Consider the following 121896-nt stretch of genomic DNA (forward strand, 5'->3'; position numbering starts at 1 on the left):
TATAATTGTTTTTTTAGATTTAGGATGTAATTGTTATTGTTAGATTTAGCCTGTGACTGTTAGATTTTTTAGTTTATAGTTATTTTCGTTAGATTTAGGATGTAATTGTTAGATTTCGATTATTTATAATTGTTAGATTTAGAATGTAATTGTTAGACTTTTAGATTGTTTATTATTGTTTTTCTTAAATTTAGGATCTTGTTCTTATTTTTAGAACTATTATGTAATAGTTAGACTTTTAGATTGTATATAATTGTTTTTTTAGATTTAGGATGTAATTATTATTGTTAGATTTAGAATGTAATTGTTAGACTTTTAGATTGTTTATAATTGTTTTTGTTAGATTTAGGATGTAATTGTTATTGTTAGATTTAACCTGTGACTGTAAGATTTTTTAGTTTATAGTTGTTTCCGTTAAATTTAGGATGTAATTGTTAGATTTTGATTATTTATAATTGTTAGATTTAGAATGTAATTGTTAGACTTTTAGATTGTTTATAATTGTTTTTGTTAGATTTAGGATGTAATTGTTAGATTTTTAGATTGTTTATAATTGTTTTTGTTAGATTTAGGATGTAATTGTTAGATTTTTAGATTGTTTATAATTGTTTTTGTTAGATTTAGGATGTAATTGTTATTGTTAGATTTAGCCTGTGACTGTTAGATTTTTTAGTTTATAGTTGTTTCCGTTAAATTTAGGATGTAATTGTTAGGTTTTGATTATTTATAATTGTTAGATTTAGAATGTAATTGTTAGACTTTTAGATTGTTTATTATTGTTTTTCTTAAATTTAGGATGTAATTGTTAGATTTTTAGATTGTTTATAATTGTTTTTGTTAGATCTAGGATGTAATTGTTATTGTTAGATTTAGCCTGTGACTGTTAGATTTTTTAGTTTATAGTTGCTTCCATTAAATTTAAGATGTAATTGTTAGATTTTGATTATTTATAATTGTTAGATTTTGATTATTTTAATTGTTAGATTTAGAATGTAATTGTTAGACTTTTAGATTGTTTATTATTGTTTTTCTTAAATTTAGGATGTAATTGTTAGATTTTTAGATTGTTTATAATTGTTTTTGTTAGATCTAGGATGTTATTGTTAGATTTAGCCTGTGACTGGTAGATTTTTTAGTTTATAGTTGTTTCCGTTAAATTTAGGATGTAATTGTTAGATTTTGATTATTTATAATTGTTAGATTTTGAATGTAATTGTTAGACTTTTAGATTGTTTATTATTGTGTTTCTTAAATTTAGGATGTAATTGTTAGATTTTTAGATTGTTTATAATTGTTAGATTTAGAATGTAATTGTTAGATTTTTATATTGTTTATAATTGTTTTTGTTAGATCTAGGATGTAATTGTTATTGTTAGATTTAGCCTGTGACTGTTAGATTTTTTTGTTTGTAGTTGTTTCCGTTAAATTTAGGATGTAATTGTTAGATTTTGATTATTTATAATTGTTAGATTTAGAATGTAATTGTTTGACTTTTAGATTGTTTATAATTGTTTTTGTTAGATTTAGGATGTAATTGTTATTGTTAGATTTAGGATGTAATTGTTGTTGTTAGATTTATAATGTAATTGTTAGATTTTTAGATTGTTCATAATTGTTAGATTGTTAGATTTAGGATGTAATTGTTAGATTTTTAGATTGTTTATAATTGTTTTTTTAGATTTAGGATGTAATTGTTATTGTTAGATTTAGCCTGTGACTGTTAAATTTTTTAGTTTATAGTTATTTTCGTTAGATTTAGGATGTAATTGTTAGATTTCGATTATTTATAATTGTTAGAATTAGAATGTAATTGTTAGACTTTTAGATTGTTTATTATTGTTTTTCTTAAATTTAGGATCTTGTTCTTATTTTTAGATTTATTATGTAATTGTTAGACTTTTAGATTGTTTATAATTGTTTTTTTAGATTTAGGATGTAATTGTTATTGTTAGATTTAGCCTGTGACTGTTAGATTTTTTAGTTTATAGTTATTTTCGTTAGATTTAGGATGTAATTGTTAGATTTCGATTATTTATAATTGTTAGATTTAGAATGTAATTGTTAGACTTTTAGATTGTTTATTATTGTTTTTCTTAAATTTAGGATCTTGTTCTTAATTTTAGAAGTATTATGTAATAGTTAGACTTTTAGATTGTATATAATTGTTTTTTTAGATTTAGGATGTAATTATTATTGTTAGATTTAGAATGTAATTGTTAGACTTTTAGATTGTTTATAATTGTTTTTGTTAGATTTAGGATGTAATTGTTATTGTTAGATTTAACCTGTGACTGTAAGATTTTTTAGTTTATAGTTGTTTCCGTTAAATTTAGGATGTAATTGTTAGATTTTGATTATTTATAATTGTTAGATTTAGAATGTAATTGTTAGACTTTTAGATTGTTTATAATTGTTTTTGTTAGATTTAGGATGTAATTGTTAGATTTTTAGATTGTTTATAATTGTTTTTGTTAGATTTAGGATGTAATTGTTATTGTTAGATTTAGCGTGTGACTGTTAGATTTTTTAGTTTATAGTTGTTTCCATTAAATTTAGGATGTAATTGTTAGGTTTTGATTATTTATAATTGTTAGATTTAGAATGTAATTGTTAGACTTTTAGATTGTTTATTATTGTTTTTCTTAAATTTAGGATGTAATTGTTAGATTTTTAGATTGTTTATAATTGTTTTTGTTAGATCTAGGATGTAATTGTTATTGTTAGATTTAGCCTGTGACTGTTAGATTTTTTAGTTTATAGTTGTTTCCGTTAAATTTAGGATGTAATTGTTAGATTTTGATTATTTATAATTGTTAGATTTAGAATGTAATTGTTAGACTTTTAGATTGTTTATAATTGTTTTTGTTAGATTTAGGATGTAATTGTTAGATTTTTAGATTGTTTATAATTGTTTTTGTTAGATCTAGGATGTAATTGTTATTGTTAGATTTAGCCTGTGACTGTTAGATTTTTTAGTTTATAGTTGCTTCCATTAAATTTAGGATGTAATTGTTAGATTTTGATTATTTATAATTGTTAGATTTTGATTATTTTAATTGTTAGATTTAGAATGTAATTGTTAGACTTTTAGATTGTTTATAATTGTTTTCGTTAGATTTAGGATGTAATTGTTAGATTTTTAGATTGTTTATAATTGTTTTTGTTAGATTTAGGATGTAATTGTTATTGTTAGATTTAGCCTGTGACTGTTAGATTTTTTAGTTTATAGTTGTTTCCGTTAAATTTAGGATGTAATTGTTAGATTTTGATTATTTATAATTGTTAGATTTTGAATGTAATTGTTAGACTTTTAGATTGTTTATTATTGTGTTTCTTAAATTTAGGATGTAATTGTTAGATTTTTAGATTGTTTATAATTGTTAGATTTAGAATGTAATTGTTAGATTTTTATATTGTTTATAATTGTTTTTGTTAGATCTAGGATGTAATTGTTATTGTTAGATTTAGCCTGTGACTGTTAGATTTTTTTGTTTGTAGTTGTTTCCGTTAAATTTAGGATGTAATTGTTAGATTTTGATTATTTATAATTGTTAGATTTAGAATGTAATTGTTTGACTTTTAGATTGTTTATAATTGTTTTTGTTAGATTTAGGATGTAATTGTTATTGTTAGATTTAGGATGTAATTGTTGTTGTTAGATTTATAATGTAATTGTTAGATTTTTAGATTGTTCATAATTGTTAGATTGTTAGATTTAGGATGTAATTGTTAGATTTTTAGATTGTTTATAATTGTTTTTTTAGATTTAGGATGTAATTGTTATTGTTATATTTAGCCTGTGACTGTTAGATTTTTTAGTTTATAGTTATTTTCGTTAGATTTAGGATGTAATTGTTAGATTTCGATTATTTATAATTGTTAGAATTAGAATGTAATTGTTAGACTTTTAGATTGTTTATTATTGTTTTTCTTAAATTTAGGATCTTGTTCTTATTTTTGAAGTATTATGTAATAGTTAGACTTTTAGATTATTTATAATTGTTTTTTTTAGATTTAGGATGTAATTGTTATTGTTAGATTTAGAATGTAATTGTTAGACTTTTAGATTGTTTATAATTGTTTTTGTTAGATTTAGGATGTAATTGTTATTGTTAGATTTAGCCTGTGACTGTTAGATTTTTTAGTTTATAGTTGTTTCCGTTTAATTTAGGATGTAATTGTTAGATTTTGATTATTTATAATTGTTAGATTTAGAATGTAATTGTTAGACTTTTAGATTGTTTATTATTGTTTTTCTTAGGATGTAATTGTTAGATTTTTAGATTGTTTATAATTGTTTTTGTTAGATCTAGGATGTAATTGTTATTGTTAGATTTAGCCTGTGACTGTTAGATTTTTTAGTTTATAGTTGTTTCCATTAAATTTAGGATGTAACTGTTAGATTTTGATTATTTATAATTGTTAGATTTAGAATGTAATTGTTAGACTTTTAGATTGTTTATAATTGTTTTTGTTAGATTTAGGATGTAATTGTTAGATTTTTAGATTGTTTATAATTGTTTTTGTTAGATCTAGGATGTAATTGTTATTGTTAGATTTAGCCTGTGACCGTTAGATTTTTTAGTTTGTAGTTGTTTCCGTTAAATTTAGGATGTAATTGTTAGATTTTGATTATTTATAATTGTTAGATTTAGAATGTAATTGTTTGACTTTTAGATTGTTTATAATTGTTTTTGTTAGATTTAGGATGTAATTGTTATTGTTAGATTTAGGATGTAATTGTTGTTGTTAGATTTATAATGTAATTGTTAGATTTTTAGATTGTTTATAATTGTTAGATTGGTAGATTTAGGATGTAATTGTTAGATTTTTAGATTGTTTATAATTGTTTTTGTTAGATTTTTAGATTGTTTATAATTGTTTTTGTGAGATTTTTAGATTGTTTATAATTGTTTTTGTTAGATTTATAATGTAATTGTTATTGTTAGATTTAACATGTAACTGTTAGATTTTTTAGTTTATAGTTGTTTTCGTTAGATTTAGGATGTAATTGTAAGATTTTTAGATTATTTATAATTGTTAGATTGTTAGATTTTGGATGTAATTGTTAGATTTGTTCCTCTTAATAATAACATTTTTATATTAAATTTAAATTTAAAATAGAACTAAAAATTATTTTCCCTTTTCATCAACTTAATAATTGATGGGATAGCAATATGACAAGGTGGTTTCCCATTGCGTTTGTTACCCAATAGTATTCTATGTGTAGAAAATACTGTGGGGAGGAATTACCTGTTATGGGGGATGAAATATCCTCCACCTCTGTATAAGACCAGCTAACTCACCTTCAATTGAAGAGGACCAGTAAAAATTCTTCTCGTCATAGACAGTATTCCAACCCAGGTTTTTCAAATTAAGGATTCCGTCGTAACCAAATAAGCTACGGAGACTGCAAACCTTATTAGCCAAATATTAAATATTAATTTTTACTAAATTATAATTTTAATAAATCAATATTTTAACTGTTTAATAATGTTAACATAGATTTGATTATATAGGGTACCAGAAATGTTTCACATTTAGGTTCCCAAAATATGCTCCACAACACAGAATTTTTGGCAGGCCCATCTCCATGAGAGAGAGAGAGAGAGAGAGACCGCAAAGATATCGCCGAACATCCCACTACAACTAATTCACATCTGGAGAAAGATTATTGACATTGTCTTAGAAATCGAATTATTCACGATCTCAAACCACTCAGCACAATTTATTAATGCAATTCCTCACTACCAACACCTCTTCCTCATCATTCTGAACACACCCAAACTCGCATCACTTTGCGCAATTTACTCCCATTAATCCCTTTAACCTTCGGCTCGCCAGCGGCCTTTTCGAATACCTTCCTTCCAGGAATAATTTATCGCTCAAGTCTGTAATGTCCAGCCTTTTAATTAATCGACCATAACCTACTAATTATCATAATATTTCTCTCGTATTCAGAATTTGGTTTAGTTATAATTAAACTGACGTAATGATCTGACTTCAGAAGTATGTAGTTTGAGGTATTTCTAACGTGAATATTTTTTTAGAACATAATAAAAGGTCGCCTTTAGTTCACATATACTGAACAGCACTCCATGTCATAAACAAACAAACAAAAAAATCATGTTAGATACCATTATTTTCTCCCTACTTGATTGTAATACTATATATAACTGTTAATTTAAAAAAAAGCATAACGCAAGCATGAAGAAAAAGCGACATCTAGCTGTGACTGAGCAATCATCTGTAATGACACTGCGTTTTATTTTCTTATATTAAATATTCTATTTGTTTCTTCTATTTTTGTTGAATGCAAGTGATTTAAATTCAAATGGCTTATATATCCTGTCTTTAATTTTATGGAGTAAGAGAATATTGACCTGTATTTATTCGCAAAAATTTCATATATTTGTTTTTCAGGAGAAAACTTTGAAAATACTTGGTAATGTGCAATTCAATTTTTGATAACTAAATTGCACATTAATTTTAATTAATTAATAATAAAATTAATTGAAAACCGCTAGACAAGATTTAAAAATACTTATACGGAGGTAGCATGGTCTTTTATCCCGCGAACAGGTAAATTGGCCTTCAGAACACACGCAATTTACGGACGGAAAATACTGTTGGTGATGGTGATGGGCGGTAGATGGCGTTGATGGTAGTTGTGTGTAGTAGGAGAATTAAATAGTAGGAGAGACGGTGTGTAGCGAAATGGATTAAAGTGCCCTCCCGTAATGAGTCCTTGGAAGTGTCACGTAATAATAATAATAATAATAATAATAATTACAGCTTCATATAACTAAATTAAAAATAAAAATCGGTACGTCGTGATCAAATGACTCAGAAACATTTTAGTGGCAAATAAGGATTTAATATGAAGAGACAAAAACGATGTTAATATATATAAATAACACCTAAGGAAATATTTTGAAGAAAAAACAAAGTTTTTAACTGAAATGACTCAAAAGAACATGTTTAACGGGCGTGCAATTAAAGAAAAAAATACTCCTCGGGCCTTCGGCTCTCGCGAGGTAACCTGACCATTTTTCATCAGAAAAAATATTTAGTTCTGTAAACTATCAAAAGTGGATTAAATATTTAGTTCCAGTAGAAGTGAAACAAAATATACTTCTGCTGCAATGGACGGTCCAGAATTGTAGTCACTGTAGTAGCTGATTAGTCGTTTAAGAGTATGATAAAGAAACTTTGGCGAGAACTAAAGACCGGAGGAGTGCCTTTAGTTCCAAAAAACTTTTCATCTACCCAGCTACTTACACGGGACAAATTCCAAATCTGTTCAGCCTAAAATCTCTAAAAATTCTTGGCAGTATTCAAAAGAAAGCATCTCGGTTGATGGTGGAGAAAATGTGCTGGTCCTCTTACAGACTTTCTCCAGCCATTCTCTGGAAGATGGTCAGTTACTGATTGTCTCTTCTACAAATATTTCCATGAGTGTTGTTCAACAGAACTAACACCAAACATACATTTGTGCCAAACTAATCACACAAGAAACAGTTGCCGAACATCCTTTAAAGGCTAACTCATTGAACTTGCTATTCTCCACAGGACAGCTACAGCTGCAAAGAAGGATGCCAACATATTACTTTGCTCTTGGTCCTTGTTCCACACACAGTATTTATTTGCTATGGATAATGCGGCCTCTCCTGTTTGTTGGAGTGAATATATAAAATGTTTCCCCACAATACAAGAGGATTCGCTTTCGTGTTAAAGTTGCACTTCCGCAAATTCTGTCGTTTGCCATTTCACACATTTCTAGTTAACAATATTCATAATTAAAAAAAAATTGTGTACACTAGGAAATGAAGATTTTATTCTTCAGTTTATCCTATTCTTCTTTCATACCAACAACTTTACTGATTGATTCTTTCCCTTTTTCTTCCGGGTACATTCTCTCTCTCTCTCTCTCTCTCTCTCTCTCTCTCTCTCTCTCTCTCTCTCTCTCTCTCTCTCTCTCTCTCTCTCTCTCTCTCTCTCTCTCTCTCTCCTGTGTTTGCGTTTCTTAGTCAGTGCGTTTTTATAATACAGATTTAATCTAACATGAGAATTCAATCTATATTAGAATCTAATATGGATTAGGTATACAACAAAACAAATCTCTTATCGAGTAATGACATTCATTTGTAAATTTGAGGTCAATTATAATTTAGCTTGCACTAGCAGCCCATGTATTCGAATAAATGAGAACGATATTTACGCGTCAAGAATAATGAAAGAGACACTAGAAGTTAAAGAAGTAGCTGTGGGATCAGCTAAACATCTCTGGTGGCATAAATGTCCATGCTACAGTTAAGCGGCGGAGAATAAATTCTCTTAATGAGACTCCAGGTAATGGTAGTAATTAGGGAGGGGAAAAAAAGCTCATCGACTTCTAGAACAAATGTTTGTATTGGATCTTCTTTCTCAGAATTTTGTGATGGGTTTGTTTAGCGAAGGAGATCGGTGTTACCAAGACTCATTATTACACCCAACAGACGTCTGCATCTGTTGCTAGAAATACATATTTTTGATGGATTTGGTGTTTCATAAAAATTTGTCTAATGCGACACGCCATTGACCGAACTCTTTTCTTTGTCATTAAAGATCGGATCGTCAAAGAACAAAGAATTTTTTTTTTTTGACAGACATCACTTTTCTTTTTGACCTAATGGCATAGTAATGTGGCTATAAAAAGCTCTTTTATTTATCCTTTAAAATACCACTCGATCCAAAAAGTATGGATCGAATTATCTCAGTGGTTTTTTGCATGAACTTTTTAACCATTAGTGTATATACCTAAAGTAAACAGCATGAACCTTTTAACCATTAGTGTATAAAATTAAAATTAAAATACTTAAAGCAAACAGCATGAACTCCAAGTTAGCAGACGCCTTCGATTGTAGCAGTGAAATTTATTATTGTTGTGGTTCTCGTTCCACTGCATTGTTTGCTATTGTTAAAAAAACGCGTGTTTTCCACTCTGTCATCACAAGTGAAATCGTTCGTTGATATTATGGTTGCCTTTTATTTTCTTCTTTAGAGTTTCGTATTTGGTAAACCTGTGAGAACACTATAACATTTCTTCCCTTTTAAAAGAGAAGTAACAAAACAAGATAATTGAGATTCGTTGGACCATAAAATAACCAATCTATTGTTCGCAATGTAATGGTCTGATTCTCCTGCTGTAATTCTCATTACAGATTTTCTTACCCGCTATGCACCACAACTAACGAAATAGAGAGCATACGTGTGTCGCCATCTATCGGAATGAATCCAAAATTGTTTTATTTTTTTCTTTACCGTCTATTAAGTCAAATGAAAATATTTGACATCAATTGTTCGTTATAGAAATGTTCACAAGTTGGCAAAAATACTTAGATACATTTAATAATATAACTTTAAGGAGATATTCCTCGAATTTTTTGCACAGATATAGTAAAGTACTCATATGGAGATTTACAAATCACAGTCAGGTGCTTTAGAATGATTGGAAGAACTATAAAGACTTTCAACAGAATTTTTGTCACCCGCATATCTTTAGATACCTTTCAGCATTCCACGGGGGCTCCGGTGTACAGGAACAGCGTCAGCGGTTGTAGACGAAGTCTAAAGAGAAACGGACAGGGGAGGAGAAACATGCGGTTCTGGAAATGCATATTAGCAGCACGTATTTCCTCGGCCATTAATTATTTTGCTTTTTTTATAGTGAATATAGGATAGTGAAAGAAAATCAACGTGGGAATTATTTTTCCTCGAGTGTGATGCGTTCGAAGTATGAACTGCAAGTTATTTGTAATAAAATTTATATCAATATACTGAAAAGGTCAAAACCACGTTTTTATATTAGCATAATAATGAAGTACATAACGCTTTGTAAAAAAAAAAAAAAAAAACACAAAACATAATTAGCATTTTGTGTTCTACCGTAAATTTTGATTAGGTGAATTTATTAGTGTATAACTTGACAAAGTTATCTCTTGAAAAGTGATATATAGATAATATATATAGATATAGATAAAGTGATATATAGAAACGTTAAAATTACTCTCAAAAAAAGAAAGATCAACCCTCAATTTACCATTTTATTTATTTAATTAACCTTTAAGTTCTTGTACACTATTTTTAAGAATGTATAAGTTTAATATATATTAGATTTCATCTGCTTTGAGGTAAATGATTGTCATCCATTACTTTGGAGGGTAATGGATGGCAATGCTGTACCAATGAAGTTTAACTGAGGTTCGGCTGTTGCTGTTGCCCCCTTGGGTGATGAGATTCGAGAGTTTTTGAGTTCGCTCTCTTAGGGTTTTTGCCTTAAGGGAGCAATTTGAGTCTCCGGGGAGAGTGTTCTCCGGCACGGCCCGCTGAGGGGCTTTGTCGGTGAATTATTTTCCTCGGAATTTGAGCGGTTCGGCTCGGTGGTGGCGTGTGGGTGGAAGGCCATCACTGAGTGGAGCCAACGCTGAGATGGACGGTCTTTCGCCCACGATTGAGTGGCCTAGGGATCGTCCGAATTTTTAGAGACGGCTTTACCTTTAAATATGGCAATGCTGTACCTATGAAGTTTAACTGAGGTTCGGCTGTTGCTGTTACCCCGTAGGATGCAGAGATTCGAGAGTTTTGAGTTCGCTCTCTTAAGGTTTTTGCCTTAAGGGAGCAATTTGAGTCTCCGGGAAAGTGTTCTCCGGCACGGCCCGCTGAGGGGCTTTGTCGGTGAATGGTTTTCTTCGGAATTTGAGCGGTTCTGCTCGGTGGTGGCGTGTGGGTGGAAGGCCATCACTGAGTGGAGCCACCGCTGAGATGGACGGTCTTTCGCCCACGATTGAGTGGCCTAGGGATCGTCCGAATTTTTAGAGACGGCTTTACCTTTAAATTTAAATATGGCAATGCTGTACCTATGAAGTTTAACTGAGGTTCGGCTGTTGCTGTTACCCCCTTGGGCGATGAGATTCGAGAGTTTTTGAGTTCGCTCTCTTAAGGTTTTTGCCCTAAGGGAGCAATTTGAGTCTCCGGCACGGCCCGCTGAGGGGCTTTGTCGGTGAATGGTTTTCTTCGGAATTTGAGCGGTTCTGCTCGGTGGTGGCGTGTGGGTGGAAGGCCATCACTGAATGGAACCAACGCTGAGATGGACGGTCTTTCGCCCACGATTGAGTGGCCTAGGGATCGTCCGAATTTTTAGAGTTGGCTTTACTTACACATCGCTAATGAAGTTCTAACTGAGGCTCGCTATGGCTGTTACCCTCCTGCCATGATCAGAACTTGAATAGCTCAATGAGGACTATTCTAAGGTCTGCTGATCGTGTTATAATATTAAATTTAAAATAATTGAGTCTCAGATATATCGTTATCTGGGACATAGATCCAGTAAAGTGCTCATAAATCATAAATTTGATCTTTTTGTCCACCATGTAAATAGTTTGTCGCTGTCTGTAACAGCAACCAGCTTGAAAACACTCAACGATAAATCAATACTGTAAAAAATATAGCAAACCGAGAATGATATAATACAATATTTAAATTATAGATTCAGTGCACAAACAGAAGTTGATTACATCATCTTCAAAATTCCAGAATCCCTAAACGTCTCCGATTCTGTAACATATCAATCTATATACATTATTATCACAATTATCATGATATTAGTAATAGAAACATTTATTCACACAATATATAAGATTTTGTATTCTATTAAATAAATAATTAATAATTATATGTCAAGTATAAATGGTATTATAATAATCAAATTACAGTTAAGAATTTTAAATTTTTTTGATATATATATATATATATATATATATATATATATAGAAAAAATTTTTACCTTGGGTATAATATATGTTAAAGATGCCAAGCTATTTTAAACCTGGTTTTACTCCATTTCCCAAGTAAGCAAACAGACAAATAAGTTAAGTTTGCGCCTGCAAGTATTGCAAGTCTAGGTGACTCCCATACGTAGTGCAAGTCAAGGCAACTCGTGGTAAAGGTGGAATAAGCTCTGATCACTAATCTTAATATTTACCCTTAATACAAAACCCATCTCCTGGAGGAGATGTATGATGCAGGAGGGGTCACTACCCAGACCGGTTTCGACCTTTATTGAGGTCTCATCAGTGGGAGCCAGGCTTAGAAATACCAAGGTAGGTAATACAGAGCTTATAAGTATTTTACCAGAACAAGTTACATAAGGTGCTTTGACCTTATTACGTCGAGACTTATTACTACGAGTTGCCTAGACTTGCACTACGTGCAGGTGTAAACTTGACTTGTTTGTCTGTTTGCTTACTTGGGAAATGGAGTAAAACCAGGTTTAAAATAACTTGGCATCTTTAATATATATATATATATATATATTAATATGGTGTTTATATATATATAACCACCATATTAATTTAATTTCAAGGAAGTATTTTATTAAAGCTTAACGAAATGTTAACTTGTGGTATATCTGGTGTTATAACTTTAAACTGAAATTCGCAAGAATTTCAGTTCTACTGAAAATTTTATTTGAAGAACTGAAATTCTTGCGAAATTCTTTTAATATAAGAACTTTATTAAAAGTTAATTTTCGGTATACTTGCTATTATAATTTTCAAATAACAATTGGACAAAGAATACTAATAAGCCCAGGTACGTTTTGATTCAATTATTAAAATATGTTAGAAAAAACCTTTTCGCATTGGCCATGTTTTTTTTTTTAATTTAGTTTTTTTTTTAATTTATTTCAGAAATTATGAACATTTATGGGGAAGGAGGTCTGCGGCAAGGACGCACAAGCAACCAATACATTTCGTGATATGTTTTTTATTATTTTTTTTTTCAAAAATTCGAACGAAATGCTAAAATAAAAACAAGATGTATATAAAAATCAAACAATAAGTATGTATTTGATAAATACATTACAAGCTGCAAAATTTATTGTACAATAAATGGTTGTTTTCGTACACCACAGCAGTTGACAGTCAGTGATGCATGGTGATCTGTTTTGTGTGCTGTTGGTCCCGCTTAACAGCTAAAAAAATAGTCCCTCAAATAAACTGTCATTCAGTAGGGAAATTCGCTCAATTTTGACGAAGACAGATTTCCGATTTTCGTCTTTGAAAGTGTAAGATTCCTTTTCGTAGTAGGAAAATGACAAAAGAGCAAGTGGCGTGCTAAGATCAGTCTCCACTAGTAGCCAATCACAGGTATCTGGCCTGGGACTATCACTAATTTAATCGACATGCAGTGAAGAGACGGATAACAAGTGCCGCCATCTCGTGGTCCCTAATCCAAACAATGCTTTTTTTTATGTCTGAAAACGTGTTGGTTCGCTGGTCGATTTTCTTGAGTTTACGGAACGAAAAACCCGAGTTTCTGGGAGAAAAAAACCCGCTTGTCCTTGCCGGAGATCGAGTAACACGAGAACCGGTCGAAAAAAAGGCTTAGAAAATGTTCCTCTAGTGGGCGACAAGATTTGAACCTAAGTCTTCCTTCGTGCGGTCAAGCGCCGTGGAGTGCAACTTCCACTGAGCTAAACAGGCTAAATATTAAGGGATGCCTTTGAGAAATGTGAATTTGAATTAAAAAAAGTGAACGAATGTTGTGTTTGTGTGTTTATTTAATTGTCAGACTGTGAGCAGCAATTTGTAGAAACACAATTCATTATTCACAAAGTAAACGAACATTATAGGAATATATAATATTTAGTCTTTAAGATCATACTGAGAACTGAAGAAAAAGCTTTGGAATCGAGTATGCTGTGTTCTCTCTTTGCACAACGTACCGCCCCATCAATACATCAAGAAAACAAAGACTTATGAACTGAGAACCAAGAACATACAGAAAAATTCAATGGATGGAACTCAGTATAACTGTCGATGGAAAAACAAATGCAACTCACTGAGATGTTTACCATTCCCTTGGAACAGTACTTCGAGAATTGTAACCGATGAAGGCTTTCAATAAACAGTGCATTGGGCGATGTGATCTATTGTTTCTAAGATTTAAACTCTTCCGAGATTTCACATGAAGTGATTATTGCTTCACTGTCGATAAGTGGATGTAATCGATCATTGCTAACATCAACCGGAAAATTCACTTTCTGTTGTCTATCTATCCGCTGGCATAGCATTAGTATCTAAGACCCACCTGGGAATAAGCGAAACATGTCTGTCAAACGCTGCAAGACATTACGGTGTCCATATATCAGTTTGTTATTGCTTGCAACTAACGTGAATAAGATTTGGTGCTAGTGTTCCAGATCCTTCGACTGTGGCATTGAATTCTTTGTTGGTGTATGGAATTCTGGGTACCAATTTCGTCTGCTTTAAATATCAAACAATATTGATTGTTGAAAAGTGTCCTAATGGCTTTATTTGCAACTAGACTTATTACAGAAAACAAATTATCTGGGATGAACTAGTGATAAAAACTAGATACTGCATTATAAATCAACTAGTCGACACATCGCACTGGCTTCCGATAAGGCGTAGAAAAAAAAAAAGCTAAATGAGTGCTTGAATTGTGTGTTTACGTGAGAAAAGTCAATAACTAGAAGATTTTTTTGTTTATTTTTATAGATCTGAGAAAAGTCGTTGTGCGCTTACTGCTTGGAGGTACACATTTCACAAAAAAAAAAAATAATAATAATAAATAAATAAAATAAAATAAATTAATAAAAAGCTTCACATAATCTCCTGTGCGGACTTCGTCTATAGGAACATTCGATACGGGTTTTTTCCCCCTATATTTCTCTTTAATGAAAAATCTTAGTTCCCAAGCTTATTTATTTACTCAATTCTTTGTAAACAAATCATTGACTTAAGATGCTCAAAGTTAATTGGTGACAAAATGAACCTATAACTATGACATTTGTGACAACTCGAAGTTGCTGAGCGAGTTCGCAGTACGATCTTTTCAAGAGCGAATGGACTTTAGAAACGTGTGCAGATGGTAAAGACATTCGCAGAAACTAATTAGTTTCTGCTTAATTAAATCCCAAGTCCAGCTGTGCACGCAAACTTGATTTGTTAGCATTAATGTACCGCTTTCTCTCTCCATCCCATAAGAATGTCAATAGATGGTGCTGATGACGAACGAAACTTGATTTTCAATTTCGCCATCACAACAGAAGAATATAACAGCCATGCAACTTGCACTTCTGTCCAGCGTAGGCTTTTTATTCAGAAAACCAGACGACTATATATCGGGGTATAAAACTCCTTTTCGCTTGCTTTACCTTCCCATTTACATCACACAACCGTATTCACTCCTCTATCATTAGCCTCTCAGTGCTATGACGTCATTGAGTCGTCGTCGCCACGTGCCGAAAGGTAGACGCTAATCAAGAACCTGAAACATGTGAAAGCTTTTGGTGCCGCATTGGCCCTTGTGTCAGAGATTAATGATTTTTAGATACAATAAAACGCCAAGCTACGTGTCTGATAATTTTCTAAAAGGTGGTACCAAGGAAACGGAAGTTAGTCTGCCTATCTACGCAGTATGAAAAGACGAATAATTGGAGGATTTCACGATAATTTTCAAGTTGGTTCCTAAATGAATGCCTCTGATAGGACTACAATAGATACAACGTTGGATGTAGTTATCACTAAATAGAGACTCAAATAAAACAAGATAATGTGAAAAAAAATGTTAATTACATAGATGCAATTCATCATATGAAGTTGGAGGAAAATTACGCAACTAATTTTGAATTTTTAATACAGTTTTTGAAAAGCTATGATTAACAAATCCGAAGAGGAAAATCAGAGAAAGTGTGTTCTGGAAAGGCAAGGAAGGGGAGGAACGTCATAGATGCTTCAGAGTAGGGGTCTCTGTTTTATTACCTCGTATGATTGATGCTGCCTTAATTTTCTAGACGAATATTGGAAGCTGAATAGCGAGAGATGACTCAAATTACTCGTGGAGTTTGCGTGGGTTGGCATTTCCTCGATCTCTCCTGTTGTCTACTAGTCCCTGAAGTAGTGTGCTCTCTGAGTACATCATCTCGTGCCAACTGCGAGATGATTCGGATAACGAAGCTATCTATCTTTCCCAAAGTTCCGTTCGGATGTTGTCTCTCCACCGCAATTGACCTCTTGGCCTTTTCGTTGGTGCGTATTGATCGCGTTGCCAGCGACTCAGCAGAGAAAGTAGTTTTCTTCGGAGATTCAAAACCATTGAACACTTCGTGCGTCTATCGAAAAGAATGATGAACCAAAGGAGAGAAAGTGTAATTGCGGGATGGAAGAGGAGAGAGAGAGAGAGAGAGAGAGAAGCGGATTTGCCAGTTGTACAACAGATGTTCAGGTTTTCATTGCTTGATCATTAATGGCGTTCGCTTAGTAGTTAATTATAAAATAAAACTCGAAAAGGTAATTGAATTCATTTCGTAAGTGCTTGGAATCCCCCCATCACAATACCCCCCCCTTATTTGGATACTGAATTCATAGCACACTTCTTGTGACTAGTTAATGCAAGACTTTCCATCTTTATGAGGCCACACGTTGTTTAAAAATAAAAAAAAGCGAATAATATTCTTTCCTTTACGTGTTAGGCCTAGTGGTCTGTTATGGAGCTATCTTTAGCCCTTCTAAGCCATACCCGTCCCGAGGATAACGCTAGCCCTATGCCTCCTATGTCTGGAGATGCGTGTGTTCACGGGGCCGATTTGTCTGGTTGCGAGAGGAAAAAACCTCAGATAAACTGAGGAGAAAAACCATGCAGGTCATGCCCAAGACTGGCTAACTTGGCTATGGCTGAGAAAAATCCTTAGTTCCTCACGTCGTTGACAGGAATCGAACCCAGGACACTCTTTTCCAAAGCATATGGTTGCGAAGCGCATAGCCACTATGCTAACCGCGTGGACATATATTTTTCATTTTATTTTTTATTAAGATTGAAATCTTATTTCAATCCTCCTTAATGAAACCCAGAACGTTTTCTTATTGCTACTGGATAAACTTTTGAATCGGAGGTTCGCATTCTATTTCCCAAGACAAATAGGCACAGACGCCCAAGATTGTTCCATCAGTCTACTGTTTGCAGATTCTAATAAAAGAGCTATCGTATTCTTTGTATTGAAAATATAATGGATGATCGTCTCTGATGGATGTTTCGTACACTTCTATAATAGCAAACCTAAGATTATGCACTCACGTATGTGACACTGTGAGAATCTGCTGTCTGACAGGATCAGTGAGGTGGGAAAAATAAGTTACGAAACTTCGCCACCGAACACTATTCACGTGTGACCCATTACTCTTCTACTACCTATTTATAGCTTATATTATAGTTAATTAGTTAGTTTTTTCCTACAGCTCTGGTTAATGATTCATCAAAGTCTGTTCATCTTCTTTCTTTTAGCCAACAAGATGCTCTGTTTAAATCGTGGATGGTTTCCCTTGGTATATAATTATTGTGTAGAGTTACATCATGGCTCTTGCATCTTTAATGTTTTACTCCCTTAATTTATGGGTCGTTTAATAAGCTAATTCGCTGCTTTGTAAGTCTAGAATGATACTGAATTTTCTAATTAAACTATCTATATTCATAGCTCTGAGGAATGTGGGATTCCAATAGTTCATCCACGTTGTTAGTATTTCTGAAGTGGATCTACGAAATCAAGTGTTGTGTGGGATCACGAAAGCACAATCTTAAAACATAAGATGCCCTTTACAATTAGACGAGGAAAAGTAATGGAATCTAAGTCCAACCATAGTAAGTCGAAGTAGAAAAGTAGCTGTCGAGCAAGACTCAAGGGGTAGTATCGGTGACAATTTCAAGAATTTAATGTCATTTGTCATAGCATGGAAAACGATCTTCAAAGTTTTGAGAATTATTAAGTATTACCGTACAAAATGTATTTCACGAAGCATCTACAAGTAGGTGATGCGCACACACACATACACTAGTAAAATATTCAGTCATATTGTCTTGACAATAGAATGTTCTTTGAGGTAAGCGAATTGAGGTCATTTTACCCGCATGATTTGGATGTAGACACCAAATCTGAATTTCAGCAACATAGCAGATACATACACGCACGTAAAAGCGTTTTACCTAACCTAAACTCGTGTAACTTCCACAGTCATTAGAATTATTTTCAACATGTTTCGATACTGCTGGGTCATCAACACTATTCCAACACAGTTATTCTTCTTTTCATGTATTTTAGGCCTAGTGGCCTGTTCTGGTCGCATGTCATCGCTTTCTTGGTCTTCCAATTCTTCTCTTTCCATTTATTTTATATCCGTATAGTATTTTTGGCAATCTGCTGTTGCCCATTCGACTTAAATGTTCCAACCATTTTTGTTTATATTTACTTATAGTAGTTAATTGGTTTTATATTCAGGGATTGTAAAATTTCTTAGTTTAGTTTCTCTTTTAATATCCTTGTATATATCTTGTACACTGCATATAGCGGACTAATTCCCCCACCCCCAAAAAACCACTAAAATAAAATATATTTCCTAATTCGAAGGTGGTCATGAGACGATGCCCCTTGACGTTTCTTACAGACCAACTCAATGCAAGAATTGCTTCTATAGTATAGGCATCACTGACAGGTAAATTAATAGATCTTGTCCTATTACATTGCCTTTTGCTCGTCCATCTAACCGTTGAAAAGTATGAAAAGGCCCATACGCTGATGAAAGATCAAAAACAAAAGCGAGTACAGTAAATGCGAGACATACCTGAATAGAATAATGAAGCATTTTAGGACACAATTCAGTATCGCTGTCTAGAGGGAGTCAAAGACAAATGTTCAAAATGAGCACCGATTGGTTACAGTACCACAACTGGAAGGCTCAGGGCAACCGACCAACACAGTAATGATGTAGTACCAGGTGATTCCCGTCTCTTTGGATTACTGGAGGCGCAGTTGACGCCCGTCACTGAGTACATATGACGTCTTTTGCCACAGATTTTTTCTACATTTTTTGAAACACGATCTTACAAAGAGTGATCATTGAAAATAAGTCGGTAATAAAGTCTGTCTCCTGACTCTAGAAGGTTAGTTAGGATCGAGAAATGGATAATCTTTGCAAAGTTTCCCTTGATATGTGAAAGATCAGACAAAACTGTGATGTTCAATAATCTTTCATCTTTATTAGGTTACTAAACTAACTTCGTTTTTCCGATTTTCAATTATTCCACAGTGTTCGCTTTTCGCAATTCTAATAAACGTTAGGATGTAGGAAGATTAAAAATAAAATTATCTCAAGATTACCTCTTACAAATGATATACAGAATCGTGTGCATCACATGTGAAGCTCAAAGTCGATACATTCTCCATCCTTTTCAATTTTTTACTATTTTCTTCCCTATACAGGAATAAGCAGGAGAAGTCCAATAAAATAGAACTATTTATTATAAAGAGGATGATAAGAAATATTTTAAATCTTCAAGATGAATTTCAGCAATAAAAGTTGATGTTCTTGTGGAGTCAACCAAGATTGCTTTCGGATCTGATGAAGTCAATTTGTGCCAATAATATTTTATATTTGGCCTACACGAACCTTGTCATGATACGTAAGAATGCATGACGTTATATTCTCCAATCTTCTTCATGAAAGAATAATAATGACAGTAATAATTATAAACAAAGAAACTTCATAGTGGAAAAAAACAATTCAAGAATTCCAGCATTTCCAGTAGAAACAGTTTGTAAATAAAATACTCGAGTTAAATTCTATGGATTTAATATTCTTTGTAATAAAAGATGTTCACCTGAACTATCTTATTCCATTTATCATTAAAATGCAATCCTGCTTCGTTGGTCGCCAGATTTCTTTCTCGCAAATCCCATAGGATTCCATCAATATTTCAAACGGATCGCTTTTTATCCGCTTCTTCCTGAAAGATTTCAGTTCGTTCTTATTCTAATAATAATAATAAAGAGTTTGTTTTCTCAAATACTCGTTTCGGGTTGTTGATATGAACAGGAAATAAGATTATTATGTCTCTACACGAATACTAGGAGTATCAGAAACAAAGAATAAAGTTTTTTGCCTTAGTCAATATGTTGTAACCTCAGATTGTAGGTATTAGTGAGATCTGGCTATCAGAATCAGACACACTAACTGGTATTGAATATAAAGGGCAGAGTATTTTTAGGAAGGATAGAAGATAGGAGAGGAGGGGACGTGCTGATAATGATATCGGATGACTTGAAATCCAATTAGAGTTGAGACCTATGAATGTAGTAATACTACTAACAATATTTCATATGGCAGTGAGTTTGAAGCCATCTGGAGTCAGGTGGAGTCTAACAAGATCAATTACATAGTGGAGTGTCGTTACAGACCTAGTGGATCGGTTGCGGTGATGATGAAATACATCACCAAATAAAAAAGATGACAGCGAAAAGAGTAACCATAATGGGAGACTTTAATTATCCAAATATTGATTGAGTAGCAGTAGAATCTCATGAGAAGAATCGAAATGTATTTATTGAGCTGTTGCGGGACAACTTCCTCAAGTAGTATGTGACAGAAGGAACTCGAGGTCAAAGAGTGTTAGATTTGATTATAGTGTCAGAGGGCACTTCAGTTAAAGACGTAACGTTCTGCCTCCAGTTGGTGACTGATCATGCGGTACTCACTTGGGAAGTGACTACGTTTATGAATGTTCCATTCAGAAAAGGTTGCATGCTAAACTACAAAGCAGAAAATTATGACCAGCTGAGGAGTATACTGAGTTCAGTGGAATGGGATCGGTTGCTGGATGGAAAGAATATCGACAGTGCATGGGAAAGCATTTAAACAATACTTAAATGATTCGATATGGGAATGTGTCCCGAGAGAGTTCGAAGAATAAATAGAGTAGGGGTCAAATGGATGTGTAATCTTATTAAGCAAGAGATTCGTAAGAAAAAGACGATGTGGAAGGAATGCCGTTTGCATTAGGATGACGTCCGTTATGATCGTTATAAGCAGCAGGCTAGAATAGTCACAACTGTTGTACGGAAAGCAAAGTCTGAATATGAAAAGAAACTGGCTCTGCATGCTAAAGACAACCCACAAGAATTCTAATCTATATGCTGCAAGTTAAAGGAAGAATGAATACGAAAGAATAACTATTCTGAATGCAGATGGTGTGATGGTGACAGATGAAGACGAGGTTGTTCAACTAATAATTGCTCATTTTGCTAAAAGCTATCAACCTGGTGTATGCAACTGTTACCTCTTCATAATTGGACATCAGTACGTGTGCTAAAAGAGTTCAGCTGAACTGTCCATTCCTTTGATCAGGCTGTTTAATATGAGTCTCAGAAAAGGGAAGATTCCACAGGAGTGGAAAGAATGTATGGTAATCCCATTGCACAAGGGTGGTGCAAAGACCGGTGTATCCAACTATCGACCAATTAGTATCTCAGGAGTGGTGGTGAAGATTTTAGAAAAATTGTTTAGGGCCCGCATTCAGAAATGGGTTGACAGTGAATCCTACTTCGCAATGAACAACATGGATTTACTAAGGGAAGATCATGTTTTAGCAACTTGCTTACATTCTATAATTGTATTGAACTAGACAAGGGGAATGGATACACCATGATGCTTTTGGATTTTGCTAAGGCTTCTGACAGAATACAGCATGGCAGACATAATATTAGCATGGATAAGAGGATGGCTGATTGACAAATATCAAAAAGTGGTATACGGGGGATCTGAGTCTGCAAGGTTTAAGGTAACAAGTAGTGTACCACAAGGATCAGCGCTTGGTCCACTGTTATTCAATCTGTACATTAATGATATTGGGAAGGATCTGACAAGCGATATACAGCTATTTGCTGGTGATGCAAAGATAGGTAGGGTAATCAGGAATGCTGCTCATATGCAGTCTTTGCAGAATGATTTGAATAGGCTGGAATTGTGGGCATGGGAAAATGAGTGTCAGTAAATGTAAAGTCATTCACTTCGGCATGATTACCTATCCAATGTCGTATTATATTGGTGGGATTAGGCTAGAAGAAACTGATGAGGCTAGGGATCTTGGAGTGTTAATAGATAGGAAGTTGAAGTTCAGGGGCCATGTGGCAAAGATTGCAAATACAATCTCAAAATTTAATCTCAAAAGTCATTGCAATTAACTCAAAAGATAATTGCAACGCTCAAACGAACGTTCACATGTAAAGATAAGGATGACATTTTGCCTCTTTACAAGGCCTTGTTGACCTCACTTGGATTATTGTGCGCAGATCTGGTCTCCTGGTTTCTGTTGTGATTCTGATATATTGAAGAGAGTACAAAGGAGAGTGTTCAAAATTATATCAGGATTATTGTAGACTGCAGACACTAGCAAACAGGAGAAAGAGGGATGATATGGTTGAGACATACAAATTTCTGAAAGGGTCATACAGGATTTCGATTGTTGGGATTTTTCAGTTTACGGAGTGTGGGGAAAGGACGAGAGGGAATCCTTGGAAGCTGAGAATGAAAGCCGACTAAAAGGGTGTAAGGGGTACATTTTTCTCTCAGAGGGTGGTGCGGGATTGGAATGGATTGCCGTTGGATGTTGTGAGTGCAAGCAGCGTGAATGAATTCAAGAATAAGTATGATAGCTGGTGCGTGTAGTTTGTGACCTTCCTCGATGAGTCTCTGACTCCCTGGAGGTCTCGCTTAATAATAATAATAATAATAATAATAATAATAATAATAATAATAATAATAATAATAATATTTTAATAAAAGCAATAAAAAAACTTTTCTTCGCATAGATATTCCGAAGAATTCTTGAAATTCATCAAAGAAACAAAGGATTAGGATTACGTTGCACGCACACACACACAATTTTTTTTTTTTTGCATGAAGATTTTTTATTTTGATGCGACAATCAAATTTTAAAACAATATGCTTCCCCTAAGTTAAAAAAAAAGGGACTTCAGACTTCTCTTTTATAATAGCCACTACCAACTCCTATTAAAGTTCGTATCTTTCATCTCACACACAGCGTGGCCTTCCCATTCAGCACTATTATCCCCATACATCAACAGACATACCCTTTCATCCGGTCTCCTAGAAAAGGAAGCGGCTCTATATGCTCCCAATCATCAACACTGGATCGCGACTCGATTAACGTGTTACCCTGTAAAAGATAACCTTACACCACATGTACAACAAACATTGTCAAAATCTCCATGGAAACAGCTTACACAGCCAACAATCGACGAGAAATATCGTCACTGTATGGATAACAACACGTTCTAACATACATAGCACGTATATCATAGACTATATGTTCGTGAATGCAAGACGTGTAGAGTAAACACGAGAAAAGAGGCACACGTACAATACAACAGGAACATGTTTTAAAGTTTAACGAAAGACAAATACTCGATGACCGAATGAGATTCGAATGTTCCTCTTGGCCTTTGTTCCTCACGCACGCACGCACACACACACACCATTATTCAATCCATCAGTGTTAAATGATTCCAATTATTTTCAATCAGTAAATTTTTCACCGTCTTTAGCATCCAATGCAATAAAAATAAAAACAATCTTTTCGACAATTTCCACAAATCGGATTTGTAGTTATTATCCTTCTGTTGCTTCGATTTCTTAGACCGGCGTGTAGCCCCTAAAAGAAGTGAGATTTCTGAACTCATCGATGTTTATTGCACTCTCACTAGTTGGTTGGGCGTGAAAACTAATTACGAGATCTAGTCAAGCATGTGATTCGTCAGTTATTCAATTAAAGCCTGCGTTCTTCCTGTTCTAATCGAGTCAGTAACCATGGTCTCCTATCACTAGTCATTCACTTCGCGATATTCTTGCGTTACGTAGGTGGCGCTCATCGTTAACTGTAATCTGTTTGGGTTCGACGTTTGTTTTAGTTCTTTTGAGTCATTTTTTTTTCCTTCTGCGATATTTCTAAGTAACGCCGAAGTTTTTCAATCTCTCTCTTTCTCTCTCTCTCTCTCTCTCTCTCTCTCTCTTTGTTTCTTTATTGATTTAAGTAGACAGAAAGATATAGGAAAACTGAATTCCAATTTCACTTTCACTCAATCAGAAAGAGAGAGGTCTCTAGAATGAGACTTACAGAGAGAAACAGAAGAATAGAGTGCACTCAGGCGCGTGATGTGTCCATATTGTATTGTATAATTATTGCCTATCTTCACTCTACCTACTAGAAGCGAATCCTCCTGTTAATGACTCATAATAATAATAATATTCATTGCATTCGGACAAAGCTATTTACACACTTTATTTTTTTTTTTTTTCCTGTGTCTTCATGTTCTGTTTTGAGCGTGTGTCGCTTCGAACTGCTCTACCTATTCGCAGTCGTTGTTCTAAGACGTGGAGACAGTGAGTCCATAATCCTCACCACCTTCTCTCGGCGACGATCTCCGAAATTTCTTTTACCATCAGGAGTGACGTTTCTCTTCGAGGTCACGCCTATTGCACGTGCTTTATTGATCGTGTGTGTGTGTCTAGGAGCCTGTCTGAAAGTATGTAAAAAGTATATGTAGAACTAAAAGATTTATATTCTTTTTAAAGTACACTTTGTGAACTTTATATAATTTTTTTCTTTCTTTTTTTTTTTTCGAAAACGTCTGCATTCTTTCTCGAGCAGGAGTTTGCAAGGTTATGCAAACTTAAGAATCTAATTGAATTTATTCTTCTGGAACCACGTTATTCTTCTTTTTCATCTTTTCATTTCCTCCACAATCTAATTTCGAGTCACAGAGTAAACAGTCAATACATATATCATAAAATACTTAAAACAGTTGAATTCTGTTCTCATACGGTGTGTTTGTGTGTGTGCGCGCGCGCGCGCATGTAAATTGGTCTATTAACATATATGTACATACTTCATAAACACGACACGTCACTACCTTACTGACACTTGAACGCGAACGAGATAATAATTGACTCCCACTACATTATATTTTACTTACGCGAACGAAAAACGACTTAAAGAAGAGATACCATCTCCTGAAAAAAAAAAAAAAAAGAAAGAAAGAAAAACTCATCATCCGAAGACTAAGTACTGAACGACAAAAGCTTCGGCAAAATTTCTTGCTAGGTAAGATTAAAACATCCAATCTTTCTGAAAAAGATTTTTTTTTCTTTCCAAACTAACCAGTATTGGATTAATCTTCTATTTTTTTTTTTTGAGTGTGTGCGTGATGCTGCTAACAAAAATTTCACAATTTTAGCTTTCACCAAAGTAATGTCTGATCTGCTAACAACCAAACTTCCCACTAACAGGTTTAAATGGACAGATTCAAAGACGTGAGGAACTATCTGAACAACTGACCCATACCTTAGCAACTATCTGAATTGACCCATACCTGAGCAACTATCTGAACAACTGACCCATGCCTGACCAATTATCTGAGCAACTAAACCACACCTGAGCAACTATCTGAACAATTGACCCATACCTTAGCAACTATCTGAACAACTGACCCATACCTTAGCAACTATCTGAATTGACCCATACCTGAGCAACTATCTGAACAATTGACCCATACCTTAGCAACTATCTGAACAACTGACCCATACCTGAGCAACTATCTGAACAACTGACCCATGCCTGACCAATTATCTGAGCAACTAAACCACACCTGAGCAACTATCTGAACAATTGACCCATACCTTAGCAACTATCTGAACAACTGACCCATACCTTAGCAACTATCTGAATTGACCCATACCTGAGCAACTATCTGAACAATTGACCCATACCTTAGCAACTATCTGAACAACTGACCCATACCTGAGCAACTATCTGAACAACTGACCCATGCCTGATCAATTATCTGAACAACTGAATCATATTTGAGCAACTATCTGAACAATTGACCCATACCTTAGCAACTTTTTAATTTTTTCATAGGGTAACAAATAAACGTTCTTGTAGAAGTATACAAAGATATTACCACATGATAAAAGTAGATGTCACAATATATAAATAATGTAATTAAAAGTTATCTACAGATACCACTTTCCTCTCTCTCTCTCTCTCTCTTTCTCTCTCTCTCCCTCTCTCTCTCTCTCTCTCTCTCTCTCTCTCTCTCTCTCTCTCTCTCTCTCTCTCTCTCGATTAACATTAGGTGGATTTGCGATATACTTGTATGACTCGATTTTCATCTAAGAATCACTCGGTATGAGATTCCCTAAACCAACATACTGAGCTTTCTGCTCTCCACATTTCCCTTTCACTTACTGTAAATCATCGTCAGGTGGCAGCACCATATGTTTCTTTAAAATAATTTACGATCCAGGTGAACTTGAAAAGAAAATTATACAAACCGATAGAAATTGATAAAAGAAAGTGCCATTCGCATCTTCTGATGTCGTTCCTTATCGTCTTAAGAAACTATCTGTGGCCTTCGATTTCGCCATTACACTGCCACCCCAAACTGCTTGAAGATTCAGAAGATCATCCATTATTCAGCGGATAGCCTGGCAGGAGGCAATTTTCAAATTTCGTTAAATCTTCGTCTCCTAGGAAACAGAACAGAGCAATTACCAGAATCGTTAGAAGTGCTCAATTCTAACTAGTTATTGCTATCAGGTGTACTTACACTCCCCCCCCCATCGATCTCAATGTCCATTTTTTCTCTGGAGAGGTTTTTAATTTTTCTTTGCACAGTAAAACCGCTAGATAATGAAAAACAAGCCGGTCACAATACAATCGTGTTAACGAGAAGATGAACAACGTTAATACTTAATGCTAATGCGATCGAGATGACCAAAAACTTGCTTTTTCGTTAACCGAACACTTTGAAGGGTAATTAATCATAGGAAGTTAAAAAAAAAACTCACTTAATCCAATAAGATCTGAGACATTCCTTAATTAACAAAATGATTCACGGGCTTTCTGTTTTTTTCCCCTATATTCTGGACATTTAAATAGCCAATGACGTCATATACTTAATCTGTGGACAGCGCAATTTTTTTCGATGTTAGTTCCTCGCATTTATTATAACGATCGGCACAATGCAACGCCACCTGTTTCATTATTTAGGAACTAATAAGAAAAATTGATTTTTCCCGGTTTGTTTATTCCACTCTATTAAGAATATCATTAGTATGAATAACAAATAGATTCTTAGCATTTTTATTAATCCTATTATACAAGAATTGTCATTTACAGAAATATTAATTAATGTTAGAACAGTAAACTACACTTTGAACTAGAAGGGACACTTATGACTTAGATTCTACAGTCACGCCACCTATCGCTCTACTATAGAATTAATAACAGTTTAAACAAAGTAAGTTTGTAATTTGTTTTATTTGTCAGTAATTTAGCAGTTCGTTAAATTATTTTATTTTTTATTTATTCCTCTTGTTTTTGAAAATAAAAAAATAAAAGTTAAGAATCTCAAATAGTAATGAATAACGATGACATCATTCTTGCAAAGTTAAAACATTATTTTCTTCCTTTTTTTTTTACGCATTAGGCCTAGTGGCCTGTTACAGAGCTGTCCTTAGCCCTTCCAAACCATACCCGGTTATTTATTAATAAAAATTTGAATTCCAATATTTAAATATATTTTAAAATAATGGCACACGAATCTCCGTTATCTGCAAATAACATTAGCTATCCGCTTAATATATTCATTGCTTCTGTAAATCACATGACATTTATTGATAGTATTCAACTTTTCTTTCTATGCTTCTGTTTTATCATCATTGTATTTTTGTTTCCAAAATAAAGCGATTTATCTCTTTGAAGTCGTTGTTGATTTCTTGCCAATCTTATTTGATGACGACTTGAGAGAAGTGAGTTGGATTTATCGATATCTTCGCGATAACAGACAGAGAATGGTAATTATGATGACATTTTGGCACAGTGTAATGGAACGAAAAATTCCTCTCGATGCGGCAGAGCAACGAATAAACTAAAAGACAATAAAACTATATTACTGTAGTTCCAAACAACGTCATAAACTCTGTAGTTGCCACTTCGAGTATCAAACTTGAGCATTTTTAACAACTGGAAGTAGCTATTTCAAATAACGGTGTAAAAACGCATGTAAAATGCGCAGTTGCTGTAAAAGAATACCACACAAGCGCAGTTAATGGTTCAAATGGAAGGCACTTTTGCAAATGTTACTATCCAATCATTTACTGTACAGCATACTCGAGAAGCATAAAGTGTTTATCGATCCATCAGATACCATCAATTTCGGAAATTATCTGGAAAAGTATACGCATTTAAGAACTATAAGAAAAAAATATATATTTAAAATCAAATTATTATATTAAGTAGTTGTTTTAGATCCAGATTGAGATGATAATTTTAATAGAAAAGAGAAATAGTTACAAAGAAACAAAAGAAAAAAAAATATTAAAGAAAAAAGAAATAAACAAAAGGTTTTAATCGAGGAATTAAACGTTTGCAAATTCTTATTGGTTAAAGCAATCTTATTTAATGCAATTATTTGCTCGTGAACTAAATAAAAAGAAATGCCATCGAAAGCTCGTGAGCTAAATAAAAAGAAATGCCATCGAAAGCTCGTGAGCAGCCATTTTTATTCTTTATAATTCAGAGTTAATAACAACGCGCCACCTACCAACAAATAGTTGGACACGCGAGTTTCTAGAAAATTCACGTGTATTTCAGTGCATGCTCTTTCTCGCAACTGAAAAAAAAAAAAAAATGCACGCGCTCTCATGATAAATACAAACTTTGCTTTTCAGTTGAAGCGTAATGCCACCAGGTTTCTTTTGGTTGGATAATTAACCTTCCAAAAGGTTAAATACTTAACAATAAAGAGCATTTTCTCGTGAAATGTTGTAAAAACTACAAGAATGACAGCATTGAGGTTTTCGCTTTTGTCTTTCGGAATTTTTTCAAACCAATTAATTATGAAATTAAAAGAATACAAAAAAAATGTTAATTGAATTCTTTTTAAATTTTCTACACTTTTGCTTCAAGCAATACAAAAATGTGCATATTTACGATAAAATAAGAATTATAAAACGTTAAAAAAAAAGCAGCGGCTCCTTTCATTAATTATAAATGGATCCTTCAAGCAATTAATCAATGGTAAACCAATGTTAGCTACTCTACTTTAGCTTAAAAGCTTTCTATTTACAGATGAAGGGTTAATGAGTTTAAGAGCGAATGATCATGTTCTACGCGCACCTTTAACCACAAAAACAGATTAACAATTTCATCCAGTTGACCAATGAAATGTCACACGTACATGGGATCTTTTAATTGCTACTCCCACTTCATTGAACGGACTACAGTTGGAGTTCATTTCAAAATATTTTATAATTAAAATTTTATTATTGACATTAAAACCCTTTAATCATAAATTATAAAATTACTTTGACTTAAAAGAAATATACTTTTAATTAAAATAAGCATTAGATTGATTTAAAAATAACATTTTACTGTAGATATTTTTATAATGATTATTGTTAGAGAGAAGAGACAAAAAGTAAACTGGCAATCGCTTCACGCGAAAATTGGCGAGAAAAGTTTAAATGCGTCAGCTAGAATTGTTTAACATTAAAAAAAAAAAAAAAAAAAAAAAAGCTGATTGATTTTATGACGTCACAAACAATGCTTTAATCATTTGATAAAAAAATGCAATAAATAGACTAATAACTTTATTATATATTTGTAACATATCAGTTCCATTGTTATAATTAACAATATAACAACTATAAGCGAAAAAAATATATATTCTTAGTTTCACTCGCATTTGAAGTTTAAAAGTCTATTTCATTAGATCAGCAGCAGTTTAACACGCCATGCGGGTCCAAAAACATGACCCAGTGCCTAATTGACTCCGCACACTAATTAAAATGCAGTTAACTCACGCAAGGCGCAGGATCTAATTATGATCATAGTAATATAAAAAAAGTCTAATAAGTTAAGATTATTTTAAGAAAGCAAAGCTTCACTAAATAAAAGGCAAACAGTTCATTTGCATAGTTTGTATTTGCACGCACGCACACACACGATTAACTGTTTATTTTATATTTGTATTCTCTGTACGACCATTTTGTTTTCTTAGAACACCAAAGTTGTTGAAAATGTTTCCTCTACAAACATGCCGATCATTTTTTGCGGATTCATTTCTTCGTTCTTTTCGAAATCAGAATGGCAACGATGTTCAAAATGAGGTGCAGGGAGGTTGTGTTTCTTGGTCGACTGCGGAGAGAACCATTAATGGATGTCATTTCGTGATAGATGTCGTTAATCACTGTCATCGGAGTGGGGACTTTCCGTAACTACCTCTCATCGACGGTATTTATGAAAGAAAAAGAATCGCTCATGGGATTCGTTCGCAGAGGAGTTGATTGTCTTTTCTTTTAATTTTTCATCCTCTCCTCATCAATTCTTCATCTCTTGTATGACGTAGTTCTACTCGTCTACCTGATATAATTCTTTACAGGTAGTGTCAAGGTCGAGTGAAATAGACAGACGTTATGTCAAAGTTATAATCCCATCCAACAAAAAAAAAAAAAAAAAAAAAGACTCACGTGAGCAAATCGTGGCACTAAAACATTAGAAAGTTTTACTGATTGTAGTCTTCCACGCATTTGCTCATCTTCTTCCTCATCATCAATGCGCATTTTCATTTGTTTTTTTAAGAAAATCAGAATCCCACCGATTTTAATGATAATCTGTCGAATGATTGTGCACTTCATACTAAAATCATCATATTTGGATTTTATTCCTTCTTATCCTGATTTTCTCCAGAATCTCAGTTCTCAATAGAACGATAAGGCAAGACTCCATCCGTAAATGATATGCCGCATCTGCACTGAATAGACGAAACCGCTGTGCAATTGGTATCCCTGTGTAAAATACATTTTTTTATGAATTCAGGGGGATTAAAAATATTATTTTAAATAGGATACTTTCTAGTAAAAAGTACTAGAATACTTTGAGAGAAAGTATTTTAGTACTTTCTCTAAATAAAAATTGCATCTTTTTTTAGTTTAATTCTTAACTGAAAATAGATCTATCTATCTATCTCTTACCTGTTTCTTTTTTTCTTTCGTTTAATTTATAATTTTAAATAATACCTCAAAAATATCTTCAGGATTTAAGTAGCGTGAACAACAAGCTGTTTTTTTTTTCCTAAAAAAATTTTTTTTTCATTATCGCAGTATTTTTAACTTTTCAAAATTTCGCTTTATTCTTCTCTGTTTCCTTATTAACCATCGTAGAGTAATATGTGTCCTGAGCTCATTGGAGGTTTTTCATGTTCTCTGAACAGAAATCAATTTAAGAGAAGGAACCAGTGTCGTGTGAAATAACCGGCAAAGTGTGGATACCAGTCTTTTCATTTTGAACTTCTGGAAACTCTTTATTAAAATTTTAATTCTGAACTGTTCGAGTCTGTTTCTTAAAAAAAAAAAAAAGTACCGAAGTCGTACTGCACTCAATCAAACAGACTGCGTGCGCCTATAAAAAAAAAAAAAAAAAAAAAAAAAAAAAAAAAAAAATCACGTGCCCTAGCCAAGTATTAAAGATCAACCTGCATAAAGGAATGTGTTGCACCAATTCCTGTGATAGTCCAAGCATCGTGAGGGTTCTGAGGCAGAAGATACGCCAACAATCGATTGCCAGCTGCCACCAAGGTTGGCTGGTGAAGGTCAGAATTACGGGTGAAAAGAGAGAGAGAGAGAGAGAGAGAGAGAGAGAGAGGCTGATAGCGAGTCTAGATCAGAGCGCCCTCTATCGAGACACTATGAAAAATTCTTATTACCCAGCCAAATTTTTGTTTTCGTTACCACACCGAATGCGAAGAATCAAAAAAGAATAAATATTTCGCAAGGCACTCATTCCACTTGTGAAGACTGTCTTATAGATGACAGTTTTTAAGAGTAAGCATAAATATTAGCAGAGAAAAACTGGAACCGAGTGTGTTACAGAAAAATATTTTCCTGTGTTAGCGAACGTCTCTAGTGAGAGTCTTTGTTTGCGATGAGCTGTTACCAAAGATTCGAAAAATTGCCTGGGGAAAGAAAGAAAGATGAATTTATCTCGCATTGTTATATATTTCAAAGGCGTTCTGCTTATTCCCTGTAGGAAACGAAGCAGACAACAACGTAGAATAAAGCGACGTCTTCAGAGCTGCAAAAGACTGGTGATACATCTTCCCTGCCACTATCCACTGTAAGATAAATTAATCTTTATGTACGCCATCTGAGCTTCCGTCGCCAAAGAATTTGGAGTTTAAACTAAAAAATAAATAAGAATAAAAAAAAGGGGTGATAATCCAGTGCTGTTAGTGTCGATGGTGTTATAGTGAATATGGCGAATAAAACCACGTGATTAATTTCAATTTTTTAACTCCCTTTTTTTAGGCGTTTAACTCATTACATGCTTATAGGCCTTTCATAAGCCCACATAAACGACGAAATATGACTGATTCCAATGGTTTTGTCTAATGTAATAATAGAGTGGGATATTTTATGGAGACATCATTTGACTGAGCTAGAAAACTTGCAACGTACCCTGCTATGGATTAGCAAAAAAAAAAAAAAAAAAAAAAACGGTACAGTGAACCTATAGTTTTGCATATGACTTTTCGATGTATTCTTTCCCAACATTTACCTCCATTAGCAGTCATCTTCGAAGACCCAATAGCATGAGTCCAGTATTGTTGTAATTGCAATTGTTAAAAGTATTTGCAGACGCCATGTTTTGAACTCATGAGTTATAGTCGCTCATTTTTTTTTGATGATGATGATGGTGATGGGTATACGGAAAATTCATCGCGAGAAAATTGAAATAATATTGTAATGATTCACATATATGCAAAACAAGACATATTTTAGAAAATATTGTCTAATGTTCTCTTATTTATTTAATTTGATTATATTTCATTTTTATAATATTTTTATTCTGTATTAAGTGAAATTAACATTTTGTATTTTACTGATCAGTGAGTACCCTAATTTTTATTTATTTCTCAAAATATTAATCTTTTCCCCCCATTCTTACTTAGATACTACTGACTCTGTAGATGGGTTATTAATATTTTATAAAAAGTGATAGGGTGGTCAAGGAGTACCAAACTGAAGAATGTTTTACTTTTGTAAGCTTTCACTATTTTTCTACGCACTTAACACACTTATACAGATGTTTATTATTATTATTATTATTATTCATTTATAATACTAATTCAGAAGATGAATTGCTTACAGTTATAGGTCACCCGTATATTTTGGAACGAATTCCATTTTTTACTGCATAGTAAAAAGATTTTGAGGGCAATTCTTGTTTTACAGGGATGCTGTAAGAATATAAGTGCTTCTCCAGGTCATCAAACACAAACTTTGAAAATTAGCACGAAAATAATTTACACGATATTTTGAGTAACACATCTTGCAAAGTGAATTGGAAACAACTAAGAAATATAATAAATTGCGCATCAAAAAGATTAAATATAGAAATACAATGAAAGGTATTCCAATTAACACAGTAGACTTCGAGTCAAGTGACACAAAGGTCGTCGCTCCTCGCTATGAAATTTCCCAATTTTCTCCCCCCCCCCCCCAAAAAAAAAATTTTCCTAGATGAACTGTCCGAGGGGTAAAAAAGTTGCGAAGTGTCTGCTTGGGGGAATTAGAAGGATGAGAAACAACCATCTTATATTTAGGTTAGAAATTATTGTGCATACGAAGCATAATGAGCTGGAGCATTGTCATGGAAGAGGAATCAACATTAGTTTCTTTGTGAAATTCTACAAAGAGCGTTTCTATTACTGCTGAAACACAACTAGTAGTCTTCCTATAAGATTGCCCTCAGAACTTTCAGTGATTTGGTCTGAATTTGAGTTAAAAGTTCAATTTGGAGAATATAAAAGAAAGCCAGAACTGGACGTTATGAAGAATTCACGGCCATGTTGTTCATTGGTAAAATGCTGTCGAGAGTCAATCACCTTTTGGATAAACTATGTGGCTGCACTTCGTTAGAAAATTATTATTATTGGTGTTCTTATGACACTGTAAATTATGTTTTAACTGATAAGCGTGTAACTCTGTGAGGTCAAAGGTTACTATGGTCTATCGGTGATACGATCGGATTCTCGAAGACCACTTTCGAATTGTTTAGATTCGCCAACAATTTTGCAAAGACTCAACCATCTTCTTGAACGATCTTAGCTTTCTTTATAGACGAAGACTACTCGGAAAAAATGTGAATAAGAAATAATGTGGAAAGAATGCAAATTTAATAAAATTCGATGAAATTACCGATGTAAAGTCAAATTTATAATAAATGAATGCAATTCCAAAGTGTTTGTTTTTCTTTTCAGTTAACCGAATCACAGTTATATTAACAAGAAAATCCATAATCACAGTTTCATGAAGCGACATCTGGTGAACACGTCTTTTTAGCATTCAACAATTACATCGATAAAAATAAAAAAGAAGCTGAATATTTCAACACGCGCATAGCGAGACAGTGTGTTGCGTGAAAGAGATATTTTGCGTGCTGAATAGTTTGATAGTGAAATATTCAAAACACAATCACATACTAATACAGACACTAAACAAACATGATCGCTATGAATTATAAAGGTCCGTGTTGGGAACATTTCAAAAATAATCTCATCATTTAAATGTTCCTAAATTCAAAGGTTCAAAACATAAACATGGTTCTAATGTAATCGCGTACTAGAAAACAAGGACTTTTCAACTGAAGGTGTGTTAGCCAGTCACATACGGAGGTGAAGTTTTTTTTTCTTTCAAACTCCGTTTTTTTCGTCCTCAAAACATGCAAACCAACCAGAAGAATCCTCACAAACTTAGTTTCTTCTATCGTAAATCTAAAACAAATCTAGAAGCTATAATTTAAGAAAAAAGAGCACATAAAGCCGCTTTAGTGGTAGGTAACAGCTCCTGCGAAAAGACCAAAGCGAATTCTCTATAATAAAAAAAAAAATAGAGAAATACATCCTCCCTCCAAGATCGGTCAACTCAGACTCAATCAAGAGACATAAAATTGCTCTTATTAATGATTTAAACCAGTCTTTCCTAGCTGGAAAGCATAGTTCGTTATTCATATATACGAAGATCCCATATGTAGTCTTTATAAATAAAACATGGAAAAATCAATGCACTTGTCATGCACACAGTTAAGTTTTTTAACTTTTCTTGAAGTCTTCGTGCGAGAACCAACAGTCAAAACATGGAAAGGGGGGGGGGACTTCATAAACATTATGGCAACGTCAAATTGAATTTCATTCCATTCTTCTATCGTTCTGTGTTTGCTCTTCCATGCCGCTTGTTTTCGCTAATGAATGTCGTGAGGTGGAAACAAGCAGATCTTTTCCCGTACACTCCAAGAAGCACACGTTGCAAATGTAAAATAATAAACTCGATGAACAACAAACTAGTAAAAAAAAAAAAAAAAAAAAAAAAAAAAAAAAAAAAAAAAAAAAAAACTTGGCAAAAGTCCAAAATAATTAAATTCGCGATTACGATCTGTGTAGACAGAATGGACTGAGTTCTGTGACTGATTTAGAATTTGCATTGCGTTAGTTTTCTAGTTTCTGACTTTTTTTTTTTTTTATAACATTAGCTTTGCGAATTTTCAGGAGAAAAAAAAACAACCACAATAAAATTTAAGAAAATACTGAAGAAAACAGGACACGGCAATTGTAACATCCAGAAGTGATTTCTTTTGTTTTAACAAGGTACATTCGACAAATTTAATTTTTCTGAAGTTTTTCAAAAAAAAGTTACTAGTCTGTGAAATTGTTCCGAATGGACCTTCATAGTTCTTACGTGGCAATTGTAAACAGCATTTTTTGAAACATTAAATGTAAGATAAGCTGTGAGCAATAAATAAAATATTTCTGGCAACAATGTTCGGTTACCATGGCGACAACGTTCTGCAACAAACATTTGCAGCTGGAACGTTGCAAGAGATAGATTATGACAACAGTATAGAGTAGATTAACAATGGAAGATATCAACAATATAGAATATTGACAATGGAAGATCATAAACAAAAGAAATAGTCTCTTTGAAACGTATATTTTGACGGTAGAGTAATTTGAAATGTTGGTACTCAATTCCTTCTACACTTGTTAGGTTGTTTAGAAACTTCTGCCTGTAGTACTGAAACCCAAAACTATATTCAGTTATTTTCACCCATTGTATTCACATTTGTCAATAAACTACGGTGTTTGTTGGCAATAGAAATAAAATATCCACTACCCAATGCTTGATTCTTTGAACTGGTGTTTCATAAACGGGCAAAGATCAGTCTTCGCTGTTGATGTCGTATAAAACCGGGTGTCGATTCGGGAGGGGATAGGAGAGGGGGGGGGAAAACAGTAAGTATTTGCATCACTCTTGAGTTATTTTAATGAGTTGGCGAGTCAGGTCATTAGACGGTTATTCAATTAAGGAATCAGCGACTCATAAATAATGGTCTGAGTCAATGAGGTTGCTAATTGTAACTAGCTTAATTGGATAAGCCAGAAAATGAGATGGAAACACTCTGGTATATTAGATCGCTTCCATTAGATACGGAAGAGATGGTAATGAGTTGAATATTAAAAGTCGTACTCCTACTATGCGATATACAGACAGTCGACACTTCCTGGTTAGACGTTCTCACTGTATTGACTCCATCATTACAGTCCTCTTTCAAAGAATTCGTGTAAGAAGTTGGATATATTTTCTTCTACGAAAATACGTTTTTAAATCGGTTTTCTCATTTACTTCTCTTTACAAGTGTTTTACAGACTAGAAAAATAAATAAATTAATTATATTCCTTCCCATCACACGCTCCATCAAGTACAATGGGGCTTCACAATTAGGAAATTAATAAATTTGCATAACAGTAATTAAACTACCATTGGACATCGTCTTTTTTTTTTGCCATTCATCTCCACCCACCTTATTACTCCCCTCCTCTTTCAGCACCCCCCCTTCTGCGTATGTTCTAAGACGCTTATCTCCATTTTCCCCCAGATGAAGCAAAAAGGTTATTTACTACAGCTTTTATCCTCCATAACTCCCGTTACTCAGGCAGAACGACGAGTCACATGACACACAAAGCACGTGTTTATGAGGTCATAAACAAGAAAATGACCCGAATATTTGCGATCCTTATGTTTTAATGCAGTCCTTTATCGGTCATGGCAGTGGTACGCAGCTAGTGAAGGACGTCCATTTTTCAAGTATTATGGCTTACGTTTTATTATTATTATTTTTTTCTGATGCTTTCTCCTCCTCCTCGAGGTTGGTACTCCTTTATTTACTGACTGATTCCCACCTCTCAGAGTTGATTGAAAGTAGATAGCAAGAATGTTATGGTTTCAGTAGCACTCTTTGAGGGAAGCAAACGTTGGAAGTGGTTTAGAGTGAAATTCATTGGGAAAACGGAATTCCAATCCGTTTTCTACTACCAAAAAGGTACTAAAGAACCGATGAACCAATATTAATAGATTAAATTTAATATTTAAGACTTTGAGGAGAAAATATCAAACAATTTTCTTATTCTTTTTTTAATTGAAGAATAAATTTTTTCCACTTTTACGTGAAAACCATCAAGAATTTTTCCTACACTACTGAAGTATGCAGTGAAGTTATCTTTCAATGATTTCAGCCATACCCTAAGAACGCAATCTCATATTTATCTACACATTATTAATTGTTTGCCTTTAGTTTATTATGTAACATTCATTTGGCTTGCAGCAGACAATTTTTTGCGCGTGAGTTAGAGCCAACAATGGAAAGATTTTTTTCCCTGTCATCTAAGAGGGATTTGTTTTTGAAAATTTTATGCTTCATAGCGATTTTTTATTATTGTAAATTAAAGAGTCATTTATTTTCTAAAGAAAATAATTGATTATGTCATCGTCCTTTCTAAAACATAAATACGGTATTTCTAAAATATTAAATAGATCTTAGAAAAAATATATCTCTCTGAAAATTATGTCAAAATCACATTACACAGGAATGAAGGATGTGAAAATAATCTTGTATTGGTATTCTTGAGGCTTGTTTATTATTTAAAAGCTCATTTTCCTGTAAGACAGTTGCATGTTTGTAAAATATGCAAATAACCTGCAAAGACTGTAATTACACGTACATCTACAAGCAAGTTTATTTTCAATTTTCAATTAAATCTCTTTCTCTCTGTAGCTCGTGTGCGTGCGTGCGTGCGTGCGTGCGTGCGTGCGTGTGTGTGTGGTGTGTGTGTGTGTGTGTGTGTGTGTGTGTGTGTGTGTGTGTGTGTGTGTGTGTGTGTGTGTGTGTGTGTGTGTGTGTGTGTGTGTGTGTGATCTTTTCTTTCTCTTTCCATATACATAATCACAAAGAAAACGAAAAAGAAATAAAGGCGTATTGATAACACTGTAATAATGCATTGGTCTGTTTGCCTACGGTAATGAAAATGGTTGAAGCAAATATAAGAATGTTGGTCCAACAAATCAGACAATAATTTGTTAGGCCTACATACTAACTCGGCTATGAAAGCGTTGATAATCTCTATAGAGATTTCCGACACCGGAAGGAGTCTCAAGGAAGAAAGGCATCTGCTTAATTCAGGTATTTAAGTAATTGACAGCGTGTACTTGTGACATACTCGTACACACGGCTTCTGTAGTATTACACACACACGCACACGCGCACACACATATTATTAAGTACACTCTATCAATTACATAAATACCCGAACTAAGCGGATGGCTTTGTTTCTTGAGATGCCTTTTTTTGTGTTAGAATTCATGATCTTATGCAATGTATCATCTTAAAATGTCATTACATCCAACCTAGGGAATAAGTTTCCTGTTTGAAAGAATATTACTTTGTCTTGATTGCTTTAGTTTGTGTGTCTTTAGTGCTTGACGCAGTCAAGAAGTAAGGTGGAAATATTTCCAACAATGCAAAAAATTTCATTTTGCTTGTTGCTATGGTTACAGAAAAGAGGCATCATCTTGATACTCCGTTAAGAAAATTAGTGGAACGATAGCAAGTCCCCCTACTTTATAAAATTATTTTTATACAAACTTCAATAAAAAAAAAACTCAGCTGCAAATTTAACTAGTGCCATTATATGGCTAAAAAAACAAACACGTCACTCCCAGTGGATATAAGAGGGAAAAGAGAATGACCTTTCTGTAACGAACGACTACGTATCAATATTGAGAAAACTTTGAAGAGTTTGATATAATAAAAAAGGAATGTTATGTGGTCGTCAGTTACAGATGACTAAAAACATTCCCGGTTTAATAAGAAAAGCAATACAGAGGATGTCAACGTCCTTTTTTAACTTGAACAGCTTTTGCGAAAAAGACAAGCAGAGCATGTCAACGTCATTTTGGCTCTGCCGCTGGAGAATACAAATAACAGATGATGTAATTGAATTGAAAATAAATCACATGGCCGATATGGAGGAGAGAGAGACAAAGATTAATATATTATATTATTAACCAATTTTTATTTTAATACTTCATTGAACTATGGTTCTTTGGGTGTCGTATCCGACTATGCCATGACAGTCACATTCTCGCACACATTTTTTTTTTTTTTTTTTGTGTCACTAAAGTAAATGAAGACCGCCAATATTGACATTTCCTCCGGGTTTATTCTGATATCCTATCCAAAGCAGAGTATCTTTCGAATACCAATTCTGTGCATCACGTACTTCACTTTGTCTCTAAGCGTTGACAATATTACACTTTGGACTTCGAGTGGGTGCAATGTGTAATGAGAGTCGGTTGACAGTTTGGACACTTTAATACTTCACTTGACGTACGGTCTTTTGAAAAGAGCATTTACGTCTTGGCTGTCTTTCTGAAGTCAACATCCAATGTGTTTCTTTCGTTGAAGTTTACCGTCAAGAACGTGTCAAGTACCTAAATGATCGGTCAAAGTCATTCAAATGGATGAAAGGACTCCCCATCTGAATAACTATTGATTGGAACCTTAAAAGAAGATGTCGACAATAGAGTAAGTTTGAAATTGGACTGACTGTCCGTTCGTGTAAATTCATGTGAGGTCAGATACGACACCTCTTTACATCACATATACGTAAATTATAAATTTTCAATTAAAAATATCGGAGCAGTAGGGATGATCAATCGACCGTGAGATGCGGTGATTGATTCATTCAATCCAACACCCTTGGAGGGTAATGGATGGCAGTGCTGTAGCCAATGAAGTTCTGAGGCTCGGCTATTGCTGTTACCCTCTTGCCATGATCAGAGCTTTAATAGCTCAATAACACCTTATCCCTTACACCGTCCTCTACAGATAACGGGGAAGATGAAAAGCATTCTTGCTTCGCCCCTTTTAAGCCAGTCCTTATAAGGATCGAAAGGTGTATTGATTTGGAAATCTGCTTCCGAAGTCTGTTTAAAATTGAAACTCTTCAGTAGTTAACACAAGAAATGTTTAATCACGTGACACAAACAGACAGTGACAGGCATTCCCCCCCCCCCTTGCCTTTCCTCTCTCTCCTATGGATCAGAAAGCTCGCTGCGGGTCATTCTTAGCTAAGATTTAAGACAGCCGTTACACTTGCTTAAAGAGGATGAGCTGTGTGTTAGTTACTCGGTAGCGTGAAACAAGGTTGTTTGCACAGCACGTGCTCCTTCACCACATTTATTTTGTTATGCAAATAGCCGATGTACACGGGATTTGATTATTACGCATAAGACGACCCTATTCAAACCATCTAGAGGAGGATTTAAAGAGGCCTTACGTTAGCTCTTCGCTCTTCCGTGTTTCTCATCGTAGTGCGTCGTGTCTTTGCTCCCGCTAAATCCTATTTTATTAACTCTTTGGTATTTGGAAGTCATCTCGGATGCTGTCGAAGCTTAATTCTCTTTAAAAATCAAATATGCGTTGAACGTTCGTAGTTAAGAGTAGCTTCTTATTTCGCTGAATCCAACCACTCAGACAAATGGTACACATTACGCTTTCGAACAGGAGTTGCTTAGAAAAATAACACAATAACAATGATTTTATGACGTCATAAATCAAAACTTAGACTAGTCGGTGATAAAACACCAATATTCTAGCATTAAAGAACATTAAATAGCTGAAACTCCCTGATTATGAAACCCTTATCCCATTCACTGCACTGATGGTCTAAAGATTCACAATGATTGTGATACTTACTGATGATTCATAGATGAGATTGCAATAAAAACAAAGTAAACCATTAGCATATATAAGACATCAAGATTCCTTTCCATTGCCTTTTTAGCTAAAGGGTTGCCTCATCACAGACATTCTTTCATTTATGTTTTACTATCTAAAAATATTTATTATTATTATATTATTATTCGTGACACCTATAAGGAGTCCAAAAACTCATCGAGGGAGGACACCTACTCTACAACTCTCCATCTCCATCACTCCAGTAAACGCAACTATCTTCATCATCTGAACCAACGCCCATCTACCGTCGACCATCTCCACTAGTATTTACACATACAATCACAAACATCCATGCCCATTTACAATTATTATGTCAGTAAATAAAATTTTCCCGTGTAATTACTCATGTACTGCTCCAGGGAAACGAATATCTAAAATCAACAGAAAAATTTTTGACTGTGTTCTGTAGCTGGTTTGTATGTTTTGGAAGAAACCGACATTTCTGGAAGCGCGGTTAGTAGTTGCATTTTTTGTACTTCCGGTGAAAAAGATTGGTGGTGGTGTAAAGAGTGGATATTGAGAACTATAAAAAATAGGGGAAAATATTAAGAGATGTATGACTAGATGCATCCGACATACGAAGGTGTGTTTTTTTTTTAATCTGCGGTACTAAGTCATAGATAAACAATCGGAGACCAACCCCAACGTGCGCAGAGAGGGATTGAGATGAGCCATCCCTTAATTTAAATCGGCAGTGCAATTCTTGCTAAACACCCCAGAAAGTTCAGCGTAAACCCTGCACATGATCAACGTTGTTTGTCATTGTTGATGTGTTTACGCTACAGACCAATCACAGATAAAATACGCAAATTGTAATGACCAGAAGAAGCTCTACAAACCAAGTCGACATCCGGACCCCCAACATTTGCTAACACTTAGAATAATTGACAAAGAGCTGATAACCGTCTTTATGGAGATGAAATGCTGAATCGACTATCACACTGAGAATCACCAATCAACTGTACTTAGTACAGCAAAATCCTTTTGCAATACTTAATTAGCGACCCGAAGGTAATGTCCAATTAAACCCTAATTGTCTCGCGTGCCACATTAATAACAGAGTAATTATCGTGCCTAATGAGGGAAAGAAATTTTTCTGAGAGATATTATTTTGGGGGGGTGTATAACTCACATTAAAAGAGATTAAGTATCAAGTTGGAGAGGGAAAGAAATGCCGGTTCCACTAAAGACATTTGCATCTTCTCACATGGATACCCACTGTCAATTTTCTACCAGTGTGAGTGCTTAATATCCCGTGAATTAAATCATGAACGTGATGGGAGGGGGGGGATTATCTTTTGTAATGTTTCGAAACGCTTACAGAATGGCACCATCTTTAGGACTTATCTCTCTGCACGGCATGCTCTTAAAGATTAACAAACGTGATCTTATCTGAAACAGACTATTCGCTCAACTAAATGATGTTGTATTATTATCATATTCTTTTAAAAGTCATTTAGGATTTGTAAATTTTAGCCGTGGATGGCGCTCCTAGCAGGCACATTCTTTTATATGAAAAATAAAGGATAGTTTATTTTTCAGTCCAGTATCCATTGTTCGACAATAACCAATAAAATATCTCCAACTCCTCATAATTGGAGATATTTTTATTGCAAAATTAGCATTTTGGATCTTTATTCATGATTGCCATCCAGAAAATATTGTAAAGATCGTATTTTAGCACAATGAGAGGGCTAAGAGTTTAGATAACTCGGGAACCTAAATCTTCAGTGCAAGATTTTTTTCAAGACACTTCAGGTCTTAAATAAAGAGGAGCGAATGAATTTGGATCTCTGGTTTTGTGAAGTTATCTCAATTCTACTTTGATTAGTGGGAACTACTTGAGTATGTCATAAACACAAATCACAGTAAATAAATTTATGGTAGATAAGCAACCATTTTCTGGGATGTTTGTCGCAAAAAAATATATTATTCGTACAAGACCTTCCTGCTGTAAAACTAGACTGATCTTCGTTTTCATTCCATCCCCCAAAATTCGACTAAATATATTGAAAGCCGAACAGAATGAGACTGATTTCTCTATAGTTCTTAGGAGCTTCTTACTGTCCTTATAGATGGATGATATGTATGTGACAAGTTCCGTTCATAAGGGACATCCTCAAACGAACTCACTTTGTTGAATGTCACTGTCAGGGCCTGTAATACTTTACTACGACCAAACTTGAACATCTGTCTTACCATTCCACCAGGACCACTCTATGATGCATGAACAGCCGCATCACCTCCTGTACGTTTTCTGATTTCTGATCCCTTTCAGTCGTTTCCACCTGACTTTGTAGGCTTTGTCCACAAAGTATTCCCGGTGAAATTTCTACAGGGTACTTCACCATTTTCCCCCAACTCTCCCAGTTTTATCGGGACTCGTGACTGGCATGTGGCTGAGACGTATTCATGATTGTAATCCATGCGTGTTCACGAGGCGCCGGTTTGCCTGTTCTGGGGACGAAAAACCCCGAGTTTCCGGGTGAAAAAATTGAGACCGGCTAACTCACCTTTAGTCGAAAGAGACCAGATCAAGGTTCCATACGTCACTGACGGGAATCGAACCCAGGTCTTTCCGACTTCGGTCGGAAGGACCTGGGTTCATATGCTGACTTGATATACGTCAATACTGATATACGGGTTGATAGGTTGATATACGTCTATACTGACTGAGCTACGGGTGCTCTCCTCCTGTAGTATCACTTCAAATCTCCTTTCTCTTGACAATAGGTTCTCGTCTCCTTGATACTCCACCCTATTCTCATATAATAAGCTTTTCTATCTCTCAAACTCTTGAATAATATTGAGTCTTTCTCGAGATCAAGTTCACTTCTTTTCACTGTTCTTTTCACTTCTCTCTCTCTCTCTCTCTCTCTCTCTCTCTCTCTCTCTCTCTCTCTCTCTCTCTCTCTCTCTCTCTCTCTCCCATATATAGATAGTTTTAACCATCTATTATATGTCTTCTTCTTTCCCTCTCTCTTATCCTTTATATGCGATCTTTGATGTTAAAATGATCCAACTAAGAACCAATAGAAAAATAACCTATAAAAACACAATTTCTTTGAGATAGGATATCAACCTTTTGAGGATGTCTGAGGCCATAGCCTAATAACGAAGTATTAAGCAACAACATAAATATCACCTTCAATAATATCTAGGTGATATTTATGTTGACTATTCGCAAGTGGAATTAAAAGAAAATACTAATGTTATTAATATTCTTCAAGATATTGACTGTGTAAACATTTTCAGTATATAAGTATGCATGCTTATATTAGATAGCGAGAATGAGAGAAATTTTATCTTCTACTGTACTGATAAAAAACAAGAAAATGACTTCTCTACTGCTATGATTGCCCTTTCACCTCCATCCGTTCACAGAGCTGAAGTGTTGGCGATATCGAGTGGCTATTTCCGTCACCTTGTGCTCACGGACGTTCAAATTCTGATAAGGAACGACTCACAGACCAAGACTAGCTCGATCGAACGCTTCACAAGAGACTTCACAGCAGATCAATCACATGAGTTCGCACACACACACACACGTACAGGAAGAGAAAGAAATAGTAAGAAAATAAGTCATTCTTTCTCCCTGTAATGGTACTTATTTCAGAGTCATCTCTGATTCAAGAAGTTCGCTGGGGGGGGGGGGGGGGGATACGACTATACTTTCAATCAGGCAGCTTCTGAGAAATCGTACTATTGATTGAATCATCCATATGCAGTTAATCCTTTTCCCCGATTAAATAGCAATATACGCAGTAGTTGGGCAGTAGAATATATTTATTCTTCATCCCATTTTGCAATTTATTATACATCCCCTTTTGCAATATTCTATTAGAAAGAAAACTAACAGTGGTTTTTTTCGATTTTTTTAAGTTCAAAACAACTCTTGGAATTTGTGTACGAAAGAGAGAGAGAGAGAGAGAGAGAGAGAGAGAGAGAGAGAGAGTCACTGAAAGGCAATGAGTCAATAACAAATAGAAAAATGTTGGAAGAATCAAAAGAAGCTAAAGAAATGGCTGTTCCATTCCTATCTTCTATTTGTTGAATACGAGATGACAATTCAACAATCTTGTCACCTCGTGCAGCATACAGAGGAACAAAAGCGATGGAGGATGAAGAAAATCGGAGTGTGCAATCCAGAATTTCTTCCTGTTATATATTTTATATGGAAAGGAGCATCGCAATTGCACCAGGAACCAAGAAGTGCTTTCCCAATGCTCAGGAGGTTTAGCCGTTCTTGTAAACATAAAATACTGCTTAGATCTCTTTTAGTACGTCTCGGCTTTTCTTCCTACTACTTCCAGTGTGTGTGTGTGTGTGTGTGTGTGTGTTCTGAATTCACTAAAGTCGCAAAAGTGCTGGTGTTTTGAATAGTTTCGATGTTTTTTATATAAATTTTGAATAGGCAAGGAGAATGCGAATTTCTTACGTTGTTTGCTATCCACTGTTCATCATCGTGAATAAAGCATGGTCACGTGATTATATACGCATGATATAAGAACTCCTATTCTTAAGTGGCTTCGGCTCAAATTTTTCTCGACAAAAAAATTTGTGCGATTTTCTTTTGAATATTCTACAAACACAATCCATGCAAGCTACCCTCATTTCGTTTTTATAAATCTATCTCAAAAACGACTAAATGGATACAATTATTGGAAACGAAAGAATAATAGAAGTTACATTAATGATATATGGACGTTATTTAACATTAATTGGATTGGATCCATAAAAGAAAATAGAAATAATAGCATTTAGTTCTGTGAACAATTTATGAAACACGTACGACAGGATAAAAAAAAATAGATTTTGAAGTATATTAAAATCTTAATCACCTCTTTCTATAAACACAAATGTACATACATTTAAGTGCTCAGCAAGACGATGGAAATCTGCTGTGTATTACTTTATTTTTAATAAATGAATATGAAACATTTCTTTAGATTAATGAACGACAGAGTCCACTAAGACTTATGAAATGGCACACACCACTTCCTTATTAAAATAAAATTAAGATTTCCACTTGAATGGCTTAAATTAATGAAAACGCCAAAACAACAGTATGAAGCTCTTTATTATGAAAAATAGATTATTAAAATACAAATATTTCTGTCTAAGAGAGAAATCAGGAAAAAAAAGATGCAGATAATCATGGAAAAGATTTGTTTTTAATTTAGAATACGATATACAACATAATATCTAATCCATATAATATTTTGGTGAGAAACAGATTCAGCAAACTTAAAAAAAAAAACAATAGAATTTCTAACATTTTATTCATGATTATGGATTCGTTTCCAATAGACAAAGTCCTCTGGCTGTAAAGACCTACGTTCGAATACCGTCTACTACACGAAAGACCTTTATCAGAGCTTTTTAACTGAAGATGAGTTACCCGGTCTCATACGTAGGTGTAGGGATTTTTTTCTATCCTGGAAACTCAGGTTTATCATTCCTCACATGGGTTCGTGCAATTTACCGACAAAATATACTATAGGAGTAGGGTGAACTACCCTATCGTGGAATAACAGGGAATCTAAGAGTTCTTGGAAGGTTATGGGAACGTAAGAGTCTGACAAAAGATAGGAAGAAGATGAGAAGAAGGAGAATTACAAAAGAAGCAGATAAAAACAGATAATGGAAATGATAAAGTCATAGTAATGGAACGAATAGAAATTAGTTTGAAATAAACAAAAAAATGGACATCACCACGAGAAGATAATTGAAGTTTAGAATTATATAAATATGGAGGAACAAAATTTAGAGAAAGATGCTGATTTTGATTATTCCACAGAAAGAAATCACCAACTTAAACGTTTCAATCATATGACTCAAAAACTCTGCAGATTACGTGACTTAAGTTTATCCTCGTAGCTAACATTCCACAGTCCTGAAATCATTTTTATCAACCGCCTCTGCACCATCTCCAAAGCATATTCAGTCCCTCTAAACCACGATGACGATTTGGGTACGCTAGTCTAGATGTGACCTAATCAGGCCCTTATACAATGGAATCACTACCATTTTATCTCTGCTGATTAATATTCGTCTTAATATTGTAGCAATCCTCTGAGTTGTCTTAATGATTTCTACAACATTCTCCTTAAATTTCAAATTTCGAATATCCTGTGCTTCCTCAGCTTCCAGCATACTTTCACATATAGAGTATGCAATATCCCATCATCAGTTCCCAAAATTCAAAATCTTACATTTATCAACATTAAACTCGCATCCCCATTCATCTAACTATGTTTCCAGCTTATTGAAATCCTCCTGAAGCTCCACTACATCAGCACTATTCTCAATAACCTTCCCCAGCTTCACGTCATCTGCAATCAATTGAATGATCGCCGAATTTCAGTAACAAGGTCATCGATAAAAAGATCGTAAAGTAGTGATTCCAGCACAGAGCCATCTGTAATTCCACTAGTCGCTTTCCTTTTCCCCGATACTGTCCCTCCATACACAACCCTTTGATATCTACCAGACAACCAATCGTTAATCCACTCCACGAATTTAATATCCAAATCCATATGTTGCAACTTAAATATCAATTTATCATGTAGAATGAAAGATATCCAGAATGAAACACTCTAATAAAGCAATCATGAAACAGCTTTACAATATCATTCGCTTTGGTCATTTAGATCACGTTTTTCAGCTATCGAGACCATTCGCCTACAACCATTCTTTCTTTTGCTAGACACATAACGAAAACATTCCTTACCGTTGTTCCTTGAATGTAGTGTTAGTCTATCGCTTTCATGTTCTAATTTTCCCTTCCTGACTATACTAGTCACCCATCTTTCTTGAACTTTGTATTCCACGTGCGATTATTCACGACTTCTCATTCTAGACCTTTTCCATAACCTCTCTTTTATCTGCAATTCTTAATCTCAGTGATCATCCATTTTACCCCAATTTTTTTTTAATTTTTTTCACTCGTGGTAGAGACTTTGCTACCGCTGTTGACAAATGGTCCTTAACTAGTTTCCATGTACCACCAACCACTTTATCCTTCAATTCCTCCATCCATGGCACTGCCCAAGTTGATTTCTAAAAGTTGATTTCTAAGCCTATTAAAATCACCTGCCTTATAGTTCCACATCATGTCCATTCTCTCGAAGATTTATGCTTATTCATTTCCCAGATCAATACCACATGGTCGCTTTCACCAAGCAGAGACAAGTATGACATTTCAATCACCATAAATTCCGTTGACGCTATAATCAAATCCCAAAATCTCGATCCTGGCGGTCCATCCCACACATGCTGTTTAAGACATTTGTCCTTTAAGAATTCCAAAAATTGAGTTTCCTTAATACCACTGGCTACTTCCTCTGTCCAATCTATATTTCCATAATTGAAATCACCCAAAATGATCACTGGCTTCCCACTCTCCAAGCAATTTGAACGTTTCCTGTTCATTCACTTGCCTATAGCAACATCCAACTCCATATCTGATCCCGCCAATCTCTAATTCACACCATACGCCCCCAAAGCCATGCGCATTATATTCCTCCTGGCTGTCTATCTTTAGAGGGTGCATCTCATCAGCTACCATAAGCAATAGTCTTCTCCCCCGTTCCCCCCCCCTATCCTGCCGAAAAATAGTGCATCCTTCTACCGCTATTCCTCTCACGACATCATCCGCTTTTAACTACATTCCACTAATACCAATAAATTGGGGGAATTGCATCAATCAGTGCTACTAATTCATCTCTTTATTCCAATGCTTCTGGCATTAGTATATAGAAAAAGGAACTCCTCAGTCCTCTCTTTCTATACATGCCAAGTCATTAATCTTGGCCCCATATAAGAGGTTGCTGTTCTCTACTTTCTTAGAGAACAGCAACCTCTCCAAAAGGATACATCGTTCTTCTGCTAACAAATGCACTCCAAATATCAACATGTTCTAGACTTATTTTCCACCACATACTTGCAATCATATTCATTATCACCGCTCTTCTATTTAACTCTGCATTGTCAAAGCGAGGAAGTACACTCCCTACCCTATCTCTCACTCTTCTGCTGCACACGATGAGAGCGTGTGTCAATCTATCTAGCACTAGCAAGTCCAGGCATTTTATTTGTAACTTGATGTGAAGAACTAGCAACAGATGATATGGGAGGTTCTTTAAATGATAGCAGGGCACCTGACTTGATAACTCGTTTTGAGTCCCGAGAAGTAAAACTGGGCGTGGATGAATCAGACGGCGTAGAAGAAGGAACCAAAGACTATTTCCACAACGCCCTGACGTACAATGGTGATACTAACACATGTAACAACCCTAATGTTTATATTCCATTTCTAATAGATATATACAAAATATATATCAGAATATTAAATAAGAAATTTACGAAATATTCAGAAGACCATTGTAGAAACACAAAATGGTTTCAGAAAGGACATTCAAGTGCAGATCAGATCAAAAATCGATAATAATAATAAAAAAAGATAATACAATTTACTTTTCTGGGGAAAAATAATTCGATAAGGTAAAAAGAATCATTTTATTTCACATATTACAAAAAAAGACACGCCAAATGGCATTCTAAGAGCTATTATACGCACATATATCAAGATAATTCAATACAAATACGATTGAATTCTGAACCATCACGTTGGAGAGAAATAAACAAAGGAGTTAGACAAGGATGTCCTCTATTTGCAATTCTATTAATATTTATTTAAATGAAATAGTAATAAAATACAATAGAAAAAACCATCGAGGTAATGATGCTGAAGATAAACTTGGAAATCTATTTTATGAGCGAAGATTTTGAAATGACAATCTCAACAGAAAAATTGAAAATGATGGATTTAAGATCAACAACCAACCAAAAGTAAAATAATAATAATAACGTCTGGAAAGGAGGAAGTTAATTCTTTATCGATCTCTCCTTTCCATCTGATTCAGACGGGTTGGGTCTCCTCCTAATGAGGAGTCATGGCGAAATATTGCAGCCGGCACGCCACTCCACTGCTGCATCCCTATTAGCGGTATTCATGATTGCAGTCCGTGTGTGTGTGTTCAGGGGTTGGTTTGCCTGCTTGCGGGATGAAAAAACCCCAGCTAAACTGAGGGAAAAAATCCGTACTGCCCGCGCCCAAGACCGGCTAACTTGGCTATGGAAGATTCTTGAGATCCTCACGTCTCCGAGAGGAATCGAACTTAGGACACTCCTTCCCCAGGCCAAAATACGTAGACAAACGTCGTAATGTACTAGAGAAGCCAACAGTTACGTTAAAAGAATGCAAAGAAAAATACTCAAATGGATACTTCGATATAAGCAACTTAGAAAGAAAGATTATCCTTGAAAGAGATCCACTGATAGATTCTGAGGCCGGAACAGGCTCCTAAATCCATGAAAGAAATGTTAATGATGACAAATTACGATGGATTTAAATATACTTTTCCTCCACTTAAGGAAGTGGAATAAGTGGTTGCGGAATATATTTAAATAAGCACTCATAATGAAGCAATTACTCATTTATGACGACACTTTATGTCGGAACAATTATGATGATGAAGGAAGCTTCAAAGAGCAGCCAGCAATCAGGTGAATGATAATAAAAGCAGTCGGAAATAAAGGGTGACCGACCACGCTCGTTAGAACAAATTCCTCAAAGCAGTATGTAATTATACAGATCTGTTACACATTCTGGACACTGCCTGATTTGTTTTTGAATCTACTTACAATATTGTTCGACCAAAAGAAAATTAGGGATATGAAGGATAACGGACTAGAATGCAGAGATTTTACAGGTCAGAATAAAGATACCTCAGGAGCGCTCTTACACCAGCTTAGATTTTTTTCCATTTCACTACAGCTATTCAAATCTGAGCTCAGCTTTAGACGTCTTTCATGTCTCTTGCCTGTTTATTTGCTACCAGAAAGGTTCCTTTCTCTATTTTGCCTCCCTACGGGCACCTTTGTCGTAAACCATCACACTTTGATAGCCGTTAACAGTAAAAGAGGAGAAACTTTTTCTGGCAGCAAAGAGGCAGACTATTGCTGAGGGGGGGGGGGGGGGAATAATCTCGATCTCCATCAGCAACGATGAATGCGTATCGAAAAATCTTATGTGAGACCTAAACGTCTCTTTAATATACTGTACGTGGAAGCGTATGGCATCATATGATGGCAAAAATCATATGATGTATGTAATTATGTAAGTATGTATGACGTCATAATCATTACGTCATGTATGACGTCATATTCCATGTTGTTATTTTTACATTTTGTCAATAATAGGTTCTGCTTGCATTTTTCTATATTTTTATAATCTCTTTATAATTAGAAAAAATAAATATTCTAGATCTTTTGTTTGAAAGAATAGTTTAGAAACGTGTTAGTTTACAACAATCTTATAACTCACAATATGTGTAGTTTGCCTTCACTAAATTGAAGGAACAGACATCCTTATATTGCGCTCAATACCTACAGTGCATGAATGTCTTAGAGTGTTGTAAGTTGTATACCATTTTATGGTACCCAAATCTGTTGCAGGTGATCAATTCCAATGTTTTGTTGTGATTTATTTCTTCATGCATCGAGTAAACCTAGCAACCCAAAAAATGCAATCAGAGCTATACTCAAGTATTAGTAATATTACCAAAATCGTGATCTTCCTTGAAGCCAGATCTTGAATTTCAAAATGTTTCGAAAGATGTGTGAAGAAATTAGATCTCAGCTTCTTTTTTCAATTGTCTAGAAAAACTGTCTTATTTGGATTTGCACTTTGGCAGTGAATAGAACAAGAGTCAATCCTTCGAGCAAAAAAAACATGCCTAAGATAGGACCGAAGAATTGAACGTCTTGTTGAAAAAAGGCTCTTTCCACGAATCTTAATCCAAGATTGGATCAACCACCACGAAGCTACAACAGCCTCATTGGAAGTTGAAGATCAGGAGAATACATCAACGAACAGTAGCCATTTCAACAGTGATGTTAATTTTTTTTTTATTTATTAATTTCATGCAAATTACTACTTAAAGTTTTATTTGTTCGTTACATGAACCTTATTCAGGATAAAGAAACTAGAAAAAATTCAGAAATTAGATGTACATTTTGTTTTCAAAATATCTTCCTTAATATTATGATTTTAAAATCTAATTTTCTAGCAAAATATTAACGCACTTTATGATGAAATTTCTCCAGGGGAAAAAAGAGGGGGTGGGGGTGTTTGGCATGTCCTCGTCCATTTAAACCAACTTTAAAAGCTTCCGGTAAAATGCTTTTACAAAGTTGTTTTTCATTAGTTGCTTCCATGTGGATTGAAAGCGAATGTGATTTGAACATATGGATAGAATAATTCAAAAATACTTAACCAATTACGTGTGAGCGATTTAGAATAAATGCACGTAATTCAAGTCGAAATATTAATCTGGTAAAGTGTGTTAAGTAAACTGGAAAAAACGTTTACATTATTTTCTTTGCAGAAAAATAAATATCGAGCATCATTTAATAGTCTACGTATTGCTGGGCATATGCGTGAACAAAATCTTAGCTGCTATTTTTTATTTTATTTTTTTTTACTCGCGTATAAATCCAAAGTCCAACGAATGCTTGTTTATACTCTCCCTGTTTTTCGAATCTTTACATTTCACATTGCCAATTTTACTAAAAGCTTTTTTTTTGCTTGCTTTTAATCTGTTAAAGACACCTTAAACATGTCTAAATATAAGTCGTTTCAAATATTTACCTGTATAACGTCAAAATTCAAATATCGTACGTACTAAATCTATCTTCTAAAGGTATTCACATAATCAGAAATATCGGATTTCTGGGTGCCACTGTGCAAATGTAAGATAAAGGGATTACCACTTATTAATCTCAAGTAATCATGATTCTTGTTTGTAAAACTAATACTCAGTTAAACGTGTAATAAGCGAAGGTTGGTGTTTCATACAAAGATCAGATACCTCGTTATTTTCACCAAAATGATCCCAAAAATTTCATTTTAATATTAAACCATTTAATCTCTCTTTAAAACCTAATTTCTAGCCCTCCTTAACACAATATTTCATCCATAGGCAGATCATCATGTTAGTTTTTCAAAACTTTAACAAAATGACTACAATAACCAGAACTCGCTTCTATCTTTGCTGCTTCAACCAATTGGTTTACGGATCCGGGAAGAAGGATAGCGCCACTTCTGCATGAGACTAGCTCACCTTCCGTTGAAAAGTCCTTATAAAAATCTTTGCGTCCTTGACGAAATTCCATCTGAAGTCTTTCAACCCAAGTACATCACAAGGATGAGGGAGAAAGAGAGCGTGCATTTGTCAAAGCACTAAAACTAGCTTGGGATATACTAACTTCAGTATAGAAAAAAACGAACGATTTAATTGGTCAATAATCAAAGAGCATTTCCCCGAGTTTGACAACTGCATCTGTGACTCCTTATAAATAAGTCTAATGGTGTAATTAGAGAGCTTCGGAATTCATAGGGCGTCTTTATTCTTTCCGGCTCGGTTACAAAGATGAGGATATATTTGTCCTTCAAGTAAGAGAGAGAGAGAGAGAGAGAGAGAGAGAATTCCAACCTTTCGTGGTTGGACTTATCATGAAAGTAGCCATATTTCATTATGAGAATCTCACACACTAAAGATTGGAAACCTATGCTAACCAGTAAGCTCCAGATACCATATATGGAACCTGGTTGAATTACTTTATCTCTTCGGCAAACAGGGTTGTGCTCACGTATCGGGTAAAGACTTTCGTGAGCATCCATGCGAACAGTGGGATTTGGTTAGGTAGTGGAAGCACCCTTCACTTGGATAAACCATGCTGACAGATACCTCAGTGAATAACACTGCAAACGCCTTTTTTTCCAAGCAGGTTAGAAAGATTTATAAGTTCATCAAGAAAAGCTGATTTCTAGCAAATTTAATTCGACATTTAAATTGAATTTCAATCCAAGTTTAAATTGTGACAAGTTAAAGTCGGTGTGCAAGTAGTTCCAATGGTTTGGGTTATACAGGTTGCCATAAAATAACTTTCCCTCTTTGGAGGCATCTGGAGCTAAAACCAATAAACGGAATGAGTCCAAATTTTATATTGAGACTTGGGAAGGCATGGGGAAATGATTTCCGCGAAAACATAAAAAGATTTAGTACCAAAAGTCGCCAATAGGGGAAATTTTGGCGCCGGCAGAGCCGAAAGCAGTCAAATATTTGCAGTAAACGCAGGTAAGAAGGATTATGCACATTTTACTGTGCGTACGTGACAGCAGCGCCACTAATTCCACTTAAAAAGGGATTGGGAACATTCAGGCAGTTATTCGAATGACTGACGAAAGCGTCCTACCTTGCCTCAGCGTGCTTTACTTGTTAAGTTGTTTTACCTTAAACAGTACAATGCCGTAGCGGCCCTTCGGGAATTCATAAGGCTTCATAACCTGCGAACAGGTCTTATGTCAGCTGTAGCACTGAGAGCTATGATTAAGACGTTTGAAGAAACTGGATCACTAGAAGTTAGACTTGGCAGAGGACGGAAAGCTGATTCTGATGAATAAAACATTATTTCCTGTGAGTTCAATCACTACATTAATTTCTGTGTCTCTCGCAAGTTGTTGTTTTAGTTCAATTATTATTATTATTATTATCATTGTAACGCGCAACACATATCCAGCTGGAATCAGAAACATTTCGCTTACACCGTCGAAATGTTATTATTCCATTTTATCTGCCTTTAATGTAATTATCCGCTTGTTTTCGGCTCCGCCAGCGCCAAAATTTCCCCTGTCGGCTACTTTTGATACTAAATCTTTGTTTTTCGCGGAATTCATCTCCTAACGCCTTCAAAAGTCTCAATATAAAATTTGGTTTCCTTCCGTTTATTGGTTTTAGCTCCAGATGCCTCCAAAGAAGGAAAGTTATTTTATGGCCACCCTGCATTATTAATTCAATGATTGCGATTTACGCTTTGCTTTGAATAGTAAAATGTTGCATTGTACGTCTATGAAATATTACTTAATTTAGTTTCTGTATCACAGATTATATTTTCTTTACATGACAGATCGAAAATAATAGCATCATATCCTCCAAGAGATGAATGTTTTTCAGATATCTCCGAAATGATACCAAATACATTAATGCAATCAAAAGAGGCTTCTGTCAGAAAAAGTGTATATTGTCAACGTTTTCTAACTTCTATTTGTTTTCAGGTTACACTATCTGTGACCCTTCAAAAGTATTTTATTTATTTATTATGATTTTTGTATTTTTGTTTCCACTCTTCGTTCGAAGCATAAATACTCAGTATAGCGATGCTGCAAATATCATGTAGCTCGCAGCACTGATTCTAGATGGCGCTAGTGATTTATGCATGAACCAAGCTCATTCGGTATGTTTATTTTTGCACCTTTTCTACTGTTCAGGGATTGGGATTTGTCTCTTTAAATGTGGCACATTTGTTCGATGGGTAATAAAAAGGCAGGCAAACCTCCATTAGACGTAAGTTTACACTGTTCGTCTTGTCATTACTTACTGCACCTTATAGCGAGCAGAAGCTCGTTTACCTTCTTATCTATTTTCCAAAGAATCTTAAATTGGCTCTGCGGTTTCTCGCGCAGCGTCAGAAAATATAAAAACAGATGGCAGCGAGATTCTTTTACTACCGAAAGAAATTGCAATTTTCGTTTTTATTCCTACTCTACTAAGTGTTATTCGCACACTTTAAGACACCGTAGCTCCGCCGAGATGTCGTACGAGCAGTGTCGGTGGCTTTATTTTCGGATTTTGAAAGAATAGTTCCGGTAGAATTTAATGCCAAGTACAGCAGTCGAAAATTGTTGACGAAAAAAAAAAAAAAAAAAAAAAAAAAAAAAAAAAAAAAACGCTTGGGTTCGGTTGCCATGGTAACGGTGTTTCCATCCCCTTCTGATAGTGTTAATCTCCTTCTTGGTAGAATGTTTGCGAAATCTGTTGATCTCGTCTTGTGTTTAATCGGAAAAGCCTTACATAATAAATACGTAATAAGGAGGATGGAGATGTTCGAGATTTTTTTTTTGTTGTTGTTGATTCCTTCTACACGATAAAAAAAAAAAAATGCAAGGAGCACGTGGCTTAGTGAACTGTGAGTGCTCGCCCAGCTTCTCTCTCTCTTCAGTTAATTTCCTAAACAGGTTTGGCTGTTTAGGGAACGTGATCGCTGAGTTCCCAGTGACATAGCTGTTGTTAGAAGATGGGATCTTTTAAGTCTTGGTATTCGGAGTTTTTAGTTGTTGCCCAGCTTCATTTCCAACCTATGCTCATCCTCACCCAGCTTAATACAGCTGCCATAATTGCGACATAATGACTTAAGACAATAAGCAACAGAAATCTGTGTACTCTGTTAACCCTCATCTGCTGTAAGAAGGAATTTCTGTGAGTCAATGGATAAGGAGCAATCGGGATTCTAAATATGTTACGTGACAGAAAAATTCTCTTGTTTTGTAAAATTCAAATATTAAAATTCAATCTTTTGCGTTTGGAATGCAAATACACAAATAAATGTGCACGAAGATAACAATGAGAACAGTCGCCAAACAGAGCTTCAGTTTTTTCGTGTTTTTCTTTAAACTAAAATGTGTATTGTTTAAATTAACATTGTTTTAATTAACAACAATGCAGTTTATATCAACAATTCACTATTGGAAGATTTGAGCCAAAATATCTATCAAGTGAATCATCATATTGAAGGTTCACAATTATGGATCTATCCATAATACAACACTGGGGCTAATACTGCATAGGGAGCCCCAAGGACCAAGTACAGGGGGAAAATTCCCTATATATTTTTGACTGTAGATCCATGTGTGTTCAGAGAGACGGTTTGCCTGTTCTGAGGACGAAAAATCCGAGTTTTCAGGATGAAAAAAACCTACCTTCGTATCAGACCGGCTAACTCACCTTTCGTCGAAAGAGACCAGACATGAATTCCCATTCAAGTCTTGGATGGGAATCGAACCCAGGTCTTTAAGACTAAAGGGCTTCGTCTATATCGACTACGAAGGCTCTATCAAGTTAATAAGAAGAATAGAGTGTATTGTCATTACCAACAGTGGAAAAAAAATTGAGGGTAGGGAAAGAGCAGGAAGAGTATGAGAGAAAAAAAAACTGCAACAGAAGAAACCATTTAGCTCCGAAGTGGAATGAGGAACCAAAGAGAAGATCGTATGATGTTAACTTAGTAATAAGCTTCTATGCCACATCGGATTAACACCTCTGTTTTAATTAATACCATGCATTATAATCACATAAACAGAATCATTCATCAGATAATGTTTGAATTTAACAGTCAGAAGTGAGGCAAAATAGGAAAAAAAAAAGTCGATTTCAAAGATTGTATTTCGATTTGAGTGGACAGAGAGAGAGAATTACTATTTGAATTCACTTTATTCTTCCTGTTTTAGATCTTCACCGGGATAAAGCAACTACTCTGAATAAAAAACGAAAGAACGAAAGAAATAAAGTGGTCTGATTTCAAGTCTGTTGCATACCAGAGAATAAAGTTCATATCTTTGCGCAACATGCAGGCAGCAGTTACAAAAGTTGCCGAACATTAAAAAAAAAAAGAACTTTATGGTTATTATTACGAGATATAAATCCAGAAGGAAAACAGCCACGTGAGGTGCCCTTCAAAGAAAATCTAATCTTTCTGCAAACAAAAGATTTTATGTTTGTAAGAAAGAGAAAAGAATCATCGTGAAGTAGAGTGTGGCCGATGTGTAACAAGCAAACTTCAATTCTGAAATATCTTTCGTAAGGAAACCCATTTCGAAATTAATACAAAGCATCCGTTTGCTTGGGGGGAACGGGATCGGATTTCGTGCGAAAGAAAAGATTTTTTTTTTTTTTTTTTTTTTCTGCATTGGACTTCCGAATGAAGAAATCAATACGCGGGGAATGTCTCGAACAATTTTTGAAACTGAAAACTCTTGTTCGGAAGGGAGGAGGGAAGGAAAAAAAAGTCGCGAGTGCTTGTTGCACTTAAAGGTTAACCAATAACTCCGCTAGTGGTTGCTCACGAGAAGATATTCGGTTAGACCGTACTCTCGAGATTGCAAGAAGCCCAAAATACTGTCAACCCTGGGGATGCGTTCGAAAGCGTGACTATATAAGAAAAGTCTTTGCAATTGTACCGATTAGTTGATATCCTTCTGGTCAGTGGTTTTAAATTAAGGACGGCAAAATCTTGATATTTCTCTATTTCCATTTGGAAGTAATGGGAAACATGAAGTTGTAGTCGTTTGGAGGAAATCAAACTAAAGACGTTAGCATTTTAAACGATATAATAATAATCTTATTAATAATAATAATAATAATTTACAGATCAACACCAGAAAAACGAGGTTTCAGAAAGCGTAATCATTTCATTTAATGAAGTCAGAGATATTGGAACATATGACCTCCATAAACGACCGTATACGACTATCCCCATTAAAAGCTTTACAAAACTCTAAGCTAAAACAGCTCCTCTTAGACTCAAATGCTGTAATTGAAACCATCACAACCAACAGTATAAAGGAAACAAATCACCTCCTATACAGCACAGCCTATATCATTTCAGTGAAGCTTGGTTGCAAACCGCAAAAGCAGAGGATGAAACAATTTGTACCATGGAAAATCTAATTAGAACGAAAGATCCACAGGCTTCGAGCTGATCTAAGCAACTTAAAGAGTTTTAAAGAAGGACAGTTGAAAAATAATAACTTTAAAAACAAACTGATTAACACATAATTTGGCCAACAAAACAATTGATGAAGTTACCGAAGAGCTAAAATAAAGAATTACAGCGACTGCACGGAAAATTAAAATATATGAAGCAAGAATAAACCAATATGTACAAAATATGCAATTTCTACAGAACCAACGTCAATTCTTTCAGTCTCTCCAGAGAAATACAAATGGAAACCATCATTCACCCGGAAAAGAAGAAACACTCAAATTTTGGAAGTCAATCTGGGATAATCCTATTGAACACAATAAAGATGCTTCATGGATTAAGAAAATAGAATCAGAAATGAAACAAAAACAAATGCAAAATGTTATTATCACTAAAGAAATGGTCAGTTCTCAAGCTAGAAAATTAAAAAACTGGAGTGCACCTGGCAAAGACGAACTACATAGATTTTGGTTAAAACATCTAACCAGTCTACATGATCGAATGGCAGAACAATTTAATTATTTGTTGCAGTTCAGGCTCAGTGGAAGACTGGATGATATCTGGGCGCACTTTTCTCTTCATGAAAGATAAGGATAAGGGTTCAGACCCAAGTAACTATCCCCCAATGGCATGCCTACCAACTATGCTTAAGCTGTTCACTGCAATCATAGTAAATTCCATATATCACTACTTATTCAGATAATCAAATTTATCCAATTGAACAAAAAGGCAAATCTAGAGGAACAAAAGACCAGATCCTTATTAATAAAATGATTCTCAGAAATTCAAAAAGACGAAAACCTAACTTAAACATTGCATGGATAGACGATAAGAAAGCATTCGATTCCCTCCCACACTCCTGGATCCTGAAATCACTACAGATATTTGGAATTAGCAAAAACATGTGTTCGTTTCTGGCTACTGGTATGAAATCATGGAAAACAGCATTAATAGAATAATGAACCATTTGGAGATATCAGCATTAAACGTGGAATTTTCCAAGGTGATTCCTTGTCACCATTGCTCTTCAACATTTCTTTGATACCTTTTGTCTATGATTCTGAACAAATCAAAACTTGGGTATGAAATTCCTAAATGTAATATTAAAGTTTCCCATCTGTGTATATGGACGACTTGAAGTTATATGGAAAATCGGCCCAGCAATTAGATTCTTTATTGAACACAGTTCGTATTTTCAGTCAGGACATCAAAATGGAATTTGGTTTAGATAAATGCGCAATTTTATCTATTAAACAATGAAAGCAATGCATGAAGAAATGCAGGAAAAAGTCGATCCTCCATTGCCTAATTAGATCAGCATAACAAAAGTCGAATAGAATTCAGATCTCGCGTGATTTGTATTACTTTATCTATTTATCGTAAACAAGTCACTTGCTGTTATTTGTGTTATCCAGGGTGACTAATTAAGTCCCTTTATTACCCTTTACGAACCGCTGTAACTCACTCGATTAGCTCATTCCTACAGCTGTATGGCTATTGACGTCAGACAACAATTGGAAATTCCTCATTGGAGTGCAAGAGCACGCACACGTGTTTGTCCAACAATCAATATCACAGTTTGCTCGCGACGAATAAATAAAAGAGAAAAAAAAATGTGCATGCATCGCTAAGTATTTGAAGTAGTTCATCAAACAGAAGATTTTTAATCATGCAAGAAACTGAAAAATAGAATAGACTCGTTCGTTTTTTTTTTTTTTTTAGTTTCCGGTTCTATTTTCTAGTTCCGATGTAATAATTTTAATGATGTCGATAAGACGGATATTAAGTTAAACAAAAAAAAACCACTACGTCTTAAACATTCCTTTAAGGTTTCCTATTTTCCATGCAGTGTGTTTCCGTTGCAACCAATTAAAATATATCCCAAAGGCTGCAGAGAAAACTGGGATCACATTCTCACAGAGAAGTGTGCAGTATACGTGCTATGTCAGACAGCTTTCGTCACGGTTGCCATAGCAACAACACAGTGGGTGTATGCGGAGGTTTCTTAACGACGCAGTGTGCGAAGTGTTGGTTCCAAGAGGCTGATAGTTGCTTATATTTACCGGAGATACTGCACCTCGTTAGCTGCTGCAAAATTCATCAAAACGCTTTAAGATAAAGGGGTTTTTTTTTTTTTTTTACGTCCATTACACATCCAAGAAAGGTTGGGAATTTACAATACCTTAGTGTGGGTGGGAAAAGAGACATAAGCCAGACAACGAGGTCTTTTTCATGTCGCTTTAAGGGAAGCTGAGTGCCTGCGTCGTTCATTTATATGATACTGATTTGACAGGTCCTTAGACGTGATTACAAGAACCATCTCGAAGATCTGCAAATCAATCGGTTGACCAGTCCGATGGCTAGATGGCATTGCAATGATGCAGATCAATATCGGCATAAAAAACGTAGACCAATCACGCAGGTACTCTCAAATACTAAGACAGAGAGTCAGAAGAATAACGTCTACAAAACAGTTTAATTCTCAATTTTATCATTGATAGTTCCATTAGCAGAAAAACATTTTTTTAAACCAACAATGCAAGTTCAGCAATTATTGAAAGGAAAAATGTAAACATTGGAAGGGAGAGTTGCTTCCATCATGTCAGTATTTTCCTAAATAAAGTTTGTTTATACAGAAAGAACCCATAGATGAGAGCTTGTTATCTGGTATACATACGCACACACGTGGTTTCTCTCACTGCAAATCTTATCTATGATTTTGTTAACATCAGTACATTCGATCCTACCCATTTCACAAACCTAGAAACTCCCCCGTAACTTCCTCCTGATCCTGATTTTCCCTTTCAGTAGTTTTCGACCGTAGGTGACTTTGTAGACATTGCCCACAAAGTATTCCTGGTGAGATGTTTACGGGGGTCGTTCACCATTGCTTTCCCCCACCTCCCAGTTTTATCCGGGCTCGGGACCAGCATATGGCTGGGACGTATTCCTGACTGTAATCCGTGTGTGTTCACGGGGCCGATTTGGTGAAAACACCCTCTACCTCCGTATGAGACCGACTAACTCACCTTTAGTCAAAAAAGACCAGATAAAGGTTCCTCATATCACGGATGGGAATCGAACCCAGGTCATTTTGACCCCAAGGGCTTCGTCTATACGGGGACTCCATAACCCCCTTAACTTAAACCAATAAATATTGATTTCAATACTGATCTGTTAACCTTATCCTTCGTAGGGTTAAGGTATAAGAACACTTGGAAGAAATAATTTGTCCTTTACTGAAACGACCATGATCGAATCGTGTCGGGGGGGGGGGTTTATGAGTGTCACGCATGTGACACTCATTACCCCCAGATTCCTCTTCCCTAAATAACAGTTAGGGATCCAATTTCTATATGAGTGATTTGTTTGTGGAGAACACTTGGTTTAGATTAGACCAAAAGGACTAACTATAAGATGAGGATCGACATTTAGGGACATATTTTTCATCTACACATTGGATAACCTATTTTAAGAAGAATAAAAAAGACCAGTGGATGGCAAGATCGGTTATTCAGCCATCAGTAAAAGACTTTGTAAAGGATGGATGAAAATCAGAGCCTTTGAGTCAAAAGTTGAAAGGACTTTTAAATTTGTTTGTTTCGAAATAACCTGCTTATGAGCTGACTTAAGAGTTCTAGTAATGTGTGGAAGCTTAACAAACGAAGTCACCACCATCATCATCATCGTTTTCTGGTGTATAATAACTCCTAATCTGTGATGTATTTTTAATCTCTACTGGTTTTATCACTCTTTCATTTCACGTTCTATTTAAGTGGCCATCTTAGATTAGCTGTGCTGACTCAAACTTACGCATCCTAAAATGTATTAAGTTTGTTCTACGTTCTATTTTAATCTCTTGCGACTACAGACTGGAAAAGAAAGAGGAGAGGACTTTGAAGGCACATACAAGCTGCGATAGATGAGTTATATACCGACAGATCCGATGCCATTCCCAAATCATCTTTGTCGCCTCTTGACCTTTCAATCTACGTCATCATTTTCATGCTGACAAAACTTACCGTGTCAAAGCGAAGGAGAAACTTAACTTTCACGTGATAAATTTCAGTCCTATTAAGTTTCTTATGACAACAACACGATAAACAACAAAAAATGATCGATTATTTCTATAAGGTCGTGTTCATGATTCGATTTTTTTCTTTTGTTCATTAAGCACACCTGGCTATCAACATTTAGCACAGCAAGGGACAGCAAAAGTTGATAAATGCAACAACCTTAGTTCAATAGAAACGTAGTAAATATCTGTAATGATGTTTACTACTTCGAGGTGGGAGTTGAACAGGCACGTGATGGTTGTTATGTCTGTTGATGTCTTTGTGAGCCTTCTTCTCAGGTAATATTGATTTATTAAATAAATAGTAAACATACTGTAATAGTCTCACTGCATTAGCATCGCTGATACTATAGATCTAATCTCTCTCTCTCTCTCTCTCTCTCTCTCTCTCTCTCTCTCTCTCTTCTTTATATCGATCACTGACGTAAGCACTGCTCTTCGAACTGGTTTCTTTACGTAGAATATGCAGCACAATACTTACATGCGATTCTAGTGCCATCTATCACTCAACAGTGTAACTTCAAAATTCAAAAATAATAGACGTTTCATTTGTTAGCCCTTTTGTATTATTTATAAACTTATAAAACCCAATTTGATTTTCTATGTATAATGACTAAGGTGAACTTAAAATGGGCAATTTTTCTCTCCTCCCTTTTTTACTATTAGCAATTTACGCTTACATAATGAAAGGCTAGTTTGGCCATCTTACTTGAATAGCAATTGTATGACATTCATTGCATACAAAGAATGGTTAAATTAGTAGCTCTTGTTTTACCGTGTTGACTGAAATTCAAAAATATAATATAATAAAATAATAATAGATATAATATAAAATAATATATTTTTTATTATATTAAAATAATATGAAATACAAAATTTACCATCTAAACGTATTACACTGTCGTAGTACATTCTCGAACAAAATATAAACTTAATTCCTCATTTTTGTTATGTCAATACTCAGTTCTACTGCTAGAAATGCATCAACTCTTCATCTCGTCAAATAAAGCCTGACAGCATGGAAACGACACTAAAGTAAAAAGAAAATTCGAACTAACATGTAACGAGTTATATAATTATTCCTCTTACTAAAGAAGACACGAAGCGTTCAAAACACGACGATATATTTTCTGTGTGTTAAGAATAGAAAAGTCACGTGAAATATTTAATCAGATCAAATCCTAAATATACAACCGAATCAACTCAGGTCATGAGGCAGTGTATTTATGACTGTAAATTGGTGCGTTCTCGGGCCAGTTTGTCTATTTTGCGGGATGAAAATCCCTTGTTTCTAGGAGAGAAAACCCTACCATCTCAGTATGTGGTGTGGTGCGGTGTTTGTCTAGAATTTCTTCAGCGTTCGAGTCCACATGACTTCGCAAAGTCTGCTGAGTGAACCGAATTATCATTTCGAACTCGATTCTTAAGTTTAAGAAGATATTTCAGTAGCAGAACAGAAACGTCTTGGTTTAAAGATGGGTAGGATCACTAAAAGTTAAACCCTTCGAATTCCATAAGACAACCTCCGTAGCTCCGCAAAAAAGCTAGTAAAAAAAAAGAATGAAAACTGTGGTGTGAATAGGGGGAGGTTGTACATGAAAAGTGAAGCATTATTCTCCGTATGTCAGTCGTGGATAGTAATGTGACGTTAAAATTTAATAATATATGAGCTTGGATACTAAATACTAAATCGGCCATTGTTGATATCATTCTCTATGTTTTCTGTCTTTCAGATGCAGTAGATCTCAAAATAGAACATTGAATTTCCTTGCATGTGACAATTAGCTTTTATATTGATCTCCAATATTTCAATAGTTAAGAATGCCAAGCCTGTATATACAGTAAACCTTGTATACACGCTCTACATTCTTCGAGTATTAGTTATTGTTTATGCCAGTAGTTCCTTATTCTATTTTAGATGCCCATCGCCATAATGCATAAGCGCTCTCTGTTAGTTTTATTTATTCTTTTTTCGAGATTCGTACACTTTTTTTAATGTGTCGAGTCTTTCTAGTTTTTGTTTCAGTTGAACTCATCAATTCAAAATGATATGAAGTACATTTTACAACACCAACTTTTTACAATATTTAGCGTGCAGTTGCCGTGGACATCCACCCATCCACATCCCCCCCCCCCATACAGGACACACAAATATGAATGCAATAGTCTCCAAACAAATGAGAAATAAGACTTCTTCCCAGTTTGGAATAAATGCAAAGCAAGTATAAATAGGCTGTCTGTTTGTGGTGCGAACACGTTAATCAACTCCCATGTTTATGTCTGTTAGTTCCGATTTCCCTTTACCACGAAAGCTAGTTATTCCTTACGGCTATGCAGTAGTGCTCTAAACCCTTGTGGATATCGATTGGTAACTTGTCTTCACCATCTTCGTCGCTAGAAGATTTGTGCAATTGCTAGCCGGCTTATATAAAGGTTGAAAAATTGTGCACTATCTTGGAACACTGAAACTATTTTGATTTTAAACATGGACATTAAACTTTGATCTAACCAATGTACTAAGTCACGGACTTATCTTTGACGAACAATTGCCACCGTCCTGCGTTCCTAATCATAACTAGTATCCATTAAAAATCAGAATTCAGGTAAGTCGATATTTGGCTCAGGTAAGTTACCTGAGCCAAATATCTTACCTTATTTACCTGAGCTCACCTGAGCCAAATATCTTACCTTATTTACCTGAGCCAAATATCTTACCTTATTTGTCTGAGCTCAACTGAGCCAAATATCTTACCTTATTTATCTGAGCTTAACTGAGCCAAATATCTTACCTTATTTACCTGAGCTCAACCGAGCCAAATATCTTACCTTATTTACCTGAGCTCAACTGAGCCAAATATCTTACCTTATTTACCTGAGCTCAACTGAGCCAAATATCTTACCTTATTTACCTGAGCTCAACTGAGCCAAATATCTTACCTTATTTATCTGAACTTACCTGAGCCAAATATCTTACCTTATTTACCTGAGCTCAACTGAGCCAAATATCTTACCTTATTTACCTGAGTTCAACTGAGCCAAATATCTTACCTTATTTACCTGAGCTCAACTGAGCCAAATATCTTACCTTATTTATCTGAACTTACCTGAGCCAAATATCTTACCTTATTTACCTGAGCTCAACTGAGCCAAATATCTTACCTTATTTACCTGAGTTCAACTGAGCCAAATATCTTACCTTATTTACCTGAGCTCAACTGAGCCAAATATCTTACCTTATTTATCTGAACTTACCTGAGCCAAATATCTTACCTTATTTACCTGAGCTCAACTGAGCCAAATATCTTACCTTATTTACCTGAGTTCAACTGAGCCAAATATCTTACCTTATTTACCTGAGCTCAACTGAGCCAAATATCTTACCTTATTTACCTGAGCTTACCTGAGTCAAAGATTGGTTAACTCTGGAACGGTTAAAAAAAACTCGTCGGTGACTAAAATCGAATCTATGAACTAATATATCTGATAAGGTTTCAGTAATTTATTTATTAATGCTGCTGAATTGCCTTGTTTTTCACCTTTACTTTAAAATACTATCAGCTTCATTTAATGTGTTGCATTTCTTAGAAATAAAGTAACGTTTTCTTTTAAATAGCCGATAGCGATGATTTTATAAACATCATCAATTTCAGATGTGTCCGAAAATTGGATTGTTCTATAGAATTCGTAACTTAAAATATATATATAAATATATGTAAAAAATCTTATTGATTACCTTCTACGAAATCTGAAGAAAATGATAGTCTTGAAAAAAAAAAGTTTTCTTTTTCGGTCATTAGAATTTGCACCTTTACTAAGAAATTTTTTATCAAGGTTCCTTTGAAGAAAGAAGATGTGTCCTGTAGATTAGTGTACAGGAAGAGACGGGCTCGACTTCCTTAGCCTTGCTTTTGATGTGTACGGCACGTTAGAATATACGACCAAAGCGTGCACGCTGTGGAAGTGTATTGCTTGACATTGTGATCTCTGAGAAATGCTCGTCTTCTTGCTTCTCATTAGTTCTGCCCTCCGAACTTACGATGCACGGTTCGTTGCGGATGAAGAAAAGTATAGCGACAGAGTGATCGCGCTCAAGCAGTTAGCGAAAGCCTTGGGATCGGATATCTCGTACGAGGTGGGTGAGTTTCAGGATCAGCCAAATTATCTACAGCAAATAAACAAATGGGTGTAAATTATTAAACAACTAGACCTAAACTGTCAGAAGAATTATCGATGCAAAAACTCTTTTTTTCTTTATATACTTGACAGTGTTAAAATAAAAAAAAGAAAAATGTCTTTTCTCCGGGTTCTAAAATTTCATGTAGGCGCTCCTGCCTAGAGAGTTAATGAAAGGTATAGGAGGTACAAAAGTAGTAGTAATAATAATAATAAGGACTTATCGCTAATTATAAATCTAGTTCGTTGGTGTAACAGAATTTATAACAGCGATTGCTCAAATTTCATTTATAATCATATAAAAATTATTGTGGTGTAATTTTATACTTAGGCACAGAATGATTTACGTTTTTTTGTTCAGTATCTCGTACCATGGGCTAAGATGATTTTGTAAATATGTTTGTATTTGCGTTTAAAGTTATCTTTGTAAGTGAATTTTTTTAAAAAAAAATGACTAATTAAAACGCGCTTCAGTTTTTCATTATATGAAGTGAAAAACAGTATTAAATATTTTGTCAAAAGTGAAACAAGTAAAGCAAAAATTGTTTAGTGTCTAACTAATGGTTGAGTAGCTTCGTGACTTCAGATTCGCAGAGAAAGGCCGTTCGAGCACACCATAGGAATGCACTCAAACACTCAGCGACAGTGACAAGTGTAGCTCAGCTGTCCACAATTTCCGAAGAGTTAGGGATAAAAAAAAAAAAAGCCACTTGCAGTAACAAATAATAAATAAATAAAAACCTTACAATAAATGTATTTCGGAGTTTTGTAACTACACTTATGGTTTTGTATTGTTCTTGGATCTTCCGTTTTGATATCAGAGTAGCTATAAGCCAGTCGATTACCTTTTGACAACCGTCTTCAGTACATCACACCACTTCTATTCACAGTACTTGCATGAAGAGAATGACTATTTTTGAAATCACTGCAAAATAATACTATCTTTCACAAACGACAGTGAAGTGCTTGTGAAGACAGTGAAGACCTAAGTGTCTTGTTGTATCTTCATCTGAAATTGGCACATCACGATCAATTCTTGTGGATATCTGTTTAAGAAGTAAGCCATTTAGATTCCTCAAAGCTTGTCTTTTTTAGAATTTGGTCAATTTTAAAAGAAAGTAGAAATTAGTATTTTGAACGTGTCATGCACGTTACACTCATTCCAGCCAATCAGACCAGAAATAGGTCGGTAGTAGCGGTATCCTGATATGGAAATTTTCATGATAGATATCACTTGATCTTCTCATCCCCGTTTAATCCACCTTGACCGCCAAGGTATGCCCTACATAGTAACAATGTGGCGCAATAGATGTGGACTTCCAGCAAGACAACGCCTCGTGTCAGAAGAATTGCATTGTGCAAGGTTTTAAGAGCATATCCAAGCATTTGGAACTAGACATCCGCCAGTCGAGATCAGTGCCTCGCTGTCACTTGAAGACGCCATTCTGTCTAGTTGGTCTAGAATACCTCAAGACACCTTCTCTGGTCATGCTAAGATGGGTGTAGGTTATCTCGGGCAAAGGAGGCCCAACGCGCTAACTTCGTTGTAACGAAGTTAGCTAGCCTCATACAGCGGTGGAGGGGGGGGGGATTTCCTCCGAGAAAACCGGCAATAAATACAAACAATTAACAGACATAATATGCTGGCCTTATAGCCTCTACCCGAGCAGTCTTTCCACCCCTGGATGATTATGAAAGCATTTAGGGGGTAGGAATCATTTTCATTTCCCAATGTACTGCTACTAATCCAATCCCCGTCTACTATAACCTAGTCTACAATCTTCTATGTTCCATGTATGTTCAAGTTTATTGGCTTATCTAATGGTTAGCTTACCCACTGCACCACTAATGTGCTATGTTTTTACAACTTCGAGAATACAGTTGACATAAGAAATAAGAAAGGAATGCAGAGTGGCATTTCTCGAGCGACAGATCCACAATGTTTGGTAAACGTTAAAAATGTATGCAAATTACATAGTGCGATACATTTATTACTTGAATTCTAACCCTGAAAATTCTAAAAACAATTATTTAGTTTGATTTGGTTTGAATTAGGGTCGAAGTAAGGCAGCTAAGGCAATGTACGCCTGTTAACTGCCTGTGTAATCTTTTCGCCGGTTTGTCTATTCGGCGGGCTGACTAATCCGAGTTTCCGGAGTGGGGAACCCTCCCACCTCCATATGGGACCGGCAAACTCACATTCAGCTGCATACAACTCTCAAGGTTACTCGCGTCCCAGATGAGTGTAACTTGATCTTAACACTAACTTTCCTAGGAGAAGTTCGGAATCCAATAAATCCTTTGTGTGTGTGTGTGTGTGTGTGTGTGTGTGTGTGTGTGTGTGTGTGTGTGTGTGTGTGTGTGTGTGTGTGTGTGTGTGTGTGTGTGTGTGTGAACCTACTAAAAAATCAAACACGCACAAACGCACACACGATATACGCAGTCCCAAATTCTCAAAAAAAGATTTTGAGAATTTTAAACACATCGGGTATGTCATAGAAGACTGTTCAAGAAGCAGAATCCTTGTTGCATGCCCTACCTCGTTTTTCTATAAATAAATGACCTTCTGACTTTGACTTCAAAGTATACAGTCCTTGTTGACCATTCCTCCTACTCATTCGACAAACCTTGCAGTGCTCAAATAACCCAAGTATCTTAAACAAAGATCTTCATACCTTCATACTATGGAACACTCTTCCTCAAGAAATGCTTACCAAGAAAACCGCCACCCTTTTTTTTTCTTTCAAATATATCGATTCTTACATTGTTAACCTCTGCCCATACAAGGTATTAAAGTGACACAAGTTCTATAGCTTTTGATAGCAAAAATACGAACGATGTATGTGACAGCAATACGTTGAACGTATTATTTTCGCTTTGTAAATATTGTATTTTTATTAATTTCAAAATTTAGATTTATTTTTTGATTTGTTAATCTTCTTCTTGGTCTTATTTTATTTTTGTCTTTATACTTACCGATATCTCGTACCATTGCTCTCTCTCTCTCTCTCTCTCTCTCTCTCTCTCTCTCTCTCTCTCTCTCTCTCTCTTTCTTTCTTTCTTTCTCTTGAAATATAACTATACAGATAAAGAAATACCTGTTGGATTGCATTTGTCATTAAATATTTCTCATCACAGGAAGTCCACAAACTGCAAAATGTTTTAGCACTTCTCCACCAGATGACTAAATCAGACTATAATGGCTCTCTCGGAGACTCTGTTAGCAGGCTTCTAGCAAGAGCTCTTGATCTAAAAACCGACTTCTATGGAGGTAATTTAATCACTTGAATCTTCTGTTAAGTATGGAATGATAGAGAGAGAGAGAGAGAGAGAGAGAGAGAGAGAGAGAGAGAGAGAGAGAGAGAGAGAGAGAGAGAGAGAGAGAGAGAATCAATGGCCTAAACGATGAGTCAGGAAATTATCAGGAAAAAGAAATGAATAAAACAATGGTTGTCGTGAATTTATTAGTCCTGATAATAAACTGACATTCAGTTTGAAATATTAAATTGTACTTATTTTAGAAATGATGTATCACCCATCATAATGCATGGTATGAAACTGCTATTTCCTCTCTATATTTTCGTAGTTATAAAATTGTTTATAATTATCAACCAAACACAAAACGATTTATTGTTCGCCGCACAGGAAAATTATGTTATCCTATTTGATTTTTTTTTTTAATTTCATTTTTTTTTTTTTTAATTTCATGAACTGTATTAGAGCCTGTGTAGTTCAATGGATGTGGCATTTTCACACAACAGCGCTTGACCACACAAAGGAAGACTTGCATTCGAATCTAGTCGGTGACTACAAGAAATTTTTTAAGCCGTTTTTCGACCGTTCCCCGAGTTAGTCGATCTCTGGCACGGGCAAGCGGGTTTTTTCTCACAGAAACTAGGGTTTTTCGTCCCGTAAACTAAAGAAAATCGACCGTAGAATCCACATTATTTCAGACATTAAATATATTGTGTTAGGGACCACGAGATGGCGGCACTTGTTGAGCCGTCTCTCTTCGCTGCGTGCCGCTTAATTAGTGATAGCCTTGAGCCAGCTATCTCTGATTGGGTACCAGTGGAGATTGAACTGCCCACTCACTCTCTAAAAGTTAGATAGGGCTAAAACGGCCTTGCCTAAAAAGGCTAACACCTTTTTCTTGCTTAAATAAATCCTCTAACGTCTTTTATTCTCAAACTGGAGTAGATGGAGGTTCTTTTTGCAGACCAGAAGGCAGCCAAACTCCATCCTTCAAGCTTCACGAATAGGGAGCCCAAGCTAATAATGAATCAATGCTTTTAAAGAAAGAGCAAAAAATAAAAGAAAATTTTATGGTGCTGCCATCTCGTAGTGGGTCTAAACTCTAACTCGTATTATTGTCCATAATAATGTGAGTTCTACGATTTTTTGAGATGAAGAATTCAGGATATAAAAATCGTAAATGCTTGTATCAAAGATCAACAGCTAAAGACCAGTTAAAGAACGCTAATGATGAAGAAAGTTCCTCTAGTCCACAACTAGACTAGAACCTATAACAGTCTTTCTTGGGCAGGGTAGTGTTATGAATGCAAACGCCATTTCCATAGGGCTGATACACAGACATTTGAAACACTGCATAAAGGTAGAAGACAGGAATTTGGATAGCCAAAGTGTTGTAGATCCTAATTAATAATGAAATGCTGCTAGAGTCTGTGATCAACTGAAACTTGTTACCACACAATCACACAAGCATTACTGCATCATTCACAAAGTAGAGACACCAGGAATTTCAGTTCTTGCTGAAAGCAATTTTAAAAATCTTTGTAATGCAAAAAAAAAGAGTGCTACAGTGAGTGGCGGATGATACTGTGGGCAGATGAGTCGCTTCATAATGTTTGTTCAATTGTTTGTTCAATGTTTCTGAACAATTATGTTCAGAAACATTGCATCATAATGTTTCTGAACATAATTGCCATATCAGCCAAAATTTTGATGGTGTCAAAATTCCAGTAGCCTGATGGTGTCAAAATTCCATTAAAAGCTGCAAAACCATTATGGTTTTGCAGCTTTTAATGTGTTTCCCCTGGCATAGTGGTTTACAACGGCTTAACGGTTGTCGAGAATGAAATTTTGAGTTCTATCTTTACATTTTAGACAATTCTAAATCCTTTGTACAGCTGCAAGCGTTTGCAGATTACCTCGCATGCTAAAATCTATTCATAGAACAATTCATACCTCTCTGAAAAAAATATATATGAGGCAAATATTGATAAGGGTACTTTTAGACGCTTGGTCAAACAAAGTGGATGAAAAAAACCTTCACAACGCATGACCTGATATCATTTGGTGAACGAAGGATATAACTGCAAATGTTTACTACAATGATCTTTCACGTCAATAACCCAGATCTGGCAGCTGCTGACTACCACTAGTTTGAACGTCTGAAGATGCATTACTCCAAGGATGTCCTTTAACAAATGATAACTACCTGAAAAATGTTCGTGAAGAATTCTGCAATATTGGAGTAAAGATTTTTACAGGGTTGTCATATACTGTTTGGCTTAAGCGATGGCAAAACTGTAAAGAGAATGATAGACACTAGAAAAATGACTGAATATTTGCGAAAAGTGGGGGTTTAATCCATATAAAAAGCCATTGTTAAATAAATTATATTTTCTGAAGAAAAAAATAGGATGCAATAGGTTACCATCTTTAATGGGTGAGACCCACATAAAAATAACAGATTACTGCGAACCAGTACATCATCACTGGAATTCAAAAATCTCTCTCAAATATACTGAAAAAATATCCTATTATATGCAGCTTTTTGTAACACAATAACGCCAATTGCTTACCGAATAATTAAAATTTACCATATACCAATAAGAACTGCGTAGCCCTGTGGAAGTGGCAGTTGCTTCCATAGCGCTAGGCCACCCGAAGAAAGCAGTTCTCACTTCGAATCTAGTCGCCAACTAGAGGAAAAATTTCTAACCATTTCTTGTACCGTTTCCCGAGTTTCTTCTACCGGAACTTGGGGGTTTTCGTCCCAACTAAAAAAAAAAAACGACCTTAGAGCCCACACTATTTCAGATAAATAATATACCGTGTTAGGGACCGCGAGATGGCGTCACTTGTTTGTCTGCCTCTCTTCACCGAACGAGAGTTATAATTAGTGATAGTATTGTGCAAGTTGATTGAACACACCTGAACAGGTGTGTTCAATCAAATGGTGAGTTAGCTGATTTCATATGGAGATGGAGGGCTTTTTCTCTCTGAAACTCGAGCTTTTCGCCCCTCAAACTATTTTCTTATACTTGAGAGCAATTTATTCCTAGTTTTCTTCAAACACGCTCTTCCCCCCCCCTCTCTCTCTCTCCTGCGTGTGGATAGGCACGATACAGTTCCAGTCACTGTCTATTGAAATTCGGCCTTCATATGTAAAAAAAGGTTGGACACCGCAGATCAATGTCTACCGACCTGCGAGTCCGCTATCAATTTGCAAAAAATCGGAAGCTATTATTAGACCTTCAAGAAAAATTCTAACTGTATATTGCGATGAGTACCCAATTTTAAGAAAGGTGGAAGAGTACTCTCCTCCCCCTGAGTACTTATTAAAATTACTAATTATCTTCGGGTAGCTATTCTGTGATTGGCCGAGGATGGAAGCTAGCTGCCTATTAGACGTCAAAAGTTAAGACTAAATGGTTACGCCCACTACCACTACAAATAAAACTAATGCTCGACCACCAGGCTGGTGATCTCTGGCTTGGAAGAAATATAACATAATAATCTTAGATGCACACACGAATATTCTTCTTGAAGAACATTCGTGTGTACATCTAGGAATATTTTTTGTGAGAGTTTTATGTCTTACCCATTACCTGATGTACTATTGATAATTGACTCACAATTCTTTTAGACAACATTATCTCAATTTCTCTTTATAACTCAATAAATATACTGGAATCTGATAACTGCTTGTCCTTCTTGACGGTTTATCTAATAAACTCGAGTCCAGATAAAACCTCATCAATCCCGCATGAGACCGTTAACTCAATTTCAGCTTAAGTTCTTCAAGCCCCGGAATTGATTTTAACCCAGTCTTTCCAACCAAAGGACATAGTCGGTAACGACTCACTCAATCAATGGGATACTTTCAGTTATAGCTCCATCCTCTTTTAATCGCCTGGCAGCTTAAACACTCAAGTACGAGCTAAAAAAACCTCACTCTATGCCATTTTCGGGCCAATTCTCTAACAACACACATTTATTCTATCGTGTTGCTCGGTATTCTTCAATATCATAAAAAAGAACATTTCTACAAAAAAATATTTTATTTTATGAGCTTACCACTGCCAAGTGCGAGTTAGCAGTGGTGAGCTGACTCATACAATAAACGTTATATGCATCAACATGTCTAGACATGTTTGGCTTGATCCTATTATAATGATGTGCTCTTAAAAAAGAAAAATATTGGAGTATGAGATTACTTTTAATGTCGGATTAGCATTTTATTATAATCAATTAAAATTAATTTTGATAAGAAATTATATTCTTGTTAATCCTTTATCCAAGTGGAAGCAAAGTTTGCACGCGAAATATCTTCATGAATAGGCTACTTTTATAAAGAGGCAAATGACTTCACATCAATTGGCTTAGTATTCCATAATGCCAAACACAGGCCCTTTGGAACGTGTATAATGCTATGAATTATGGGAAATGCCACTATCCAGACCAGTTTCGATCATTGAGGTTGTTAAAATGAGGGATCGCGTAGATCCCTCGTGGAGAGGGATCTACGCGATCATTCCAAATCTCGCTGAGTGACCCTAAATGTTCAGAAACAAACTCATCCCACTTGACCTGAATCTCTTCAAGACAGGAACAGCAACAGTGGCTCCACTCAGTGACAGACAAAAACCCACTACCAAGCAGAACCACTCTACTCCCAAGGAAGTAAGCAAGCTCAAAGGTGAACACATACATCATCTGTGATTAAACAAGAATATAATTTCTTGGCATCTTTAATTAAATTTATAACCATGTGAAAAATATTTTCTACACTGTATTTAGTTTTACCTTATCTAACTTTCAGGTAGGTGCGATGTAACCCAGCTTCATGAAAAGCACAGAAAATGTTGGTGTAGTCCAAAAACACGCTGCATCCCTATAGAAACATCGCCACCTAACACCCTTGAAATTGGCTTCTTTCCAAACTGTGCCATGGTGGAACAATGCGAAGGCACCTGTCGATTACGTAACATGCACTGTGTTCCAGTACAAACCGAAAATATATCTGTACCAGTAAGTATAAAGAACTTTTACATCATTGTTTACCAAAGAGTTAAACGTAGATTAAGGATTTAACGTACCAACAGCTCCATCAAAAGAATGAAGTAGTTTTCAAAGCGAAGTCCACAGAATTTAGTATTGTAGAAATGTTGGCGAAATGATATTTAAATAGGCATCTTATTTAGTCATTGTCGTATTCTTTTTTTTTACATTTAATAAATGTTATGTGTGGATGAACTTGCCAATGTCAATTAATCGTTCACTTCCTTGGAAATCCTATTATTTAAAAATAAATAAAATAAATGACATTACCGGATTGGTTTTATTTCAATAATAATAATTTCTTATCATCATACAGAGTATTTACCTATAAACAACTGAAACATATTACTTTAGATTTTTTAGAAGCTCCCTGGAGCTTCTAAATATTCTTTTCTTTTCTGTAGTGATTATTATACTTGTATGTTATGTGGTTTGTTGACTGTGGTCTTGTTATCTGATATGTTGTTCTGTAGTGGCATAAGTGTTTCACCTTAAATATTTTGTGTTCTGTCCTTGCTGCCCGAATAAGTGTGGGCTGTTCTCTTGGTTCCCAGAATCAGTTTTACCATTACTGAGTGAATAAGAACTGTAGAATCGAGGTTAAACTGTGAATATATGAGATTTATTTACATGCTTAATGAGATTTTTATGGAGAACACAATTACAGAAATTGAGTAATATTTAAATTCCTAAAACTCGTGATAAGTCTATGTCCTTTTCACATATATACAAGCAGTCACATTTTCTTTTTCCCCATCAAGGATTCACTTTAAATGAACATTTGTGACATGAATCGTCTCATCCTCCTCCTCCAATCCCCACATTGTTTCTTTAATTTTCTGACTCACGATATCTTCCTTAGTGGGTCGTATTGCGTACATCCCCCTTCGCAATAGTTTAACTTCAAATTGTATGCAATCAAAACACAGCCGAAAACTTTTTTTTTTTTGTATACTTGCTTCTGTAGTCTGCATGACTCAGTTGGACAATTTGCAGACCGATAGTCTTTTGTAATGCCGTATATTTTGATTATGCACACCTCCTTGCAGTATGTTTAATAAGTCCCCACCGAACAAACCCACAATCGCTCTTTCCCCATACTAATTTCCATGATAATACATTCCTATCATTAACACAGCTTCATATCACGGTCGTTCTCAGTCGTACTAGTGGATATGGCGTTTGTACACCACAGCGCTTGACCGCACGAAGAAAGACTTGCTTTCAAATCTAGTCGACGACTAGAGGAAATTTTTCTAAGCTTTTTTTCAACCGGTTCCCGAGTTAGTCGATCTCTGGCACGGGCAAGCGGGTTTTTACTCCAGGAAACTCGAGTTTTTCGTCACGTAAACTCAAGAAAATCGACCATAGAACCCACACTATTTTCAATTTCTGTAATTGTATTTCAGACATTTCTTAATATATATATATATATATATATATATATATATATATATATATATATATATATATATTGTATGGAGCTAATACATAATACATAATAATGTATTAGCTAAAATTTGCGATCAAATTAAGAAAGTTCAACGATAATCATCAAAATGCCGGCAATAGTTTGCTTTGAATATTGCATAACTGCTAAGTACATCACTCACCGAAATCGCATTGTCTATTTCAGCGTTTTTCAAACTTTTCCTATGATGGAACACTTCACAAATCCTGAAATTTTAACGGAATCTTATAGTAGCGTATCATCAGTCTCGTATTCACTGCAAAGCTAAATGCACACTATCGCTGCAGCAAGCTGTATTTCATCGCAAAAATGCGACAGTGCACACCACATGCGTAACGGGCCGCAGGACATTGCATTGACCTTGCATGTGACAGCACGTTTCCTAGAATAGATACCTCCGTACTTCACTCGCGCTCGGAGGTGTCGACAACAGCGGGCGGCTGAGTCAAGGCCAGCGCGTGCGGGCCTTAATAGCACAATCCGCACGCTAAGTGAGGAGCGCCTGATTTTCAAACATGTTTGAACTTGTCGTAACATTTAAAACCATTCCAGGCTCATATTAATTTTGATAATTTTTCACAGAACACTTATTCACTTGCCGCGGAACACTGGTGTTCTGCTGAGCATAGTTTGGGAAATGCTGATATAGACGAATTAGAGAAGAGAACAGGTGGAGGTAGCTTTTTAAGGCTTTCGAGTAGGTTTCTAACTGGCCTATAAACAGAACACAATCTAAACCATGCTAGTACATAAACAGAACCAGTGGCGTACCCAGGATTTAATTTTTTTTGGGGGGGGGGGGGGCGCCGAGTTGAACGGATAAAAATAATAATTTTAATACATCAAAGCCAGTCCGTTCAATCGTGATGTGCGATGGTAGATCTTAAACAGTTTTTAAAAGGCGTAAGTTAGAAAATGACCTTTCACTGACGCATGTTGTACCGGAAGCGTTGCAAATATTTTTAATAAGCTATAGATGTTAGGATACATCATTTTGTCACACTTTGTAACTGCATCAACGGCATTTTTGCATGGAGCTATTGCAAACGCTTTTTCAAATTTCTTATGCCACAACTTGAATTCGGCGTTCAAAATTTCTGGATTTGTAGAAGGCAAATCACCGGCAGCATAAAATTCACACAACTGACGAAAATCTTCCATTGCACTTGCGGTTGGAGCATCTTTTCCATTTGGTAGAAGAGAAAAAAAAAAAAAAATTTTAAAATGTTTCAGTTCCGAGTGAAACGATCCTGAAGTTGAGTCAATATTTGGTCAATAAATGGAATGAAATAGTTCTCCTGAAATACTCTTCTACAGAATCGGCTGGAACATTGGATTTAATGTTTGTTTTGATGAAGTCCTTGGCTTTGTAATGTCAATATTAAAATTATTGGCTTTTATCCATGCTTCATCGTAAATATCTTTAACTGAAGAATCTGGTGTTTCACGAACGGTATTTAATTGAGCCACATCATCATCAACAAAATTTAGGGCAATTAAGAGGTCACTGTCAGATTTTTGCATTATTTTAGACAATGGTAAGGTGCAGGCAAATATTTTTTGCAAGCTAAATAAAGATATTATAAATCTTAAAAGATATTAATATTATAAACAACAAGGACGTCCTGTCTTTTAGGGGTATTGAAGAAATTGTGTACCTTTTCAATTATGCCAATGCAATTTCTTATTTGTCACAGATATAGCATTTCCAAGTGCCAAATTCAAACTATGTGATGCACAATGAACATATAAAGCTTGTCGATTTTATTATTATTACATAAAACCTCCAGGTAGTCCAAAGACATATCGAGGAAGGGCACCCACTCTACAACTCTCCGTCTTCACCAACCACAACTACAATCATCATCATCATCTACACCAATGCTGTCTACCGCCCATCACTACCACTAGTATTTTCACAGACAATCACAAACATCCATACACATGGCGGGATTCGAACTCGCAGCCTTTTGGCTGGAGAGTCGGCCAACCAGGCCGGATATGTATAGATAAAAAATTAAATTTTGTGGATAAAAATTAAAACGAAGTTTTAATTTTTATTAAACAAATAAATAAAATGATATTACTATGTCACTATTTACTTTTAATGAGATGGATGAGCTTCTTGACCTTGCAGAGTTGCTGGATATCTGGCTCAATATTGGTCAACTTCAGTCGAAGATCGGCGCGCACGCACTAAGACGAATTCTGTATTTTGTTTTTATTTGAAGGAGCGATGAAAATCGTTTCTCGCAAAGATAGGTTGTAGAAAACTGCATGACGATTTTTGACTTCTTCAAATAATTCGTGAAATTCACTTCTCACCGAAGGCGAGATCCAGAATCGAACCAAACGACGATCACAGAATTGCATTTTAAGCCCACTGTCACTTGAAAGCTCTTTTTCGATATCGAAAGGTCGTTCTCGTGACTGCAAACCTGAAATGGATCGTGAAATCACAGAAATTTCTTATAAAAAGTTATTCGGAAAATGTTTCCAAATTCTGTTTCAGAGTTTTGAGGTGGACACAAACCCTTTCCCAGTGGTTAAATTCTAAACTAATAAGTTTCGGGGCCCTATTCAAAATAACCAATTGTATTTACCTTTTGAATACTATCCGGGGAAGTTCCAAACCTCCCCGTCCCTTTCATCAAGCGTTCGTAATCAGACTACTGTTGATATCGACTTTATATACACATTCAAACCTGTAAACAATTGTTGAATAATAACACAATAATATAGGCATAAATACCGTGAAGGGAGAAAAGTCACAAACAGAAAAATATTCCTACAAAATAACCAACTGTATTTACCTTTAAATGCGATCCACTGGTCGAGTGTCCAGAAAATCTTTCCTTTCGTTCAGCGTATTAATATTATCGAATTCAACTGATGGAAATTCTGTGTTTCTGTGGATTCGTTACGGACCTCTTTCTCTTCAGAAACCACACACCAACTGTCATTACAAACTCGTTTTGTATTATCACTGTCATCGGAGCTATTTTTCCATTTAAAGGAGGTGCCAATGTACTTATCCATAGTTGAAATACCGAACTTACTCGCATATAACTCTCACCCCTGATTTTACTTTTCGAAAAAAGAGATTAAAAAGTTTCGCGTATACCTCGCAAATGAAAAAAGCTGAAACACGTTCAGAGCAGGGCGATAGTAACTTGCTCCCGCGGTAAACAACACTCCCTTCCCCAATAGCCACTATATTGCAGAGGCAAGAAAAACGAGTACTTTTATTATGCCAGTGAATAAGGTATGAGCAGTCTGTGTAATATATTTCTCGACAAATAGTGCAATTAGAGACAACTGGGATGAAAACACACTAATTAATAAATCACATGTCCTCTCATACAGAAACTATGCTGTATATATATATATAGAGAGAGAGAGAGAGACTCAAGCAAAACCATATGTTGCACCGGCAAACACAGTATCTAACTAAAAACTATTGTTATTAATTAGATTGTGTGAGTTCGCTCGGCATCAATAAAATTCAACCGAAAGTGTTAAAATTCGTAAACGTGTTTAAACTAATGCTCTTATGACAGTTTCACATATTATTGGAATTCGGTTGAAGAGAGTTAGCATTTCAACTCAATTGTCAGCTTGCTTTTCGCGCGATTTCCGAAAATATATAAATACTGGAGTTAACTCACAACACATTTTGTCTAAGTATTACTTAGCACTTCCGAAGATATATTGAACCTTGGTTGAAGGAGGAAAACTTTCAACAATAAAAATCAATACACAACAAGCAATAGGTTGAAATGTGGTCATGTGGACAACTCATGTTCACTTCAAATCTGACAAAACAGCAAGGGAAGGTGGAAGCAATAAAACCATATTGTTTTCCACTTCACCCCTCTTTTATTACTCGTCATTCTGCTGCTACAAATTAAAATAGTGGCAGAATGTTCATTCCACGAACATTCTACCACTATTTTTTTTAAGTATTCATTTTATTTTAATAATTTTTACTTACTTATTCAATTTTAATTTGTTTCGTTTGGATAATTAAAATTTATGGATTTATTTGGTTAATGTAAGCCTGTGGACCACCTGTCCCATCGTTGCGAACCACCTGTGGTCCATGGACCATAGGTTGAGAAACATGCTATAGGGTTTTCTCTCACCTTATGTGACCCCTAATTCATAAGCATTTTTGAAATAGAAGACATCACACAACATAAATGAAAAATGAATTTTAATTAGGAAAAGTATTTTGGAAACTTTTCTAGTGTTATTTAACTTTTTCATTTGGGGGGGGACAGAGCTCCTTGGCCCTCTCCCTGGGTGTGCCACTGGACAGAACTGTTAATCATAAGAAATAATAAAAATATTTCACCCCAATAAGATATAAAATATCATCCGTTCTTTAGGCAAACCTCACTTTGTTGGTCTGATGAATATTTCATGGTAATAGTCCTACTTTTAAATACTGTATATTATCTGTATATTACCATTCATTTCCTCATCACGCTTAATCTATTAACAGCTTACTGGACTTGTATTTTTCTACATTTTATAGGTTTTTCAGACTCTTATGGTCTCCAATAATCAGAACGACTTCAAATGTGTGAGTGTGCAAGTTGAGAAACATGTGAATTGTAAATGCCAATGTAAGATCAAGGAATCTGATTGTAATAGCAAACAGGTAAGGACATAATTTTATATACTGTGAAGGAAAATGGACTTCTCGAATGTAAGATGACTGATTTGCCTTTCACTTCCTAGACGTTCCAAAAATTACTTAAAATGATATAAAAAACGCGAATGACAAGAATGACAGTAATGACTGAGCCATTCTGACAACTTTAATTTTATTCTGTTGAGAAGAAAGAATTACACTCGGTTTGCTGAGGTGAAAAGGATGTTATTATATGGCTTTTATCGTTTTTAAGAATATACGTAGATTTCCCACATTCAGTTTACCAAGCCTAATTTCTGTACTAAATGTAGCGTGCTTGAATTCCAAGATTTGTTGGTATTTAAGTTGTCTTATGTTCTTATGTCTCTCGGTATGGGAAAATACAAGAGACAGTATGAATCGTTGTACGTAGCATGAGATTCACTTTGATTATATAGACGAATTAGAGAAGAGAACAGGATCAGGATTCCGATTAATTAATCCATCAATTAATGCGCGCTAAGCGAAAGCGCGTTAAGCGAATGCAATAAACAATAGGAATAATTATAACTCATCCATCAGTTAGCGTAAATTTTGAAAAAAAATTACAGTATACGCTATATTAGAAGATAAAACCATCAAAGTTAATAAAAATCAATTATTACTTCAATTTATACTTAAAGTCTAAACATTTGAGTGAACTACGTTTTTACAAAAAAAAATTAAGTAACGATGTTTGAAATAATGCAATTAGTTTTAATTGAAAACTGGATCAAGCTCTTTTGCAGTTAGCTTCTTAGTCGTAACATTCTCTTCTTGGTCGCACTCCTTATCTTCTTCTTCTTCTTCATATGCACGCTGTTCTTCTAGTTGAAGAAGACCATTCTCGCTTAACTGTTCTGAATAGGAATCCAAGTTCTTTTCCAACTGTGCTGATTTCTTCAATAATGTTAGATCTTGGATTTTACGCACGATAAACTAACAACGGCTTCAGATTAAAGTCGCCTACTGAATTGCCTTCTAATAAAAGCGTAAGATCAGATGTTTCAGTTTTAGCTAGGAAACTTTTTGTTGGTCAAAAGAGACCAATTTCGTCGACGTTGAATATTTGCCGATCATCATAATCACTCTCCTGAATTATCCTTTGCAATTCTTCAGGAAAAGGAAACTGGAATCTTTATAAGCACTAGCAGATTTCCTCCAGTTATTCTTACGTTATGCAGTCCATCTCGATTTTTAAAACGGTCACTCCATCCTAAACTCGCAGTAAAGCTTTCACATTCCTCTTGAAATTTGGTTTTCAATGATAGCTTTTGCCTGAATATTCGATGTACTAAGAGGTATTCTTTTTTTGGTTACAATCCTCAATCCAGAGTAATTGAAGATGCGCCACCTTGACCAGTAAATGGCTTATATTTCGGGGTGATCTGCATGCTTAAAGAAGCAGTAACAACTTTTCCTTGTTCTTTGTATTCTTTGCTCTTATTTAATATAGTCCGAACTGTAGACGCGTTGTATCCCAGGTCTCGCACAGTCACTGTATTACTAGCGCCACTTTCATGTCTATTAATGACTTTCAGTTTTCAGCTGGCTGCAGATTGGCGACAAAAAATTTCGCGTAACGTAAAATTTCGCATAGCATAAAAAATCGCGTTAACTAATTAATCACTCGCTTAAAGTGAGAAATAGTATCATTTCACTCAATCGCGTTAGCTGATTATCGCGCATATCGAATTCGTGTTAAGCGAGGTTTCCTGAACATAAAATCTCTTCCGCTTGATCAAAGTGAAGCTAAATGGAGTTGGTACATAAAAGTTCCTAAAGAAGAAAGAGCTCGTTGTTTGGGACAGTACTTGCATTCTTTCATAGTCAGTCAGGGTATTCCTTGGTATCTAATGCTTACAATGGCTAACAGCGTAATCTGTCTGACTATCGTATTATTCAGTACTGATGCAAAGAAACCGCTTGTGTACTGAAATACAATCATTCGGTTCATCCTTCATGATTCATGGAATTGTTGCATTGATTTTACACCTGACGTATAAAACCAATGCAATAATGTATGAGAGACAAAAACCAGAGATTCCGGAAAGAAAACCATGCTACCTCCGTAATGAGATTGGCTAACTCACCTTCAGTTGAAAACCATATAAAGATTCCTCTCGTCACAAGAATCGAACTCAGGTCTTTCTCCGATAAAAGAGCGCAATGGACCGTTGTTCTTCCAACTGGACTATGAAGGCACTTAGGGATCATGCTGGAATGCCCAATGAACTCGATCCCTCTGTCCACGGCTTGAAAAATGTGTGGGATCACCAAGAAGGCACATCTCATTAGTCAGATCTTAGCTTAATTGGGGTAAACTCTACCACAGTCACCTAATATATATCACAGTTACGAGTTTAATCTGATTTCTAGTCAATTTAATGTTATGGCTAATTTATACCGCATAACTACTAGTGTTTAAGCAATATGTTAACTACTTATATATTAGTGTGCTTATTACAGAAAACCTAAACCCTATAGATAACAAGATTGTTTTTTTCGTGGGATCCCTGTGAAAATGTTCCTAAAATTATCAGAAAGAAATTACGACAATGAACCTACAAACTAAACAAGTGATAACTATTCACTGGGGGGAAAAAGTATGGGGAAGGCTGTTATAAAGGACAATAGTATACAAAATAAAATAAGAGAAATAAAAGTTGATGTAATGCAATGTATTTGAATCTGAATTGGGAAGGGATGTTAACTAGCAGCTACTTATTCTTCAATGGTTAGAGAAAAGTGAAGGAATAGTCGTGGCTAATTCAGAGAAACAGCAATCATAAAAATATCAGTGCTTTTTTTCTAGGAAAAAAGGTACCGGAACTCACATCTTATTAAGCTTTTTATTAAAGAAAAATGATATTCAGATCTTAATTTAAATGAAATATAAAGCAGCTGTTGCTGTCACGAAGTCGCATAAATGAATTAAATATAATTTATCTTCAGTATTTTTTTATTTTAGACATGATCAAATGTAAAATTAAACAAATTAAAATATACAACCAAAGACCAAATATAAAAGTAAATTTGTAAAAACATTATATAATTTAAGAGAAGTTCATAGTGTTTTCCAAAGTTTTGTCCAATTCTCATGGAACAAATCGTCTCGACTCCTTTCTTTGCTCTTAGTATCTAAGGCCGATTGTCGTCCTCTAAGTAACCACAGATCAACATACTTTGAAGGATCGAAAAGTCTTAAAGGTGGCCCAACGAGTTTGATGAATAAAAGTGCCGAAACTGCTTTAGTCTTCAACGAAGCTGTTGTTGGGGTGCTAATTAAATTCATCTGCGAAAATCCGCGTTCACATTCACTTGCTGAAATGGGAATGGTATTCAGAGCATGTACCAAACGCAACAGTTTTTCTGGGTATGTCTTATCGAGAATGTGTTTGGTCAAGCACGCGAGCCCAAAGTCTAGCTCAACATCTTTGCTATCAAGCAACCTTTTTTCAATTGACTCTTTCAATTTGGTAAAATGTTTTTAGGTCAATAGGAGGATTATGTTTTGGAGCTTTATCGTGAAGTAAAACTCCACGAAAGCGCAGATCGCGTACAGCAGCTGCAGCACATCTATAATAGGGTCCAAAATTCTGTTTTCTTTCTTCAAAAACTTGTACAAGTGCATTTAAAGGTTCATGTCTTGCAGGTCCAAACTTAATTCAGACAATTCTTGGAGAGCGTCACACATCAATCCTAGATCCAATAAAAAGTCTGTAGATGTTATTTTTCTTCTTAAGCCATCATAAGTACATTTATCATTTTTATCTCTCCTAGGATCATGCATCGCATCTTCAAAATGATGCACTAGAGATTCAAAATTATTCCACACAGCCAAAACTGAACAGAAACTAGATGACACCCACCGAGTACTTAAAATTCTTCCAATTTTTAGCAGCTCAAACTCTAGTGATTTAAAAAACAGTTACGTTTCCAAAAACCGTAACTGTTTTTTGGGAACGCATAGTATAGGACATAAAGTTTATCAATAAATGATTTGAATCTATCGATTCTTGAAATTTCCTTTACAGCATCACTTACTGATAATTCTAGTCAGTGATTAGCACAATGCCAAACTATAATAGAAGAAAATTTTTCTGACGGTAATTTTTTCAGTCCAATTTTACACCCTAAAACATTACAGCAGCGCCATCGCATGCTAGAGAAACTAAATATTTTTTAAATAATCTTCTGTCATTCCCATAATAGTTAAGACATTGGAGTAAGGAATCAAATACACTTTTTGCTGTTACGTTTTCAAGTTCGATCAAGTTCAAAAATAAATTTATCGGTGAATTAATTCCAACACCGTCGATACAGCATCGAATATACACTATGAGAGTGGTTTTATTGCTTATTGTTGTTGATTCATCAAGTATCAATGACATTATATTTTTGGATTCAACGATTTCTTTAAACACATTTTTTTCTCATATCTTCACTTACATGATTCACAATATTAATACATGCATTTATTGAATGAAGAATAGGACTCATTTCAATTCCGTTCAGTTCTTGCAGATCAATTTCACTTTCAAAATTATGGAATGATTGGTTTTCTTTTGCTATTTTATATGCAGTTCGAAAAATTTTTGCGATTATTTCTTTTTCACGAGATAATGATTTTTAAAAAAATTTCAAGGGTCTTTTAACGCTGCTTTTATGTGCAGCAGATTTTCCTTGATCGAGCATTTTTTTTCACTAAAAAGTAAAACAAAAAATGCTAAAAAGATATGAAAATAACGACGTTAAATTTACGTCAATTCAATAAAGATATTTTTTTTAGATAAGTCTTTTACCGAAAATCTTTCGCATATTGTCAATTACACGTCCATACAACCATAAACGTAGATGTTAATGGCGTGCGCATGCGTGTTACCGGTAACATTATTTCCATATTTTTAACAACAACGCAGTGTTTGAGAAAGCAATTAGGAGTTTGTGAGGGTAAGGTTATCTATTAAGCAGACCACTCTTTTCTGGAAAGCATTACACATTTATTCTTTGAAAAGCTTTTGTTGTACCATCCCAAATATCAGGATAACATTCTACAGTCGACAGATTCGGAATTTCTATAGTGATATCAGTTGTACGGGCATGAAGTATACTGTTTTCAACGAAACAAGATATCGAGGTCTTTGGAAGCAGAGGAAGTCATAAAAAAATATACAGATGATCTATACTCAAGATTTGAATATTCTCAAAAGTATGGGGACATGGATAAAGAACAGAACTTTCTTTTTGGGAAATAAGATTGTATGGTGATAGTATTCACTAGATTTTTTTCCCTCACCCAACTTCAGAATGAGCAAATCGGTGTTAAAGAGATTGATTATGGAAGCACTAGAAACTCGAATCATTTGTGTACAATACGTTTAATGAATGAAGAGAAATAGAAAGTATAGTCATCAGCAAATCTGTCATAGGATTCTGGGTTAATGAAAAGGTAATTAATTTATTAAAGGATGGCTGTGGGTCGAAGCACACAGCCCTGATTTGTCACGGCATCGAAGGAGACTTATGATAAAAAAAATTTAAAAAAAAACACTCAACATGCAATACACACTGAACAACCAGAGAGGAAACTAGTGACCCAATCACAAAGAGTAGGACTGAGATCATAACATGGTAGCTTCGTAAGGAGGCCTCTATTCTAGACTCGGTGAAATACCTTGGCAATATCGATCTCCAAACTTTTTCATGACTTGTATCCTAACAAGGGCAAGGTTAGCTACGATGTCTACTATGGAGATTGGCGGAATAGATATTGGTGATCAATAACATATTGGTATGCCGCCCTGTAGTGAAGGAATTGGATGTTAAAATTCTCCATCATTTTCGAGAATATAGAGGTGAAAGCAATGGATGGAATGGTAGTCTGATGGCAGAGTTATCTCTATTTTTAGGGACAGGAAGGACACGCTGTTAGGTATCCCAACTTTTAGATGGGATACATAATGGGGGTTAATTCTGGAGCAAATAAAGGTATACTGATGGAATGAAACCACAGGACTTATTAGCATATAGATTGAGGAATATTATTTTTTTCTCGAATAAGGCCTGTGGTCAGCTGTGGTTAAGGGCTATTTGTACCAAAGGAGCATGTAAAATCGTATGGTCCTTTGTTGGGATTTTGAATTTTTGAGGTAAGCTGAGAGCCATCTTAGAGCGCTTTGGTTCTATCACTGGAAAACCGAGCTCGGATAATGTTGTGGAGTGAGGAATGAAGAATTTCATTCCACCAAGCATTATTTCATTTATTTGGTTGGAGCAGGTGTTGAATCAATAGAGCAAAAACAATCAGACCAGACTATGGAAAGATCCCGATGTTCAACTAAAAGGCAGCTCTAGTGTAAAAAGAGCACGAGACTGAGATTGGCTGGGAGGTCCATCTAGAAAACGAAACGTGGACAATTTTATGGTCGGAGTTTCCAAGAGGATATTTAACATTAGAGATCAACAACATATTGGGACAGAGCGTATTAAGAAAAGCTGCACTGGGTTGAGAAATAAGGATCATCTGCTATTTGGAGTGGTAGGTGAAAATTTTGTTAGATTATTAACAGCAAATGATTCCAGGGAAAATCATTTTCAATGAGTATTCAGACTGATCTGAGATCAATTTTTAATGAATCATGGTTATCAAAAATAAGCGAGCGGCTTTTAAAAGCAACAAAGGCGAGAAAATCTTGAGCATAAGCGAGGAAATTCGATGATCATGCAGAAAGTAGTTAGCAATTAAAGTGAATAGTACTTGTAGGACACTAGTGAGGTCCAAAGGTAAAAAATCAGGTTTAAATGAATGCAGGTGATGATTTACATCGTTTATTTTGAGATCCCAGTTGAAGTGAATGCATTAGTGATTTTTTTTCGTTGGGATTTTTTTGAGGTTTTTAACTTTTGACTTTTATGTGGAAAAGGCCTGTGTAGCTCAGTAGCAGTGCCGCTTGCATCCTCTGCGCTTTTGCTGCACGAAGATAGACTTCTAAGTTCGTCTAGTTGCTAACTGGGAGAACTTTTTCTAAGCCTTTCTTCGACAGGTTCCCGAGTTAGTCGATCAGCAGGCGGGTTTTTTCTCCCAGAAACTCGGGTTTTTCATCCTGTAAACTCAAGAAAATCGACCATAGAACCCATATTATTTGACAGTACATATCCTGTTAAAGTTGGGTACCAAGAGATGGCAGCACTTGTTTGCCAGCCTCTTCATCAGTGGCTGCTATAATTAGTGATAGACATGTGTCAGCTATCTCTGATTGGCTGCCGGTGGAGATTAAACTGCCCACTCAGTCTCCACAAGCTATATAGAGTTTAAAGGGCTTGCCTACTCCCTATTAGGGAATAAAAGGTGTCAGCTTATTTTAATAGCCATTATTTAAAAGTATCTTTCTAGTTCAGTGGATGTGGCGTTTGCACACCATGGCGCTTGACCGCACGAAGGAAGACTTGCTTTCGAATCTAGTCGACGACTAGAGGAAGTTTTTCTAAGCCATTTTTTGACCAGTTCCCAAGTTAGTAAATCTCTGGCACAGGGAAGCAGGTTTTTTCTGCTGGAAACTCGGGTTTTTCTTCCCGTAAACTCAAGATAATCGACCATAGAACCGACATTATTTTTCAGACATTAAATATATTGTTAGGTTACGGACCATGAGATGGCGGCACATGTTGAGCCGTCTCTCTTCACTGTGTGCCGCTTAATCAGTGATAGCCCTGGGCCAGCTCTCTCTGATTGGGTACCAGTGGAGATTGAACTGTCCACTTAGTCTCCAAAAGTTAGAGCTAAATGGCCTCACCTACTCCCTATACGGGAATAAAAAGGCGTTAGCTGATTTTTTTTTCCGATCTTTCATAACAGGCGAAGAAACTTTTATTCGTATTGCAAGTTTATGCTGTGGTTCTTTCTGACAGAGATGCTAGTGTCTACTGCATACACTAAATATTTCTCAATAATTGAAATACAGGGTGGCCCATAGTCATAAAAGGGTTTTAAATGAATTTTTGATTATTTTTTTTATTTTATTTTTTCAGATATTCTAAGGAATATTTTGGAAATTAATCATGGAAAAGTTCACAATCAGACGAACCAGAATCGTACAATTTTATTTTTTCGCAAAGATCTGCAATTAATTGGCCATTACATTTTCCAGATCTGACTTCTTCCTATGTGATTACTTGAAGGAAAAGGTGTATGTAAAGCAAGCGTCAGGTAGTCAGAAATATTAGCAGCTTTCATGGAAAGGTGCCATCTTTGTGAAGCCGAAAATGAAAAGCATTTATGTGGTTATTCATAATAAAAAATAAACCTCCAGGTTCTATGTTTCATTACGACAAAAAAAAGAATAAAAATAATCAATAAAAAAGTTATTAAATGTTGAAATTCCTTCGTGACTTATGGGCCACCCAGTATTTGGTGTATAATACCGATCACAAGTATCAGCTATGTCAAATTAATGATGTACAAATACTTTGAACGACATTCCAAGAATAAGTATCTACTCTATAATACTTTCGGAGTGAAAAAAAAAGGATTGACTATAATGGCTGATTTTTTTTTTCGCTGAAAAAATTCTTAAACCAATCTATGATACAACTGTTTAAAACGTTAACAGAACAGTGATTGTAGGGAAGCTGAACATTAAATAGCTGGACAACATATATACTGTAATATATAAAAATAGTTAAAAATGGTTTATACTTCTGCAAGAGGACCTTCTTGTTTGTTTTGTCAGAATCCTCAATACTCGTAATTTCATTATAGAAATGTTTCCATTTCTTTTTTGGTGGTATCATCTGGTTTCCTATGATGAGTGGTTTTGTTTTAGTCTTTTTTTTTTTTTTTTGAGAATTGTAGACAGCCAGTATCCATCCTTTCTTCTGGAAAAATATCCAAGACATTGTCAAATTCTATTCTCTCTCTAGGGCACTTACTATACTAATTATCATCCTGAGAGGTATCAACAACGTAGTCTGTTGATGGGCCAGCTAATAAAGGGTTTGAAGGCATATATTTAATCGTCTTGTAGTGCATGTCCCAATATTTTTTAATAAGAGGATTTTCATGTTGTGGGACCCATTTTGGCATATTTGCAGAGCATCCGTTTCTTTCATTTGCTCATAGAAGATAACGAGAAAATCACATCTTTCAGGGATGATGTGGTTGTGAGGTGGGACTGACATCCTTGTCAATCTCCCGAGTTAGACTTTCTTTACAGTCGCTTCCATGGCATTAGGGGATTAGCGGTTGTTGCTAATCGGGTGGTCTCCTCACTGAGCAGTTTGGTGTTTTTCTCTGTCTTTATTTTCATGTTCTTTACTGGCACATCGGACATGGAGTGCAGAGCCATGACAGATAGTTTGAGAATGACCACATTTCTGTCATTTAAAGCATCATTCATGATTTCGATATGAAGCCATACAAGATAATTGAGATATCCTGCTTTGACAGATGCTGATAGTCAGTTTGTTAAAGGTAAGGATGATGTTTCTAGTGAGAAACAGATGCCCATCCTACACATCACTATTCTTCTTATGGCTGTTTCTCCTTGGTCCCTGAGTTCCGAACATATCTCTTCATCAAGAACATCGAGGTCCACTCGAGTATTATGCCTCTAGAAAAGTTTAGTTTTGTGGGGTAGTAACTATGATCAGTACTCCCTGAAAGATGTTGCATAGAGAAATTTTTCTGATTGTGCTATGTAGCTGCTTCAATAAGGATTATGAATGCAGTTTCTTTACATTTTTCGATCTTGCCAATCCTTCTGGATGAAAAAGAGTGAACATTTTTTCCAATTGGACATTCACCTGTTGATTGTATGAATTGGAACAATGACACATTTCGTTTTTTTTCCTTTGCTTTTCTGCTGAGGATTCCATAGGTTTTGTACCTAATTGGGGCTTGTTGAGTGCCCCTGATAAACAAGAGGATGAAGTAATATTCATTTGCATGAGTCGGATTCTGTGCCAGTGCTCCCCACTCACCACAGAGACACAAATGGATGCCCACACTCACCAGCAAGCAATGACTGCACTCAGGAGTGGAATGCCATGGTTATCCCCAGACACTACAAGCATTAAGCTTGCTATCAGGGGAGAGCAAGCCTTGGCCCCGTCCCCTGACCAGAGGGACTGAGGAGACTTACTGTAACACCCTTGACTCTTGCAAGTCCACTAGCCAACTGAATCCTAACTGGACCATCCAAGACACCCCATCAATCAGCAAACAGTGATACCTTAATCTCTCTTCATACACGAAAATATTGAAAATAGATGTACTTTCCTGCTATGAACTTGCTACGATGACTTAATTGCAAAATGTTATTTTATAGACTGGATTTTACTTCAGCCAAGTATAAGAATTTACACGTGTAGCTCAGTAGAAGTGGCGTTTGCACTTTACAGCGCTTGACCGCACGACGAAAGGCGTTCGAATCTAGTCGCCGACTAGAGGAACTTTTTAAAGCCTTTTCTCGACAGGTTCCAGAGTTAGTCGATCTCTGGCATGGGCTAGCGGGTTTTTCGTCCTGCAAATTCAAGAAAATCGGCCGACGAACCTACACTATTTTCATACATTAAGAATATTAGGGAACACCAGATGGCGGCACTTACTAGCCGCCTTCTCACTGCATGCCGATTAATTAATGAAAGCCTTCGGCCAACTTTTTCTGATTGGCTACCAGTGGAGATTGAACTGTCCGCTCAGTCTCCAAAAGTTAGATAGGGCTAAAAAACGGCCACGCCCACTCCTTATACGGGAACAAAAAGGCGTTAGCCGATTTTTTTTTAATGCAAATAATATCCAGTGAAATTTAAATCAGAGTTGTTTTTTTTTCTTAAACTAAAATTTTCAAACATTAGTTGAAGAGGATTGACTACTGCATAGAAAGTGCCAGATGGTCTGAAAAGTTCTCGACCTAACAATGAAAAAATGAATTTATAATTTCAAAATTATTTTTATTTTTCAACATAATCTCCCTTAAGACTAACACATTCCAGCGATGCTCCAGCGCCATTACCTGTAAGATGTGCAAAATACTCCCTCTACAGCTGTAATCACCTCTTGATTCGAAGAAAAACGCTGACCAGCGAAGAAGTTTTAGTTCAGGAAAGACATAGAAGTTAGAGGGAGCAAAATCTGGGGAATAGGGTGGATGTTCCAACAATTCATAGTGCAGATCAGTAGCGCACCCAGGGAGGGGGGGACAAGAGGCCCTTCCCCCCTCCCAAAGGAAAAAAACACTAGGAAATTTTCCAAAAATCTTTTCCTTCAAAATTCATTTTTTAATTTATGTTGTGTCTTCTATTTCTATACTACTTATGAATTAACGGCCACATAAGGTGGGAATCCCAGCCACTGTGAACACAAGGCGAACGAAGTAGCTCTTGTGGACCAAGCGCTACTTCGTTTGCCCGAGCCGAGCCACAGATCACGGGTATCATGTATTGGCGATGACTGCAGATGCCCAGTCATAAGTCGTATGCAATGTAGTGTGCATTCTCAAATCGTCTACTCAACTCGGCCACCCCAAGATTAAATCTTGAGTGCTCGGGCCCCCTCCAAGATTAAATACTGAGTGCGCTACTGGCAGATCCTTAATTTTCCCATTGCCAAAAAGCACCTTTGTGAGCAGGTGCCTTGTCCTGATGAAAGATAATTTTTTTCTTCTGCAAACCGGGTCTTTTCTCACGAATTTTTTCGTCTAGTCTGATTAAAAGATCGGAATATTTCCTGGTTATTGTTTTACACTTTTAAAGATAATCAATAAACAAAATGCCTTTAGTATCACAAAACATCTTTCCTGCTGATGGAACCAACTTTTGTCTTTTTTTGGCACTGAACAACAGGCTTTTGTCCACTGTTTTGACTGCTATTTGGATTCTAGTGTGTAATGGTGAATCCAAGTCTCATCTATAGTAATAAATTGATGCACAAAATCAGTTTATCCCAAAATTACAAAATCAAAATCTTGTTAAAATGCTGCAAGCACTGTTCAGATTTTCATGCGAGTGCGTTTTTGATCTGCTGTGAGCAAGCGCGGCACCTATCTTTCGCAAAGCTTTTTCATTTGCAATTCTTCATTAAAAACATATCCTATACATTCTTTTGAAATGCCTGTAGTCTCAGCAATTTTACGCAATTTGACTCGCTGGTCATCCAATACCATATCGTGCACTTGATCAATGATTTCTGGTGTTGTTACACTTTTTGGACATCCTTCACGTGGATCATCTTCAAGGCTGGTACGGCCCCATTTAAACTTGGCAGCCCATTTCTTAATTCTCGAAAACGAAGGAGGAGAGTTTTACTCTTGAGAGACACTTGTGACATTATAATTAGGGATTATAGACACGTTAACACAAGAATATTTTAATATTTGCGAAATATTTCAGTCTGAAACTAACAGACTATCTTCAGTGGCTACATAGGAACCATTTTTAACAAAGTGGAATACCAACAATTGATCATTCAAAAGTAGAACGAGCCACCTGATGTTACACTGCTAAGCATTAAAGAAAGGAAAAAAATTCAGAGTGATGATTACATTATAGGTATTAATTCACAATTTCAATCTTAATTTATAAATAACATTAGACTAATGTAGGAATTAAAAGTCTCAATTAAAAAAAAGATTAATTAATGTGTTATCCTGATTAAACTTTCCCATATTTTTGATAAGGATATACAGTCATTTCGATTCAAGTTAGGGCGTTGAAGTAAGGCCTCAGCACTCTCTTTGAATAGGCATTCAAATTTATAGCGACATCTGTGTAGAAGGTGAGTCTTGGATTGGCTCAGCACAGGATAGAGACAAGCCACAACATCCTCTGGTCCAAGACTCGCCTTCTACACAGATGTCGCTATAAATATTTAGCTCCACCATTCCACCAGCCACAACTACCTTCATCATCTACACCAATGCCATCTACTGCCGACCACCACCACTAGTATTTTCACAAACAAACATCCATGCCCATGGTGAGATTCGAACCCGCAGCCTTTGGACTGGAGAGAGGATATGCTAACCACTCAGCCAACCAAATAGGGAATTTAGTTGGGGGAATCAACTCAGGCTGCTTATTTCACTGGTCAGATTTTAAGATGTACTAGAGTAACTGTAGGTCTGAGGATAGCCATCATGCATGTTCACTAATTCTTGGTGTATCAGGAATAAAAGTGAAGAGTATTGGTAAGTAGAAAGGGGATAAACGTGACTGCCATCAGTGAGATGAGATATTCTTACAGGAATAGAATATGATGGTCACAAGGTATTCAAAGGACACAGAGAATAGGAATCTCAAATTGTGATGGTAGTATGACTAACAATAGCAATGGGTATAAAGCTGTTGTGTGAGACAGATGTTAATAGGATAAAATATGTGGCCTGTTGCTCATACAGTCCTGGGTCATATGAAGAGAACTAAACTACATACAGAAATAAACCTTACAAGCAGAAATAAAAATAGATACAAGGTGAGCTATCATTATGACTGATTTTTAACTACAGGGATAAAAGTAAGTGGGAGGAGAAAGTATGCAAGATGAGGGAAAGAGGATTTCTAGTTACTGGAATAATTACTTAGGCAACACATGAGGGAAGGGATACAATGTGCAATAATACTGGATCTAGTAACAGCATTTGAGAATCTCTATAAATGGGGTGACTCTCACCTCCAGGTGCGTGATCATGTATGTTTGATTTGAGTAGTGACAAATCATATCAGAACTTTGATTAAGAAAGGATATGTGTGGCACCACAAGGGGGTGGTGACTGTGATAAGATGAGAAGGCAAGTAAATTGTTATGACTTGAGATACTACAGTAGGCATGGTAGGCAGTCAAAGGAAGTCTGAAACCTGCTTTATTTGAAGTGTCCTTTTTGCTCAATACATTACTGCACAATTGCAGAACATTATACAAATTTCAATACTGTCCAATCTCAGAATATTCTCTTATTTGGTGTCGTGCACCAAAGGCCTCTACAATTCTTTCTGCTATGAAGAGGACAATCCAGTTAACTGATGCTCCCTCCCCTTTTGTCATGGCCTCACACCAACCACTTTCTTACATTCTATTTCTGCTTTATCATTGCCTGGTGTGAGAGCATTTTGTTTTGCTTGTGGAAGTATGCAGTGGCATGAAAACGTTCTACACATCAGAAATGCTATATACATTACCCATTTCGATAAAGTTTGACTAATAAGGACTGGAGAAAGATGTAGTCCAATAAGTAAAGCATCTCTGTAGCATAGTAACAAGGATGTCAGAACATTTTCCTTTCAGTTTGAAAGACCTTTTCCTTGGATCCGAATTAGGAAGCAAGAAATATTTATAAAAGTGTTTAATTGAAAGGGAGTTAGCTGGTTTCACAATGAACTGGCCACAGAACCTTAGTCGCTTTGATTTTAATTCTAACTAATCCAATTTGAGTAATTTAATGCTTTTCTACACATATGAATGACTGAAAATTTAGATTAAAAAAGAATTAATAAATATCAGTGACATATGGTAATAGAGGAAGGTAGAATAATGGTCTGAAACCTAAAATATAAAAAATCAATACAATCCTAAAATCTTTTTTTTTTTAATTTTTTTTGAAAATATACTGTGCTATTTAAAACCACGAAGGATAAAATTCCTAAGAAATCATGTTTGACCTTTACTATACTAGACAAGCACCAAAATGGGCACCTAACAGGTCTATAAAAACAAAAACAATATTTTTTTTAAGATCTGTCACTTGAACTGAATTTTAAAAATGATTAGTGTTTCTATTTATTTACAATACATTTCATCCAAGTCTTCAGAATATCATTTTAATATATATATATATATATATATATATATTAAAAGTATTAATTTATATATATATATATATATATATTTTTTTTTTTAATTCTTTACAATCTAGTATTATGATCCGAATAAGTGCATGTGTGTTTGCACGACGAACATTGACAGGTGCAGTGGAGGCAAGACTTGGGACTTGGATCACTGTGAGTGTGTCTGTCTACCCCACACCCATCAAGAATGCTCAACTGGGGCAACTTTTAGCAAGGAGCAATGCAAGTAAATGCATCATAATTTACTGCTAACATTAATTGCCACATGTAATGCTTTAACAATTTATGAATTTGAAACATAATTTAAAACAAAGGAAATGATAGCATACAATCAAAAAATGCACTATTTCATAATAGTGCATTTTTTGATTGTATGCCCCAACAACTGAACATAGAGACCCTTACCTGTTTTTAACATGTGTACCAGTGGCAGCCAGTGAAAATTTTAAAGGGGTGTGGGGTGCTGCATATACAAAATAAAAAATTTTTAAAAAAATAATTTTTTCCTAATCAGTAACCAATTTATTAATAAATAAATTTACATATTAAAAAATTGCTTTATTAAAAATATTTCACCCTCACCATGAACAAACACCAATAATAAAAGTTTCATATCTCACAGAAATAACGTGCGCATGCATACAATTTATCTGTAAGTGACACTGCCCAAACGAGTAGTGTCTGAATCACTTGTAATGTGCAATGACAAGCGTAAATCAATATTGGCGAGTCTAGCTGCAATAGGCGCAATAATTCTCACACTGCGTTAGATCACAGTGCATTTGTTTCGTATAACGACACTTGAAAAAATATAATTCTTTTCATATTTTCAACAGTCCGCCTTGTATCTATAATAAATAAATAATTATATGTTATTTTAACAAAATAAAATAAGATTTACAAAAAATAGTTCGCCCTCACCATGAACACACACCAATAATAAAAGTTTCGTATCTCACAGAATAACATGCACAAGCATACGATACACTGCCCAAACGAACAGTGTCGGAATCACTTGTAATGTGCAATGAGAAGCGCAAACAAATATCGGCGAGTCTAGCTGCAAGTGGCCGAATGTGATAATTCCGACAATGCGTTAGATCGCAGTGCATTTGTTTCGTAATCTAAAGTGCTAATCGAACAATTTCAATTATTAACTATTCAATCAATGTAAAAACATAAGCTGTAACTTTTAACATGTTGTATTGCATTTCTATAATGTCGTAAGCATTGTTATTATTTATAAACAAAAACAAAATGGAATTTTTTCATTTTTTCCTTGGTGGTGCTGCAGTGTCGCAGTGCTTTTATGTACGAGCCACCACTGATGTGTACTATATATACACTATGTCATTAAAAGGATCTAATTATAATGAAGGGGGGGGATTTAAAGGAGCCTTGAACCAAGGACTAATTTAACAACGAAAATATCTACTCAACTGTATTCACTCCACCAGACTGATGTGAGGATTATCAATTCTTATAACCAAATTGAATTTTCAACTATTCTGGTTCTTTTCGTGAGAACTATCATGATGTCCATAACTGTCATAACTTTACCATCACCATAACTGTGATGGACATCATGATGTCCATCACAGTTATGGTGCTCAAAGAACTCTATATCTACTGATAGGGCTTCTATAAAAACTTGTATGTATGACCCTAAAACTATTTTGGGCTATGAACTTTGTACATATATATTTGTTAATTTAGCACAAAATAATCCAAGTAAAACCACTTGAAATTATTATTATTGCATGAGAACCTATACAGTCCAAAGACTCACTGCAGGTATCCACACAATATCCATCATACTTCTCCTTGAATGCATTCACCAACAATGCATTCAAAACACTCTGGCAACCTATTCCACTTATTCACTACTCACTCTTGAAGTGAAAAATCTAGTCATCATCCTTGCTAGCTACTCAATTTCCATGGAATGACTCCTTGTTTGCCCTCTCTAGCCAATTACTGAAAAATTTCATATGCACTGTTATTAAAAGGTATAAAACTCTTAGCAAATTAAATGTTTCTATCATATCCCTCTCCTATTTTCCACTAATAAACCAACTTCTGTGATTCATTGATCCTCCATCTATCTTCGTAGTGAGCATTCTACAGACCACTCAACATCTTGGTCACTCAACTCTGGATTCTTCTCCACCAATTCCTCATTTTCCCCCCCAAAAAAACGAGATAGTGACTATACCTACACAGTAATCCAGATGTTGCTGTAGTAAAGCTTTATGAAAAGGAATGATAACTTCTTTATCTCTACTTGTTTGTGTGCTCTTCATTAACTAAGTTATTCTACTTGGGTCACTTTTGCAATATGCCATCTGAATTTCAACTCATTCTCCATCACATTAAACTGGAACCTGTTATCTTTTGCTCATACAATCAACTTATTCAAATCATTCTGCAAACTCTATACATCACCCTGATTAAATCATTTCCAATATTATTTACCATACAAATGAAACAGCAATGGTCCAAGCAGAGAACCTTGCAGTACACTGTTAGTTACCTGCATTCTCCTGTATTCTGTTCCTCCATATACTACTTGGTATCCACCTATCACTCACACATGTATCCATATTACCAGCTTCATATCTGCCTAATTTACTCTAATTTATGTAAAAGAGTTCCATGTGATAGCCTGACAAATGATTTGATAAATTTTAATCAAACTTAAACAATTTGGCAATAAAAATGTACTGAGTGAAACGATAACTGAATCACATGATACCTTGTGTGCATCCTAAATTCCAAACTGTATTAAATTTGATCTAGCAAGAATTACTGCAATATATATACCACCTGCTCAGACAATATTAGCCTATCTACAAAAATCAATCACAAATGGGAGAATTTTTTAATCCACTGGCTCTCTTTTTCCAAAATCAACAAACTCTCCATTCATCCCCAAATCCAATTCTGCTCTTTACCACTAAAAAAAAAAAAGAAGAAAGAAAGATTGCAACAAAAAAAAAAAGTTATCTCATAGGTCATGTTGAATGTTCAGTTTATCAGAAGATACTTTACTGGTAGATATATTGATTCATCCACCTCCATCATTCATTATGTATCAAGTCTTGTATAGAGAGCTTCTCTTCCGATTCCCTTTTGTTAGATGAACTAAAGAAAATTAAAAGCAATCTGATATGTAAGAAATACATATAAAATACAGCAAAACTACTATTTAAAAAATTATTGATAATTATCATCCTAATACCAGACTACAATCCAATGTGAAAAGAATTTCAGTACCCTACCTTGCTATTTGTTTTGAGGTACCTTAAAGGAACTTCAAAACAAATAGCAAGAATTCTCCGTAAATTCAACTATACACTTCCTTCAAACCAGTTGGAAACTGCCATCCTACCACCCACAAAGGATACATTACCCCCCCCCTCTCTCTCTCTCTCTCTCTCTCTCTCTCTCCTTACCAGAAGTCTATCATGTACCCAGTTCATGTAATCATTGCTATTTTGAACAGACTGGCCATTCTGCCTTGTTTAGAATTGAAGAACATCAAGACTATATTACTATTGACACTAGGTACAGAGTTATTTGGAACCAGACAAAACTTTTGTTTCAACAAGTTCAAATTTGATCATCTTTTCCATGAAATGCTACGAATCTGTCCAAACCTCAACTGATCAAACTGCATACCAACCTCCAAGTCTTGGAAGTGATCACTATTAATTTTCACTTTTTTTAATTAATAAATTATTTTAATCTACATAACTTCTTACATTTCTTACTTTGAACTATAATAGTGTAATCATATACTTCAGCTACAAATGAGAGACACGAGCTAATATACATGATTTATGATCCATTATTGTGATTCTTGTTTTGAATGTGGTTAACAGTTTGTCTGCTTGACAATGTCCACATAACGTTGAATGAAATATATTGGAGTTTTGAATAAAATTCTATATAATTTTCGTTAGCATGTAAGTCATGAAAGTTATTTAAATATGTTTAGTGCACATGTTCCATTAAAACCATGTATACTTTAAGGTTACTCAGGCTCTCTCTAAAATGAGTTTACATCAAGTCAGTTTGAAAATGTTCAGAGTTGAAGATACAATTATCAATATTTTCATTATTTTCACAAGACTTGTGATCTGACAAATATATGATGATTCATTCATTCATTTCGTATGGTGAATCAACGGTCATGAGTCCCTTTTATGGGGAGGTAAGGCACCACCTCAATCCCCTATTTTTATCCGGGCTCAGGACCGGCATAGCTGACAATTCAGACCTATGGCTGGGGGAATTGTCTTAAGTATTCCTGACTGTATCCGTGTATGTTCACGGGGATGGCTTGCCTGCTTGCAGGATGAAAAATCCCAGATAAACTGGGAGAAAAACCCTGTTGTCCACGCCCAAGACCAGCTAACTTGGCTATGGCTGAGGAAGATCCTTAAGCTCCTCATGTCGTCGATGGGAATCGCACGTAGGACACTGCTTCCCCAGGCATATGGTTGCAAAGCGCATAGCCACTAGGCTAACCACGCAGACTATATGATAATGATCATCAAATTCCTGACATGTACCTTCAAGGGATGTACAGGATACTGTGATGGTACTATATAAAAAGTTTATGTTATTACTAAACTCCTACTGAAAATATTCCAAAGAAACAGTCATATCTGCCAGGACTCCAATACTATCATATCATATATTTCAGTCTTCTAAGACACTTCTAATTGCAATACACTTATATCTTGGTCTTCCTCGGGGTATTTTTTCTGCTGTTTTTGCATCGAACACTTGCTTTTCTAATCTGTCCACTTCATTCTTGTTAAATGACATACTTCATGAGATTAGTTCACCCATTCTTGAATGCTAACAATATCACATTCGTTCTGAATATCTTCATTTTTAATATGAATCTGTCACTGAATTGATGCCACCTGTTTAATCCCCTAATTTTTCTCAGAACTCACCTGTGGTCTCCAGTTTTTGACCAAATGTTTTACTTCTAATCCAGCTCTCAGATCCATAAGTAAAAACTGATTTGAACAATGCCTTGTATACTGCTAAATTTAGTGTTCTGACTAATTTTTCTCTTATCTCATATAAATTTATTCAGTTGACTCTCCACCATACTGGCTTTGCTAATTCTGTTGTCTATTTCTATATTTAATTTGCCTTCTTCATTAAAAACTGTGCCTAATAAATGTTTTACTTATTATCTAGGTTCTTCATTAAGGAATCCTGCAAACTTGTAATGAATTTATTTAAGAGTATAAAAAAATCTGCAAAAAGTAAAAAGCAGAGATTAGCATCTCCAATGTTGATATTGGGTTTAATGTTACTTTTATTCATAATGTTAAACATAGATGAATAACAGTGGAGATAAGGTAAACCTTGTTTTAACTCATTTTATATCCAACGATCTTCCTGCACCTGCTTCATTTCTAACTGCTGGCTTACAACTTAAATACAGACTGTGTTTTCTTCAATTGTGTCATTGATGAGTTTCGTCGCTCTCTTCCAAATCATACTGGCTATTCTGTTGACACAACCACTGTTCATACTATGGCATTTGCTGATGAACATATATTCATAGCCTCTACTAGAGAAGGTCTGCAGGAACTTCTCAACCAAGCAGTCGACTTCTTTCAAGTTCGAGGTTTAAACATCAATGTGACAAAGTCAAATATGCTTTCCCTTGTCACCTCAAGTAGAGGCAAAAATGGATGGTTGAGATATTTGAGTTTTCCATGTATGTCATGCCACTGCATTCTATCTTGGTTCCAGAGGGTTGGAGATACCTTGGTGCTTGCTCGCTTCTCTCTGAGTCATTCCTCTTTTCCATCCACTCTAGGATCTTTCTTCGTTCTTTCTCCTCTCCTTAAAACTCCACTTAAACATCAACAGAAGTTCTTCAATCTGAATTATTTCCTTCTTCTTAGACTCTACCATACGTTAGTCCTAAGCAAAGTTGCACTCTCGGTACTATCCTAGATGGATGGATGGATGTAACCAGAAACGGACTGATGAGCAAACTGCTCATCAGTCCGTTTGTGGCTACTTCTTCCTTATGAAGTGCCACTACCATTTTTTCATGCTAATGTAAACCACAGTGATCTTGGGATTCCATCATTGTGATGATTAGTGCCTAGATATATATCCAGATTACAGAAATTTTCTATCTCCATTTCATTATTGCATCCGCTGCACCTGTAACTTACCGTACATTGGTGAAACAGGACGGACAATCCCTATACGCAAAAAAGAACACATTAGACACATTAAATATAACCATTATGGTGAAGCAGGCCTCTCAGACCACGCACTCAACACCTTACACCAAATCAACTGGAAAAGCACCTGCTCCTTACACCGTACAAAAACATGGTACGAAAGAAAATTTAAAGAATCCTGCGAAATCCTGATAAACCACCCAAACATCAACAACAAAGATGGTATGAAAATTCCAAGGATCTGGATGGCACACATTCAGCCAACCTAATTTGAAAGATTCAACACAAGTCAGGACTCTAGCCAATCTGCTATTATTAAAAACCATTCCACTCCAACTGGCTGGAATGATGTTAATATAATGTTAGTATATAGTAGACAACACAAATAATAGGACTTTAGCGCTGATGTATAATTTTTTTTTTTTTTCACCAGAGGTCAGGCCAACAATTGTGGTAGCGGTTAGTCAGTGTCTTTAACGAACCAGTATGATTGTGGTATAGCTTGTTTCCTGTGTATATTTGTACGCTCCAGAAGATGACCTTAACATAAAGGTCAAAACGTCGAATTGTAAAATTTTAGTAATAGTAAACTAAAGTTTTTATTCAAACACGGTAGTTGTCTCCATAATTTCCAAAAATGCATCAGAAGTCTGTCTTGCTGCCTCGAGGACATTATGTATTAAGGTTGATTATCGACTTACCTCTAGATGGGTGCTTGATTGGAGGACACCAATTATGACTGCCTTGGCTGAGATGGGCTTTAATGTTGCACCATTCAGTCAATGGAGCTGCATTACAAAATCTAAGCATGTTCCCTCTCAGCTTCAATGAATCAAGGATGGAGCATGCTAATTGCCTGATTTTGAATATATAGATTTAATTAGGAAAAGAATTAATGCTGTCAACTCAAATTCGTATCACTTGGGAAAGAAGTGATGACAAGAATTCCAGAGCAGGCTGTCAGAGTATAGAAACTTTGGCTCATGCTGCTCGATCTTGTTATCACACATATGAAATATGTGTCAGAAGATACAATGAAATAATGAGGATTATAAAGAACAGGTTGAAGAACAAAGGTTGGATAAGAGAAGTAGTAGAACCCCATTATAGGACTAAATTGGATTAAGGAACTCTGATCTTGTAGTAAAGAGAGAAGATGAGTTAGTCATTACTGATATACAAGTTGTGGGTGGTGAGCAATCACTCACTACCCTACCATCATGAAAAAACTGTCAAAAATGCTGAAAACCAAGACTTGGTATGCTACTTCAGGAAGAACGCCGCATTGTACCAAAATTTACCTTTGCAACTGTATCTTTTAAAGGTGTACCGTATCAGCAGTTATATGAACTTACTAGCTTTGAACTCTCTTAAGCTGATTTCAAGATACTCTGTTTGTGTGCCCTGCAGGGCACACTGGCAGCATGGAGGACTTACCAGACAATGACTTCTCAAATCCCCTAGGTCTGGAGCTAGATAGCACAGGATACTGTTACGGCCTAGGCCACAAATCACTTCACACTGTTTCAGTGTGAAGTGATTTGTGATGGTCTCACAAATGAGAAATAAAAACCTAGACTTTCACAAACGTTCATACCATAGCTGGATTCAAACCAAAGTAAAAGGGTTGAAAAGTGGAGATTCTACCCACTTGGCCAACCAGGCTGGAGTCTGATTCTAACTTACTTTTGACAACATTTGGCCAACTGAAAAAAAAAAAAAAAATGTTGAAAAACAACTCAGAGCACAGAGATGGTACTTTCTCTTCAGAAGTGAAAAAGTTGAGTAAAGATGCAGTATTCAAAAGACCAACTTCTTCCACTAAAAGAGACATTTCATGATATTCAGGGGCAAAACAGTACTACAGTTATATGATGATAAATGTAGTACTGGTCCTAGATCTCTCTTTCCCTATCCCTCTCTTTTCTTATATACGTAATAGAATATCTGAAATATGTTAAAGTTGAAACTTTGTTGAGAAAAAAGTTAAATTAGTAAGATTCCTATATTGAAATTCTTTGAAGTAAAATTAAAATCAATTTAGAAATTCATAAACAAATAAAACCTGAATCAATTTCCATTTTGGATAAACAGCTTTTGGAACCTTTTATCACACTAGCCAGTTAGCTATAACTAAAAATAAGTTTGACAGCATCACTCAACAATTCTCAAAAAATTTAATCTTCCACAAAACTCAAAAATGAATTTTCAACAAGCTCATCAATTTTTAGAAGAAATTAAATGATATTCAGCTACTCTAAAATCGTTCTACTATTGATAGTAAAAAGATTTCAGTACAGATATAATGAAATGACTGTTTCAAAAGATGTTTTCACACATGGTTGGGTACATTTAGGTACAGCCATTTGGGTGTTGATATTCTGGCACAGCTTTGTGTGTTAACCCATTTCTTTGGCAACAAATATTTTGGCATATGTGCGCACGCACACACACACACAGAGAGAGAGAGAGATGAGTTAGTCATTTGTCAAATATTTTGGCATATGTGCGCATGCACGCACGCACACACACACACAGAGAGAGAGAGATGAGTTAGTCATTACTGATATACAAGTTGTGGGTGGTGGGCAATCACTCACTACCCTCCCATCATGAAAATACTGCCTAAAATGCTGAAATCCAAGACTTGGTATGCTACTTCAGGAAGAACACTGCCTTGTATCAAAATTTACCTTTGCAACTGTATCTTTTAAAGGTGTACTGTATAATGAAATACACACACACAAACTGTATTTGGAAAACTAATTAACAGTGAACAGTAGCACCATCTGTAAATGACAGATGTCGCTACTGTTCCTGCCAAAAGGTGATGTCTGAGTCCCTCCTTGGTGCCACAAGTCTTTCGTTCTAATGTCATCTTTTTATATTTTTTCACTAAAAAACACATGTACTAACCACAGTGATAAGTTTTAATATGTAAATATTTCATCCCAAGTATCTTGTACATCATCCTCAGTACAGTAATTCAAACAATACTAGGAATAACATACAGTTAGGGCGTATGATTACAACAGAATCTCAATGTGTATGCAGTAACATGTTATATATAGTAAATTAAAATATAACTGGAAAAAAAAATTTTTTTTTACATATACATATTTTTTAAAAAGAATTGAAGGACTAGAACCGAGATTTAAGTAAAAAGGTTTTAACATAAAAACACAACTAGTTTCGGCTTGTAACAGCCTTCATCAGGTGACATTATAAAAGAAAGAAAAAAGAAAAAACACTAAAACACTGAAACTTAAATAAACTATGAACAAATGGATCTTTGGAAGTGGAGTGAACAAGGTTCTGATATTGTATTTTCTTAGAACTTTTGCTAATTTATGTGAAATTGTACTTATGTAAGGAATAGATATATTGCCTTTGAATCTATTTGTTTCTTCTGAGTGATGTCTAGGAGGATTAAGAAGGAATCTTTCTATGATTCTCTTGGAATATCCATTAACTTCGAAAGAAGTTTTGAGATGGTTTATTTCTGTAAGAAGTTCATTTGGGTCATCTAGAAGAGAACGGGCTCTATGTCCCAAGGTGGAAATTATTCCAAGCTTATGAGGAGGGAAGTGATGGGACTGACTATGCAGATATCTGTTGGTATGTGTGGGCTTTCTATATATCTATATTTTGAGTTTACCAGAAGAGCGAGTCAGTTTGACATCAAGAAAAGACAAGGAATTATCCGTTTCAAGCTCGGCAGTAAACTTAATACTTTGATGTCGGCTATTAAGATGTTCGAGGAAAACCATGGCTCCAAATAATGAAGACATCATCTACATAGCGTTTCCAAACTTTAGGTGTTAAAATAAAGTAAGAGATAGCCTTGGTTTCAAAATCCTCTAAGTAAATATTTGCAAGTACATGGGATAAAGGATTACCCATAGCCAGTCCATGATTTTGCTTGTATATAGTATCTTGAAATTTGAAGTAACTGGACTTGATGCAATGTGTAAGCAAGGCTAACATTTTTTTGGATAACTTGTCCTTGAGAAATGTTAGGACTTCATCTGTTGGGACATTAGTGAACAGAGAAGTTATGTCCAAGCTAGCCATGATTTCATCTTCATTAACTGTTATATCCTTGATGTATGTAACAAATTCTGTAGTGTTCTTGATAAAGGATGGTGACTTGCCTGAAAAACATATTTTGTTTTTCAGGTAAGTATATGCTTTATACCTGAAACATATACTTTCAGGCAAGTATATGTTTGTACAATAAGTACAAACAACTTATTGTACAAACAATAAGTTGTTTGTACAATTTTGAAGTTCACGCGTTGGATCTCTCTCGAGTATTTAGGTATCATTATGTAGTAATTCAAGCATTTTATTCTGGTAATCTTCAGAGTTGAGGATGACTGTTGCATTGCCTTTATCCGCAGGAAGGATAATTATATCTCTGTTGTTTTTTAAACTTTTAATAGCTTTGTGTTCTGTTGAAGTAATGTTATCTGCTGGTGGTTTTGCGTTATTGATAATAAAGATTGATTCAATACGTAGAAGTTTTGCATCTTGTGGAGGGAGAAAAGAAGTAGCTTTTTCTATTTTTGTAAGTAGTGTCTCCTTTGGTATAAAGTTTGGGGAAGGAATAAAGTTTAGACCTTTACTAAGGATGCTTTTTTCTACATCTGAAAGTATATAAGAAGATTTGTTGATAATGACTTTGTCAATATTGATGTGTGGTTTTGAGAAGTTCCTATCATTTTGTATTCATTTTAATGTTTCAAATTTACTTATAAGATTTACTTTGTTATTATATTGTATTGTGGCTGCTTGAGATTCACAGTTTGTATTAAAGCTATGCCAACTTTCATTATCTAGAGATTCTTCCAGTTTCTCGGCTATAGTTCTTTTTTTATTGAAAAGAAAAGCCAGAGTCCATTTAGTATCCGAGATTCTTTCAGACAGTAGGTCTAATTTAGCTGTATGATAGATTGTCCTCGCATGTTCAGTTGTTATATTTTCTTTAAAGCACATAAATCTAGGAAAGACAGCATGAAATTGCAACGTTTCAAGAAGACCAACCTGTTGATGCTTAGTTCAATCTTCTTCAGTGTCTTGTTGAAGTTTCTTTTATTATTAATAATAGAAGCCTCGTCATGAAGGTTATAGATGAAAGAATGATCATTAACTCGGTTAACATACATATTTTTTAAAAAGAATTCAATGACTAGAACCGAGATTTAAGTAAAAAGGTTTTTAATATAAAAACACGACTAGTTTCGGCTTGGACATTACTTACAAGAGACAGCGAGCCAGTGCATTATCAAGTCATATCCTTTTCTCGGCTAATCCTAATGATGAAAACCAAAGTCACAAAGTCTGCTGGGAAAAATCTACTAACATCTTCCGTTGCAATGATGAACTAGAGAGAAAAATCGTGGAATCTAGAGAAATTATCTTCAATCCTGTTCATCTAAATAATAACTTGAGCTACAACCTCCCAGATTGTCATTCAGCTGTAATCATGTACTGGCGTTCACGAGATGCTACTAGCACACGCTTTCTAAACAATACAACTAACGAAAGAACAGCTTTAAATACAACCACAACGATTTAATGTCAATTATGTATAGAGACTCTCTATGATGTTCATAGTTTATTTAAGCTTCAATGTTTTAGTGTTTTTTTCTTTTTTCTTTCTTTTATAATGTCACCTGATGAAGGCCGTTACAAGCTGAAACTAGTCATGTTTTTATATTAAAACCTTTTTACTTAAATCTTGGTTCTAGTCATTCAATTCTTTTTAAAAAATATGTATGTTAAATGAGTTAATGATCATTCTTTCACATATATATACATACATATACATATATATATATAGGCTGTTCAATAAGTAATAAGACTATATTTATACAGAAAACAGATTACCTTTAATCGTCATCATTTACATGGTCTTTTTCAAAGTAACTACTGTGAGATGCGATGCATTTGTCCCAACGTTGCGTCCACTTCTTAAACACATGTGAGAGTCTGTTTTTTGAGAGTTCTTTCAAATCCGCTTCCACAGCTTTTACACATGCTTTGTTGCTTTCGAAATGGCGGCCTCTTAGTGGTTTCTTGAGCTGAGGAAACAGCCAGAAATGGCACGGTGCGAGATCAGGACTGTATGGAGGGTGTGGTAGGATATCGTTGTTCTTCTGCAAAACATCCACTACACAACCAGCAATATGTGGCCTTGCATTATTATGGTGCAATAAGAAGCCATTCTTCAGCAATGATGATAATCGCTGCTGTGTTGATCATTGTCTCTGTGATGGACGTTGAAGGTCTTCCCTCACGTTCGAGATCGTCCACATTTTGCCTTCTTCCTTAAAAGTTTTATGTCAGCGAAAAACACTAGCCCTCGACATTGCTTCATCGTGGAAAGCTTCGCGTATCATATTAAAAGTGTCCGATGCCAATTTTTGCAAACGCACACAAAATTTAATCGCATAACGCTGTTCCAAGGATGCTTCTATTTCGAAGACTGGTCGCACCTCGTAGGCGCGCCGATGAGCACTTGCGTTTAGTCACGTGACACTCTGGCACATCAGCCCATATACACCATCTATCAACCTCTTTTGTTAATACATATAGCAACATTTCTTTATTCCACAGAAATTAATATTGTGATGAGTGGTTTTGCCACAGTAAAATTAGTCTTATTACTTATTGAACAGCCCACGTACATATACATATACATACATATATATATATACACACATAAAGAGACTATTTTACACAATTTTGTATGACAATTTCCCATACTTTAGGAATAGTAAGAATGTCAGTGCAGTTTAAATTTGGCCTGTGTAGTAGGGCTTCAGCACTTTCTTTATATAAACGTTCATGTTTATATAAAGATCTATGTAAAAGTTTCGACTTTTCCCAATGGATCCTATGGTTTGGGGTTTCAATTCCGTGTTGAGAGAAACCAGATTTCTGCGGTTTGAAAAGACAAATGTGGTCTTGATGTTCCAAGATGCGCTTCTGAACAGATCTACCTGTCTGTCCATAGTAAGATAAATTGCAGGAGCATGGGATCTCATAAACGTCAGGTAACATCATTGGTGAGAGTTTGTCCTTAGGAGAAGGTAACATATTAATTCAGGGATAAAAAGCTTTTGATAAAAGCAATATTAATCTGCATAATAAATACCTTAACTTGCTAAATCGATCTAAGATCACTAACAAATTACCGACGGAAAAATGGGTAGTCAACTTATCTAACTGTCCACTAACAACAGACGAATCAAACGTTCTAGCAAGAGTACATAAATTTGCGATTTCACCTAAATGTTTCCCATTATTAGATTTCATACATAACATAGAGAGAAACATCAGCCATCTTTCCAGTATTGAAGCCAACAGAATTCGTTTCGAGATAGCAAAAATAATCTATGATGCCAAACCTTCGGACTTAAATATCCCGCCATCAGAATTGAAAGCTCTTACCTCCTTAAAACGTAATAAAAACATAATCATCACCAGAGCTGACAAAGGAAATACCACTGTGGTTCTAGATACCAATTCGTATGACCGAAAAATTGATTTACTACTCTGAGATCGAAATACTTACGCCAAACTAGATTATGAACAAAAAGACAACTCAAGAAACTAAATAAGTTACTTGATGAAGCTTCTTCCTTAGATGAAGAAACAATTAAAAAACTCTGGACATACCATGGACCTGCTAGAATTTATGGCTTCACAAGGTTAATGTTCCACTCAGACCTGTCGTAGATTCTATCAGCAGCCCGACTTACAAGTTATCAAGATTCCTATCTAACCTTCTTTGTCCTCACATAGGCAACTCAGCCTCTTCAATCAAAAATTCCACAGAGTTTCACACAAAAATAAAAGACATTCAACTGTTAAATACTGACTTGTTAATTAGCTTCGATATTGTCTCCCTCTTCACTAACATTCCCCATAAAGTAACAGTAGAATTATTAACTCAAAAATTTCCGTCTGATATAGTTGAATTATTCAAATTTGTTATTACATCTGGTTACTTCACTTGGAAAGGTAAAATTTACAAGCAAGAAGAAGGAACAGCAATGGGGTCTCCTTTATCACCAAACTAAGCAAACCTGTTTCTAGAACACCTGGAAGAAAAAATTTTCACTTTTGAACCCAAACCAAAAATTTGGCTATGATATGTCGACGACATCTTTGCTTTGCAGTCTGGGATAATCCCGAACATGAATTACACCTGTTTCTAGATAAAATAAACCTTCTTCACCCTTGCATCAACTTTACGCTAGAAAAGGAATCTCCACAGGGTATCTCCTTTCTGGATTTATAAATTCAAAGAAAAGAAGAAGGGTTCCATTGCCACATCTGTCTATCGCAAGCCTACGTTTTCAGGTGGCTACATTCACAATTCTTCCGCTCATCATCCATCTCAAAAATTTGGCATCATTAAATCACTAGTTACCAGAGCACATAAATTAGGCTCCTCTGAGGAATCTCTAAACCAAGAACTAGAAATAATCAAAAATACAGCCATACTTAATGAATATAATCTTAAAACAACTCAAAAAATCATCAAATTCCCCACACATCAACCAAGACAAGAAGAAGCTCATAGGATTCCCATACCTTATGTCAAAGGCATCTCCGAACGTCTTTCAAAAATTATGAAGAAATACAATTTTCCCACTACTTACAAACCCATTAACCAGATATATAACTTGTTACCTTCTCCTAAGGACAAACTCTCACCTCTGATGTTACCTGGAGTTTATGAGATCCCATGCTCCTGCAATATATCTTACTTTGGACAGACAGGTAGATCTGTTCAGAAACGCATCTTGGAACATCAAGACCACATTCGTCTTTTCAAACCACAGAAATCTAGTCTCTCTCAACACAGAGTTGAAAACCAAAACCATAGGATCTATTGGGAAAAGTCGAAACTTTTACATAGATATTTATATGAAAATGAACGTTTATACAAAGAAAGTTCTGAAGGCCTACTACACAGACCAAATTTAAACCGCAATAACGTTCTTACTATTCCTCAAGTATGAGAAATTGTCATATAAAATTGTGTAAAATAGTCTCTTTATGTATATATATTTTTTTCCCCCAGTTATTTTAATTTACTTCAATAACAAGTTACTGAACGCACATTGAGATTCCATTGTAATCATGCACCCTAACTGTATGTTATTCCTAGTATTGTTTGAATTACTGTACTGAGGATGTTCCATATCACTGTGGTTAGTATGTATGTTTTTTAGTGATGAATTCACCACAGGTCTCATTGTTTAAAAATTATATTTTTTCAACTAAATACCCATCTTATTCATATGATGGCTAAGGAAGTATTAACATAACAAAATGTCATAAAGAAAAATATGCACATGATGGATTCCTCTATGTCTTTGAGAAAGCAAGCAAAGCTAATAGTGAGTTGATATAGTGGTGTTGTGAGCACAAAGCATAACACTGGATGGGTACAAAAGAAATATTCTCTACAAAATATGTGTTTTAATCAAAACAGCAGATTTCATTATACAGGTAGTGTTTAAATTTTGATTTAAACAATATTCAGATGATTTATGTTTTCTTAAACTTTTCATTTTTGCAGGTGCATATCTAGAAATGATGTTTATAGTGGAAGATCAACTGCTGAACTACTGAAAAGAATTTTTCTTGATAAGAAATAACAAAAGCATGTACTTATTTATGTATTAAAATTTTTGATGTACTATATTAGTTTGTTCTGATCACTATGAAACTACATCAGGGATGAGAAAAATCTTTTCCATAATATTTTATATTACTTTTCTTAGGATTCCTGAAATATCATACGACTCCTATATGAAAATACAGTGTTCACATAGAAAGGAAATAACTTTGCTGACTTATGACTTTCTTTATATATAAGTGTTTCTAATTATGTGCATATATATTTTATATGATTTCAGACTGAATTATAATAATTCTACAAAGAGAAAGCAAAAAAATGTGAGCTTTGAATGGCTGAAGTTAAGTCATCAACCTTGGTATAACAATGATTATGTACAATATTTGCCAGAGTACTAATAGCTTGAAGACACCTACAAGAATAGGTGAAGTAATGTGAGAAAACTACCAGTCTTCTGAAATAGCCATGTACGGGAAGAGCCTAAAATATCAATGAAATGTACTACCCACCAGCAGTTCAAGGAAGTCATTTCTGCCAGAAATTAAATGCATTTTCAATGTGCAACTATCCATAAAATTCTGCATACAACGCTACAACTCTAGCTATATTAACTTCAAACCAATTCTGTAGATCAATATCAAGAAATGTCTTGATGAAATCAAGAAAATTATGATGGGTGCTGAAAACTTGTGATAATCACAATGAAAGAATTGAGGTGGAACCATGTAATTGACACATTATTCTACATGTTCTCCACTTTGTGGAGAACATGTAGAATAATGAGAAAAAAGTCTATCCCTTGTTGCACAAACCAGCACATTCACAGCTGCAGATATGATTTCATCTGTGGTAAATTTTGTTACTATTATGTATTTCTTTAAATTTGGGAATACAAAATAGTCAGATGGGGCCAGGTCTGGCAAATAGGGTGTGTCAGGCAGACAATGAAAGCCCCAAGTTGTGTATTGTCTGCTGGATTTCATGAGCAGTGTGAACATGTGTGTTGTCCTGCAAAAGCAACATGCCTCTGTCCAGTTTCCATCAATGTTTTTACTTCACATACTCCTTCAATTCCTTCAGAGCTGCTGAATTATCCAAATATTCATGGGTAGTAGTAGATTCTCATGAGAAGAATGAAAATGCATTTATTGAGCTGTTGCAGAACAACTTCTTCAAGCAGCATGTGACAGAAGGAACTTGAGGTCAAAGAGTGTTAGATTTGATGATAGTGTCAGAGGGCATTTCAGTTAAAGGCATAGCTATTCTACCTCCGACAGTGATCATGCGGTACCCACTTGGAAAGTGACTAAGTTTATGAATGTTCCATTCAGAAAAGGTTACATGCTGAACTACAAAGCAGGAAATTATGACCAACTGAGGAGTGTACTGAGTTCAGTGAAATGGATCGGTTGCTGGATAGGAAGAATATTGACAGTGCATGGGAAGCATTTAACAATACTTAAATGATGTGATATGAGAATGTGTCAAGAAAGTTCAAAGAATAAATAGAGTAGGAGTCAAATAGATGTGTAATCTTATTAAGCAAGAGATTCATAAGAAAAGGATGATGTGGAAGGAATATCATTTGCATACGGATGATGTCCGTTATGAAAGTTACAAGCAGAAGGCCAGAAGAGTGAGAACCATTGTATAGAAAGAAAAGTCTGAGTATGAAAATAAACTGCATCTGCATGCTAAAGACAACCCATAAAAATTCTATCGATATGCTGCAAGTAAAAGAAAGAATGAATATGAAAGAATAACCCTTCTAATGCAGATGGCATGAGGGTTATGAAGGTAACAGATGCAGAAGAGGTTGTTCAACTAAAGAGTGTCCATTATGTTAAAAGCCATCAAACTGGTGTAAGCGACATTGAGCTCAATGCTACCTCTTCACTAGATGAAGAAACACAGGAGTATGAGGATGAGGTTTTAGAGCTGTTGCACAAACTGAATAAGAATTCAGCAATAGGGACTGATGGGATATCAGCACGTGTGCTAAAAGAGTGTTCAGCTGAACTGATTATTCCTTTGATCAGTCTTTTTAATATGAGTCTCAGAACAGGGAAGATTCGCAGGAATGGAAGGAATGTATGGTAATTCTATTGCACAAGGGTGGTTCAAAGACCGATGTATCCAACTATCAACCAATTAGTATCTCAGGAGTGGTGGCAAAGATTTTGGAAAAATTGGTTATGGCTCGCACTCAGAAAAGAGTTGACAACGAGTCTCTACTTTGCAATGAGCAACATGGGTTTACTACGGGAAGGTGATGTTTTAGCAACTTGCTCACATTCTATAACAATATTACAAATGAACTAGATAAGGGGAATGGATAAATCATGACACTTTTGGATATTGCTAAGGATTTTGACAGAATACAGCATGGTAAACTGTTACATAAATTGAAGAATATGGGTTTGGGTCACAGAATATTAGTATGGGTAAGAGGATGGCTGACTGACAGATATCAAAGAGTGGTATACGAGGGATGAGTCTGCAAGATTTAAGGTAACCAGTGGTGTACCACAAGGTTCAGTGCTTGGACCACTGTTATTCAATCTGTACATTAATAATATTGGGAAGGATTTGACATGCAACATATAGCTGTTTGCTGATGACGCAAAGATAATACGTAGGGTAATCAGGAATGTGACTGATATGCAGTACTTGCAGAATGATTTGCATAGACTGGAATCATGGGCAATGCAAATGGATATCAGTTCAATGTCAGTAAATGTAAAGTCATTCACTTTGCCATCATTAGATATCCAATGTCATATTATATTGGTAGTATTATGCTAGAAGAAACTGACAAGGCTAGGGATCTTGGATTGTGTTAGTAGATAGGAAGTTGAAGTTCAGGGGCCATGTAGAAAAGTTTGCAAATACAATGCAAAAGATAACTGCAATGCTGAAACGAATGTTCACATGTAAATATAAGGATGTCATTTTGCCTCTTTATAAGATCTTACTCAGACTGTTGTGTGCCGGTCTCTGGTATCCTGGTTTCCGTTGTGATTCTGATATACTGGAAACAGTGCAAAGGAGTGTTAAAAATTATATCAGGATTGTGGAATACTGATTATGAAGACAGACTGAGAATTTGTAACATGACTGCAAACACTAGCAAACAGGAGTGATATGATTGAAACTTACAAACTTCTGAAAGAGTCATACAAGATTGCAGCTGATAGAAATTTTCAATTTATGGAGGGTGGGGAAAGAACAAGAGGGTATCTTTGGAAGATGAGAATGAATGCTGCTAAGAAAGGGGAGGGGCTAGATTTTTCTCTCATAGGATGGTATGTGAATGGAATGAATTGCCATTGGATGTCGTGTGTGCAGGTAGTGTGAATGAATTCAAGAATAAGTATGAAGCCTCCCTCAATAAGTCCCTGACTTCCTTAATAATAATATCCTAAAAGAAAAAAAAAATTATTACAATTTGCTGGAACATGGATGTTAATGGGTTTTAAGATATGTTCTTTCTTGTGGTTATATCAATTTCTTTAATAAATTTTTGTTCTAGGTGTTTATCAGAACTTTTTAGCCCCCCCTCCCCTCATATGTTATGCATGGGCTAGAGTCTGAACCATCGACCTGAATACATGAACCAGGTCGTGCTGGTTGATGAAGCAAGATTTCATACGCATATAGGCAAGTTTTAATGAACAGAATTTGCCCATCTGAAGAAATGAAAATCCATATCACACGAGGTTGAAAGAGAGAGTACAAAAGTTAACATCTTCTGCATAACAGGATTGCTGGGCCATTCCTATTTGCAGAACAATTTGTCAGGCCGACATGCTTGTTTGTGGGGATGCAATAAACTGATGTTATGTTCTTATATATCTCATGAAACTGAAGCATACAGATTATGATCAGTATGAATTTTACTCATATATATATATATATATATATATATATATCTTCAATAAAAGTTATGACTTCACAGTGACACTATATACATTATTTCTATTTAAACATATTAAGAATGTACAGTAGGAAAAACAACATAAAGAAAGGAAGGAAAGAAGATACAAATTTTCAAATGCTGGCACACTGAATAGCCAAGAAAATGTATTACAATTTTAATGAAATTTTACTTACTTTTATATCTAGTATATGGAATGACAACTCAGAGAATGCATGGGCTTGGTTCTGTACCACCTATGAATCTTAATTCAAGAAGCATTATAGTGACTTATTTCATAAGAATCATGATTCAGCAATATATTATTATTATTACTAAGAAAGACCGCCAGAGAGTCAGGAGCTCATTGAGGGAGGCCATACTATTTGCACTAGCTGTCATGCTTGTTCTTGAATTCATTCACGTTACTTGTGCACGCACGCACACACACACCATTCAATGGCAATCCATTCCAGTCGTGCACCATACCACAAGAGAAAAATTTACCCAGAACCCTTCTTGACAGCATTCATTCTCAACTTCCAAGATGCTTTCGTGTCCCTGCCCACCATAAAATGAAAAATTCCATGTACTGAAATTCTGTGTAACCCTTTCATATCATTCCTCTTTCTCCTGTTTGCTGTGCAGTGTCTGCAGCTTACAAATTCTCAACCTGTCTTCATAATTAGTATTCCACAATTCTGAATATAATTTTTGACATCTCCACTGTATCAAAATCAGCATGGAAACCAGACTGCATGCAATAGTCTAAGTGAAGCAAAATAATTTCCTTATCTTTACATGTCAAGGTTTGTTTCAACAATGCAATTATTCACTGAGTTGTTTTTCTTGGGGATGAGGAAGAAGTGAAGAAAATCAATAGGCAAGTAGAAAGATGGCAGCATATTTACAGAATGATCCTTATATAGGTAAGTTGAAGATTTGTGGGTTACAAAAAATTGGCTGATAGGCAGAAAAAGGGTGATATAATACACACAATCTACCAACTACTGAAAGATTTATATAGCATTGATATAGAAGAAAATTTTCAGTACAGGTCTTGTGTATAGGGGAAGAGGGGGTCGGAACTAGGAGATATACCTGGTAATTGAACAAGAGTGTGAAGAGTAGATTTTTTTGCTTAGAGAGAATCATTGAATCAGTGGAATAGGTTGCCAGTCTGTTGTGGATGCCATGTCAGTGAATGAGTTCAAAGTGAAGTATAACACACTGTGCAGCAAATATTGGATAGTGCTGGGCATAATATCAGACTCCATAGAGTTGGTGTAATAATATTAACAATGCCCTTGTTACCAACTGGGTGAACTTTTACTTGGCATTTCTTCCACTAGATGCTGAGTTAATCTTTTAGTGGTGCTCAGAGACATGGGTTTTTTACTCACAGAAACTCAAGTTTTTAATCTTGCAAATCAAGAAAATCAACAATAGAACTCGCACACATTTTAGACAACAATACAAGTACTTTGGTTTGTCTGCACTCATCCACTATACTCTTGCCCTGAAGGTCTTACAAATCATTAATAGTCCTGAAGTAAGCTAGCCTTGATAACTAAAGGTGGCAGCCTACTCCCTTTGGAGAACAAAAAGAGGTATTAGTGAACTAATATCATTACTGGAAAATGTCCAAATCTTGGCATTCTTTTCTGCTACAAATGCTGCTACTTTTCATCTGCCTATTTACTAATTCTGTACAAATCTCAAATCTACCCACAAAACTGAGCTGCTCCCATATTTTAAGGGCAGACTGAATGAATGGGAATACAATACTCCATGGGGACTGCTCAGTTTTGTTGTGAAGGGTAAGTCTTGCCTTAGTCAATTTACTTACAATGTATAATAAAGTGACAACTGAGCTGAATAAAGGAAACAATATAATAATACTGCTGTACTATGCAAAGATATTTACCAAAATCTCCCATGAAACTCTGTTATATAAACTGGGCCAAATGGGAATCAATATGAAGCTGTTGACATGGATATTGGAGTGGCTAGTAGATAGACATCAAAAAAGTATTATATGGGTAGAAATGAATCAGGAAGGTGAGTGAATAGTTGTGTACCACTGTGTTTGAGCCACTGCTATTTAATTTGTACATCAGTTATATATTATTTGTTACTTGAACATCAGAAATCTAGTTATGAGTAATGCCAGAAAATTTAAAAAGAATGGCAGTATGGACAAAGTATAATGGCTACCTGCCAGTTTAATATTGCATAATGTAAAGTCATGCACTCTAAGATGACAAGATCACTAGCTGTGTATTACATTGAGTGAACTGGACTGGAGGAAACTGAGAAGGTTATGAAGTTGGGATATACTCAGAGGGCATATACTGCAAAGGTGACTAAAATAGCTCGCAGTGATGAGTTCTTCAATAACCTTACCTGGTGATTGAAAAACTTACTATGAAACAGAGATAAGGAGATTATTATACTTCTTTACATGGCTTTCATATGGTACCATTGGATTACTGTGCAAAGTGGGGTCAGCTAATTTTCTAAGGTATGAGGAGGAGGTGGAGAGGATCAAGAGGCAAGTGACCAAGATGGTGGCAGGTCTATGGAATGCTCCTTATGAGGATAGATTAATGGTTCATTTAATAGATTAATGGGTTACTAAATTAAAGGGGATTTCTTCCAACACATGGCAGGACAAGAAAGAGAACAATGGGTGATGCCACAAACTCGGATAGGAGTATAGTTGCAAAGGGCATGAGGACTAGATATTTTATGCAGATGTATGTAAACATCACTTACACAGTGATGTTTACATACATCACTGTGTAAGTGAAATATTTGGTCACATGCATCACCATGTGTTCCAGGCTAGCTAAGAATGCTGCTGGTCAGTAATCATCAAGTGTTGAGAAAGGGCTTATTGTAGGTGTCCATCTGGCTAGAGCTATGGTTTTGACTGACTGGTTTCTCAAAAGGTCAGATATCCCAGGTGTTTAATCAGGAAAAATAACCCACTTTGTTTAAGAGGCATAACTTCAATAACTGTGGTCCTAAGAGACAATCTACCAGGAACGAGATCAATGTCTTCTGAGAAGACTTTTATGGATAAACAGAACTTCCTGTGTGCAGCAACTGACCGAAGTATTTAATGAAGGCTGTTCCTGATCCATATCTCACCCAGCTATGTGCAGAGAATTAAAGAGGATTGGTAATGGTAGTTGCATGCCTATATTGAAACCAATGTATTAAATAAGTTTCTAAGTCAGTGGCCAGTATGTGTATCATATGAATAATTTGGAATTTATCTCCATGGAGTCAAAGCCTAATTACTTCTAATTAGGCTTTGACTCTATGGAGATAGGTGAAAAAAATAAAGTATCCCACACACGAAAAGTTGCAAAACCCAACATGACATGTGGGTAGCAGATTAATGAGAAAGAAAGAATCTGCTGACAAATAATGAAGGTGAGTTTTATGCTGCTGGCCCTTTCTCAGTTAGATCTGAATTTGCCAACAAATGTTTTGTATTTGTTGTGTGTTTCAGCAAAGGCTGAGTTGTTATTAACAGGTGGCAAGTTTTAATAACAGGTTTTATTAAAACTTGCCATAGTTTTAATAACACCTGTTATTAAAACTGTGGCAAGTATAAGACATGTCAAATTCAAATCTTGTAAAGCACCAGGTAAGAAACAAAGATCCTAAACCTACTTCTCTTGATAAAAATATGTATCATTCTCCAATACAGCTCCTCCCCACACACACTGCTACTAGACATAGAAGGCAACATGACTCTTTTTTTTTCTAGAAATATTTAATAAATCAGTAAATTAATAAACTAAAAAACCTAATTAAAAGTCATTTCATATGAAGAAAATCCTCACTAAAAATAACTTCAATGTTTTACACATTCCATCTTGTATACAGGCTAATTTATTTTGAATGAAAGTAAGAAACTAGTGAAAAAAAATTGTGTGTTACAGAATTTTTATACTTCACTTCAAAAGATGTACATATATTCGATTAATAGTAATAATACACCAATGCAAGAACTTCAATACAACTAACAGATAATCAGTAACTGGCTTCAGAGGAATGTGTGTGTGTGGGTGGGTGGGGGTGGGGGGGGGGCAGAAGAACATGCATGCCTTCCATCATAGCTGTGAATGTTTATAATACTAAAGCAAGCCATACTTGAAATGCAGAGGGTCATATGCAGCACTCAAGTTTGACATGATAGGCAGATAGGAAAAGTTTAAGTTCCAGTATGAAGTATAAGTAAAACACCACTATCTTTTTTCTGACAGAAACCCAAATTTCAGACTTTCTATGCACTACTCATCTGAACTTACCCAAATACACACTATTCGACTCCTTTTGGCTCAAGAATGACATTTGTGAATACATTCACTCTGATATACCATGCCAGAGAGCATTCAATTCAATTCAAAATCTCCTGATCATGATCGACTTTGGCTGAAAATCTCTCTTTTACCATATTCATTTGCTTTCTATATTGCTCTTCCAATGCCACCAACTACTCAGAGCTCTTTGATTTCCTCTATGTGAAAGTCAATGTCCTTCAATCTAACTTTCCTAACAGTGAAATTATCTTTCTTGGCAATTTCAAAGTATACAATACCAACTGGTTGTCCTCCAACTAGAGATGCTGAGACATTTGCCATCACAAATTATCTCATACAAATTGTTTCCATGCCCACCAGAGTACCAGATAATCCCAACCACTCTCCAAACATTCTGGACTTCTTCCTCACTAATGATTCCTCAAAATATACTGTGAGGTTGTATCTCCTTTAGGTAACTGAGACCACAATCTAGTGCTTATCTTTTCTCCTACTGAGCAATCCACACAGTTATTCTCGACCAAGAATCATCTCTCATTATAAGAATGCATAATCCTCCATTCCACTCTAAATTCTCATTCCCTAAGTCCTGGCTCTCTAAAAGATGCATCAAGGCTGTACAAATGAAGAACTAAGCATACTGCAACTGGTTATCATCAAGAACTCCACCTTCTCTCACCACTTACACCAAAGCCCAAAACAGCTGCAAGTAGATCATTAATGCATCTAAAACTGATTTCCAAATAGCCAAAAGTAGAAAACTTGCTTCATACTTAAATGGCAGCTGTGCATTCTGGTCTCTGGCCAAAGAAGTTGGCCACAACTTTTGCCCAACACTGCTTCCACCACTCCTGCACCCAGATCCTATCTAAATTAAATAACAAAAATATCCCCCCTGGCCCTAATCGCATTCCTCCAATTGTCCTGAAGATTTGTGCTTCAGAGTTGACTCATACTGTTTTGCCTCTTTATGTTCTGTTACTCCACTGGCATCTAACCTACACTCTAGAAATGAGCCCATGTCCAACCTATTCCCAAGAAGGGTGACAAATCCTTACCACCAAACCATTGTCCAAGCTTTCTCACCTCAGACCTCTCGAGAATGGAGAGAACTATCAACAGCTAACTTTAATGCTACCTTGAAAGTACTAACCTAATAAATGACTGCCAGTATGGATTCTGCCAATGCCATTCAACAAGGGATTTGCTTCCCCTATGTCACACACCTCTAGATAAGCACCATGGAAAAGTTTGGCAAATTCCAAATGGTTGCACTAGATATGTTCAAGGCTTTCAACTGGATCCGGCACAAGGGCCTATTAAGCAAGCTTCCATCATTCAGTCTGTCCTGTGAATTCTGCAACTGGATCACCAGTTTTATCACTGGACATGCATTGCATGTGATGGCTTCCTATCTTCTAATTATGC

General features: G+C 35.4%; 1 protein-coding gene across 2 annotated transcripts; it reads left to right on the forward strand.

The window, feature by feature from the left end:
• The first annotated feature begins 66820 nt into the window (after positions 1-66820).
• Positions 66821-112277, forward strand: Pvf1 (PDGF- and VEGF-related factor 1). 2 transcript variants are annotated; one of them, XM_090402212.1, is made up of 6 exons: positions 66821-66977; positions 70157-70289; positions 75090-75298; positions 81340-81465; positions 96387-96544; positions 112153-112277. In XM_090402212.1, the coding sequence occupies exons 1-6, from the start codon at positions 66837-66839 to the stop codon at positions 112229-112231; spliced, it is 846 nt and encodes a 281-aa protein (XP_090258338.1). In that variant the 5' UTR covers positions 66821-66836; the 3' UTR covers positions 112232-112277. The 2 variants fall into 2 exon arrangements, with proteins under 2 accessions (XP_090258338.1, XP_090258339.1); XM_090402213.1 differs by lacking the exon at positions 81340-81465.
• The last annotated feature ends 9619 nt before the right edge of the window (positions 112278-121896 follow it).

Source organism: Typopeltis vanoorti, chromosome 12 (genome assembly GCF_054136105.1).
Source record: "Typopeltis vanoorti isolate ZY-2024b chromosome 12, IOZ_Tvanoo_1.0, whole genome shotgun sequence".
Taxonomy (NCBI): domain Eukaryota; kingdom Metazoa; phylum Arthropoda; class Arachnida; order Uropygi; family Thelyphonidae; genus Typopeltis; species Typopeltis vanoorti.

What these genes read in the sequence shown, in the direction of transcription:
- Pvf1 (XM_090402212.1), top strand. Translation starts at nt 66,837, where the DNA reads ATGCTCGTCTTCTTGCTTCTCATTAGTTCTGCCCTCCGAACTTACGAT. An exon ending in GATCGGATATCTCGTACGAG is followed by an intron (nt 66,978 to 70,156) that starts GTGGGTGAGTTT and finishes TTCTCATCACAG; the next exon opens with GAAGTCCACAAACTGCAAAA. An exon ending in TTTAGCAAGGAGCAATGCAA is followed by an intron (nt 96,545 to 112,152) that starts GTAAATGCATCA and finishes TCATTTTTGCAG; the next exon opens with GTGCATATCTAGAAATGATG.